Source organism: Oncorhynchus gorbuscha, linkage group LG09 (assembly GCF_021184085.1).
Source record: "Oncorhynchus gorbuscha isolate QuinsamMale2020 ecotype Even-year linkage group LG09, OgorEven_v1.0, whole genome shotgun sequence".
NCBI classification, from domain to species: domain Eukaryota; kingdom Metazoa; phylum Chordata; class Actinopteri; order Salmoniformes; family Salmonidae; genus Oncorhynchus; species Oncorhynchus gorbuscha.
In genome coordinates this window covers 79385880-79530058 of record NC_060181.1, presented here as the reverse complement: position 1 = coordinate 79530058, position 144179 = coordinate 79385880, and the positions used below count along the sequence as shown (strand labels likewise).

The 144179-nt window shown below is 43.3% G+C and overlaps 3 protein-coding genes across 7 annotated transcripts; all 3 read left to right on the top strand.

Moving 5' to 3' along the window:
• Nucleotides 1-17376: 17376 nt before the first annotated feature.
• On the top strand, nucleotides 17377-28415 carry LOC124042983. Its single transcript, XM_046361148.1, has 5 exons — nucleotides 17377-17538; nucleotides 17895-18218; nucleotides 18491-18596; nucleotides 18743-18788; nucleotides 27183-28415. The coding sequence occupies exons 1-5, from the start codon at nucleotides 17460-17462 to the stop codon at nucleotides 27276-27278; spliced, it is 651 nt and encodes a 216-aa protein (XP_046217104.1). The 5' UTR covers nucleotides 17377-17459; the 3' UTR covers nucleotides 27279-28415.
• A 15066-nt stretch (nucleotides 28416-43481) lies between these two features.
• LOC124044131 (nectin-3-like) lies at nucleotides 43482-95470 on the top strand. 5 transcript variants are annotated; one of them, XR_006840435.1, is made up of 12 exons: nucleotides 43484-44274; nucleotides 44574-44655; nucleotides 45298-45645; nucleotides 49016-49321; nucleotides 49627-49729; nucleotides 49938-50092; nucleotides 50623-50725; nucleotides 50853-50883; nucleotides 51295-51415; nucleotides 79842-80007; nucleotides 95057-95125; nucleotides 95331-95470. XR_006840435.1 is itself a non-coding variant. In XM_046363609.1 (10 exons), exons 2-9 carry the CDS (start codon nucleotides 44601-44603, stop codon nucleotides 51412-51414), a joined length of 1221 nt encoding a protein of 406 aa, XP_046219565.1. In that variant the 5' UTR covers nucleotides 43484-44274; nucleotides 44574-44600; the 3' UTR covers nucleotide 51415; nucleotides 79842-80255. The 5 variants fall into 5 exon arrangements, 3 of the variants coding, with proteins under 3 accessions (XP_046219566.1, XP_046219565.1, XP_046219564.1); XM_046363609.1 differs by lacking the exons at nucleotides 95057-95125; nucleotides 95331-95470 and having other exon boundaries at nucleotides 79842-80255; XM_046363608.1 differs by lacking the exons at nucleotides 79842-80007; nucleotides 95057-95125; nucleotides 95331-95470 and adding an exon at nucleotides 52168-53527.
• A 5081-nt stretch (nucleotides 95471-100551) lies between these two features.
• LOC124044456 (nectin-3-like) lies at nucleotides 100552-120783 on the top strand. The gene is made up of 8 exons (XM_046364089.1): nucleotides 100552-100819; nucleotides 101105-101177; nucleotides 101774-101944; nucleotides 103044-103349; nucleotides 116623-116722; nucleotides 117707-117861; nucleotides 117954-118017; nucleotides 120158-120783. Exons 2-8 carry the CDS (start codon nucleotides 101123-101125, stop codon nucleotides 120222-120224), a joined length of 918 nt encoding a protein of 305 aa, XP_046220045.1. The 5' UTR covers nucleotides 100552-100819; nucleotides 101105-101122; the 3' UTR covers nucleotides 120225-120783.
• The last annotated feature ends 23396 nt before the right edge of the window (nucleotides 120784-144179 follow it).

Below are 144179 nucleotides of genomic sequence, written 5' to 3'. Positions count from 1 at the left end.
TTGTACACCAACTTCAAACAGCTGAAAATACAATAATTTTGCTTATGTAAAATATATTTCACAGCGGTTTAGATGTTACAATGATTCTCTACACTATACTTGCTTGTTTTTACAACTATTCACGTTTTTGCACCCAGGAAATGGCGGAGCGATTTCTGCATAGTGTATCTTTACCAGAAGTGTGTCCAGAAGTGTGTATTTACCAGAAGAAGCTACAAACAGTTACAAACATCACTTTCATAAGCAGTGATTTTCAAAAAAGTGGTTTTATCTGTGGCATTCTTTCTAATCTTCTCTCTCGCATTCCATCCTTCCTCCACCCTTAGGATGAGATTGGACCCCTTGCTGAAATGGAAGTGTTCAGAAATGTTTTAAAATAATCCAAGATACCGAAGCCTCAGTGCGTCCTTCAAGCTTAAATCAATTAAATAGTGATTAGAAAGGACGGTCTTCTCCGTCTGGTTTAGCAACAAAAGATTACACACCCTTAAAATCTGAGTTTGAATATGATGAAGGATGAATCTGTCATAAATTTGAGATGATCCTATCCCTCTAAGGATATACACTGAGTATACAAAACATTAAGAACACCTACACTTTCCATGACATAGGCTATGGTCCCTTATTGATATTCCTTGTTAAATCCACTTCAATCAGTGTAGATGAAGGGGAGGAGACGGTAAAGAAGGATTTTAAAAGTTTGACCCACTTTTCTCCCCAATTCCATGGTATCCAATTGTTAGTAGTTACTATCTTGTCTCATCGCTACAACTCCGTATGGGCTCGGGAGAGACGAAGGTCGAGAGCCATGCGTCCTCCGACCCGGAAGCAAGCCGCACCAATGTGTCGGATGAAACACCATGCACCTGGTGACCTGGTTAGCGTGCACTGCGTTAGGCCAATTATACATCGCCCCATGGACCTCCTGGTCGCAGCCTGCTGCAACAGAGCCTGGGCTCGAACCCAGAGTCTCTGGTGGCACTGCAATGCAGTGGCCTTAGACCACTGCGCCACCCGGGAGGATGAAGAAGGATTTTTAAGCCTTGAGACATTGAGACATGGACTATATGTGTGCCATTCAGAGGGTGAATGGGCAAGACAAGAAATGTAAATGTCTTTGAACAAGGTATGGTAGAAGGTGCCAGGCGCTAAGGTTTATGTCAAAGAACTGCAGCGCTGCAGTGTTTTTCACGTTCAATAGTTTCCCGTGTGTATTCAGAATGGTCTACCACCCAAAGGACATCTAGCCAACCTGAAACAACTGTGGGAAGCATTGGAGTAAAAACGGGCCAGTATCCCTGTGGAACACTTTAGACCCCTTGTAGAGTCCATTAGGAAGTTGTTCCTAATATTTGGTATACTCAGTGTATATACCTGTTTAAATAGGTCCCCTTGGATCTACACATGTGCTTTGAGTTGCATGGCTCTAGTTGAAGTGCAAAGAAGCCCCATGTGCACATCCTCATGACAACAAGCACCTTCATATGATCAGACAAAATCACATTTCCATGTGTTTCCATTACTAATGGGAATCTCTCCCCCAAAGGGATGTCTGTGTTTGTTTTTCATTTTCCTCCCATATCCTGTATTCAGAGAGTGACCTTTCACTGGCATGCAGGGATATGAAACCAAAACAAGGGAGGGCTTTTCACTCCAAATAGATGTGAGATCAGAAACCGTTGTAGACCTACAGCACATAATGGCTCAGAAGGTCTTGGTGTCCAACGGGGATAGACAAACAGTGACAAAGCATTGGAAAATGTGACTGAAATGAAGCCACAATGAACACTGCTAGCTTGCCTACAACAAGGCTTGTTTTGTTGGATAGGTCTAAGTGACTGGCTTGTAGTAATAAACACTGACCTTGCCTTTCTGTAAGCCTTTTATTCATCAGGGGCTGAGGGTGAGATATCATCTTAATGAACAGTGTGAAAAGGAACAACTGTAAAATGGTGGCAAACAGAACAGATCCAGAATGCAATTCAGCAATTAATCGTTGCTCCACTCCATTGAGCCTGACACAATGTGAAACCCCCGCTCCAGCTACAGCGGGGGAGAGAGCAGTAATGACACACACACACACACACACACACACACACACACACACACACACACACACACACACACACACACACACACACACACACACACACACACACACACACACACACACACACACACACACACACACACACAGTCCCTTACACACACAAAAATTATCCTACATTCATATTCACCATAGGGAAGGTGGTCCTCTCTCTACCCCGTAAAGGGTGAGGGATCAGAGGTAGAGGAGCAGGACAAATGGGCAGAAGTCATCTCATTCCCCCTCATCATTGTTTACACAGTACCTGAACCAAACACTTATCAGCCATGGACAGAAATTGGTAAAACTTTATTTGGGTGGTCCGTCTGTGTATGTGCTACAGACTATCTACATCAGTAACATTTCAACTAACTGCTGTATCTCCTAGCCCTGACCTTAGCCCTAACCTTAACCCTTATCCTAGCCCTAAACTGAACCCTAAGCCTAACAGTAACCTTAGCAAGCAGTTGCTTATCAACAGATAGTTTGTTGATAGTATGACCATGTACAGATGGACTATCCAGACAATAAAAAATATTGAGAAATGTAGAAACAGAGAGAGCGTGAGTGAGTGTGTGTGTGTTTGTGTGTGTTTGTGTGTGTTTGTGTGTGTGTGTGTTTGTGTGTGTTTGTGTATGTGTGTGTGTGTGTGTGTGTGTGTGTGTGTGTGTGTGTGTGTGTGTGTGTGTGTGTGTGTGTGTGTGTGTGTGTGTGTGTGTGTGTGTGTGTGTGTGTGTGTGTGTGTGTGTGTGTGTGTGTGTGTGTGCAAGAGGGAGAGAGAGAAAAGAGAAAGGTAGGGGACAGAAAATGCATTCCTCTCTACCTTGTAGCCCTACCCAGTATCGAGGGCTTGGCTTGACAATCTCAGATATTAAATTAAACTTTTTGGTGTTTTGTAACAGATGTCTCTTTCCATTCATCAAAAGACAGATGTACAGATTGGATTGATTTATTGGTTTTATTTGTCAGAAGAAAAAAAATCCACGTATACACTCATTTAAAAAAAAAATCACAACAAAGTCGAGGACTTAATTCCATTGTGGTCCCTATTTTCTGACATAAATAGATATACAATTACATAGATACATACAGACAAACAAAGGCTTAACTTCCAGATGAGCATGAGGGGGGAGTTTGAGTCCAATTCTTCCAAGCTTGTTTTGGCTGGTCTGTAGCTTATTCTTTAGCTGGTGAACCATGACGAGCAGGCATAATCAAAGTGACACTGGCCTAGCACACTGCCAGAGTCTTCATGTCTCTGGCTACTGTGTTCTTAGGGACCTTCAATGCTGCAGAAACTTTGGGGCACCCGTCTCCAGGTCTGTGCCTCGACACAGTCCTGTATCGGAGCTCTATGGACAATTCCTTCAACCTCATGGCGTGGTTCTTTCTCTGACATGCACTGTCAATTGTGGGACCTTATATAGAAAGGTGTGGGCCTTTGCAATATGTCCAATCAGTTGAATTTGCCACATGTGGACTCCAATTAACTTGTAGAAACATCTCAAGGATGATCAATGGAAACAGGATGCACCTGAGCTGAATTTCGAGTCGCATAGCAAAGGGTCTGAATATTTATGTAAATAAGGTATTTTTTATTTTATTTTTGTTGACAGTGCATGTTAGAGCAAAAACCAAGCCATGAGGTCGAAGGAATTGCCCGTAAGAACTCCGAGACAGGATTGTGTGTGGCACAGATCTATGGAAGGGTGCCCAAAAATGTTCCGTGGCATTGAAGGTCCCCAGGAACACAGTAGTCTCAATCATTCTTAAATGGAAGAAGTTTGGAACCAACAAAACTCTTTCTAGAGCTGGCTGCCAGGCCAAACTGAGCAATTGGGGGAGAAGGGCCTTGATCACGGAGGTGATCACTCTGTGGTCACTCTGACAGAGCTCCAGAGTTCCTCTGCGGAGATGAGAGAACCTTCTAGCCCCCAATCAGGCCTTTATGGTAGAGTGGCCAGACGGAAGCCACTCCTCAGTAAAAGGCACATGACAGCCCGCTTGGAGTTTGCTAAAAGGAACCTAAAGGTCTCTCAGACCATGAGAAACACGATTCTCTGTTCTGATGAAACCAAAATTGAACTCTTTGGCCTGAATGCCAAGTGTCACGTCTGAAGGACATGGTGGTGGCAGCATCATGCTGTGGGGAAGATTTTCAGCAGCAGGGACTGGGAGACTAGTCAGGATTGAGGCAAAGAGGACAACGACCCTAAGCACATGGCCAAGACAACACAAGAGTGGCTTCGGGACAAGTCTCTAAATGTCCTTGAGTGGTTCAGCCAGGGCCCAGACTTGAACCTGATCCAACTTCTCTGGAGAAGACCTGAAAATAGCTGTGCAGCGAAGCTCCCCATCCAACCTGACAGAGCTTGAGAGGATCTGCAGAGAAGAATGGAAGAAACTCCCTAAATACAGGTGTGCCAAGTTTGTAGCGTCATACCCAAGAAGACTTGAGTCTGTAATCGCTGCCAAAGGTGACTCAACAAAGTACTGAGAAAAGGGTCTGAAAACTTTTTAAAATGTGTTATTTCAGTTTTTTACTTTTCATAAATTTGCAAAAATGTCTAAAAACCTGTTTTTATTTTGTCATTATGGGTATTGTGTGTCGATTTATGATGGAAAACAACTATTTAATCAGATTTAGATTAAGGCTCTAGCGTAACAAAGTATGGAGAAGTCAAGGAGTCTGAATACTGCCCGAATGCACTGTATAGCGAATGTACCCACTCTGGTCCAGGCACAAGTGCTCTAGCCAACGGCTCACAGATAGAGTGTTCGCTGCTCTGGCCCCCCAATGGTGGAACAAACTCCCTCACGATGCCAGGACAGAGGAGTCAATCACCACCTTCCGGAGACACCTGAAACCCCACCTCTTTAAGGAATACCTAGGATAGGATAAGTAATCCTTCTCACCCCCCCCCCTTTAAGATTTAGATGCACTATTGTAAAGTGACTGTTCTACTGGATGTCATAAGGTGAATGCACCAATTTGTAAGTCGCTCTGGATAAGAGCGTCTGCTAAATGACTTAAATGTAAATGTTAAATGTAATGGACAAAAGAGCAATATTATTATTATTTGTCAAACCGCAGCCAAGCATCGATCAAGACATCAAGACCCTCAATATTTATTGAAAAAGAGAATCAAGCTCATCACCCTGAACTTCCACCACCCTGTGAAGTTCATCATTATTTATTTATTTTAAAAAATGTATTTAACCTTTATTTAACAAGGTAGGCTAGTTGAGAACAAGTTCTCATTTACAACTGCATCCTGGCCAAGATAAAGCATAGCAGTTCGACACAAAACAACACAGTTACACATGGAATAAACAAACATACAATCAATAATACAGTAGAAAAATCTATATACAGCATGTGGAAATGAGGTAGGATAAGATATTTAATCTGTAGCTAATAAACTACATGCTTTCATACATAAAACTACATGCATAAAGGCATTTCCACCGCCAATTCTCATATAATGAATTTTACCGTCACAAAAAGATCTCTCTTTGTATTTCATTTTGTCAACATTTGGAAAGTTTACAGACACAAATGTTGCTTCCATCAGGCAGGCCTGTCATTTTTCAACCGACATGACCTTTACTTTCATAAAAAGGTTGAATGGGAACCTGGTTAGTGTCAAGTGTTTTGAGGATGCTGGAATTAGATTTTGGACAAACTTGTACATACCTACAGGAGACTTTTGAAATAGCCTAATCAGATTAAAACATTGTGACTGTTTGACCACATATAAAATGTAATAGATTTTAAAAGTTACTTTTTTCTAAAAGAAAAACATTGAATGATGGCTCTGACAGAGATGTTCGCCTCGCTTCGCGTTCTTAGGAAACTATGCAGTATTTGTTTTTCTTAAATGTATTATTTCTTACACTGTTACCCCAGGAAATCTTAAGTCTTAATACATACAGCCGGGAAGAACTATTGGATATAAGAGCAACGTCAACTTACCAACATTATGACCAGGAATACGTCTTTCCTGAAGCGGATCCTATGTTTGGACCACCACCCAGGACAATGGATCCGATCCCAGTAGGCGACCCAAAACAACGGCACAGAAGGAGTGGTCTTCTGGTCAGGCTCCGTAGACGGGCATGTCGCTCACCGTTCCCGAGTATACTACTCGCCATTGTCCAGTCTCTTGACAAGGAAGACGAAATTCGAGCAAGGGTTGCCTTCCAGCGAGACATCAGAGATTGTAACATTCTCTGTTTCATGGAAGCATGGCTCACTTAGGATACCTTATCAGAGTCGGTACAGCCACCCAGTTTCTTCACGTAAGAAGAAGGGCGGGGGTGTATGCCTTATGATTAACGAGTCGTGGTGTGATCATAACAACATAAAGGAACTCAAGTCCTTTTGTTTCCCTGACTTAGAATTCCTTACAATCAAATGCTGACCGCATTATCCACCAAGAGAATTCTCTTTGATTATATTCACAGCCATGTATACCCCCCCCCCCCCAAGCCCCTGAAAGGACTTCATTGGACTCTATGTAAACTGGAAACCACATATCCTGAGGCTGTATTTATTGTAGCTGGGGATTTTAACCAGGCTAATCTGAAAACAAAGCTCCCTAAATTTTATCAGCATATCGAATGCACGAGCCGGGCTGGAAAAAATCTGAATCATTGCGACTCTAACTTCCGCGATGCATACAAACCCCTCCCTCGCCCTCCTTTCGGAAAATCTGACCACAACTCCATTTTGTTGCTCCCAGTCTACAGACAGAAACTTAAACAGGAAACGCCCATGCTCAGGTCTGTTCAACGCTGGTCCGACCAATCTGATTCCACGCTTCAAGATTGCTTCGATCACGTGGACTGGGATATGTTCCGGATAGCCTCTGCCAACAACATTGATTTTATACACTGATTCGGTGAGCGAGTTTATGAGCAAGTGCATAGGTGATGTTGTACCCAGAGTGACTATTAAAACCTTCCCCAACCAGAAACTGTGGACTGATGGCAGCATTCGCGCAACACTGAAAGCGTGAACCACTGCTTTTAATCATGGCAAGGCAACCGGAAACATGACCGAATACAAGTGTAGCTATTCCCTCCGCAAGGCAATCAGACAAGCTAAGCGTCAGTATAGAGACAAAGTAAAGTCGCAATTCAACGGCTCAGACACGAGACGTATGTGGCAGGGTCTACAGTCAATCATGGGTTATAAAAAGAAAACCAGCCCCTTCACAGACACCAACATCTTGCTCCCAGACAAACTAAACTTATTTGCTAACTTTGAGGACAATGCCACTGATACGGCATGCTGCCAAAACCAGTGGGCTCTCCTTCACCACAGCCAATGTGAGTAAAACATTTAAACGTGTTAACCCTTGCAAGGCTGCCGGCCCAGACGTCATCCCTAGCCGCGTCCTAAGAGCATGCGCAGACCAGCTGGCTGGTGTGTTTACTGACATATTCAATAAATCCCTATCCCAGTCGGCTATTCTCTCATGCTTCAAGAGGGCCAACATTGTTCCTGTTCCCAAGAAAGCTAAGGTAACTGAACTAAACGACTGTCGCCCCATAGCACTCACTTCCGTCCTTATAAAGTGCTTTGAGAGACTAGTCAAGGACCATATCACCTCCACCCCACCTGACAGTCTAGACGCACTCCAATGTGCTTACTGTCCCAATAGGTCCACAGACGATGCAATCTCAATCACACTGCCTTAACCCATCTGGACAAGAGGAATACCTATGCAAGAATGCTGTTCATCGATTACAGCTCAACATTTAACTCCATAGTACCCTCAAATCTCGTCATTAAGCTCAAGACCCTAGGTCTCGAACGCGCCCTGTGCACCTGGGTCCTAGACTTTCTGACGGCCGCCCCAGGTAAGGGTAGGAAACTACATCTCCACCCCACTGATCCTCAACACTGGGGCCCCACAAGGGTGCTTTCCCAGCCCTCTACTGTACTCCCTGTTCACCCATGACTGCGTGGCCATGCACGCCTCCAACTCAATCATCACGTTTGCAGACGACACTACAGTGGTAGGCTTGATTACCAACAACAACGAGACGGCCTACAGGGAGGAAGTGAGGGTCCTCGGAGTGTGGTGTCAGGAAAATAACCTCGCACTCAAAGTCCATAAAACAAAATCAAATCAAATGTATTTATATAGCCCTTCGTACATCAACTGATATCTCAAAGTGCTGTACAGAAACCCAGCCTAAAACCCCAAACAGCAAGCAATGCAGGTGTAGAAGCAGGGTGGCTAGGGAAAACTCCCTAGAAAGGCCAAAACCTAGGAAGAAACCTAGAGAGGAAACAGGCTATGTGGGGTGGCCAGTCCTCTTCTGGCTATGCCGGGTGGAGATTATAACAGAACATGGCCAAGATGTTCAAATGTTTATAAATGACCAGCATGGTTGAATAATAATAAGGCAGAACAGTTGAAACTGGAGCAGCAGCATGGCCAGGTGGACTGGGGACAGCAAGGAGTCATCATGTCAGGTAGTCCTGGGGCACGGTCCAAGGGCTCAGGTCCTCCGAGAGAGAGAAAGAAAGAGAGAATTAGAGAGAGCATATGTGGGGTGGCCAGTCCTCTTCTGACTGTGCCGGGTGGAGATTATAACAGAACATGGCCAAGATGTTCAAATGTTCATAAATGACCAGCATGGTCTAATAATAGTAAGGCAGAACAGTTGAAACTGGAGCAGCAGCATGGCCAGGTGGACTGGGGACAGCAAGGAGTCATGTCAGGTAGTCCTGGGGCATGGTCCTAGGGCTCAGGTCAGTTGAAACTGGAGCAGCAGCATGGCCAGGTGGACTGGGGACAGCAAGGAGTCATCATGTCAGGTAGTCCTGGGGCATGGTCCTAGGGCTCAGGTCCTCCGAGAGAGAGAAAGAAAGAAGGAGAGAATTAGAGAACGCACACTTAGATTCACACAGGACACCGAATAGGACAGGAGAAGTACTCCAGATATAACAAACTGACCCTAGCCCCCCGACACAAACTACTGCAGCATAAATACTGGAGGCTGAGACAGGAGGGGTCAGGAGACACTGTGGCCCCATCCGAGGACACCCCCGGACAGGGCCAAACAAGAAGGATATAACCCCACCCACTTTGCCAAAGCACAGCCCCCACACCACAAGAGGGATATCTTCAACCACCAACTTACCATCCTGAGACAAGGCTGAGTATAGCCCACAAAGATCTCCGCCACGGCACAACCCAAGGGGGGGGGGGGAAGGGCGCCAACCCAGACAGGATGACCACAACAGTGAATCAACCCACTCAGGACACGCACCCCCTCCAGGGACGGCATGAGAGAGCCCCAGTAAGGCAGTGACTCAGCCCCTGTGATAGGGTTAGAGGCAGAGAATCCCAGTGGAAAGAGGGGAACCGGCCAGGTAGAGACAGCAAGGGCGGTTCGTTGCTCCAGAGCCTTTCCGTTCACCTTCCCCACTCCTGGGCCAGACTACACTCAATCATATGACCCACTGAAGAGATGAGTCTTCAGTAAAGAATTAAAGGTTGAGACCGAGTTTGCGTCTCTGACATGGGTAGGCAGACCGTTCCATAAAAATGGAGCTCTATAGGAGAAAGCCCTGCCTCCAGCTGTTTGCTTAGAAATTCTAGGGACAATTAGGAGGCCTGCGTCTTGTGACCGTAGCGTACGTGTAGGTATGTACGGCAGGACCAAATCAGAGAGATAGGTAAGAGCAAGACCATATAATGCTTTGTAGGTTAGCAGTAAAACCTTGAAATCAGCCCTTGCTTTGACAGGAAGCCAGTGTAGAGAGGCTAGCACTGGAGTAATATGATAACATTTGTTGGTTCTAGTCAGGATTCTAGCAGCCGTATTTAGCACTAACTGAAGTTTATTTAGTGCTTTATCCGGGTAGCCGGAAAGTAGAGCATTGCAGTAGTCTAACCTAGAAGTGACAAAAGCATGGATTAATGTTTCTGCATCATTTTTGGACAGAAAGTTTCTGATTTTTGCAATATTGCATAGATGGAAAAAAGCTGTCCTCGAAATGGTCTTGATATGTTCTTCAAAAGAGAGATCAGGGTCCAGAGTAACGCCGAGGTCCTTTACAGTTTTATTTGAGACGACTGTACAACCATTAAGATTAATTGTCAGATTCAACAGAAGATCTCTTTGTTTCTTGGGACCTAGAACAAGCATCTCTGTTTTGTCCGAGTTTAATAGTAGAAAGTTTGCAGCCATCCACTTCCTTATGTCTGAAACACATGCACATTATCGAACAAAACACACGTCTTGTGTAACATGAAGACCTATGAGTGTCATCTGATGAAGATCAGTGTTAGTGATTCATTTTATCCCTATTTCTGCTTTTTGTGACTCCTCTCTTCAGCTGGAAAAATTGCATATTTCTGTGACCAGGTGCTGACCTAATATAGTATACTTTTGTTGTAAAGCCTTTTTGAAATCGGACACTGTGGTGGGGTTAACAACAAGAGTATCTTTAAAATGGTGTAAAATACTTGCATGTTTGAGGAATTTTAATTCTGAGAATTCTGTGGTTTGAATTTGGCTCTCTGCACTTTCACTGGCTGTTGTCATATCTATCCCGTTAACGGGATCTCAGCCGTAAAGTTTTTAATCAAATCATAAACGTTATTTATCACACATGCCGAATAACAAGTGTAAACCTTAGTGAAATGCTTACTTACGAGCCCTTATTAACCGACAGTGCAGTTCAAAAAGAGTTAAGAAAATATTTACCAAATAAACTAAAGTAAAAAACGAAAAATAATCAAAAGTAACACAATAACATAACAATAACGAGGCTATATACAAGGGGTACCAGTACAGAGTCAGTGTGCGGGGGGTACAGGATAGTTGAGGTAATTTGTACCTGTAGCTAGGGGTGAAGTGACTATGCATAGACAGTAAACACTCTGTGTGTGTTTGTGCATGTGTGTATCAGAGAATAGGTAGTCTGCAGCATAGCCTGATAAGAGTACAACTCTTTCATGTCTAGTGTGATGAAAGATGTCTGCAATATTTTATGAATCAAACAGATGAGGACCAGTGTGTACCATCCACAAATGGACGGGCTAGTCCAACACTTCAATAAGACCCCAAAGCAGATGTTGAAGAAGGTAATCGAAAGAGACGGGAGGAACTGGGACCAGCTCCTACCCCACTTGATATTCTTGGTGACCGAGGTACACCAAGCGTCCACTGGGTTCTCCCCCTTTGATCTCCTGTATGGCCATCGGCCCAGCGGATTGCTGGACCAACCATCCCCCCTTCGCAGTGTGGTGGAACAAGTAGAGGAGATGAGGGAGAGGATGTAGGCGATTTTGCCAGTGGTGAGGGAGCACATTGCACAGGTGCAACGCACCCAGGAGCATATATTAGACCGGAGGGCCCAACCACGAGAGTTCCAACCGGGTGAGGTCTTGGTTCTGATCCCCACAACGGAGAGCAAATTCCTGGCTATGTGGCATGGGCCCTACAACATTGTCGAGAAGTTAGGTGACGTCAATCATAAGGTACGCCAACCGGGGCAGAGAAAACCACTCCAGCTTTACCATGTGAAACTATTGAAGAAGTGGCACGCGGACACAGCCACAGCATAACCTGCCCTCTTATTTGGATGATATAATCGTGCACAGTGACAGTTGGGAGTCCCATCTCTGTATGTTACAGGCGGTGGCGGATGCGCTAAGGGATGCAGAGCTGACCGCAAACCCCCACAAGTTCAAGCTGGGCTATGCTGAGGTGTAGTGATTGGGCTATCAAACCGGACGGGGAAATGTGAAAAACCAAGAGGCAGGTGAAGTCGTTCCTTGGGTTAGCAGGATACTACAGTTGATTCGCACCTAACTTTGCAGCTCTAGCTTCTCCCCTTCTTCCAGGCCCTGAAGGACACGCTATGTTCGCACCCCATACTCGTCACCCTAGACTTTTCAAAAAAACCTCCTGGTCCAGATTGACGAGTCTGACACAAGGGTAAAAGCCCTTTGTCCCAAGAGCAGGAACGTGAGGAGCACCCCATCATGTATGTCATCACGAAGCTCCTCCTGAGGGAGAAGTACTTGATTGTCGAGATGGAGTGCCTCACCATGAAATGGGTCTGGGACACCCTCAAGTATTAGCTCCTCGGGAATAAGTTCACCCTGATTACTGACCATGCCCACCTTGTGTGACCGCGTCACACACTTGTTCCTGCGATTGTTTTTCTCGGTCAGCCACAGGTTTGGGTCCTGTCATGCCAAATAGTGTCCTCCTGCCAAATAGTATCCCCCTCTATATCACAATGGGATTCGATGAGTTCTAGCTTCTGTTGCAACATTCTGGCCAGATTGCGTAATGAACCAAAGAGTCCGTTGCTATGCTGGTTGCATGGCTGTTGCTTGGCTCTAATTTACCTCGTAGGAGGATGCGGGCAGTTCGAGTTCTATTTCACTGCATAAATGTTTGCTCAGTCCGCGCAAAATTATTACCTCAGAATTTCTCTCCAAGGACGGTGTTTTTGACTGTGACAACCTGCTGCTTCAGAGCACCGAATAGACTGTAAAGAGAACACTTTCTTTACCATGTGTTTTGTCTTAAGTACATATTGTTAAATAGGAATTAATAATAGCTGTTTTACAGATTGACGTTGCTAGCTACTGTACTTATATTTTTCAGCCTGCCTAGTCAGCTAGCCAGCTAGCCAGACAGTTGTATTTAGCCAACGTTAGCAAGCAAGCTACTGTAACTGTTATTACAGCTTTTAGTTTTTATGTAGTTAGCACTTCAATGGCATCCCTCAAGGAGATTTTATTTTTCTCTTTCCAGATGAAGTACTATGAAGACACCCCTGATCTCGACAAGAGGCACAACATTCAGAGAAATTCACAATTCAGGTTAACGTTAGGCAGTTAACTTCAATTAGATAACTTGCCAGATTTAGCTATGTACAACCATTTCTCAACAACAATTTTTCATTAATAATAATAATAATAATATATGCCATTTAGCAGACGCTTTTATCCAAAGCGACTTACAGTCATGTGTGCATACATTCTACGTATGGGTGGTCCCGGGAATCGAACCCACTACCCTGGCGTTACAAGCGCCATGCTCTACCAACTGAGCTACAGAAGGACCGTACAACGTTTGCTAGTTGCTAGCTATACATATAGTTAAATGGAGGCTGCTGAGGGGAGGATGGCTCACAATAATGTCTGGAATGGAGTAAATAAAATGGTATCAAACACGTGGTTTCCATGTGGTTCTCTCCAGGAGCTAGGGGTTCTGCCCAACACCCAGACATGGATCCACTGGATGTCCTCCATTACCAACCACCCTCCAACTTTTCATTACATCATCTATAGTTACTGTTGTTGTCATGTTGTCATTATCTGCTAAGAAAAGTTTCTTGCTCTATCATACTGGGCACATAATATGTGAGATATATGGTCCCACCGATGACAGTGCATGTCAGAGAAAAAAACAAGCCATGATGTCGAAGGATTTGTCAATAGAGCTCCGAGACAGGATTGTGTCGAGGCACAGATCTGGGGAAACAAGGTCCCCAAGAACACAGTGGCCTCCAGAGCACTCAGGACCGCAGACTGGAGCGATGGTTCGTCTTCCAACTGGACAACGACCCTAAGCACACAGCCAAGGCAACGCAGGAGTGGCTTCAGGACAAGTCTCTGAGTTTTTTATAGTTTTTTATATTTTTGCAAAACATGCTTTTGCTTTTTCATCGTCGGGTATTGTGTGTAGAATGATGAGGGGGAACAAAATATGTAATCCATTTTAGAATAAGTCGATAATGTAACAAAGTGGAAAAGTCAAGGGGTCTGAATACACTGTATATGTACCTATCATCTCACTTGTAGCACTGTCATACCTCCACCCTTATCTTGGACTTCCCCTCTTCATCCCCCTCCTCCCCTTCCCCCACACTCTTGCTGTTTCCTTTCTACCCCCCTCTTTTTCTTGTAATAGAGACCTGTTTAAAGCATGTTAAACATGGTTGATGCCAGAGTCAAAACCACTATCTGTATGTGATGATAGAACTATGATGCATAGGTGGAGAATTTGATTTGAATCACAGAAAGTTTACATAACTCAACTTTTATAGTTTACTTCAACTTTATGATTGTGTGTGTTTCTGTGGTTGTGTGAATGGTGTACTTAAGTGGACACGTTTACTGTTTGTTCCATGTGCATGAAGTATGCATTACTTGCTGCCCTGCTTACTGGCGAAACCTCAGGGTTTTCAGTAAGTGACAAACCGTTACTTCCTCTGATCTGAACCCATTAGCTCTCCACAGATGCCCATCTCTCTGTCAAAATCAAGGCAGCACCTGAATGGAATTGATGAGTGCATGTTCCAAAATGTAACCTCACACCCTTTATTTACACTGTGGTATTTCCTCAGAACACTGTTTCAAAGAAGAAAAATACACACAGAAAAACATTCTCTCTCTCCCTCAGTCTTACACTCTCTCTACCCCCCCCCTCTCTCTAAGACCACACAAACACATCCTGTATGAGTTTGACTACCCCAGCCACTCTTATGCATGATTGTCTCACACCTCTGTATGTTAGACTAACATAAAATTGTCAACAGTTATTTAGGACAGTACACACATAAACTAACAAAATAGCAAAACAAATAGTTCCCCATGGATCGCCTGAGTATATAGGCAGACTCTTGAGTTGATCATTTCTTCCCAAATGTAATGTCACGGCTGGCTGAAGGACTGGACCAAGGTGCAGCATGGTAAGTGTACATTTTCTCTTTATTAAAAAATGACGCCGACAAAACAAAGAACAAAAACCAAACCGTGAAGCTTTGGGCTATGTGTCCTGATCAAAGACAAAGTTAACTTCCCACAAAACAGGTGGGGGAAAAGTATGGTTCTCAATCAGAGACAACGATAGACAGCTGTCCCTGATTGAGAACCACACCCGGCCAAACACATAGAAATAGAAAATCATAGAACATAGAACATAGACTGCCCACCCAAATCACACCCTGACCAAACCAAAATAGAGACATAAAACGCTCTCTACGGTCAGGGCGTGACAGTACCCCCCCCCCCAAAGGTGCGGACTCCGGCCGCAAAACCTGAACCTATAGGGGAGGGTCTGGGTGGTCATTTTTCCACAGTGGCGGCTCTGGCGAGGGACGTAAGACCCCGCTCCACCTCTGGCATGGCCCACTTAGGTGGCGCCTCTAGAGCGGGGACCCTCGTAGCGGGCCCCGGACAGGAGGGAGACTCTGGCAGCTCCGGACAGGAGGGAGACTCTGGCAGCTCCGGACACGAGGGAGACTCTGGCAGCTCCGGACACGAGGGAGACTCTGGCAGCTCCGGACACGAGGGAGACTCTGGCAGCTCCGGACACGAGGGAGACTCTGGCAGCTCCGGACACGAGGGAGACTCTGGCAGCTCCGGACACGAGGGAGACTCTGGCAGCTCCGGACACGAGGGAGACTCTGGCAGCTCCGGACACGAGGGAGACTCTGGCAGCTCCGGACACGAGGGAGACTCTGGCAGCTCCGGACACGAGGGAGACTCTGGCAGCTCCGGACACGAGGGAGACTCTGGCAGCTCCGGACACGAGGGAGACTCTGGCAGCTCCAGACAGGATGGAGACTCAGGACTCCCTGCGCTGGAGAGACACAGAGGAGACCTGGCTCTGGGAGCAGGCACAGGACTCACCGGGCTGGGGAGACATCCAGGAGGCCTCTTCCTTGGCCGAGGCACCGGATACCCTGGGCCGTGGAGGCGCACTGGTGGCCTCGAGCACAGAGCTGACATCACCCGTTCTGGCTGGATACCAGCTTCCACCCGGCAAATGCGGGACGCTGGCACCGAGCACACCGGCCTGTGAATGCTCCGCCTCGACACTGTGAGCATCACCCCATAGCACAGGGCCTGACCAGTCCCATGCTCTCCACAGTAAGCATGGGGAGTTGGCTCAGGTCTGCTTCCTGACTCTGCCACACTCCCCGTGGAACCCGCCAAATGTTATTCAAAAATGACACCGACAAAACAAAGAACAATAACCAAACCGTGAAGCTTTGGGCTATGTGTCCTGATCAAAGACATAGTTAACTTCCCACAAAACAGGTGGGGGAAAAGGGTACCAATGTATGGTTCTCTATCAGATACAACGATAGACAGCTGTCTCTGATTGAGAACCACACCCGGCCAAACACTTAGAAATAGAAAATCATAGAACATAGAACATAGACTGCCCACCCAAATCACACCCTGATCAAACCAAAATAGAGACATAAAACGCTCTCTACGGTCAGGGCGTGACATGTAAAGATCAAAAACAGAATCTAAATGGTCAAAAGCATTGAAAAACGCCAAGTGATTTAATGTGATTGAGTCAATGTGAAACTGATCTTAATGTCATGTACTACATTCTACACTGAGGTAGTTCAGAATGTCGTATGTTCTGGGGTGTCAGACCTCTTACAGTTGCTGCATTTATGTGGTTTATTTTATGAAATGACTGTGAGAGGTTAGATAGAAGGGCTTCAGATAATAAAACATTTAATATCATCTATTTCTATGGCTCAGACAGAGTGGCCAAGACAGGGCTCAAATCCCCATTACCACTAGGCCAGACTCCTGCGCTGAGGATTTACCCCAGTGTTTTACCCAAAAGGCTCAAACTTTTCTGTTTCCAACTGCCTAGGCTGGCACCCGTGTCTCACTGGGCCATGGCTTCGGCAGACCTGCTCAGACTTGGAGTCAAGGCAAGGCCCGGTGTACATTTCAGCTGGCATTTACATATCAATGTCTAACTGTGAATTTTACCACCTTCTCACAAAGCAACAGTCTTGAATGATGCAGAGGTTGATTCTGCTCACCACAAGTCTTTGGTGTTAGACTCCTGATGGAACACAATAACACTAGAGCTAACATGAACATAAAACACTGGTGACACCCTGGTGTGTGGGTAAGTTCAGGTGGCAGGTGGGGGACAGGGGAAGCAGATTGCTGCTTAGTGGCTATTCAGCAGCCTGATGGTCTAGGGGAAGAAGTTATTGGCCAGTCTGAACAGTTTTTGGGGACGGGATCATCGATGGGGAATGAGGCTTTGGATATGAAATCCACCTTGAAATCTAACTCTGAGCACACAGCAAATCACTCAGTAATAAAATGCTGAGCACCCGTGTGATGTCTCTGAGTTCAATGGCTGTGATGTTTCAGAGAAACTCACTTCTGTGCTTCTCTCTCACACGACCACTTCCTCTGTTCTCCATCCTCCTCAGACTACTGAAATGTTCATGACCCGCTCTCTCTGAGTTCCTGGTTAGCTAGCTGTGACACTGATCTCAGACTCTGACGTTCCACTCCACTCTGTCCATTTCTCTCTCTGTCAGTCAGCTATGTCTAATATCATCATGGAAACTCTCCTGTCCTGGGACCTGGTGTCTGTGGTCATCATGCTGTTCCTTGTCTCTACAGGTAAGCTACAGTTGATGACCATAGTACAGTGTGTGTGTGTGTGTGTGTGTGTGTGTGTGTGTGTGTGTGTGTGTGTGTGTGTGTGTGTGTGTGTGTGTGTGTGTGTGTGTGTGTGTGTGTGTGTGTGTGTGTGTGTGTGTGTGTGTGTGTGTGTGTGTGTGTGTGTGTGTGTGTGTGTGTGTGTGTATGTGTGTGTGTCTGTGTGTGTACCTGCCTGCCTGCCTACCTGGCTGTCTGTCTGTCTGTTTGTGTTTGATTTGCATTCTTATGACTTCTTAAAAGGATTTTAAAAATCTCACACTGTCCTTTAAAGTAAAGTACTTAAAACATTGTCTTTGTTGTTTCCTTTCCAATAGAGTCAGCAGGTGACTCAACAAAATATCTGAAAAATAAATCAGCTTCTTTGGGAGAAATTGTTACTTTGGTTTGCAATAACTCAGAGACGAATGCAACATACATCTGGAAGAAGGACACCGTTCTCATTTTCTCTCATAGTGACACACTGAATAAATCTCAAAGAAAATTCACCTCTGACAGGATGAGTGTTGATCCACCTACAAAGCTGACTATCTTTAATGTAGAGTTAAATGACACCGGGAGCTACAGCTGTCAAATAACAGATGATCAAAGTGGTGTACTGACAATGGGGTGGAATTTGACCATCACTAATAACCTCACAGGTAATGGAAGTAATGTTCTGTTTATACTGTAACATGTGGAGAAGAAACGGTATTCTGTAATGCCAGATATACATTTCCAGAATTTTGACTTTAACAAAAATATAAATTATTGTGATAATTAATGCAAACCATCAATACTGAATGTTATAATGTTATTATTTGGTTATTATCTCCCTATTGTTTACTATATAGTTATAAAGCAAAGGAATATAATACTTGTTTTAGACTTGTCAACTCTCCTGAAAATCCCAGTTGTTTCTGTCTTAACACAGATCATGCTGAATATAACCTACGGGGGTTATTGCTCTTCACAATTCCATCTGCTATTGGAGGAGTGGTTCTCTGCATTAACATCTGTTGTATGGTCTGGCTGTGTAGGTGAGTAGCTTAAAGTAGTGTACCTAAGAGCTCAGTTCAATCACATCTGCATTGCCTAAAGCACCGTGGTCTCATTTTGTATCTATTGTTGAGTAGGAGTTATATTTTCAATAAAATACCTAATTCAAGTTACTTTGTTTCTACAGGAAACGAAAACAGGAACAGACAAGTCATTGTGAGAAGCGCAAAGAGGTCAGTAGCTTATTTCAGATGGGTTGGGTTAAATGAGGAAGAAACATTTCGGTTGAATGCATTCAGTTGTGCAACTAACTGACTAGGTATCCCCTCCCCTTTCCATTCTACACTTGATCATTACTAAACGAAGTGGCTGTGTGACTTGTGTTTGTCCCACCAGCCGGACGCCTTTTCCTGTTTCTAAAACTCCCAATGTTCTGCTCATGTGTTTCTTTTACACACTAAACACTTTGAGGCCTCCTGCTTATGTTTATGTTGTCTTGAAAATGTGCACAATGTAAGGTTTTAGAAAACGGGAAAAGTCTTCCTGAGGGAGGAGCAAACATGCCTTTTCTGAAAGGTCAGGCTACGAATACAGTTTTAATGAATCTTTTTGATATTGCCAAATTTGTGGTTGTGGTAACTAGTGGAAACCAAACTTAGGATCCAAATCACATTCTGCCCATGTGTTATTTTACACGTAATTTCAAGTTTCTCACTTTACTCTAACAAATCAGATGTATTTATAAAGCCCGTTTAACTTCAGATGTCACAAAGTGCTTAGACAGAAACCCAGCATAAATCCCAAACAGCAAGCAATGCAGATGTAGAAGCACGGTGTCTAGGAAAAACTCCCCATAAATGCAGGAACCTAGGAAGTAACCTAGAAAGGAACCAGGCTCCGAGGGGTGTCCAGTCCTCTTGTGGCTGTGCCGAGTGGAGATTATAAGTGTACAAGCCATTAAGGCCAGATAGTTCTTCAAGATGTTCAAACGTTCATAGATGACCAGCAGGGTCAAATAGTAATTGTAGTAGTAGTAGAGCATGCAACAGGTCAGCACCTCAGGAGTAAATGTCAGTTGGCCGAACATTCAGAGGTCGAGCATTCAGAGGTCGAGCATTCAGAGGTCGAGCATTCAGAGGTCGAGAGAGAGAGAGAGGTCGAGAGAGAGAGAGAGGTCGATAGAGAGAGAGAGGTCGAGAGAGAGGTCGAGAGAGAGAGAGAGAGAGAGGGAGAGAGAGAGAGAGAGAGAGAGAGAGAGAGAGAGAGAGAGAGAGAGAGAGAGAGAGAGAGAGAGAGGTCGAGAGAGATCGAGAGAGAGAGAGAGAGAGAGAGAGAGAGAGAGAGAGAGAGAGAGAGAGAGAGAGAGAGAGAGAGAGAGAGAGAGAGAGAGAGAGAGAGAGAGAGAGAGAGAGGTAGAGAGAGAGAGAGAGAGAGAGAGAGAGAGGTAGAGAGAGAGAGCGAGAGAGAGAGAGAGGTCGAGAGAGAGAGGTAGAGAGAGAGAGAGAGAGAGAAGAGGTAGAGAGAGAGAGAGAGAGAGAGAGAGAGAGAGAGAGAGAGAGAGAGAGAGAGAGAGAGAGAGAGAGAGAGAGAGAGAGAGAGAGAGAGAGAGAGAGAGAGAGAGAGAGAGAGAGAGAGAGAGAGAGAGAGAGAGAGAGAGAGGTAGAGAGAGAGAGAGAGAGGAGAGAGAGAGAGAGAGAGAGAGAGAGAAGTCGAGAGAGAGAGGTCGAGAGAGAGAGGTAGAGAGAGAGAGAGAGAGAAGAGGTAGAGAGAGAGAGAGAGAGAGAGAGAGAGAGAGAGAGAGAGAGAGAGAGAGAGAGAGAGAGAGAGAGAGAGAGAGAGAGAGAGGTAGAGTCGAAAACACCATGTCCAGGACAAGGTAGAGTCATCATGCCAGGTAGTCCTGAGGCATGGTCCTGGGGCTCAGGTCCTCCTGGAGGGGGGAAGAGTTTGAGAGGAGAATTAGAGAGAACATATTTCAGTTCACACAGGACACAGATAAGACTGGAGAATTTCACTTGATAGGACAAACTGACCATAGCCCCCCGGCACATAGACTACTGCAGCATAGTTACTGGAGGCTGAGACGGCGATGCCCCCGAACAGGGCGAAGCAGTCAGGATGTAACCCCACCCACTTTGCCAAATCACAGCCCCCACACCACTAGAGGGATATCAACAGACCAACAAGTTACTAACTTGAGACAAGGCTGAGTACAGCCCACAATGATTTGTTTACAAATTCTAGGGACAATAAGGAGGCCTGCATCTTGTGACCATAGCAAATGTGTAGGTATGTACGGCAGGACCAAATCGGAGAGATAGGTAGGAGCAAGTCCATGTAATGCTTTGTAAGTTAGCAGTAAAACCTTGACATCAGCCCTTGCCTTAGTAGGAAGCCAGTGTAGAGAGGCTAACACTGGAGTAATATGTTACAATTTTGGGGTTATAGTCAAGATTCTAGCAGCCATATTTAGCACTAACTGAAGTTTATTTAGTAATGTATCCAGGTAGCCAGAGAGTAGAGCATTGCAGTAGTCTAATCTAGAAGTGACAAAAGCATTAGATTTTATGCACCATTTTTGGACAACAAGTTTCAGATTTTTGCTATGTTACGAAGATGGAAAAAAGCTCCCCTTGAAATGTTCTTGATATGTTCGCCAAAAGAGAGATCAGAGTAAGGCCGAGGTCCTTCACAGTATTATTTGAGACGACTGTACAACCATCAACATTAACTGTCAGATGAAACAGCAGATATCTTTGTTTCTTGGGACCTAGAACTATCAATGTCTTTCAATAATGACAGGAATGGAGGTCTTTATTCCAGTGAGATTGCGAAAGTGAACACCACCATGTTTAGTTTTGCCCGACCTAGATTGAGGCACAGACACCACGACCAGCCCGCTCATTAGGCAGGCGCTTATGGTGGCAGATTGACCAGGGCTGCATTTTCTGAGCTAAACTTATCAAGACGCACGTCCAACAACAACACATTAAACCTCATAATTCTGCCCCAAAATAATGACAATTTCTCTCAACCAGTGGCGTATTGGCTTTTTAGGTGAGCAGTGCCCAATTTGTCAAAAGCAGGGGGCGCAACATATTTTGCTTGTCCATTCCCAGCTCTCCTCTCCAGGGTGCTGTTGGAGAGATCCCTCTCTACAGCGCTCCACCAACATTCTGTCAAAAAAATGATCCAATATAAATCATGTAGCAGCTGTAGGATATGGTAGAAAGAGTATGTGGCCTTTTCTGGGGCGGCAGATAGCCTAGTGGTTAGAGCGTTGGGCCAGTAACCGAAAGGTTGCTAGATTGAATCACTGAGCTGACATGGTAAACATCTGTGTTATGCCCCTGAAAGAGGCAGTTAACCCACTGTTCCTAGACCAGTTAACCCACTGTTCCTAGACCAGTTAACCCACTGTTCCTAGACCAGTTAACCCACTGTTCCTACACCAGTTAACCCACTGTTCCTAGACCAGTTAACCCACTGTTCCTAGGCCGTCATTGTAAATTAGAATTTGTTCTTAACTGAATTGCCTAGTTAAATAAAGGTTAAATACCTTTTACAAATGTATTAATTCTGTAGCCTACAGGCTGGAGATAAAATGTATTAATTCTGTAGCCTACAGGCTGGAGATAAAATGTATTAATTCTGTAGCCTACAGGCTGGAGATAAAATGTATTAATTCTGTAGCCTACAGGCTGGAGATAAAATGTATTAATTCTGTAGCCTACAGGCTGGAGATAAAATGTATTAATTCTGTAGCCTACGGGCTGGAGATAAAATGTATTCATTCTGTAGCCTACAGGCTGGAGATAAAATGTATTAATTCTGTAGCCTACAGGCTGGAGATAAAATGTATTAATTCTGTAGCCTACGGGCTGGAGATAAAATGTATTCATTCTGTAGCCTACGGGCTGGAGATAAAATGTATTCATTCTGTAGCCTACAGGCTGGAGATAAAATGTATTAATTCTGTAGCCTACAGGCTGGAGATAAAATGTATTAATTCTGTAGCCTACAGGCTGGAGATAAAATGTATTAATTCTGTAGCCTACAGGCTGGAGATAAAATGTATGACAATGTAATGACACCGACACTTTTGCCAAATTCAGGTTTCTCTAAACGGCACTCAGTCAACTAAAACATTTGCTGTCATGTTAACAAACAACATATCCTAAAAACAGGACATGTCAAACTAAAATGGACAATATGGAACGGAGAATCACAACTGCTGTCTAGGAGTTTCACACCGTTGTCATGATCAGTGGTTTCAAGTTTGTATCCTTCAATGTTTTATCATAGCGAAAAAGAAAATACTTCTGCATTTCCTAGGCTCGTGATAACTCCTCATAAAGCTGCGTATCTGATATTCAGAGTTTAAATAGGCAAATTGATTAGTCACAGAAATCAGGACTAATAAAGCCAATGAAATAGCCTGTTTTAGGCTACACCTCATTGAGCACGGACCAACGCCTTTTGGATGTCTTTTTTTGGTGCAGTTATTTTTTGGTCTGGCCTATGGTGGTAGAACGGCAAGGACCGGCCCAGAAAGACACGGTTTCAATGGGGAAAGCTGAGCTAACTACAGTGACTGTGCGAGTGGCGGACTCCACAAAACAGCAAGGCTGCTGATTGGCTTGCACCATCATGTGGAGCTAGAGGAGTCAGAAGAGGCTACTCACCCACTTCTGAACTGTCAACCAATTTTGATTATGATGATTTAGCCTATGAACAGCTGAAAGAACATTCCAAAAACATATACACTGAGTGTACAAAACATTAGGAACGCCTGCTCTTTCCATGACATAAACTGACCAGATTAATCCAGGTTAAATCCACTTCAATGTAGATGAAGGGGAGGAGACAGGTTAAAACTTCTTATGGCTAGGTGGCAGTATTGAGTAGCTTGGATGAATAAGGTGCCCAGAGTAAAAAGAAGCTAAGATATGCATATTGTTAGTAGATCTGGATGGAAGACACTCCGAAGTTTCTAAAACTGTTTGAATGATGTCTGTGAGTACAACAGAACTCATATGGCAGGCAAAAACCTGAGAAGAAATCCAACCAGGAAGTGGGAAATCTGAGGTTTGTAGTTTTTCAACTCTTTGCCTATCCAAGACACAGTGGAAATTTGGTCCGATTGCACTTCCTAAGGCTTCCACTAGATGTCACTAGATACAGACCAGTGGTTGCAGGAATAGGCTCAATGCTAGAGCCATTGCCAAACTTTGTAGACTATTTTATTAAAACTCATGCGCAAGCACTGCTATCATATGTAAAACACTCTATAGACTTCATTAACAAGATCTCACCAATAACTGGTTTAACAGAGGACTGTATTTTGGTCACATTAGATGTGGGAGGGCTGGCAGCCCTAGCTCACTATTTGGGAGACAGAGATACTAACGGATATCCACCAACAAACTTTATTCTAGAGCTGAATATGTTTTGACGGATAACTATTTTAGGTTTGATGATGAATACTACCTCCAAACGAATGGAACATCCATGGGCTCCACATTCACTCAGAGCTATGCTAACCACTATGTGGGTCTTTTTGAAGAACGTTTTGTTAATAATAATAATTCAAACGAAAATCCATTTTTGAATAATGTCCTGAAGTGGTATCGATATATTGACGACATTTTTTGCACAAGGGAAGGAACGGAAAAAGAGCTGTCAGATTTTATGGCACTACTCAATGGCATTGACCCCAATCTCAAATTCACTATTGAATGTGACACACAACATGTTCATTACCTTGATATGTGAATTGAGAAATCAAATGGAACCCTGTTTACAACTCTGTATAGAAAAGAAACAGACAGAAATACTCTATTACAGGGGGACAGCTTCCATCCTGAGCCATTAAAAAGAGGACTTCCAAGAAGCCCGTTTTTCAGACTGCTCCTATATGCCACTCCACAGAGGACTATCTAGAAAAAGCAGCGGAGATGCGCAATAGGTTTCTAAGGAGAGGCTATTCACCACAATGTGTGGCTGAAGATCTTAATTTGGCATTGGGAAAAACACGAGATGAACTGCTACAAAAAAGACCCGCTAAAGCTAAAAACGTGGGAGATGTGGTCAAGAAACACTGGCTTTGCCGGCTGAATTTAAAAGTCCACCACTTACTGTGTATAGGAGAGCTCGCAATTTACGAGATAAATTGGTTCATGCCAACTGCCAACAACAAAAGAAAATCAGCCAGGCTATTTTACGCCCTCTTCCAAATGGCAGCTATAAATGCAGAGGATGTGCACAGTGCAACAACATGATGAAGTGTGAATATTTCTGTCACCCAAACACAGGAAAACGGTTCAGAATAAATGACATTATTACGTGTTCCACAAACCATGTTATTTACATTATTACATGTCCATGTGGGCTCTGCTATGCCGGTAAAACCACCGCTCTCTCAAACAGAGAGTTAGTGAACATAAAAGTTCAATCAGGAGAAATGACAGGGATTATCCAGTCGCAGTACATTTTAATGACCGAAAACATGACCTTTCTACCTTTTAGATGTTGTGGCATAGAGAAAGTTTAGATATCAGACAGGGGAGGTGATAGTAATAATACTCTGAGTAAAAGAGAATGTTTTGGGATTTTCACCCTCCAGACATTATTTCCAAAAGTATTTAATGATGAAATGCCTATGTATGTTATGTTCTGAATTTGAACATGAATGCATGGAACAGATGTGGGTGGGGCTAGGTCTACGTAAGGGTGCACATTTTCTGACGAAGGCCGTGAGGCCGACACATAAGCTTATTAAAGATCAGTGATACTATCAAGAGCAGTGTGCGGTTTCCTTTTTCCTTCACCACATTTTGTTACGTAAAACAAGCTTATTCTAAAATTGAATAAAGTGCTTTTTTTCCCCTCATCAATCTACACACAATACCCCATAATGACAAAGCAAAAATAGCTGTTTAGAAATTTTGGCAAATGTATTAAAAAAGCGGAAAATAACACATTTACATAAGTATTCAGACGCTTTACTCAGTATTTTGTTGAAGCACTTTTGGAAGTGGTTACGGCCTTGAATCTTCTTGGTTATGACCCTACAAATTTGGCACACCTGTTTTTGGGGAGTTTCTCCTATTCTTCTCTGCAGATCCTCTCAAGCTCTGACAGGTTGGATAGGGAGTGCCACTGCACAGCTATTTTCAGCTCTTTCCAGAGATGTTCGATCGGGTTCAAGTCCGAGCTCTGGCTTGGCCACTCATGGACATTCAGATACTTGTCCAGAAGCCACTCTTGCGTTGTCTTGACTGTGTGCTTAGGGTCATTGTCCTGTTGGAAGGTAAACCTTTGACCCACTCTGAGGTCCTGAGCGTTCTGGAGCAGATTTTCATCAAGGATTTTGCTCCGTTCATCCTTCCTTCAATCCCGACACTAGTCTCCCAGTCCCTGCCACTGAAAAACATCCCCACAGCATGATGCTGCCACCACCATGCTTCACCATAGAGATGACATTTGGCATTCAGGTCAAAGAGTTCAATCTTGGTTTCATGGTACCAGAGAATCTTGTTCCTCATGGTCTGAGTCCATTAGGTGCCTTACGGGCAAACTCCAAATGGGCAGTCATGTGCCTTTTACTGAGGAGCGGCTTCCAATGCTGCAGAAATGCTTTTGTACCCTTCCCCAGATCTGTGCCTTGACACAAACCCGTCTCAGAGCTCTAAGGACAATTCCTTCGACCTCTAGGCTTGGTTTTTGCTCTGAAATGCATTGTCAACTGTGGGACCTTATATAGACAGGTGTGTGCCTCTCCAAATCATGTCCAATCAGTTGAATTTACCACAGGTGGACTCCAATCAAGTTGTAGAAACATCTTAAGAATGATCAATTGGAACAGGATGCACCTGAGCTTACTTTCAAATCTCATAGAAAACCTGTGTAAATGAGGTATTTCAATATTTTTTCCCCAATACATTTGCAAAAAATTCTAAAAGCTGTTTTCGCTTTGTCATTATCAGGTATTGTGTGTAGATTGATGAGAAAAACATTGAATTGAATCAATTTTAGAATAAGGAAGGCTGCGACGTAACAAAATGTGGAAAAAGTCAAAGGGTCTGAATACTTTCTGAATGCACTGTACAGGACAGACACTGTGGCTGGATTGACAACAAGTGTATCTTTAAAATGGTGTAAAATACTTGTATGCTTGAGGAATTTTCATTATGAGATTGTTGTTTTGAATTTGGCTCCCTGCACTTTCACTGGCTGTTGGCGAGGGACGCTTACCGTCCCACATATCCCAGAGAGGTTATTAATCAGTACTGTCTCCACTCTCATCTCTACTCTCCTTTTATCTCACATCTTTTTTTGCTCCCTGATGTCTCTCCTGTTTTCACCTCTTCTCTCATTTTTATTTATATTTAATTTTTTTATTTAACTAGGCAAGTCAGTTAAGAACAAATTCTTATTTAAAATAATGGCGTGGGAACAGTGGGTTAACTGCCTTGATCAGGGGCAGAACAACAGATTTTTACCTTGTCAGCTCGGGGATTAGATCTAGCAACCTTTCGGTTAGCGGCCCAACGCTCTAACCACTAAGCTACCTGCTGCCCTCATTGATCTCTTCTCTCTCCACTCCTCTCTTCTCTCCCCTACAGGAGAGCAATGCCCAGTCTGATGGTCACACTGCCAGAAGAGAACAACACCAGCGGAGTCAATACTTTGAAAGACTCAACTCAGTCTACGGACTGTAGTAATCACACAGCAGTTACTTAACATGCCAAAAAAGAGTCAAGTATCATAGACGGGTTAGCTGACAAGGTCACGACAACAAAGAGCATGCTTCAATGAGGAAGAAGTCCATGTGTAGTTGTGATTCTGGATGACCAGATAACTAGCAACATTGACAAGAAGCTGCTCTGTGGGAATCTTAGGTGGTTCATTTCAGCTTGTTGTGTCTAGTTAGTGATACTGTGATGGAACATTTTCCGTTTGTGCTTTTCTAATAACCAATTTCTGTGCTCATGCAAGTGACTGATTGAAACATGCAGAGGAGGAATCCTCACTATCAGTATGCAATTTGGCAGTACACCCAGAACCGTGTTTTGAGAACTAAAGGGATATCTTAGTTTCAAGGTCTCAGCTTGGAGAGAGGAAGCCTCTTAAGGTATTGGTCAGTCACATGCATGAACCAAACGTTAATGATGAATTAATTATGAATAATAAATAAGCTAAATCATGCAAATATAACTTGTCTGTGTGAGCAGTATATAAGAGAACTAACGGGACTGCCCCGGTGAAGCTCACTTCAGACCGACACTTTATGCATCTAAGTTTGACTGGGACGTCTTCAGCGTGCTGTAAATAAACAATGCTTCATTTAAGATTGACTTCAAGTGTCCCTGTGTATAATTTCCATGACAATGCCATATCTTGTTTTGAAGTGTTTTGACTGATGTCACATCTAGCTAATATGGCAAAAATGTGCTAGCTAGCTAAACAACTGTAACAGCGTATTTGAGAGACAAGTGCTCAATGTGCAAATGTATTTATGTTTCCAATGATAACACTTTACCCCCAGCGGCATATCACGTTATGACACCCTCATAACCATATCATAATATGTCATAACAACTGACATAACGTGTCATATCCTGTCATTATATGGTCATAACACTGTCATGACCCATATTTGTACACCTGTTGTGACACATATTGCATTATTTGATGGCTGATTGGTTATGACACCTACGTAAGAGTGTCAAAACCCACATTTATTCAAATGTATTTTTTCCCTGCCAATAAGTTTCTGTTCGTTTTAAAGTTTATTCTTGTCCTTTGTTGTTATTGTAAATAATCATTTACATTCATGTTTTTTTTAAATACACTTCAAGATGCTGTCATGAAGCATTATGACCATCCTGTGTCACTTTACTTGGACTAAGAAAATAGACTTTATGACACTGTCAAGAAGCATTATGAACATCAGAATCATATAAGCCTGATAGGCCTATCATGTACTGAACAAAAATATAAACGCAACATGTAAAATGTTGGTCCCATGTTTCATGAGCTGAAATAAAAGATCCTCAAATGTTCCATATACACAAAAAGCATATTTGTCTAAACATATTCTGCACAAATGTGTTTACATCCCTGTTAGTGAGAATTTCTCCTTTGTCAAGATAATCCATTCACCTGACAGGTGTGGCATATCAAGAATCTGATTAAACAGCATGATCATTATACAGGTGTACCTTGTGCTGGGGACAATAAAAGGTCACACTAAAATGTGCAGTTTTGCCACACAACACAATGCCACAGATGCCTCAAGTTTTGAGGGAGCATGCAATTGGCATGCTGACTGAAAGAATATCCACCAGAGCTGTTGCCGGGGAATGTAATGTTAATTTCTCTACCATAATCCACCTCCAAAGTCGTTTTAAAGAATATGACAGTATGACCAACTGGCCTCTCAACCCGCTAACCAGGTGTAACCAAGCCAGCCCAGGATCTCCACATTCAACTTCTTCACCTGCAGGATCATCTAAGACCAGCCATCCGGACAGCTGATGAAACTGAGGAGTATTTCCATCTGAAATAAAGCCATTGAGGGGAAAAACTCATTCTGTTTGCCTAGGCCTGGCTCGCCAGTGGGTGATTGCCCTCACAGGCCCACCCATGAGTGCGCCCCTGCAAAGTCATGTGAAATCCATAGAATAGGGCATCATTAATTTATTTAAATTGATTGATTTTCTTATATGAATTGTAACCCAGTAAAATCGTTGACATTGTTGCAGGTTGTGTTGATATTGTTTTCAGTAATACCTTATTTCAGTCATCAGTCAAAAAGAGTGTGTATTGTCCTGCTCCTGCAGTCATCAGCCACAGAGTATTGGTGTACTGTAGGTGCATGTCTGACATCAATTTGTGCGCAATAATTTAATATTGTCAATTTCAGAAAATGTTATATAACTGTCACGACTAGTCAAGGTGGGTGGAATCAGGCGCAGAGAGCAAATAGTGAACAGAGGTTTATTCTCCGGTGAACAACAATAAACACGGACAACCCAAAATACAAACAGGGTGAAAAATATCCAAAACAGGAAATAACAGACAAACCGGAGAAATAAAACACAAAAACACCGACAGCCGAAACGAAAATGACAAAAACAAACAATCCCGCACAAAACAAGGGCGGGACAACCTACATTATATACAGATACTAATTAACTAACACAGGTGAAACCAATCAGACAAAACCAACAGATAACCGAAAAGGGATCGGTAGTGGCTAATAGGACGGTGACGACGACCGCCGAGCACAGCCTGAACGGGCAGGAGAGCCAACCTCGGCGGAAGTCGTGACAATAACAAACATACTGTTGACAAGTAGGCTATGGTGTACTGTAATGGAAGGTTTTGCCTTGTGTGATAGGTTTCGTGGCTGTTACGAATCCCTTTTGGCCCAACAGTCTAGGGGGGATGGTAATGAGACCCGTAACATAACTCATGCAAATTATTATTGTGACAAAGTAAAAGTGTGCACGAAATAACCACGACAACAGAAATCTACCGTCAAACTCTAGGTTTATTTATAAACACACGGTAATGGGGGGAGCAGGAAAAGGGGCTGAGCTGGACCCAAGGAAAGAAACAATAAATATACAAAAACACACCCCTAAGCTAGACTAGCCTACTTTAACAACAACTAACTAACTAACCAAAAATACAGTGGGTGGTCCACCCAGTTCTACCTAGTGTATTTAACAAAGTTCACCTACGGGTAGTGTATGCCCATGGGCGACTTGTCTTGGTTTCCCCTTTTTCCCAACAGCAAACAAACAAACACCATAACCAAAAACAATACTCACAGGTGATGACAAAGTGCTATGGAGGTGCTTTAAACAAAAGAGAGGTTAAGACACAAAGCGAGAGTGAAACACAGAGACCTACAGACATGGCATTTACAGAGAGATTGAGCTGAGCTAGAGATTGAGCTGAGCTAGAGATTGAGCTGAGCTAGAGATTGAGCTGAGCTAGAGATTGAGCTGAGCTAGAGATTGAGCTCTAGAACAAACAAATGGGGTTTTTAAACCATGGGGAAGGAACTGTGATAGGTCAGGAAATAGGAGGAGGTGTGTCTTCTGATTGATGATTGATTGTTGACTGATTGGGGAGTGATGATTTTCACCTGTGAGGGGAGAAGGAGAGAAAAGAAACACAAACACAGGATACACACACACAGGATAACTGTATCCGTAACAGTGGCTTTTGACATTCTTAAGTAGTTGTCATAACCAGCTAAAAGAAATACAATATATGTCACAACAGGTCTAAATATGTGTCATGACAGTATTATAACCATATAAATACAGGTTATGACAAGGTATGTCAGCTGTTATGACATATAATAACATAGTTATGACTGTCATAATGTGCTATGACGATGGGTGTCAACTAAAGTCTAAACTTTTCTGTAAACATTGGAGACTAAATATAGTTTACATGTGGTCAACAATCTAAGCCAACCCGTCTGTTTTGGCCCATAGTTTTGCACAAGTCGGTTTTGTTAATAAACAACAAGAAAATCACCACATTTGACGCTTTACACTTTACAAGATTCAACTTTGTTTTCTTATTAAACGTTTTAGAATATTAACACAACATTTATGGTTCATTGTATTTGCTTTTACTTTATTTAAGATGTTAATAACTAGCAGGTTTCTGGATAGCAGTTTAAGGCCTAGGTAAAATTAGTTGCATGTTGGATATTCGTTTTTCTCTTATCAATAGCTATTGAACCAAGACATCCATTACTTTGAAAATGGTATATTCTGAATCAGGGGATGAAGGAGACCAATCCATAGCTTTTTAGGAATTTGTGGAGGGGGTGGGGGGTTGATTAGTTTCTCAATTTTCAGTAGCTCTAAAACCAAGCGTGCCATCACTATGAAAATGAGATATTGCAACAAGAGTTACTGTAGTTTATGTTTTCTGTTAGCCCAGTGTCACACCCTGACCATAGTTTGCTTTGTATGTTTATAGGTTTTGTTTGGTCAGAGTGTGATCTGAGTGGGCATTCTATGTTGGATGTCTAGTTTGTCTGTTTGTGTGTTTGGCTTGATATGGTTCTCAATCAGAGGCAGGTGTTAGTCATTGTGTCTGATTGGGAACCATATTTAGGTAGCCTGTTTTGTCATTGTGGGTTGTGGGTGATTGTCTATGTTAGTTGCTTGTGTCAGCACAGTTCTTATAGCTTCACGGTCGTTTTTCGTTTATTGTTTTGTATTCAGTGCTTTCTTGAATTAAAATATCATCATGAACACATAACACATTGCATTTTGGTCCACTTCTTATGACGATCGTGACAGAATCACCCACCACAAAAGGACCAGTCGGTGTGGTAATGGGCAGCAGCAGCAGCAGCGATGTCAGGATTTCTGGACATGGGAGCGAGATCTGGACTGTGTCACTACTTGGGAGGAGATAGACAGACAGGTGGGCGGTCGACCCAGGGAGAGTGCCGGAGCCCGCCTGGGATTCTCTGGAGCAGTGTGAGGAGGGATACCGGCGAATGGAGTCAGCACGGCAGCGCGGTAGGAAGCCCGAGAGGCAGCCCCAAAATGTCTTGGGGAGGCACACAGGGAGTGTGGCGAAGCCAGGTAGGAGACCTGCGCCAACTTCCTGTGCTTACCGGAGAGCGAGAGAGACCGGGCAGGCACCGTGTTATGCTGTGGAGCTTACGGTGTCCCCGGTGCGGGTGCATAGCCCGGTGTGGTACATTCCAGCTCCTCGTATCGGCCGGGCTAGAGTGGGCATCGAGCCAGGTGCCATGAAGCCGGCTCTACGCATCTGGTCTCCAGTGCGTCTCCTTGGGCCGGCGTACATGGCACCAGCCTTATGCATGGTGTCCCCGGTTCGCTAGCACAGCCCCTCAGTCCGGAGCTGCCCCTCAGTCCAGTGGGGCCCTTTAGTAGGGTTGCCAGTCCTAGGTTGGCGGCGAGGGTCGCCGTTCCTAGGAGGCCACAGAAGCGGACTAAGACTATGGTGGAGTGGGGTCCACGTCCAGCTCCAGAGCTGCCACCGCGGACAGATGCCCCACCCAGACCCTCCCCTATAGGTTCAGGTGTATTGTTATGTATTCAGTGTTCAGTGCTTTCTTTAATTAAAATATCATCATGAACACATACCACGCTGCATTTTGGTCCGCTTCTTACGACGATCATGACACCCAGAGGCTATAAGGATGTAATTGTGTAACATTCAGTTGTTATAGTTTTGTATGGTGTACACTGAAGTTGGCTTGTCAGGACGGTCAAAATATTTCTGTCCTGTCTGAGCCTTAGTGCCCCTACAACTGTAATCAATGATAGCAGATATTATTAAACCGTTATTTCGTAAATATTACCTGTTGTGCGTGGTCCATGTCTTATATCCACAAGAAGAGGTCTATGCCTAAGCTAGCAAGCATGACTGGCTTTGCATATCTTCATGTGTGGATAAGGTGCTAACTCCATACCCAGCTAATAACAAACATTCCCACAACTTTAGAGAACATTCCCTTATTAAAGGGAGCCTGTGCTCGGGAGGTGCCGGGCTAATGTGGGCATTCAGCCTGGAGGAGTGGTGCCAAGGCCACGCACCAGATCTCCAGTGCTCCCCCACAGCCCAGGTCATCCTGTGCCTCCTCTAAGGACCAGACCTCCTGTATGACCCGCAGCGAGGGTGCCCAGTCCGGGGAACGACCTGGGTGAGCCAGTGGGGGGGGACTGTCACGCCCTGACCTTAGAGCGCCTTTTTATGTCTCTATTTGGCTTGGTCAGGGTGTGATTTGGAACCCCTAGCCAGCACCAATGACATTGCAGGGCGCCAAATTCAATCAACAGAAATCTCATAATTCAAATTTCTCAAACATACAAGTATTACACACCATAAAGATACAATTATTGTTAATCCAGCTACAGTGTCCGATTTCAAAAAAGCTTTTCGGCAAAAGCAGAACATATCATTATGTTAGGTCAGCAACTAGTCACAGAAAGCATACAGCGATTTTCCAATCAACGAGAGGAGTCACAAAAAGCAGAAATAGAGAATTATTCACTAACCTTTTATATTCTTCATCAGATGACACTCCCGCGACAACGTGTTACACAATACATGTATGTTTTGTTCGATCAAGTTCATATTTATATCCAAAAACCTCTGTTTACATTTGGCTTTGCCTCCAAAACATCCAGTGAATTTGCAGAGCCACATCAATTTACAGAAATAGTCATCATAAAATGTAATATAATTAGAGATATACTTCTCCTTTATGGAAAAAGCAAACCATGCACTAATCTGAGTACAGCGCTCAGAGACCAACACAACCCAAAAAGATACCTGCCATGTTGGAGTCAACAGAAGTCAGAAATAGCATTATAAATATTCACTTACCTTTGATGATCTTCATCAGAATGCACTCCCAGGAATACCAGTTCCACAATAAATGTTTGTTTTGTTCCATAAAGTCCTTCATTTATGTCCAAATAACTCCTTTTGGTTTGCGCGTTCAGTACACAATCTAAACTCACGACGTGTGGGCAAAAGTCATATTACACTTCGTATAAACATGTCAAACGATGTATAGAATCCATCTTTAGGATGTTTTTAAATCTCCAATAATGTTCCAACTGGAGAATTCCTGTCTGTAGAAAAGCAATGGAACGCGAAGTAACTTTCACATGAACGCGTGTCACGAGCTTGTGGCTCTCTGCCAGACCTCTGACTCAATCCCCTCATTCCCCCCTCCTTTACAGCATCAAACAAGGTTCTAAAGACTGTTGACATCTAGTGGAAGCCTTAGGATGTGCAACATGACCAATATCCCACTGTATCTTCAATAGGGAATGAGTTGAAAAACTACCAACCTCAGATTTCCCATGATTACTACAAGGTTTAGATAGCTGGCTAGACTAACTTACCTAGCAATCTAAAACATGTTAGCTGACATGGGCTAATTGAGTGACAGTCAGTGACTGACATAACAAAACGGCTGATGAACTACCACATTTCGAGCTGTTGCTTATGCCGCATATTGGTAGGGTCCAGACCTGGCTTAATTTGTTTTACAGACCTTGTAGGTATTGAGGTAAGAGTGAATTTCCATAAGTACGTAGCAAGATGTGAGGATTGTACCATATATCATTGGGCATTTATTGAATTTGTATCGGGGAAAATACCAAAAAGCTGGTGCCGAAGGGTAATAAATAAATCATTCAAACTGTACACAACTCCACCATATAGTGACACACACACTCAGACCTTCTCCTCTCTCTCTCTCTCTTCCAGTGGCCCAGCCATGCATGGGTCTTCAGAGGGAGACACACTGAACTTCCTCAGTCTCAGCTCTGAGCTGAATGGTCTCTATGTCTGTGAGGCCTCCAACCCCTACGAACGAGCAACTGGCTTCCTTTATGTACACATCCTCTGGTGAGATGCATCTGAAACACACACACAAAGACACCTATTCAACACGTTGCTTATGTAGCGTGGTTCGTTCTGAATTGTGTAATTTAATGAGGACACTGCCACAACTGGAGGTCTGCTTGTCAGATTTTTTATTTTCCCTGCACACGAAGAGACAAGGCACAGTATGTTATCCTTGGCGCAGTCACAGCTCTCAGACACCTCGCTAGCTGAAGGTCAGGCAAGAGAGAACAATAGGAGGTTATAGTAACACAGATACCCCACGATGGACCAAACCAAAATTTACAAAACTTTTACAATCAATTGTATTTACAATATAGATATGAAAAAGTGGTTGCACACAAAAAATAACATTAGCTATGCAGCTGTAAATAAATTAAAAACACATTTAATTATTATTAATATTATTATTATTATCAAATTATTAACATCTCCTCGTGACCTGGCCTATTTGAACTGCTACAAGTGTGCAACTTGGTGCATAATCTAGGGGAACAACGTCACACTGCTACACTTACACTGAATTTTAAAGTACAGAAATGTGAGAAATGTTATGTAGCGTTGTATCCTGGATGTATTAGTATCAGGTGCATGGCTTCATTGCTCATTGTAAAGGAAGGTGTAACCAAACGAAGACTGTCATGATGCACATTCTCTTAGTGCATTAGTCTTTGTCTCATGTCCCATTCTGTGGGAAAGTGCCTGAATAATAGCTATGACGATTGGAGGGATTAATAATAACAATATATGCCATTTAGCAGACGCTTTTATCCAAAGCGACTTACAGTCATGTGTGCATACATTCTACGTATGGGTGGTCCCGGGAATCGAACCCACTACCCTGGCGTTACAAGCGCCATGCTCTACCAACTGAGCTACAGAAGGACCACGGATTAGATTAGGCCCGTATTCATAAATCTGTGGTATAGGTTTAAATCTAACATGTTTCTTATAGTAACTGTATCCCTTCTCTCCTCATACTTGTGATCCACACCTTTACCGTACTCCTCATGAAACCTCAGTGTTTTGGTTTAGCCTAGCATCAGTGCAGCATGGCATTTTTTGTCATCAGTAAGTACTGTCTATAGTTAGTAGTTAAAATACAGGCCTTTAAGTAAGGGATAAACGTTGACGTTCTGTACATTACCTTAGAAATAATGGACGGCGCAGCAGGACAAGGCAGAGCCGGGTTCCTTTGCGGAGTACAGTTGAAGTCGGAAGTTTACATACACTTTAGCCAAATACATTTAAACTCAGTTTTTCACAAGTCCTGACATTTACTCCTAGAAAAAAATCCATGTCTTATGTCAGTTAGGATCCCCACTTTATTTGAAGAATGTGAAATGTCAGAATAATAGTAGAGTGTGATTTATTTCAGCTTTTATTTCTTTCATCACATTCCCAGTGGGTCAGAAGTTTACATGCACTCAATTAGTATTTGGAAGCAATGCCTTTAAATTGTTTAACTTCGGTCAAATGCTTTGGGTAGCCTTCCACAAGCTTCCCACAAAAAGTTGGATGAATTTTGGCACATTTCTCCTGACAGAGCTGGTGTAACTGAGTCAGGTTTGTAGGCCTCCTTGCTCGCACAAGTTTTTCAGTTCTGCCCACACATTTCTATAGGATTGAGGTCAGGGCTTTGTGATGGCCAATCCAATACCTTGACTTTGTTGTCCTTCAACCATTTTGCCACAACTTTGGAAGTATGCTTGGGGTAATTGTGCATTTGGAAGACCAATTTGCCACCAAGCTTTAACATCCTGACTGATGTCTTGAGATGTTGCTTCAATATATCCACCTAATTTTCCTCCTCCTGATGCCATCTATTTTGTGAAGTGCATCAATCCTTCCTGCAGCAAAGCACCGCCACAACATGATGCTGCCACTCACGCGCTTCATGGTTGACAATGGTCATTATTGCCTAAATGTTCTATTTTTGTTTCATCAGACCATAGGACATTTCTCCAAAAAGTATGATCTTTGTCCCCATGTGCAGTTGCAAACCATAGTCTGGCTTTTTGGAGCGGTGGATTCTTCCTTGCTGAGCGGCCTTTCAGGTTATGTCAAGATACGACTAATTTTACTGTGGATATAAATACTTTTGTACCTGTTTCCTCCAGCATCTTCACAAGGTCTTTTGCTGTTGTTCTGGGCTAGATTCGCACTTTTCACACCAAAGTCGGTTCATCTCTAGGAGACAGAATTCAACTCCTTCTTGAGCGGTAACATGGTGTTTATACTTGCGTAATATTATTTGAATAGACAAACGTTTTACCTTCAGGCATTTGGAAATTGCTCCTAAGGATGAACCAGATTCGTGGAGGTCTACAATATTTATTCTGAAGTCTTGGCTGATTTCTTTTGATTTTCCCATGATGTCAATCAAAGAGGCAAGGGTATTTGAAATACATCCAAATGTACACCTCCAATTGACTGAAATGTTGTCAATTAGCCTATCAGAAGCTTCTAAAGCCATGACACAATTTTCTTTAATTTTCCAAGCTGTTTAAAGGCACAGTCAACTTAGTGTATGTAAACTTCTGACCCACTGGAATTGTGATATTGTGAATTATAAGTGAAATAATCTGTCTGTAAACAATTGTTGGAAAAAATACTTGTCTCATGCACAATGTCCTAACCGAATTGCCAAAACTATAGTTTTGTAACTAGAAATTTGTGGAGTGGTTGAAAAACGAGTATTAATGACTCCAACCTAAGTGTATGTAAACATCTGACTTCAACTGTATATTTTTCCAAGGTAATGTACAGAATGGATGTGTTTATGCCCCTTATCCTCTTGAGTGTAGGGGGCAGTATTTTGATGTTTGGATAAAAAATGTACCCAAATGAAACTGCCTATTTCTCAGGTCCAGAATCTAGAATATGTATATAATTGTCAGATGAGGATAGAAAACACTCTAAATTTTCCAAAACTGTCAAGATATTGTCCGTGAGTATAACAGAACTGATATTGCAGGCGAAAACCTGAGGAAAATCCAACCAGGAAGTGCTGTTTTTCCTGAAACCTCTCTGTTCCATTACACACCTTCCCTCCATTTAAAGGGATATCAACCAGATTCCTTTCTCTATGACATCCACATGGTGTGAACAGTCTTTAGACATAGTTTCAGGCTTTTATACTGAAAATGAGCGAGAACGTTCACATCGTGTCTGTGGATGGCTGGGTGCCAGCAGAGTTTTGCATGCGCAACAGCTTGGAGCAGACATTTTCTCTCTCCTATTGAAAAAGCTACGGTCCGGTTAAAATATTATTGATTATTTATTTTCAAAACAACCTGAGGATTGATTATAAAAAAACATTTGACATGTTTCTCAGAACTTTACGGATACTATTTGGAATTTTCATCTGCCCCGTCGTGACCGCTCGAGCCTGTGGATTTCTGAATAAAACGCGCCATCCAAATGGAGGTATTTTGGATATAAAAATAATCTTTATCGAAGAAAATTTACATTTATTGTGTAACTGGGAGTCTCGTGAGTGCAAACATCTTAAGATCATCAAAGGTAAGCGATTCATTTGATTGCTTTTGTGACTTTCGGGACCAATCTACTTTGCTGCTAGCTGTTTGTAATGTTTTGTCAGCTGAGAGAGATGTCCTAACATAAACGCTTGGATAGCTTTTGCTGTAAAGCTTATTTTAAATCTGACACGCCAGGTGGATTAACGACAAGCTAAGCTGTGTTTTGCTATATTACACTTGTGATTTCATGAAAATTAAATATTTTTAGTAATTCAATTTGAATTTGACGGTCTGCAATTCAACGGATGTTGAAGAAAATGATCCCGCTAAAGGGATGGGTGCGCCAAGAAGTTATACCACAGTTGTCAAAGAAAACAGTATGAAAACTCACATTTACCGGTCTAAATTATTTGTGTTGATATTTTATTTTTTATACAAAACTCTCATCTTTTGGTTGTTGGAGACTCGACTCAGTTGTTCATTCGAGTAGTTCGATATTTATGGATGTGACCTAGTCGTTCGTTCTGTATGTTCCATTGCCATGGCAACATTCTTATCCCTTGCTTGCTAGCTAGCCAATTAGCTATGGCTAACACGGTCATAACTTCTGCAGCCAGAATAACAGCAAAGTATTTGTTTTCAATTGATATTAATTTGGATACATCCATAACAATGAGCTGATAATGCACGATTTTGCCTGGTATAGCTAGAAAAGTTAGCCTTCTCGTCAAGACACTCGTCATCACTGACTAATTACGAGGAGATCACATTGCATACCAAACACTAGTCTCGAAGCGAGCTAAATAGCTTTCTGTTTTACTTTATAGCAAGTACGGTGCATGTGTAGGCGCATATTGCATCATGATTGCAAGGTGCCACAACATCTGATTTTAATGTCCATTCTAGAATTGTCACGTCGTGTATGTAGGTGGCAGGGAAGTCAAGCGCAGGAGAATTAAACTTGGTATAAATGGAGTATTTTAATAACTTCAAATATGAACTCCAAAACCAAAGTCCATAATAAAAATAAACGTGGGTACAAGAACCCGTCACATACCAATCCATAAAACATGAACATAACAATAAACAATCTCTGAAAAGGACATGAGATTGCCCACTGACACTGGCCTCGGGGATGACCCGGAGGATGAGGTGCAGGGCGATCCGGAAGGAGACGGTGGAATTCTCAGTAGGGAAGGATCTAACACGTCCTCCACCGGAACCCAGCATCTCTCCTCCGGACCGTAACCATTTAAGTAACCCTCCCAGTCCACGAGGTACTGAAGGCAGGATCGAACGGAGTACGCCGGGAGTACCCCCTCGATATCCAGAGGGAGCAGAGGAAACTCCCGCACCTCAGCCTCCTGGAGTGGGCCAGCCACCACCGGCCTGAGGAGAGACACATGGAACAAGGGGTTAATATGGTAATCGGGGGGAAGCTGTAACCTATAACATACCTCGTTCACTCTCCTCAGGACTTTAAAATGGCCCCACAAACCGTGGACCCAGCTTCCAGCAGGGCATGTGTAGGGGCAGGTTTCGGGTCGAGATCCAGACCCTGTACCCCGGTGCGAACACGGGGGCCTCACTGCGATGACGGTCTGCGCTGTACTGTGATACCCCAATACACACCGAAATGGAGAAAGGTTAGTGGAGGAGTGGCGGAGCGAGTTCTGGTCCATCTCTGCCCAGGGCACGAACACCGCCCACTCCCCCGGCCGGTCCTGGCAATAAGACCTCAGAAACCTACCCACATCCTGGTTAACTCTCTCTACCTGCCCGTTAATCTCAAGGTGAAAACCCGAGGTAAGGCTGACCGAGACCCCCAGGCGTTCCATGAATGCCTTCCAGACTCTTGACGTGAATTGGGGACCCCGATCAGACACTATATCCTCAGGCACCCCGTAGTGCAGGAAGACGTGTGTAAACAGGGCCTCCGCGGTTTGTAGGGCCATCGGGAGACCGGGCAAAGGGAGGAGACGGCAGGACTTAGAAAAATTATCCACATCGACCAGGATCGTGGTGTTACCCTGTGAGAGTGGAAGATTGGTATAAAATCCACCGACAGGTGCGACCACGGCCGTTGTGGAACGGGTAAGGGTTGTAATTTACCTCTGGGCAGGTGTCTAGGAGCCTTGCACTGGGCGCACACTGAGCAGGAAACATAAACCCTACTCAAACCCCACTAAGAGAGCGCACTGTCCGACCGATCCCAGGATGACCAGATGGTGACGTGTGGGCCCAATAGATCAGCCGATTGTGGCCAGCAGACGGAGCGTACAGCTGGACACTGGGGGGGAACGGGCTCTGCACGTGATGCCCGCTCAGTGTCCGCGTCCGGCTCCCACACTACCGGCGCCACCAAGCAAGAGGCTGGGTGTATGGGAGTGGGATCCATGGACCGCGAGCCTGTGTCATACAGCCGGGAAAGTTTGTCTGCCTTAACATTCCGGGAGCCTGGTCTGTAAGAGAGGGTAAACACAAAACGGGTGAAAGACATTGCCCAACCTTGCCTGATGAGGATTTATTCTCCTCGCCACCCGGATGTACTCCAGATTGCGGTGGTCAGTCCAGATGAGAAAGGGGTGTTTAGCCCCCTCAAGCCAATGTCTCCACACCTTCAAAGTTTTAACGACAGCCAACAGCTCCCAGTCCCCCACATCATAGTTTCGCTCCGCCGGGCTGAGCTTCTGAGAGAAAAAGGCACAGGTGCGGAGTTTCGGTGGCGTACCCGAGCCCTGAGAGAGCACAGCTCCTATCCCAGCCTCAGAGGCGTCCACCTCCACTATGAACGCCAAAGAGGGATCCGGATGGGCCAACACAGGAGCTGAGGTAAACAGAACCTTCAGGTGCCTCAAAGCCCCGTCCACCTCACCCGACAACTGCAAGCGCACCGGGCCACCCTTCAGCAGTGAGGTAATGGGAGCAGCTTGAAAATAAAAGAGAGCCTCACACTCTAGGAGCTCATATGCAAAAATGTAATTCCCAACAGCCAAGCTGTCTTCATCGGGGTATAATCACAAACACTGCGGGATGACTTGTTTATGTAGTGTCAAGATACAGGTGTCTATAATCATGACCAAGAGTGGCCTAATATCATTGGTTAATTATCAAATATGAAAATGTCATACAAAGAACAGCATACAAACAACAAATGGATAGCATACGATCATAGATTAAGTTGACTACACAAGCTTACAAACAATTACAATGGCAAAGTCACAATAATCACAAGAATGGCTTCAGATCAAAGTCTACGTTGAGACCGAAGTGCACAAGGATCTTTAAATTAAAGATCCATGCAGCCTCTCGTTTTAACAATACATTATCAAGGTCACCCCCTCTCCTAGGGAAGGTGACATGTTCGATGCCAATATAACGGAGAGACGAAATCGAGTGGCCTGCCTCCAAGAAGTGGGCCGCAACTGGATAAGTAAAGTTTTTACACCTAATGGTGCTACGATGCTCTGAGATACGTACTTTTAATTTGCGCTTTGTTTTACCTACATAATTTTTACCATAAGGACAAGTTATAAGATAAATAACTGCCTTAGTGGAGCACGTAATAACACCTTTGATTGGGATCGATTTCCCTGTTTGTGGGTGTTTGAAGGATCTACATTTATGTGCCATTGCATTGAGCACAGCCATTACATTTGTAATTTCCATCCAGTAGGGGCACAAATAGATGTTGTTCAGGAATATCTTGAGGTGGTAAATTAGTGTACCAATTGGTCTCTGAGATTTCTGCCCCGCATGAATACGACCAAGGGAAGGTCCGAAAACACATTACCGAGACTACCATCGGATTTTAGGATGTGCCAATGTTTGTGAACAATTCCCTTAATTTGTTCAGAGCACTTTGAATAGCGGGTAGTTAGAACACAAGAATGCGTCTTTTTGCGACACTGACCTTGAAAAAGGTCATGTCCCGTTTTGTTTTGAATTTTCTCAAAGGCAATATTTATCTGATCATTCTTGTAGCCCCTCTCCTTGAACTTTCTTTGCGTCTCAGCCACATTTCTGTCGAAATCTGATTGTTTTTTTTCAAGGGAAGTGGGTGACAACTATCAGCCCTCAACAAACTGTTACGATCAGTAGGCTTCCTGTAAAGATCAGTGTATAGAACATTATCTTCACACAAGATCAGAAGATCAAGAAAACTGATTTGACGTGTATCAGATTGCATAGTAAATCTCAGATGCTCAGAACAGGAGTTAAGAAAAGCATAAAACACCTGGAGCTGTTTTGCATCACCCCTCCATAGAACAAAAATATCATCAATATACCGTTTCCAAATAATGATGTGAGGCAAGAAAACATTTTTGAGAGGATTGAAAATAAGACTGTTTCTCCATGTAACCCACATACAAATTAGCATAGTTAGGAGCCATGGCGGATCCCATAGAAATATCTTTCGTCTGAATAAAGAAATCATTTAGAAACATGAAATAGTTATGTGTGAGTACTATTTCAGCCAATGTTACAATGCAGCACTGGAAGGTAGGTCATTAGGGTCACGTTGCAGAAGAAAATGTTCCATAGCTTCAATACCGCCCTCGTGTGGAATATTTATGTATAACAACTCAACATCAAAAGTAACTAACAAGGTATTCTCAGGGAGAGGATCAAGAGATTCAATGATAGAGATCATACTGCTGGTGTCCTTTACCAAGGAGGGTAGTTGTTCTGTGAGTGGTCTAATAAAAAAGTCAACACAAGTAGACAGAGGGGCCATTACTGCATCAATGCCCTCTACAATAGGGCGCCCTGGAGGTTGTGTAACATTCTTGTGTAATTTCGGCAATTTTAGGGTGTTGAATAGCCAAAAAATCATGTTCTTTTTTGGTTATCTGACCAGAACTTAAATACTAGGATAGTATTCTAGGATAGTATTCTGAAATACTGAGTTTCTTGTAAATGGTGTTGTCAAGCAGCTGTCTATGACATTCATGTAAATTTCCGGTAGTAGTTGGCAAACCCTAAGAATCGCTGCACCTCCTTCACCTTGGTGGGATACGGCCAATTAAGCACGGCTGCAATGCGGTCACTCCCCAGCTCCACTTCTAACGTGGAAATGCGATGCCCTAGGAAGGAGACTGTTGAAATAACAATTATTTTTAAGCCTTGATATACAGGTCATGCTTCAACAGGCGACCAAGCACTCTGCGCACCAGGGACACATGCTCGGCGCGTGTAGCGGAGTACGGTAGATATCATGGACATGTCACCTACTGTACACAGACACACACGGTTATCTGACCAAATTATCAGGGGTACAGTAGTATCTACCATTTCTATTACTATTTATATAGCATACACTCACTCTTTCAAACATGATTATTTGGTAAAGTTATCAGGGGTAGTAACTAGCATAATTTATTTGACTATTTATTTCACACACACCTCATTGGCTAGATTAGCTAGCTAGCTAACTAGCCACATCTAGCACAACATCACTACTAAACTGACCTGGCAATCCTACTATCGTGGACACTTGTCTCCAATCAGCATTTTTTAAATGTTTATGTCCCTGTAGCTGTCAGCAGTTGTGTCAAAAAGACATGGTTTTGAGGATACTGCGAAAAATGATTCTCTCCTCCATGTGCACAACTACATGCGACCATTTGCAAAAGGTACCTGCATCAGTATAGTTGCCTATCTGCACAAAATGTGATGCAGCAGTGATGCAATGACGCAGTCGATTCGAAGCGAATAAGCGTTTTCCTACCAGAGCGTTTTCCGGCAGCACAAACGGTGACGGCTGCTTCAGTAGAAGAACTTACATTCAACAAAGGTTTGTGGCCTATTACATTTACTGTTGCATCTGTTTACTTCCACTATTACTGACCAATGTAGGACTGTTTGTTGATTTTTGTAATAAGGTGTAGGCTACTTTGCAAGACGTGAATAGTCTCCATCAAGGAGTAATGATTGCAGACCATTGTTCGAATAATTAGCACTGTAATTCAACATACTTTAACATTCGATGTAGCTTAGCCTACATAACTGTCGTACATAAAACAATTAATAGGTCCTCAATACAAAACGCCAATCTCAAAATGTAATGTAATGCTATTATTACATTTTACGTAGTGGCCCTAGCAATGAGAAGAGCAAAGCATGTTACTGAAGCTGAGCTGTGTGATTCTACTCATCATCCAGAGGGATACAGAAAGTAGGTTTCCGATTGATGTCATAAAATGCCATACTTTTGAGTGCATGTTTTTTTCTCTCTTTTAATGTTGACACAATGCAAGGACAATAACAACCACAAAGCCCCACCATTAAATTGCAGTCCTGGTACTTTTAGGGTACGATAAGGCACACACATTAGCTCAGTATGTTTACTATGTTTTTAAATCATTATGTTTACTGTTTACCTCATTATGTTTACGATGTTTTTAACTCAGTATGTTTTGAGACATGCTGAACATGCACAAGTATCTAGGAATGTCTTGAATATCTTACTCTTGATTAAGTGTAAGAATAGAGTCAGGGCTTTTGGCTTATTATTCTAATAACATATTCACTAAGTAATTTCAGCCTAGACTGAACCCAGATCAGTGCGTGCTTTAGCCATCTCCTCTGACTATGGCTATCCAAATGGGGTTAGGGTCAAAGATTGAGTAATTGGCACATTTGTTGTTGCAATAGCCACATTTCAGCATCAATAGGATATCATAGTTCATAGCACAGCTAAATACTAATATTGGTCTTGTCTGTGTGTTTAGGTAACATCTCTGTTTATTAGAGTTCATAAACATCTATTCTACAGGTATCTTTTGGACTGTATTTTTGGCTTGTGTTTTCTCTTCAGGTACACATGTGATTGGAGGATGGAGGACTGTGGTGCAGGGGGAGGATGTGGACTTATCCTGTAGACTGATAGAGACAGACGAGGACCTCGAACAGATAACATGGCAGAAAAGTACTTTGGAAGAAACACAGAACCATAATTTTATGCTGATTAATCCCAATGGGGTTACTAAATTCATTGCACCGAATGGATTGAGTGGTAGAGTCCTGTTTATTGGGAACCCATCAGAAAACCTGGGATCTATTAGAATAACAGCTGTCAGACTGTTGGATGAAGGCACCTTCACATGTATCTTCAGTGTTTTCCCCAGTGGAGCATACACTACAGAGATACGTCTGACTGTGCTTGGTAAGTACTCTTCCTTCACTCTTTGCATCACTGTTTCTACTTTTGAAGTCTAGAAAGACTGCGTGTGGTAACCAACACTCGACAGCTAAAAAGTTGGTTGGTACATTTCTTTTTTTTTTACAAGATTTTATTTAATCTTTTATCAACAATACAAAACAGACAAACAACTACATCATACATACAAACATCTACAGCACACCCGCCAGACCCACTAGCCTCCACCCCTATTTTCAGCACACGTACCACCTTCTGCCACATGGCTTCAAACAGCACGATTTTGTTTCTCCGTCGCCCACGCTCTTTCAATTTTTTTTTCAAATTAATAAAGCATTTGAACTTTCCATTTCGTGAAAAACGGAGGATTGTCTTATTTCCAGCTTTTGTGTGTATGCTTTTTTTAAAAAGATTATTGATGAGAAGAGTATTGTCCTAACCCATCGGGTATCTCATTGCACCCTCATATGTCATGTCTTGAAATATACAGACGAACAAATGAATAGTATCTTTACATTGCAGTACCTCTGCATCTTTCCAACTCTGCCCATTACCTTTTCATTTTGTAACATTCCCAGAAAGCATGAATTATTGAGTCATTAGTAGTTTTACACTTCAGACATGACTGCTGTTGTGCGGTAACATTTGTGAATTTTGTGACCTGTATTTAATTTTTTTTATTTATTTATTTATACTAGATTAAGCGTAGATTTTTGTTAACTGTAATCTCGTTAGTTATGTTCCAACCTTCCCTCCATCTTGTGCCAATATCAGTTATTTTAAATCTTCCAAAAGTGTATCTTGTCTGTTGAAAAGGCTCTTTGCAAGGTTTTGTAAAGCTTACCAATCATATGAACATCCTTTTCTGACTCATAGGATTGATTCCCTCAAAATAGCTCTGATGTCCAAAAGATTTTTTATTGAAATGTTGTGAAATAGAATTTTTAAGTTGCATTTATTTTTAAATATCGACATTGGTCAACGCAAAATAGCTTTTTAAAGCGGTCATGGAAATGACTGTATTTCCTATTACCAAGTCATTTATGGTTTCTATGCCTTTAGTTTTCCATGTGGGGCTATTTATCGATGAATTCTGATAAGCTACCCAAGGATTGTTCCATACGATTGTGTTTCTGAAAAGGTTCTGACCGTAGTTCTTGTGTTATTTGTTTGTTTTGGTTGGTCAGGACGTGAGTTGGGTGGGCATTCTATGTTTTGTGTTTCTAGGTTGGTTTTCTGTGTTCGGCCTAGTATGGTTCTCAATCAGAGGCAGGTGCCGTTAGTTGTCTCTGATTGAGAATCATACTTAGGTAGCCTGGGTTTCACTGTTGTTTTGTGGGTGATTGTTTCCGTGTCTATGTTTTTCAACACACGGTACTGTTTCGGTTTTCGTTCGTTTCACGTTTATTATTTTTGTATTCATAGTGTTCAGTTTGTTTTCTTAAATCAACAACCATGGACACTTCCCACGCTGCGCATTGGTCCTCCAATCCTTTTTGCTTCCCCTCCTCAGATGAAGAGGAGGAGGAAAACCCTTACAGTATCCAGCATTTTTCCACAAGTTTGTGTTTTTAGGGAGTGATATTGGTTCTTGTTAAATGTTTCATTTTTTCATATTCTTAACTGTGAAGTTGTTAATGTTCTTAGCTTTAGCCTTTGCAAATAGACCCGTGTAAAGATTCTGTTGATGAACATGTGCATCTTCAATATGTAGCCAACCCATTGTTCCTATTTAGTGCATTTATATGTCTCAAGTAAAAGCCTCGTCTAGCGTGCTGATACAATTCCAAGTCTGGAAGGTCAGACTTAGGAAGATGTAAAACTTTCCTTTCTATTCTTCAAATTGTATTTGCCCATATAAAGTCTGGTATTACCGAGTATACTTTTTACGTAAATAAATACAAAAATGGCAGCTATTTCATTCTAAAGAGGTAGGTTCATTATTCAAATGAAGCAAGAGTCCGAGACCTCATCTACAGGTTTTAAATTTCCATGGAAAATCCCTCTTCCCTTCACTTACTAATAATAGTTCCAAAGGAGTTCTTTCCAGAGGGATAGGATTCTACATTTAACCTTTTTGGAAGAAGGGTTCTTTAATGATTCCTTGGAAGGCAATAAGGACTCTTTGTACTCTTCATTGTATTATTATAATGTTTTTTTAAACTTTAACATCAGGAGTTCCAGTAATCTGATGAATTTCAAAACATGTTTTAAACTGTACGTACAGTATATAGCAATATTTGTACATACAATCTGTGCCTTTACTACTATAGCCCATAGAAACACATTCACTAATGGTAAAAAAGACAGTCAAAGAATATATCTGGAAGATTTAAGAAAGCTCAGGAAATATATTTAGAATGTATGCACACATGACTGTAAGTCGCTTTGGATAAAAGCGTCTGCTAAATGGCATTTATTATTATTATTATATATTTCTATTTGTTAACACTTTCTGAAGGCACTGTATATATATTATTTCTGGTGTAGAGTAAAACACTCAACCACGCCCATCATTATCATATTTCTCAGCATGCTCTATTGGAGGTAGATTTTTTTTTTTTTTTTTAATATCTGTGTTTTTGCAAGTCCAGTGACTAGTATATTAATATTATGCTATACTAAGATAAATAACATGTATTTTTCAAAACTAATCCAATTTGTTACAAGTTGGATTTATTGCACCCATTACTGAGAAAGTTATTCCAGTTCAGATGATTTAGGCAGTCTTATTTATCAGTCTACCCTGGCAGTCATTCTGAATGCAAGTTGAATTTATTGCACCCATTACTGAGAAAGTTATTCCAGTTCAGATGATTTAGGCAGTCTTATTTATCAGTTTACCCTGGCAGTCATTCTGAATGCAAGTTGCGGGTGATTAAAAGTTGCAATTGTTTTACATCCTCAGTGGCTGGACTCCAATAGCAATTACATATGACTTTCCAAGCCAGGATAATGTGACTTGCAGGCCTGATGTGGCCTGTAAAGCATGAGTTTCCTTTTTAGGGTTTAACTAGGCACTCAAAGAAAGGCTTTATGATATATACTGTATGTAATGCCTTGTCATAAAGAGTTTAATTTGAAAGGCTAATAAGGTTGGTGGAAGGATTCCTTCAAAGATATAAGTATTCTTGGGCGGCAGGTAGCCTAACGGTTAGAGCATTGGGCCAGTAACCGAAAAGGTAGCTGGTTTGAATACCTGAGCCAACAAGGTGAAAAATCTGTTGATGTGCGCTTGAGCAAAACACTTAACCCTAATTTCCAGTGGTGCTGTACTACTATTGCTGACCCTATAAAAACACATTTCACAAACACATTTACAATTAGTGACTTGTTCATGTTTTATGTTTTCTGTTGGTTTGTGTTCTGGTCATAGTTCCTCCAGTAGTGAGTGTGACAGTTGATGTTGATCCTGTCATTGGGGAGAATGAGGTTGTCTTGTCAACCTGCGTGGCTGCTGGTGCCAAGCCACAGGCAGAAGTGACATGGAAGACAGGTGAATTCGGCAGTTTGCTGAGGACGGTGACCAACTCCACCCAGCACACCAATGGCACCACCACAGTACTCAGCCACCTGCTCGGGGTACCAACCAAGGCAGCCAATCAGCAGCAGGTCCAGTGTGTGGTCAACCAGTCTGCCCTGGTAACAGAGAAGACCTACAACTACAGCATAAACATCCACTGTAAATATATTCTACTACCACTGTCCTACACTACCACTATCCTACACTGAGGCACACAAGTGGTATTGACCTTAACCCGCTTTCATTGTACTGCTCTACTGTAAGTCATCTATCAAACTAAAATGAAGGAAGACCAGGTTCACAAACAAAATTCTTAGTGTTGCCTCATCTGTGGATTAAAGTTTCACCCCTGCCCACTGCTCAGAGCCTGTAGTGTCATTGTTATGGGTCTGTCTTGGTATGAGTGTGTAGGTCTATTTACATTCTATATCTGCAGTATCTGTAACCATTTCTCTCTATCTCAGATCCACCTCAGTCAGTGAACATTACCCTTAGTGAGGCCTCTAAAGCCACAGTCTTCCTTTGTGTAGCAGACAGCAACCCACACCCCAACTACACCTGGAGCAGGTACTGACTCCTATGTAAACTAGTTCAAACCAGTTTAAATATAAATGTTAGGTACACTTGTTTAAACATATGAAACAGATTATCTTGAAGCTTCAGTATGTTCATATATTATGCTGGTAGTCAAATGATGCCTTTGCCTATCTCACACACACTCACACAAAGCCCCTCTCTCTCTCTCTCTCTCTCTCTCTCTCTCTCTCTCTCCCAGAGTGGTCCAGCCATGGCCTGGGTCTTCAGTGAGAGCTGAGGGAGACAAACTGCACCTCCTCAGTCTCAGCTCTGAGCTGAATGGTCTCTATGTCTGTCAGGCCTCCAACCCCTACGGACGAGCCACTGGCTCCCTCTATGTACACACATCCTCTGGTGAGAAGCACCTGAGAGAGTGAGACACACACACACACACACACACATACACACTATTCATGCTGGTTGCTTAACTAGTTGCTTATGCTGTTTTATAAGATGCTTATAGTTGTTATATGATTGATTGATTGATATATTGAATACTTTATTGTCCCATAGGGAATTTTGCCTGGCAAGAATATTGGCATTCCTGGCATACATATAAAACACATATGAGGTTGAGAAATGTGTTGTAGCATGGATAACAAAGTTGAGCCAGATGTTCACTTATCTTTCACTGCATGTGTTAATATCATATGTATGGCCTCATTCCCCTTTCTACAGAAAGGTACTGTATAACCATTACTAAGATCGTCATAATACACACATCTCTTACTGTATATGTACGTGTCTTATAACCTGGTATTATCTCTTTGTTTTCTGCAGGAAAGTTTTTGCATTGGAGCCATGATGGTTGCTTGGGCAACATGATTACATGTAATTATAAATACAGACTGTTTCTTATATTAACTGTATCTCTCTCCTCACAGAGACCTCTGCTGCCTGTTGGGTTCTACTCGTTGTCATTCTCTGTCTGATTGTTGCTGCGGCTGCACTCATATGGTACCGGTGCAAATACGGACAGTTTCCTTGGTAATATCAACTACTGTAATATCATGAACTGATTTTGCATTGTGAAAAGAATGCATTTGCATTAGATGATCATATATTGATTTTGCTCAAGTTAATATATTTTATTTTCCTGGACTATATTTTCCAGGAGTTCATTCGTGGCCAAGGCACCAGAACAGGTATGCTGTGAGTAGTGAGTAGTTACAGATGTAGGATCTTAATTTGAGTCAGTTTGCTACAGCAGGAAAATAATCGTTCAGTAACAGGAAATGTGAGTTATTATGAAAATTATAATTCATAGACATTTTTGTAAGGGTTGATACATTTTTTATGAGGAAAATCTCATCTGGAATTTCAAAGTGGAAACTGCAAACTTTTGAAGAATTTTTAAACCTCAAATACACTACAAGTGTTAAATGTCCTACATTGCAGGGAAGTTTTCCAGTTCCCTCAACTGGGTGATCAAATTACGTTTCTACATATGTATTTCACTGTCCTCCATTGTTTTGTGACTAAACTTACGAATTAGGTTTCTCATTAGCCACTGGTTTCTATATAATGATACTGTAATAGTGTCTGTTTGATTCCAGACTGTATCAGTATCTTCCAAGACGAGGAGACATGACAAGATTGAGGAAGGTGAAGATGACTCATTGACTGCAACTGTCCAAACCAGGAAGGAGCCTGAGGAAGAGGAAGAAGTATCATGATGTATGGAACAATATACCTTATTTGTTTTTTGGAAACATTTTATTTTTCATTTGTATTATTCCAAATGTTTTTCATGTTTGATAGATTGTCTGTTCATTAAGTATATTTATTGTGTTAGCTCGAAGAAATCGCGGACAGGTTTTAAGTGAATGCCAGAAAAATCTCATTCCCCAATGTTCTAACCATATGCAAAGAATAGGCACATTATCCCGAGTGGCGCAGTGGTCTAAGGCACGAGAGATCCTGGTTCGAGTACAGGCTCTGTTGCGACCGGGAGACCCATGGGGTGGCGCACAATTGGCCGGGTTAGGGGAGGGTTTGGCTGGCAGGGATGTCCTTCTCCCATCGCGCTAGATTGACTCCTGTGGCAGGATGGGAGCATGCACGCTGACACGGTCGCCAGGTGTACAGTGTTTCCTCTGACACATTGGTGTGGCTGGCTTCCGGGTAAAGCAGGCATTGTGTCAAGAAGCAGTGTGGCTTGGTTTTGTTGTGTTTCAGAGGATGCATGGCTCTTTGCCTTTGCCTCTCCCGAGTCCGTACGGGAGTTGCAGCGATGAGATAAGACTAACTACCAATTGGATACCACGGAATTGTGGAGAAAAAGGGGTCAAAAGTTTTTTTTATTATACAAAAATAAAGCACATTCTCACAATAAGCACATTCTCCAACCATTTAATGAACAATATCTTCTAGAACATTGGAAACCTCGACTCCATCACCTCTTCACCCAGTGCTGGTCCTCGTTTCAGATTTTTGTTTCCCTCTCGTGGACTCTGCCTTGCCGTGGTTGAGGGGCTTTGCTGCTTCAGCAGGAACAACAACTCTCCTGTACAGTATGTATGTACAGTGCTTTCAGAAAGTATTCATACCCCTTGACTTATTCCATATTTTGATGTGTTGCAGCCTGAATTTCAAATGGATAAAACATATTTTTCCACACTCATCTACACATAATAACCCATAATGACAAAGTGAAAACATATTTTTTGAAATGTTTGTACATTTATTGAAAATGAAATACATAAATATCTAATTTACATAAGTAATCACACACAAGTCAATACATGCTAGAATCACCTTTAGCAGTAAGTCTTTCTGGGCAAGTCTCTAAAAGCTTTGCACACCTGGATTGTACAATATTTGGACATTATTACAATTTTTTTTTAGTTCTGTCAAGTTGGTTGTTGATCATTGCTTGACAGCCATTTTCAAGTCTTACCATAGATTTTCAAGCCAATTTAAGTAAAAAGTAGGCCACTCTCGAACATGTAGTGTCGTCTTGGTACGTAACTCCAATGTATATTTGGTCTTGTGTTTTAGGTTATTGTTCTGCTGTAATGGGAATTTGTCTCCCAGTATCTGGAAATCAGACTGAATCAGGTTTTTCTCTAGGACACTGCCTGTGCATAGCTCTATTCCATTTATTTTTATTTTAAAAAACCTCCTTGTCGATGACAAGCATACCCATAACATGATGAAGCCACCACCATGCTTGAAAATACAGTATGAAGAGTGGTTCTCAGCGATGTTTTGTGTTGGATTTGCCAAAAAAACATAATACTTTGTATTCAGGACACAAAGTTAATTTCTTTTCACTTTAGGATGCACGTTTTGGAATATTTTTTTCTGTAGAAAGTTTCCTCCTTTTCACTCTGTCATTTAGGTTAGAATTGTGGAGTAACTGCAATGTTGTTAATCCATCCTCAGTTTTCTCCTATCACACCACTAAACTCTGTAACTGTTTCAAAAACACAATTGGTCTAATGATGAAATCCCTGAGCGGTTTCCTTCCTCGACTACGGCAACTGAGTTAGGAAGGACGCCTGTATCTTTGTAGTGACTGTGTATTGATACACCATCCAAAAGTGTAATGAATAACTTCACCATGCTCAAAGGGATATTCAATGTGTCTGCTTTTTTTACCAGTCTACCAATAGGTGCCCTTCTTTGCAAAGCATGGAAAACCTCCATGGTCTTTGTGGTTCAATCTGTGTTTGAAATGCACTGCTAGACTGAGGGACCTTATAGTAACTGTATGTGTGGAGTACAGAGATGAGGTAGTCATTTTATTTTATTTTATTAGGATCTCTTTTAGTCCCAATTTGGACTAATCTTCCAAGAGTCCTTAACATGAAAATACAATTTATAATACAAACACACTTTCACATATAACACACTATTACAAACATACATAATACACGAGCATAATGACCCAATAAATACTCAATCTAAAGAAATATTGATTCTTCATCTACTATAGTCCCACAACATTTCTATATAGTATATTTAAATTGTTTTTAAATAATGTTTAAACTTATATACTGAAAGGTTTCTAGTTTGCTCAGTTAATTTGTTCCATTTCTTTATTGCTCTAAATCGAAATGTTCTTTTGCCCATTTCTTTTTTTCTGTCTGGATAACGCATAGATGGTGGACAATCTATTCCTAGTATTTACGGAATGTCTGTCTCTTACCAACTGAATACCATTGTGAATAGAACTTGGCCGTTTTAAATGATGTATATTATAAAATAAGATAAGCATGTTTTTTTTTCAATTATCTTGTTGATTGATGACCAACCAAGAACACTGCGCGTGACTGCAACAGAAGAATCATATCTCCGCCTTAAAACAATCCTTGCTGCTTTATTCTGTGCATTCTGCAGCCTCCTAACTTCACTAGATGATGCATTTCCCCAGACCACTGAACAATAGTTCACTTGACTCTCAACCAATCAATGCCTGTGTTATTTGCTGAAGGATTTCCCCTGTAAATATTTAGCTATCCTTCTGATTATGCATGCTGTTTTAATATTTTTTTTACATGGATTAGTTATTTGAGACGACCATGATAAGCAGTTGTCTAGCTGCACTCCCAGTAGTTTGGTTTCTGCCACTTTTTCCATTTGTACTCCTCCCAGACTTAATTGTATCCCATGCTGTTTTGGCCTTTTCCTAGTTGAACAGACCAACATAACTTTGGTTTTCTTGGTTTTTAAAGCAAGTTTGTTTTGGCAAACTCATTTCGTGATAATCTCCAAATCTCCTTGCAAAGCTTGCTGTACCTGTTGAACCGATTGTCTTGCTGCATAAATTGTAGTATCATCTGCAAATATAGTAGCTTGAGTTTCAACCAAGGCATAGGGAAGGTCGTTGGTGTATATTAAGTAGAGTGGCCCAAGGCAGCTGCCCTGCGGTATTCCACAGTTTAACACATTAGGGGAAGAAAATTAACCATTGATATGGTGATATAGGTGGACTGTTTCCTGTCAGTTAGATATGACTGTACCCAATTCAATGCTACCTCCTTAAAACCATAATGCATTAATTTTGTCAAAATAATTTCATGATCCACTAAATCAAATGCTGCACTGAAATCTAAAAATATCATCAATCAAACCCTAACCCTATTTTTTTTTGTAATCATATATCCACTTTGACATTATGGGTTATTATGTGTATTCTAGTGACACAACATCTAAATGTAATACATATTACATTCAGAATGTAACACAACTAAATGTAGAAAATGTCAAGGGGTGTGAATACTTTCTGAATGAACTGTACTGTAAGTGTTGAAGCCAACTAAAGGGAGCCCTGGTATAAGCTAAATGGCATATGTATAAAATGGAGAACCTTGTCAGTTACAGCTAATATAAACACAGCTTTGGCTAATGGTACTTCTTGCGGCGGCTCCAAAATGAATTCCTTTATATTATGCGGTTATGCTGTTTTGGTACAGGGAGCATTTATACTGTAAAAGGAACCATGAAACCAAGTGATCCACTGGGAACAGATGCTGCCTTATGATCCACGTATTAACCCTATCCCTCATGAACCCTGTATTATTTGTTGTTTTAGATTAGTATTAGTGTAGCATGGCATTTTTGGCCACCAGTAGTTACAATGCAAGTATTTTTACTACATTAGTAGTTACAATGCAAGTATTTTCACTACATTAGTAGATAGAATGCCAGTGGTTTACTACGTTAGTAGTCAAGTATCACGTTTAGACCTTAGTTCCTTTTTTATGTCTCTGTGTTGGGTTGGTCAGGGCGTGAGTAGGGGCGGGTAGTCTATGTTATATTTCTATGTGTTTGGCCTAGTATGGTTCTCAATCAAAGGCAGGTGTCGTTTGTTGTAGCCTGTTTTCCCCATTTTGGTGGTGGGTGTTTAATTTCTGTTTAGTGTTTGTTCACCTGGCAGAAATGTTTAGTTTTCTCTTTGTTGTTATTTTGTGTCGTGTTAAGTTTTTCAATTAAAATATGATGAATACTTACCACGCTGCATTTTGGTCCTCCTCTCCTTCCACCAACGAGAATCGTTACATCAAGGCCTTGCTTTGGTTAGTGCACTGTAATGTCCTTGTTTTTCAGCCTTGGAAATAGGAACACACAGGGACAAGCTGTTGCTTGGAGTTGGCCTCTTATTAAGTTGAAACATGCTTAAAGAGGAACGTAGTCTGCACACCTGCCTTTTCTGAAAACAATAATGAGTGCCTTTTTTAATCAACAATGAGAGACAGGAGTGTGGGTTTAGGGGTGGTGGGTGTGTACAATACTAGTCTGTACATGTCTTTGTTAATTGTGCGGTTGCTAATTAAACATACACTACCGTTCAAAAGTTTGGGGTCATTTAGAAATATCCTTGTCACATTTCTTTGTCCATTAAAATAACATGAAAGTGATCAGAAATGCATTGTAGACATTGTTAATGTTGTAAATGACTATTGCAGCTGGAAAAGGCAGATTTTTAATGGAATATCTACATAGGCATACAAAGGCCCATTATCAGCAACCATCACTCCTGTGTTCCATTGGCAAGTTGTGTTAGCTAATCCAAGTTTATAATTTTAAAAGTCTAATTGATCGTTAGCAACCCATTTTGCAATTATGTTAGCACAGCTGAAAACTGTAATGCTGATTAAAGAAGCAATAAAAATGGCCTTCTTTAGACAAGTTCAGTATCTGGAGCATCAGCGTTTACAGGTTCGATTACAGGCTCAAAATGGCCAGAATCAAAACTTTCTAAATCAAATCAAATGTATTTGTCACATACACATGGTTAGCAGATGTTAATGCGAGTGTAGCGAAATGCTTATGCTTCTAGTTCCAACAATGCAGTAATAACCAACGAGTAATCTAACTAACAATTCCAAAACTACTACCTTATACACACAAGTGTAAAGGGATAAAGAATATGTACATAAAGATATATGAATGAGTGATGGTACAGAGTGGCATAGGCAAGATGCAGTAGATGGTATCGAGTACAGTATATACATATGAGATGAGTATGTAAACAAAGTGGCATAGTTCAAAGTGGCTAGTGATACATGTATTACATAAGGATGCAGTAGATGATATAGAGTACAGTATATACGTAGACATATGAGATGCATAATGTAGGGTATGTAAACATTATATTAAGTAGCATTGTTTAAAGTGGCTAGTGATATATTTTACATCAATTCCCATTATTAAAGTGGCTGGAGTTGAGTCAGTGTGTTGGCAGCAGCCACTCAATGTTAGTGGTGGCTGTTTAACAGTCTGATGGCCTTGAGATAGAAGCTGTTTTTCAGTCTCTCGGTCCCAGCTTTGATGCACCTGTACTGACCTCGCCTTCTGGATGATAGCGGGTTGAACAGGCAGTGGTTCGGGTGGTTGTTGTCCTTGATGATCTTTATGGCCTTCCTGTGACATCGGGTGGTGTAGGTGTCCTGGAGGGCAGGTGATGCGTTGTGCACACCTCACTACCCTCTGGAGAGCCTTACGGTTGTGGGCGGAGCAGTTGCCATACCAGGCGGTGATACAGCCCGACAGGATGCTCTCGATTGTGCATCTGTAGAAGTTTGTGAGTGCTTTTGGTGACAAGCCAAATTTCTTCAGCCTCCTGAGGTACTGTTGCGCCTTCTTCACGATGCTCTCTGTGTGGGTGGACCAATTCAGTTTGTCTGTGATCTGTACGCCGAGGAACTTAACTTATGACCCTCTCCACTACTGTTCTATCGATGTGGACAGGGGGGTGTTCCCTCTGCTGTTTCCTGAAGTCCACAATCATCTCCTTAGTTTTGTTGACGTTGAGTGTGAGGTTATTTTCCTGACAACACACTCTGAAGGCCGTCTCGTCGTTGTTGGTAATCAAGCCTACCACTGTTGTGTCGTCCGCAAACTTGATGATTGAGTTGGAGGCGTGCGTGGCCACGCAGTCGTGGGTGAACAGGGAGTACAGGAGAGGGCTCATAACGCACCCTTGTGGGGCCCCAGTGTTGAGGATCAGCGGGGTGGAGATGTTGTTACCTACCCTCACCACCTGGGGGCGGCCCGTCAGGAAGTCCAGTACCCAGTTGCACAGGGCGGGGTCGAGACCCAGGGTCTCGAACTTGATGACGAGTTTGGAGGGTACTATGGTGTTGAATGCTGAGCTGTAGTCGATGAACAGCATTCTCACATAGGTATTCCTCTTGTCCAGATGGGTTAGGGCAGTGTGCAGTGTGGTTGAGATTGCATCATCTGTGAACCTATTTGGGCGGTAAGCAAATTGGAGTGGGTCTAGGGTGTCAGGTAGGGTGGCGGTGATATGGTCCTTGACTAGTCTCTCAAAGCACTTCATGATGACGGAAGTGAGTGCTACGGGGTGGTAGTCGTTTAGCTCAGTTACCTTAGCTTTCTTGGGAACAGGAACAATGGTGGCCCTCTTGAAGCATGTGGGAACAGCAGACTGGGATAAGGATTGATTGAATATGTCTGTAAGCACACCAGCCAGCTGGTCTCCGCATGCTCTGAGGGCGCGGCTGGGGATGCCATCTGGGCCTGCAGCCTTGCGAGGGTTAACACGTTTAAATGTTTTACTCACCTCTGCTGCAGTGAAGGAGAGTCCGCATGTTTTGGTTGCGGGCTATGTCAGTGGCACTGTATTGTCCTCAAAGCGGGCAAAAAAGTTATTTAGTCTGCCTGGGAGCAAGACATCCTGGTCCGTGACTGGGCTGGTTTTCTTTTTGTAATCCGTGATTGACTGTAGACCCTGCCACATACCTCTTGTGTCTGAGCCATTGAATTGCGATTCTGCTTTGTCTCTATACTGACGCTTAGCTTGTTTGATTGCCTTGCGGAGGGAATAGCTACACTGTTTGTATTCGGTCATGTGTCTGGTCACCTTGCCCTGATTAAATGCAGTGGTTCGCGCTTTCAGTTTCACACAAATTCTGCCATCAATCCACGGTTTCAGGTTTGGGAATGTTTTAATCGTTGCTATGGGAACGACATATTCAACGCACATTCTAATGAACTCGCTCACCGAATCAGCGTATTCGTCAATGTTGTTGTTTGACGCAATACGAAACATATCCCAGTCCACGTGATGGAAGCAGTCTTGGAGCGTGGCATCAGATTGGTCGGACCAGCGTTGAACAGACCTCAGTGCGGGAGCTTCTTGTTTTAGCTTCTGTCTGTAGGCAGGGAGCAACTAAATTGAGTTGTAGTCAGCTTTTCCGAAAGGAGGGCGGGGGAGGGCCTTATATGCGTCGCGGAAGTTAGAATAGCAATGATCCAAGGTTTTACCAGCCCTGGTTGCGCAATCGAAATGTTGATACAATTTAGGGAGTCTTGTTTTCAGATTAGCCTTGTTAAAATCCCCAGCTACAATGAATGCAGCCTCAGGATATGTGGATTCCAGTCTGCAAAGAGTCAAATAAAGTTCGTTCAGAGCCATCAATGTGTCTTCTTGAGGGTGAATATATACGGCTGTGATTATAATCGAAGAGAATTCCCTTGGTAGATAATGCGGTCGACATTTGATTGTGAGGAATTTTAAATCAGGTGAACAGAAGGACTTGATTTCCTGTATGTTGTTTTGACCAAACCACGTCTCGTTAACCATAAAGCATACTCCCCCGTCTCTCTTCTTACCAGAAAGATGTTTGTTTCTGTCGGCGCGATGCGTGGAGAAACCAGCTGGCTGCACCGACTCCGATAGCGTCTCTCGAGTGAGCCATGTTTCCGTGAAGCAAAGAACGTTACAGTCTCTGATGTCCCTCTGGAATGCTACCCTTGTTCGGATTTCATCAACCTTGTTGTCAAGAGACTGGACATTGGCGAGAAGTATGCTAGGGAGTGGTGCGCGATGTGCCCGTTTCCGGAGTCTGACCAGAAGACCGCTTCGTTTCCCTCTTTTACGAAGTCGTTTTTTTGGGTTGTCGGCTGGGATCCATTCCGTTGTCCTGGGTGAAAGGCAGAACACAGGATCCGCTTCGCGAAAGTCATATTGTTGGTCGTACTGATGGTGAGTTGACGCTGCTCTTATATTCAGTAGTTCTTCTCGACTGTATGTAATGAAACCTAAGATTACCTGGGGTACCAATGTAAGAAATAACACAAGTAAAAAAAAAAACTGCATAGTTTCCTAGGAACGCGAAGCGAGGCGGCCATCTCTGTCAGATAGACCCAGTTTCTGCTGAAACTCATCAGTCTGTTCTTGTTCTGAGAAATTAAGGCTATTCCATACGAGAAATTGGCAAGAAACTGAAGATCACGTACAATGCTGTGTACTACTCCCTTCACAGAACAGCTCAAACTCTCTCTAACTTGAATAGAAAGAGGAGTGGGAGGCCCTGGTACACAACTGAGCAAGAGGACAAGTACATTAGTGTCTAGTTTGAGAAACAGACGCCTCACAGGTCCTCAACTGGCAGCTTCATTAAATACTACCCGCAAAACACCAGTCTCAATGTCAACAGTGAAGAGGCGACTCCGTGATGCTGGCCTACGAGGCAGAGTTACTCTGTCCAGTGCCTGTGTTCTGCCCATCTTAATATTTTATATTTATTGGCCAGTCTGAGACATGGCTTTTTTTGCAACTCTGCCTCGGATGCCAGCATCCCGGAGTCGCCTCTTCACTGTTGACGTTGAGACTGGTGTTTTGCAGGTACTATTTAATGAAGCTGCCTGAACTGTCTGCATCTGGGTCTTTTCCTGAGCCGTAATAGTATGAACTGGCCATGATAGACCCAGCAAACTCAGACCAGCTCTGCAACACTGTCTGCTCCCAAGGAGCCACCATTGGGAGGCACGAGGAGTTGCTTTTTGGTGTCATGGAAGGTTTCCAGACTCTGGCAGAATGCCATGACTGTAGGTTGAATACTTTGCTGAGCAATTCCGCGGGTTGTCGACTAGGCAGTCTACCATGACCACAGCCCCTCAGTAACCTGGCTGTCAGCAGCTCGTCTCTCCCTGCCACCTCGGCTTTCCGAGAACTCTGTTTACCTGACCCTAAATGCTTCGTGAGAGGGTCCGAAAACTGTTGGGCGTTCCTCTCATCTTCAAGCTGCAGCCCTCCTCCTTCCCCTCGGTCCGCTCAAAGTTAGCGTACCTCATCACGCTGATTTCCGGGAGGGCTCTTGGCAGGGCTAGGACACTGTGGAAACAACAGTCTACCATGTGCTTCAGTTTGCAGGAGTTTGTGGCAGAGGTGAAGAATGTTTACAATGCTCCGTTGTCCGGTAGAGAGGTTGCCTGGAAGTTAGTCCACTCCAGCAGTGTGGCAGACCTGGAACCCGGAATCCCTGTTTGACACGTTCCGCACGGTTATCGGAGGAAGTTAAGGATGAGCTCATCACCTTGACCATCCTGATTGATGGGCGGATACGGGAACATAGGAAGGAGAGGAAGTCCAATTCCGTACCCCCTTGCATGCCCAAGGATTCCACTTCGCCACCGAGGCATCCCGGAAGTCCCTGACGTCTACGTGTCCAAGAGAATCTGAGGCTACCCGAGTGTCTCCGAAGCCTGCCGATTCGCCTCTTCCCGAGCCGATGCAACTAGGCAGAGTTAGGTTGTCTCCTGATGAACGTTTACGCAGGCTTAACACAAAGAGTTGGGTGTATTGCAGGACTATTGGTGATTTCGTGTCTACCTGTCCACTAAAAGACTATGCTCTGGTGGCCCATAGGGAGAACTTTCCGTCTCCCCTTACTCACACCCCTCTCTATTCCATCCTGCTGTGGGGGAACCAGTCGAAATCTCTCCGGGTACTCATCGACTCTGGGGCCAATGAGAGTTTTATGGACACTACCCTTGTGTCAGAACTGGACATTCCCATGGATGATAGAGTGCTGGAATGATGCTCTATTGGCAGGGTCACCCACAATACCACTCCCGTCAACCTGCGAGTGTCAGGGAACCACAGCGAGGCTATACCGTTCATGCTGATTACGTCTCCTCAGGTTCCTGTGGTATTGGGATTCTGTTGGCTCCAGCTACACAATCCCCTCATCGACTGGACTGCTGGTGCTATCATTGACTGGAGCCCATTCTGCTACGCCCATTGCCTGAAGTCGTGCAGACTGCCCCGGGATGCCTTCCTGTGGGCTCGGAAGTATCCTCGGACTTCTCCGCCATTCCTGCGGAGTAGCAGAACCTCCGGGAGGTTTTCAGTAAGGCCAGGGCCACTTCATTTCCAACGCATCGACCCTATGACTGCGGGATCAATCTTATCCCGGGCATCATACCACCCCGGGGACAACTGTATACGGACTGTATAAAGTCTATGGAGACTTTCATAGAGGACTGTCTGGCTGCAGGGTGTATCCATCCTTCTTCCTCCACTGCCAGCGCAGTGTTCTTCTATGTGGAGGAGGGACAAAACCCTGCGCTCATGCATTGACGACCGGGGCCTCAATGACATCATTGAGGCTACCCGCTACCACTCATCGCCTCAGCCTTCGAGCCGCTCCAGGGGGCCACCATTTTCTCCATGGTGGAACGCCTACCATCTGGTGTGGATACGGGAAGGGGACGAGTAGAAGACAGCCTTCAACATGGCCAAAGGACACAAGGAATATCTGGTTATTGGTCTGACCATTTGGTCTGACCAACGCTTCAGCTGTGTTCCAGGCCCAGTTAACGATGTTCTCCGTGACATGTTGAACCGGTTCATGTTCGTCTACCTCAACGATATCCTCCTCTTCTCCCGCTCCATATCCTACAGGTCCTCCAGCACCTTCTGGAGAACTAGCTTTTGGTGAAAAGTGAAAATTCCATCGCTCCACCATGTTCCTTGGTTACATTATCGCTGCAGGTAATGTGCAGATGGATCCCGGAAAGGTGAGAGCGTCGGTGGAATGGTGCCTATGAACCTACGTCTAGAGTGCATTTGCAGCTCTTCCTGGGTTTTGCCAATTTCTATCGCTGCTTTATCCGGGTGTTACAGCACCCTGGCTTCCCTCCTTTCTGCACTCACCTCTTCCAAGGTTCCATTCACGTGGTCCCCAGCTGCTGACTGAGCATTCCTGGACCTCAAGCACTGATTCACCACAGCTCCCATATTAGTCCATCCCGATCCATCCCGTCAGTTCGTGGTGGAGGCCGACACAAGTGTCGGAGTGGGAGCTGTCCTGTCCCATCGTTCTGCACTGGACCTTAAGCTGCATCCCTGCGCCTTCTTCTCCCATCGTCTTAATGCCACAGAGAGGAATTACGATATGGGGAATCGTGAGCTTCTCGCGGTGAAAATAGCTTTGGAGGAGTAGAGGCACTGGTTGGGGGGAACATCCTTTCGTTGTGTGGATGGATCACAAGAACCTGGAATATCTCCACACCACCAAGCATCGCAATTCCAGGCAAGCTCGGTGGGCCCTTCTTTTCACCCGGTTCCACTTCTCCCTCTCCTACTGCACAGGATCCAAGAATGTCAAGCCGGATGCGCTTTCACACCGCTATAGCCCCACGGCTACACCCTTTGATCCCGAGACCATCCTTCCTTCCTCGTGTGTGGCGGCGGCACTCATCTAGAGTATTGAGAACCAGGTCCGTGAGGTGCAGCGTTCCCATCCGGTTATCAGGGGGCCCTAGTCCTGGAGGGGGCTCACTCCCCCAGGCTTGCCTGCCACCAGGGTTCCCGTCGGACCCTGTCCTTTGTGTGACAGAAGTACGAAAAACATGCTGGTAGGCTTGACGAAACAAAATGAACTGGCAACAAACAAACAAAGAACACTGGTATAAATGCACAGGGGATAATGGGGAAGATGGGTGACACCTGGAGGGGGGTGGAGAAGAGCACAAAGATAGGTGAAACAGATCAGGGTGTGACATGACGTCCCATTTAGGTCAGAAAAGGGAGACCTGGCCAAGAAGCCAAGCTATAAAACACTCCATATATACAGTACCAGGCAAAGTTTGGACACACCTACACAGTCAAGGGTTTTCTTTATTTTTTACATTGTAAAATAATAGCAATCCAGGAGGTTGAGAGCATGCCAAGCATGTGCAAAGCTGTCATCAAGGCAAAGGGTGGCTACATTGAAGAGTCTTTGTTTAACACTTTTTTGTTTACTACATGATTCCATATGTGTTATTTCATATTTTGGATGCCTTCACTATTATTCTACAATGTAGAAAATAGTAAAAATAGAGAAAAACCATGGAGAGTAGGTGTGTCCAAACTTTTGACTGGTACTGTAATTCCACAGTACAGTGCAGACATAGCAAAAACATAAATAGATATATCACAAAATACCATCAACATTAAACACTTGTGCCGTTTATGTCTTACATTCAGTCATGAAATCAACATGTGTTGACAGAATATGGAAATAAAACCCAACTTCTCACTACAAACTAAAAAGAGTGCAGGTACCTATGAACAGCTAATTTAAGGTTACAAAACTATTGGCAGGAAGCTTCTCTATACCCAGCATGGGAGAGGCAGTCAGGTGAAACTCTGATACATAGATAGGATAGGGTTAATGAATACAGTAGGCCTTGGGAAGGATGACGTGTTTGTGTGTTGAACCTCTGTGCTATTGAAAAACAGGGCAGACAGACACTATCTTTGTCCTGAATGAATGAGGATATGTATTCTACAGCTGGTATGTACTCAATGTGGGCACAATCCATCACTCATCCTAATTCCTTTAGGGTTTTCTTTCTCACCAGTCTAGTTTTGTATATGATTTCTGCTGTGGTTGGAACAACAAGATGACATGAGCATCAGAAGGCCACTCAGCCCACAATAATATATTTATTTTTAGGCAGATTAAATTTGGGCAGAAAATAAATGGTGGCGGACAGAAGTTCCAGCGACAGAGGGGTGATACAGAGGCTTAACAAAATACATTTAATAAATACTATCAAAATAATTATCACGAAAAATAAATCAGATAACCGACATTGAAGCTGTCTTCTTTTTCTCAAAGAAGTCACTGTTTACAAGCCTCTGCCCTCTACACCAGATTCAGAAATGAATGATAGTAGCTAAGCCTCCAGCCAGGTTCCTAACTTGATTATTATGCTGTTACTCTGAGAACTGGACCCATGCAATCTAATATGGACTAGTGGCTGTGATGGAAAGTCCCGTGATGTAATCACTATGGTAAAGGCAGAGATCAGTAGATCATGGGAGTGCCTCAACCTCACTCACATGGTTTTATTTCTGTGAAGAATTCAGCTGTGTCCCTCTGCTCACTACTTTCTTTGTAAACAAAGGAGAGACAATGCAAGAGCATTTGTACTGCTGTAAATAATTATAACTATTGATGCTTTTTTGAATAGTGATCCATTTACCAAGTGCAGGAAATGTAACGATGTTCAATTTGAACATGTATTCACAAATAAGGTTTATTTAACAGTTTGACACCTGCACCAACTCTTTCCCTATCTGCTTCATTACAGTAGTTGATAGGCTTGCTATTGGGGCATGTTTTTCTGTTGGTCAACTAATTTAACCATTCATTAACTGGTTAATTTTAAATTTAAAAAAACATTTATTTCACCTTTATTTAACCAGGTAGGCTAGTTGGGAACAAGTTCTCATTTGCAACTGCGACCTGGCCAAGATAAAGTAAAGCAGTGTGACACAGACAACAACACAGAGTTACACATGGAGTAAACAATAAACAAGCCAATAACACAAACAAATCAATGACACAGTAAAAAAAGAAAGTCTATATACAGTGTGTGCAAAAGGCATGAGGAGGTAGGCAATAAATAGGCCATAGGAGAGAATAGTTACAATTTAGCAGATTAACACTGGAATGATAAATGAGCAGATGATGATGTGCAAGTAGAGATATTGGTCTGCAAAAGAGCAGGAAAGTAAATAAATAAAAACAGTATGGGGATGAGGTAGATAGATTGGGTTGGGTTGGCAATTTACAGATGGACTATGTACAGCTGCAGCGATCGGATAACTGCTCAGATAGTTGATGTTTAAAGTTGGTGAGGGAAATAAAAGTCTCCAACTTCAGCGATTTTTGCAATTCGTTCCAGTCATTGGCAGCAGAGAGCTGGAAGGAAAGGCGGCCAAATGAGGTGTTGGCTTTGGGGATGATGAGTGAGATATACCTGCTGGAACATGTGCTACGGGTGGGTGTTGTTATCGTGAGCAGTGAACTGAGATAAGGCGGAGCTTTACCTAGCATAGACTTATAGATGACCTGGAGCCAATCGGTCTGGCGACGAATTTGTAGTGAGGGCCAGCCGACTAGAGCATACAGGTCGCAGTGGTGGGTGATATAAGGTGATTTGCTAACAGAAAGGATGGCACTGTGACAGATTGCATCCAGTTTGCTGAGTAGAGTGTTGGAAGCTATTTTGTAGATGACATCGCCAAAGTCGAAGATCGGTAGGATAGTTAGTTTTACTAGGGTAAGTTTGAGGGCGTGACTGAAGGAGGCTTTGTTGCGAAATAGAATGCCGATTCTAGATTTGATTTTTGATTGCAGATGTTTAATATGAGTCTGGAAGGAGAGTTTACAGTCTAACCAGACACCTAGGTATTTATAGTTGTCCACATATTCTAGGTTGGAACCATCCAGGGTGGTGATGCTAGTTGGGGTTGGGGTTGGTGAGCCAAAAATTGTACTGAAATGTGCAGCCCCAGTTACTCCCCAACCCTGTAATAAACATCAGCTGTTGTATTTTTTCTAGTAGTGCAACTGCTCTTGCATTCTTTCTCCTTCGTGTTGAAAACAATTGCTGAACTGAGGAATGAAACGGCTGAACACTTCACAGACATAAATTTCACACGGAATGACGCTGGAGAGATGAAGCAGGTACGGGGAGTCAAACATTGAATAAGTAACGGACATGGAAGGAGACAGGAACAGCGTCAGCAAAGTAATAATGCAGACAGAAAAAAATGAATGCATCAGCGGGGAACAGAGCAGGGAACTGACAAATATAGGGGAGGAAATGAACAGGTGATGAATGAGTCCAGGTGAGTCCAATATCACTGATGCGCGGGACGAGGGAAGGCAGGTGTGCGTAATGGTTGGCAGGAGTACGTGATGCAGGGCAACCTGGCGTCCTCAAGCGCCAAGGGGGGAGAAGAGTGGGAGCAGACGTGACAATAAAGACGTGTGGGTTGAAGAACTCCAATTTCAGTAGTTCCCACCGGGATCATGCCTGGGTACTTTCCAGTGACAGCCTCTCTGTCATGCAGGTGAAAGAGGACCCAAAAGCGACTTGGCGAAAACAGAGTCTTTAATCCAGTAAAGTAAATACAAACAAAAAAACAACTTTCACTCGAAATGACGAGGACAAACTGGAGACTCGATCTTGAACAGCAGGTGAACAGCAGGTTGCCTCGGGAAGGCACTTGAACCAGACAGACTCAGACACCTGCTCACCACGCAGCATCTGAGGAAAACACGACACGACAGGGCGATACACAATCACAGCACGGTGAATTCTAAACAAGGAACCGACAGGACAGGAACGGAACACAAAGGAAGAAATAGGGACTCTAATCAGGGGGAAAGGATCGGGAACAGGTGTGGGAAGACTAAATGATTGATTAGGGGAATAGGAACAGCTGGGAGCAGGAACGGAACGATAGAGAGAAGAGAGAGCGAGAGAGTGAGAGAGGGAGGGGGAGAGAGAGGGATAGAAAGAGGGAAAGAACCTAATAAGACCAGCAGAGGGAAACGAATAGAATGGGGAGCACAGGGACAAGACATGATAATAAATGACAAACATGACAGTACCCCCCCCACTCACCGAGCGCCTCCTGGCGCACTCGAGGAGGAATCCTGGCGGCAACGGAGGAAATCATCAATGAGTGAACGGTCCAGCACGTCCCGAGACGGAACCCAACTCCTCTCCTCAGGACCGTAACCCTCCCAATCCACTAAGTATTGGTGACCCCGTCCCGAGAACGCATGTCCATGATCTTATGTACCTTGTAAATAGGTGCGCTCTCGACAAGGACGGGAGGGGGAGGGAAGACGAACGGGGGTGCGAAGAAAGGGCTTAACACAGGAGACATGGAAGACAGGATGGACGCGACGAAGATGTCGCGGAAGAAGCAGTCGCACAGCGACAGGATTGACGACCTGGGAGACACGGAACGGACCAATGAACCGCGGAGTCAACTTACGAGAAGCTGTCGTAAGAGGAAGGTTGCGAGTGGAAAGCCACACTCTCTGGCCGCAACAATACCTTGGACTCTTAATCCTGCGTTTATTGGCGGCTCTCACCGTCTGTGCCCTGTAACGGCAAAGTGCAGACCTCACCCTCCTCCAGGTGCGCTCACAACGTTGGACAAACGCTTGAGCGGAGGAACGCTGGACTCGGCAAGCTGGGATGAGAACAGAGGAGGCTGGTAACCCAGACTACTCTGAAACGGAGATAACCCGGTAGCAGACGAAGGAAGCGAATTGTGAGCGTATTCTGCCCAGGGAGCTGTTCTGCCCAAGACGCAGGGTTTCTGAAAGAAAGGCTGCGTAGTATGCGACCAATCGTCTGATTGGCCCTCTCTGCTTGACCGTTAGACTGGGGATGAAACCCGGAAGAGAGACTGACGGACGCACCAATCAAACGACAGAACTCCCTCCAAAACTGTGACGTGAATTGCGGGCCTCTGTCTGAAACGGCGTCTAACGGGAGGCCATGAATTCTGAATACATTCTCAATAATGATTTGTGCCGTCTCCTTAGCGGAAGGAAGTTTAGCGAGGGAATGAAATGTGCCGCCTTAGAGAACCTATCGACAACCGTAAGAATCACAGTCTTCCCGCAGACAAAGGCAGACCGGTAATGAAGTCTAAGGCGATGTGAGACCATGGTCGAAGGAATGGGGAGCGGTCTGAGACGACCGGCAGGAGGAGAGTTACCCGACTTAGTCTGCGCGCAGTCCGAACAAGCAGCCACGAAACGGCGCGTGTCACGCTCCTGAGTCGGCCACCAAAAGCGCTGGCGAATAGACGCAAGAGTGCCTCGAACACCGGGATGACCAGCTAACTTGGCAGAGTGAGCCCACTGAAGAACAGCCAGACGAGTGGAAACAGGAACGAAAGGAGGTTACTAGGACAAGCGCGCGGCGACGCAGTGTGCGTGAGTGCTTGCTTAACCTGTCTTTCAATTCCCCAGACTGTTAACCCGACAACACGCCCATAAGGAAGAATCCCCTCGGGATCAGTAGAAGCCACAGAAGAACTAAACAGACGGGATAAGGCATCAGGCTTGGTGTTCTTGCTACCCGGACGGTAAGAAATCACAAACTCGAAACGAGCGAAAAACAACGCCCAACGAGCTTGACGGGCATTAAGTCGTTTGGCAGAACGGATGTACTCAAGGTTCTTATGGTCTGTCCAAACGACAAAAGGAACGGTCGCCCCCTCCAACCACTGTCGCCATTCGCCTAGGGCTAAGCGGATGGCGAGCAGTTCACGGTTACCCACATCATAGTTGCGCTCAGATGGCGACAGGCGATGAGAAAAATAAGCGCAAGGATGAACCTTATCGTCAGACTGGAAGCGCTGGGATAGAATGGCTCCCACGCCTACCTCTGAAGCGTCAACCTCGACAATGAATTGTCTAGTGACGTCAGGAGTAACGAGGATAGGAGCGGACGTAAAACGTTCTTTTAGAAGATCAAAAGCTCCCTGGGCGGAACCGGACCACTTAAAACACGTCTTGACAGAAGTAAGAGCTGTGAGAGGGGCAGCAACTTGACCGAAATTACGAATGAAACGCCGATAGAAATTAGCGAAACCTAAAAAGCGCTGCAACTCGACACGTGACCTTGGAACGGGCCAATCACTGACAGCTTGGACCTTAGCGGAATCCATCTGAATGCCTTCAGCGGAAATAACGGAACCGAGAAAAGTAACGGAGGAGACATGAAAAGAGCACTTCTCAGCCTTTACGTAGAGACAATTCTCTAAAGGCGCTGTAGAACACGTCGAACGTGCTGAACATGAATCTCGAGTGACGGAGAAAAATCAGGATATCGTCAAGATAGACAAAAACAAAGATGTTCAGCATGTCTCTCAGAACATCATTAACTAATGCCTGAAAAACAGCTGGCGCATTGGCGAGACCGAACGGCAGAACCCGGTACTCAAAATGCCCTAACGGAGTGTTAAACGCCGTTTTCCACTCGTCCCCCTCTCTGATGCGCACGAGATGGTAAGCGTTACGAAGGTCCAACTTAGTAAAGCACCTGGCTCCCTGCAGAATCTCGAAGGCTGATGACATAAGGGGAAGCGGATAACGATTCTTAACCGTTATGTCATTCAGCCCTCGATAATCACGCAGGGGCGCAGAGTACCGTCCTTCTTCTTAACAAAAAAGAACCCCGCCCCGGCCGGAGAGGAAGAAGGCACTATGGTACCGGCGTCAAGAGACACAGACAAATAATCCTCGAGAGCCTTACGTTCGGGAGCCGACAGAGAGTATAGTCTACCCCGAGGAGGAGTGGTCCCCGGAAGGAGATCAATACTACAATCATACGACCGGTGAGGAGGAAGGGAGTTGGCTCGGGACCGACTGAAGACCGTGCGCAGATCATGATATTCCTCCGGCACTCCTGTCAAATCGCCAGGTTCCTCCTGAGAAGTAGGGACAGAAGAAACGGGAGGGATGGCAGACATTAAACACTTCACATGACAAGAAACGTTCCAGGATAGGATAGAATTACTAGACCAATTAATAGAAGGATTATGACATACTAGCCAGGGATGACCCAAAACAACAGGTGTAAACGGTGAACGGAAAATCAAAAAGAAATAGTCTCACTGTGGTTACCAGATACTGTGAGGGTTAAAGGTAGTGTCTCAAATCTGATACTGGGAAGATGACTACCATCTAAGGCGAACATGGGCGTAGGCTTCTCTAACTCTCTGAAAGGAATGTCATGTTTCCGAACCCATGCTTCGTCCATGAAACAACCCTCAGCCCCAGAGTCTATCAAGGCACTACATGTAGCACCCGAACCGGTCCAGCGTAGATGGACCGACAAAGTAGTACAGGATTTTGATGGAGAGACTTGAGTAGTTGCGCTCACCTGTAGCCCTCCGCTTACAGATGAGCTCTGGCTTTTACTGGACATGAATTAACAAAATGTCCAGCAACTCCGCAATAGAGGCACAGGCGGTTGGTGATCCTCCGTTCCCTCTCCTTAGTCGAGATGCGAATCCCTCCCAGCTGCATGGGCTCAGTCTCAAAGCCAGAGGAGGGAGATGGTTGCGATGCGGAGCAGGGAAACACCGTTGATGCGAGCTCTCTTCCACGAGCCCGGTGACGAAGATCTACCCGTCGTTCTATGCGGATGGCGAGAGCAATCAAAGAGTCCACATCTGAAGGAACCTCCCGGGAGAGAATCTCATCCTTAACCACTGCGTGGAGTCCCTCCAGAAAACGAGCGAGCAGCGCCGGCTCGTTCCACTCACTAGAGGCAGCAAGAGTGCGAAACTCAATAGAATAATCCGTTATGGACCGTTCACCTTGGCATAAGGAAGCCAGGGCCCTAGAAGCCTCCTACCAAAAACTGAACGGTCAAAAACCCGAATCATCTCCTCTTTAAAGTTCTGGAACTTGTTAGAGCAATCAGCCCTTGCCTCCCAGATAGCTGTGCCCCATTCTCGAGCCCGGCCAGTAAGGAGTGAAATGACGTAAGCAACCCGAGCTCTCTCTCTAGAGTATGTGTTGGGTTGGAGAGAGAACACAATCTCACACTGCGTGAGAAAGGAGCGGCACTCAGTGGGCTGCCCGGAGTAGCAAGGTGGGTTATTAACCCTAGGTTCTGGAGGCTCGGCAGGCCAGGAAGTAACAGGTGGCACGAGACGTAGACTCTGGAACTGTCCAGAGAGGTCGGAAACCTGAGCGGCCAGGTTCTCCACGGCATGGCGAGCAGCAGACAATTCCTGCTCGTGTCTGCCGAGCATGGCTCCTTGGATCTCGACGGCAGTGTAACGAGCGTCTGAAGTCGCTGGGTCCATTCCTTGGTCGGTTCCTTCTGTCATGCAGGTGAAAGAGGACCCAAAAGCGACTTGGCGAAAACAGAGTCTTTAATCCAGTAAAGTAAATACAAACAAAAAAACAACTTTCACTCGAAATGACGAGGACAAACTGGAGACTCGATCTTGAACAGCAGGTGAACAGCAGGTTGCCTCGGGAAGGCACTTGAACCAGACAGACTCAGACACCTGCTCACCACGCAGCATCTGAGGAAAACACGACACGACAGGGCGATACACAATCACAGCACGGTGAATTCTAAACAAGGAACCGACAGGACAGGAACGGAACACAAAGGAAGAAATAGGGACTCTAATCAGGGGAAAGGATCGGGAACAGGTGTGGGAAGACTAAATGATTGATTAGGGGAATAGGAACAGCTGGGAGCAGGAACGGAACGATAGAGAGAAGAGAGAGCGAGAGAGTGAGAGAGGGAGGGGGAGAGAGAGGGATAGAAAGAGGGAAAGAACCTAATAAGACCAGCAGAGGGAAACGAATAGAATGGGGAGCACAGGGACAAGACATGATAATAAATGACAAACATGACACTCTCGGCCACTAGTCTATAGTTACATTGTCTGTTCTCAGTGTAACTGCATAGTAATCATGTTAGGAGTCTGGGCAGAGGCAGTGTTCTACATCTGATGTAGAGGGCAGAGGATGCAAACAGTAACTTCTTTGTTTATTATTACAATGTCTGATGTTTTTCTTGTGATATTTGGTAAAACATTCCTCAGCCTCTCAGTATCACACCTTTGTCACTGGTTCCCAGAGAGGGAAACATCTCCATTGAACAGAGCCAGGTCTAAAGAAACATGGTATGAAGAAAAGGTAGCCTATTTCAGAAGAACAGAATAGCATATTCTGAGTTGTCCTTATGTTACGCCCTGATCTGGCTATATGTATGTATGACTGTGGGATACACTAGTTAATTTAGCAGACAAGATTTGTTTAGAATTCTGTGGTATTATTTTATATTATTTTAAAATATGAAGAATAGAATTGAACATAAAATATAAAGGATATTATCCCCACATGATTTCTGGGGGAGTGCGTACATGCAGCTAATCTGTGTTGAGCAATTAACCAAGAAACAGGTCCTCCTACATTATCTGCGTAATTTATGTTATTTCTGCAACTTTAGTTATGGTACAAACATTAGGCTTTATGTTTAGATTGGTAATACATTCTAAGGCAGCGTGATGCGACTCTAATGATGATTTGAAAAAAGTAGCTTGAAAGGCCTAAGCTCTGCTGTGTTTCTTCTGCTCTGTTTCTCTTATTCACAATTTGACAAGCACTTGATACTATTATCACCAATCAGACTCTTCTTAATTTAAGGTGGTCTTTACACATAGCCTACTAATATAAGTGTGGAATAATTGTTTATTTAGAATAAAAAAACATGTAATCCGTAGCCTGCACTCGAATAGTGTGTGTTCCATTTATAATAGTAAAGTTAGGGGGAAGCTAAACTTTCCCTACAGTAAATTGAATTACTGTTTAGCTATAATTAGCCTAATTAGCTTCCTCCTGTCTATACATAAATAAATAAAATAGTACAAAATAGTCTAGAAAAGCATGTTTTGGCCACCGGATCATTAGCTTCTTTAAAAAAAGCTGTGGATTGTTTTAAATCTCATTGCTTGCAGTCGGAAGGAAAGTCAGCGTGTGCAATTTGGCTAGATTGGTGTCACCCAGTCTCTCGTTTATTATGTACTATTTGTACAAATTAGCACAATGTTTTTATGTACTAATAGAAAAACTCTCAAGGCATCAAACTTCATCAATGCCACGCCCCTTCTGAATCCTTAACTCGATGCTCTCGGAGTTTGTGCTATTAGTACAAATAAATATACTGCTTATTTGAACGTAGCTAGCTAGCTATTTTAAAGTGAAAGCGATGTAAATTATCGGATAAGAAATGACCAATAATCTAGTAGTTTCTGTATTTCGGCCCATATAATTCTAGACTATTATTGCATTTGAATCAGTTATGTGTATTGCTTCATCATCTTGTATATTACATTTACATTACATTTAAGTCATTTAGCAGACGCTCTTATCCAGAGCGACTTACAAATTGGTGCATTCACCTTATGACATCCAGTGGAACAGTCACTTTACAATAGTGCATCTAAATCTTAAAAGGGGGGGGGTGAGAGGGATTACTTATCCTATCCTAGGTATTCCTTAAAGAGGTGGGGTTTCAGGTGTCTCCGGAAGGTGGTGATTGACTCCGCTGTCCTGGCGTCGTGAGGAGTTTGTTCCACCATTGGGGGGCCAGAGCAGCGAACAGTTTTGACTGGGCTGAGCGGGAGCTGTACTTCCTCAGTGGTAGGGAGGCGAGCAGGCCAGAGGTGGATGAACGCAGTGCCCTTGTTTGGGTGTAGGGCCTGATCAGAGCCTGGAGGTACTGAGGTGCCGTTCCCCTCACAGCACCGTAGGCAAGCACCATGGTCTTGTAGCGGATGCGAGCTTCAACTGGAAGCCAGTGGAGAGAACGGAGGAGCGGGGTGACGTGAGAGAACTTGGGAAGGTTGAACGGGCTGCGGTGTTCTGGATGAGTTGAAGGGGTTTAATGGCACAGGCAGGGAGCCCAGCCAACAGCGAGTTGCAGTAATCCAGACGAGCTCCGGGCAGCCGAGCGGAAATTGAGGAAAACTCGCCTCCCTGCGGACCTGGCATCCTTTCACTCCCTCCTCTCTACATTTTCCTCCTCTGTCTCTGCTGCTAAAGCCACTTTCTACCACGCTAAATTCCAAGCATCTGCCTCTAACCCTAGGAAGCTCTTTGCCACCTTCTCCTCCCTCCTGAATCCTCCTCCCCCTCCCCCTCCCTCTCTGCAGATGACTTCGTCAACCATTTTGAAAAGAAGGTCGACGACATCCGATCCTCGTTGCTAAGTCAAACGACACCGCTGGTTCTGCTCACACTGCCCTACCCTGTGCTCTGACCTCTTTCTCCCCTCTCTCTCCAGATGAAATCTCGCGTCTTGTGACGGCCGGCCGCCCAACAACCTGCCCGCTTGACCCTATCCCCTCCTCTCTTCTCCAGACCATTTCCGGAGACCTTCTCCCTTACCTCACCTCGCTCATCAACTCATCCCTGACCGCTGGCTACGTCCCTTCCGTCTTCAAGAGAGCGAGAGTTGCACCCCTTCTGAAAAAACCTACACTCGATCCCTCCGATGTCAACAATTACAGACCAGTATCCCTTCTTTCTTTTCTCTCCAAAACTCTTGAACGTGCCGTCCTTGGCCAGCTCTCCCGCTATCTCTCTCTGAATGACCTTCTTGATCCAAATCAGTCAGGTTTCAAGACTAGTCATTCAACTGAGACTGCTCTCCTCTGTATCACGGAGGCGCTCCGCACTGCTAAAGCTAACTCTCTCTCCTCTGCTCTCATCCTTCTAGATCTATCGGCTGCCTTCGATACTGTGAACCATCAGATCCTCCTCTCCACCCTCTCCGAGTTGGGCATCTCCGGCGCGGCCCACGCTTGGATTGCGTCCTACCTGACAGGTCGCTCCTACCAGGTGGCGTGGCGAGAATCTGTCTCCTCACCACGCGCTCTCACCACTGGTGTCCCCCAGGGTTCTGTTCTTGGCCCTCTCCTATTCTCGCTATACATCAAGTCACTTGGCTCTGTCATAACCTCACATGGTCTCTCTTATCATTGCTATGCAGACGACACACAATTAATCTTCTCCTTTCCCCCTTCTGATGACCAGGTGGCGAATCGCATCTCTGCATGTCTGGCAGACATATCAGTGTGGATGACGGATCACCACCTCAAGCTGAACCTCGGCAAGACGGAGCTGCTCTTCCTCCCGGGGAAGGACTGCCCGTTCCATGATCTCGCCATCACGGTTGACAACTCCATTGTGTCCTCCTCCCAGAGCGCCAAGAACCTTGGCGTGATCCTGGACAACACCCTGTCGTTCTCAACCAACATCAAGGCGGTGGCCCGTTCCTGTAGGTTCATGCTCTACAACATCCGCAGAGTACGACCCTGCCTCACACAGGAAGCGGCGCAGGTCCTAATCCAGGCACTTGTCATCTCCCCGTCTGGATTACTGCAACTCACTGTTGGCTGGGCTCCCTGCCTGTGCCATTAAACCCCTTCAACTCATCCAGAATGCCGCAGCCCGTCTGGTGTTCAACCTTCCCAAGTTCTCTCACGTCACCCCGCTCCTCCGTTCTCTCCACTGGCTTCCAGTTGAAGCTCGCATCCGCTACAAGACCATGGTGCTTGCCTACGGAGCTGTGAGGGGAACGGCACCTCAGTACCTCCAGGCTCTGATCAGGCCCTACACCCAAACAAGGGCACTGCGTTCATCCACCTCTGGCCTGCTCGCCTCCCTACCACTGAGGAAGTACAGCTCCCGCTCAGCCCAGTCAAAACTGTTCGCTGCCCTGGCCCCCCAATGGTGGAACAAACTCCCTCACGACGCCAGGACAGCGGAGTCAATCACCACCTTCCGGAGACACCTGAAACCCCACCTCTTTAAGGAATACCTAGGATAGGATAAGTTATCCCTCTCACCCCCCTTAAGTTTTAGATGCACTATTGTAAAGTGACTGTTCCACTGGATGTCATAAGGTGAATGCACCAATTTGTAAGTCGCTCTGGATAAGAGCGTCTGCTAAATGACTTAAATGTAAAAATGTAAATGTTAAATGAGATGACAAGTGCCTGGATTAGGACCTGCGCCGCTTCCTGTGTGAGGCAGGGTCGTACTCTGCGGATGTTGTAGAGCATGAACCTACAGGAACGGGCCACCGCCTTGATGTTGGTTGAGAACGACAGGGTGTTGTCCAGGATCACGACAAGATTCTTAGCGCTCTGGGAGGAGGACACAATGGAGTTGTCAACCGTGATGGCGAGATCATGGAACGGGCAGTCCTTCCCCGGGAGGAAGAGCAGCTCCGTCTTGCCGAGGTTCAGCTTGAGGTGGTGATCCGTCATCCACACTGATATGTCTGTCAGACATGCAGAGATGCGATTCGCCACCTGGTCATCAGAAGGGGGAAAGGAGAAGATTAATTGTGTGTCGTCTGCATAGCAATGATAGGAGAGACCATGTGAGGTTATGACAGAGCCAAGTGACTTGGTGTATAGCGAGAATAGGAGAGGGCCTAGAACAGAGCCCTGGGGGACACCAGTGGTGAGAGCGCGTGGTGAGGAGACAGATTCTCGCCACACCACCTGGTAGGAGCGACCTGTCAGGTAGGACGCAATCCAAGCGTGGGCCGCGCCTGAGATGCCCAACTCGGAGAGGGTGGAGAGGAGGATCTGATGGTTCACAGTATCGAAGGCAGCCGATAGATCTAGAAGGATGAGAGCAGAGGAGAGAGAGTTAGCTTTAGCAGTGCGGAGCGCCTCTGTGATACAGAGGAGAGCAGTCTCAGTTGAATGACTAGTCTTGAAACCTGACTGATTTGGATCAAGAAGGTCATTCAGAGAGAGATAGCGGGAGAGCTGGCCAAGGACGGCATGTTCAAGAGTTTTGGAGAGAATTATAATTTAATATTACTGGAAGTGATCTTTATTTGTTCTGGCCAACATTGTTGTTGTTGTAACACGTTAGCTTTTTGGTTCCCGGAGCGTGTAAAATTAAGCCTTTTTAAAATCTACTCGCTGTTGTTATCATTTATGTAAAAAGACAATACATAATATAAATTGTGTAAGCACATGGCACTACTTTTTAGCAATTTATTGATTTATTTCAGACTCATGATTTAAGTGGCTCGCTGTGAGTGACGGACTGTGAAACTCAATCTCCCATGATTCCGTAGTACCTTAACTCACCATATAATTAATCAATTTATGTTGTATTCAAATAAAATACAATTGTATTAGTCATATGCGCCTGATACAACTGGTGTAGACCTTACAGTGAAATGCTTACTTATGAGCCCCTAACCAACAGTGCAGTTTAAAGAAAATACAGATAAGAATAAGAGATAAAAGTAACAAGTCATTGAAGAGCAGCAGTAAATAATGACAATATATACAGAGGGGTGCTGGTACAGTGTCAATGTGTGGGGGCACTGGTTAGTTGAGGTTGTATGTACATGTAGGTAGAGTTACTAAAGTGACTATGCATAGATGACAACAGAGAGTGGCGGTGGTGTGGAGGGGGGGAGGGGCAATGCAAACAGTCTGGGTAGCCATTTGACTAGATGTTCAGGAGTCTTATGGCTTGGGGGTGGAAACTATTTAGAAGCCTCTTGGACCTAGACTTGTTGCTCCGGTACCGCTTGATGTGCGGTAGTGGAGAGAACAGTCTATGACTTGGGTGGCTGGAGTCTTTGACAATATGTAGGGCCTTCCTCTGACACCGCCTGATATAGTCCTGGATGGCAGGAAGCTTGGCCCCAGTGATGTACTGGGCCGTTCGCACTACACTCTGTAGTCCCTTGCGGTCGGAGGCTGAGCAGTTGCCATACCAGGCTGTGATGCAACCAGTCAGGATGCAATCGATGGTGCAGCTGTAGAACCTTTTGAGGATCTGCAGACCTATGCTAAATCTTTTCATTCTCCTGAGGGGGAATAGGTTTTGTTGTGCCCTCTTAGTGACTGTCTTGGTGTGCTTGGACCATGTTAGCTTGTTGGTGATGTGGACGCCAAGGAACTTGAAGCTCTCAACCTTCTCCACTGCAGCCCCGTAAATGAGAATGGGGGCGTCCTCGGTTCTCTTTTTCCTGTTGTCCTCAATTATCTCCTTTGTCTTGATCACGTTCCAGGTTCCAGATCAAACCGTTTAAGATCAGATAAAATGCTTTCTTTCTGAGAGTTTAGAATATTTATTGTCACATAGCTCACTGTCAATATTGACAATTAGGTTAAACAGAGCATGACTGTTGTAGCCTAAGTTTGTGCGCTCGGACAGCATCAGTGGACTAGACTGGGAAGGCTTATTGTCAAAGTCTACAGGGACACCAGGGATTTGAACCGGCAATAGTGCAACCAATAAAACTATACTACTTTGGCAAGACTGCCCTAGAGAGGCAAAATGACGTAACTATAAATTTGCTAAAACATATTTGATCTGTTGTAATGGTTTCCTGCCACAAGAACAAGCCAGTTGATCAGAATATATCATGGTGTAATAGGAATATTTAACATGTGTAGGGCAGAAGTGGGAGCCTAATATTCATATCTTACTATCAATATATAGCAACTATACAATTAAATATAGGCCTACAACCTTTTACAATCATGGAGGAACCCAGTCTAAGTAGGCTACCCCTCAAGTATGGCCATAGAAATAATACTTACAAAAACTATTGCATTAGATAAAACGGACCTCCTAAATATTTCTGTTGAGCACTTCGGCATTACAAGTCAGTTGTTAAAAGTACTCCTAGGGCCATTGGAAGAACTATACAGATATCCAATTTCTGTCTGGTTCTCTGCTCTGTCATGACCTCTAGAGAGTCTGGAGTCAACTCCAATAACTGAATTAGCCTTCTTAATCAGTTTATTGATCTTGATCCTAATGTGGACAATTTAATATCTAAAATAACCCTCTATTTACTACGTCATTCTGGAATTATTATGATATTAAACCATTAGCATATGATTTTGTGTTCATATTGACATTATAAAGATGCACATTGTCCTCAATTTCAGAAATGTCAGGATCTACAAAAAAATGTGTCCAAACTGTGCCCAAAACCTTGTGGTGAGGGCTAAAGAATGTAAGATCTGTGGGGCCCCACAGCCCTACAAAGAAAGAAAAAACAGAGTCTGGAAAAATAGGGGGAAAATTGAACAAGGGTGTCCAGGACTGACACTGACTTCGTCAAAGACTGTGGTTAATGCATATGTCCATGTGAGTGAAAATATTGTCGTCACAAGTATATTTTGTTTGTTGAGGCAGACTGGAAAAACTTTTTTAAGACAATATATTTTTATTGGGGCTCCCTAGTGGCGCAGTGGTCTAAGACACTACATCTCAGTGCTAGAGGCGTCACTAAGGACAACCTGGTTCAAATCCAGACTGTATCACAAATGGCTGTGATTGGGCAGTGCACAACTAGCCCAATGTTGTCTGAGTTTGGCTGGTGTAGGTCATCTTGCCTCGTTTAAAAAAATGTAACCCTTAGAATGTGCAAAGAGACTTTATGACTTTCCTTTGACATTGTACAGAAATAATGACTGTAACATACTTTGTGGTTTCAGCATTACAGTCTAAAGGAACTAGGATCCGTCCCCATACTGCTTCTGGGGAAAAAGAAGAAGACTGGGGAGTTAAAAGCCCAGGTCCTCACCACCTCTAGGGAGCTGTCAGAGGAGGAGACGGTGGCTCACGCTGCCCTTAGAGTTGTGTTTGAGAAATTACTCTACTGTAAGTAGACTTGATTGATATACACTGAGTGTACAAAACACTATGAACACCTGCTCCTTCCATGACATAGACTGACCAGGTGAAAACTATGATCCCTTATTGATGTGACTTGTTAAATATGAAGAAAGATTTTTACCCTTTAAACAATTGAGACATGGATTGTGTATGTGTTCCATTCATAGGGTGAATGGGCAAGACAAAAGATTTAAGTGCCTTTGAACAGGGTATGGTCGTAGGTGCCAGGTGCACCTTGAGTGTGTCAAGAACTGCATCGCTGTTGGGTTTTTCACAACAGTTTCTCATGTGTTTCAAGAATGGTCCACCACCCAAAGGGCATCCAGCCAACTTGACACAAATTTGGGAAGCATTGGAGTCGACATGGGCCAGCATCCCTGTGGAACGCTTTCCACACCTTTTAGAGTCCATAGCCCAAGTGCAATTCAGTATTAGGAAGGTGTTCTTAATGTTTTGTACACTCAACATAGTGTCTATTCAACATAATGTCACATTGCAATGAGAACATAGCATTTTAATGACTCCATAAGGGAATAGCCCAATAAACTGCTATAAGGGGATGGATGCAGATTAATACAAATATTCTTTACTTACTTTCTAACCAATGATTCTATACCAGCCAAAAAAGCAGCACTCAAACTCAAAATGTTGGTGTATTAAACCAATATACAATGAATGAAGTTGGTTTGCACGCAGAATATACTTCCTCTTTCGTTTTTTCAGCAGGCAAGGGAATAAACTAACACAAACATTTAGCTGTCGACCTTCTCAGCGTATGTCTGGTTTCAGACATCAGTTATCTAGAGTGCGACACAGGCGTGAATGGTAGTAATTAACGGGACCAAGTTTTGTGTGTGGCAGGTAGCCTAGCGGTTAGAGCATTGGACTAGAAACCAAAAGGTTGCAAGATTGAATCCCTGAGCTGACAAGGTAAAAATCTGTCGTTCTGCCCCAGAACAAGGCAGTTAACCCACTGTTCCTAGGCTGTCATTGAAAATTAGAATTTGTTCTTAACTTACTTGCCTAATAAAATAAAAATGAAAGCATTTTGGCAATTGGATTGGATTAAATGTTAGAATTTGATATTTTAAAACTGAAAATGAGATTCTAATCCTTGACACAGGTGTGAATGATAGTAAACAGTTGATTAATAGTTGGTTGGCATTCTCACATGTTTTTGAACTGGATCATGTACTCACCTATAATCAGCAAAGTTTTCAGCTGTGCTAACATAATTGCAAAAGGGTTTTCTAATGATCAATTAGCCTTTTAAAATGATAAACTTGGATTAGCTAACACAACGTGCCATTGGAACACAGCTGTGATGGTTGCTGATAATGGGCCTCTGTACGCCTATGTAGATATTCCATAAAATAAACTGCTGTTTCCAGCTACAATAGTCATTTACAACATTAATAATGTCTACACTGTATTTCTGATCAATTTGATGTTATTTTCATGGACAAAAAAATGGCTTTTCTTTCAAGGACAAGGACATTTCTAAGTGACCCCAAACTTTTGAACAGTAGTGTATATTATAAAACATATATATATATTTTGAGCTATTGTCTATTCATGAGGTACAGTCATGTGAAAAAGTAAGTACAACCCCTGGAAAGTTGTCTTTTTCTTTTTCTCTTTTACATATTTGGACAGATGGATATGTAATGTTCACTTCAACTCTTTTGACAGATAAAGGTAACCTAATTTAACAAATGACACTGAAAGAGTATACTTTAAAATCATTTATTCATCAAAAATCAACAGGAATGCAATTCCATAGTATATAAAAAATATGTACACCCCAAGCTTCAATAGCTTGTGTTGCCCTCTTTGGCTGAAATAACTTAATGTAGACATTTCTATATCAGTCTCTTCCATAGACTGGGAGAAATTTTGCCCACTCTTCCTTACAGTACTGCTTCAACTGTGTCATGTTCGAGGGCTTTCTTGCATGCATGGCCTGCTTCAAGTTCCCCCCCACAGACCATTTCGATAGGATTGAGATCTGGGCTTTCACTCGGTCATTCCATAACCCTCCATTTCTTCTTCTTTAGCCATTATGTTGTAGCTTTGCTTTTGTATCATTGTCATGTTGCAAGATACATGTTCGGTTCAGCTTCAGCTTTTTGACAGATGTTGTCACATTCTCCTCAAGAATTCTCTGGTACAATAAAGAATTCATGGTTGACTCAAGTTGGCCAGGCCCTGAGGCAGCAAAGCAGCCCCAAAAAGCTGAGTCCTATATCGATATAACCTGAAAGGCCGCTCAGCAAGTAAGAAGCCACTGCTCCAAAACCGTCGTAAAAAAGCCAGACTACGGTTTGCAACAGCACATGGGGACAAAGATCGTATTTTTTGGAGAAATGTCCTCTGGTCTGATGATACAAAAATATAACAGCTTGGCCATAATGACCATTGTTATGTTTGGAGGAAAAAGGGGGAGGCTTGCAAGTCAAAGAACACCATCTCAACCGTGAAGCACGGGGTGGTAGCATCATGTTGTGGGGGTGCTTTGCTGCAGGAGGGACTGGTGCGTATATATTGAAGCAACATCTCAAGACATCAGACAGGAAGATAAAGCTTAGTCGCAAATGGGTCTTCAAATGGACAATGATCCCAAGCATACTTCCAAAGTTGTGGCAAAATGGCTTAAGGACAACAAAGTCAAGGTATTTGAGTGGCCATCACAAAGCCCTGACCTCAAACCCATAGAAAATGTGTGGGCAGAACTGAAAAAGTGTGTGCGAGCAAGGAGGCCTACAAACCTGACTCATTTACAACAGCTCTGTCAGGAGGATTGGGCCAAACTTCCCCCAACTTATTGTGGGAAGCTTGTGGAAGGCTACACAAAACGTTTGACCGAAGTTAAACAATTTCAAGGCAATGCTACCAAATACTAATTGAGTGTATGTAAACTTCTGACCCACTGGGAATGTGATGAAAGAAATAAAAGCTGAAATAAATAATTCTGTCTACTATTATCCTGACATTTCACATTCTTAAAATAAAGTGGTGATCCTAACTGACCAAAGACAGGGAAATGTTTGCTAGGATTAAATGTCAGGAATTTTGAAAAACTGAGTTTAAATGTACTTGGCTAAGGTGTATGTAAACTTCAACTGTATATAGAGTATCTTAACAGGGTGTTAGGCCACCATGGCCTGCCAGGTCAGCTTCATCGATTCTAATAATGGACTTAGAGCTCAGAGTAACAGCATATTACTAAATTTAGGAACTTGGCCGGAGGCTTAACTACTAGCATTCAGTCCAGAATCTGGTGTAGAAGGCTTGTAAACAGTGACTTATTTTAGAAAAAGAGCTTCAATGTCTGTTATCTGATATCTCTTTGTCTTGATGGTTCTTTTTACAGTTTTTTGTTTTCATCAATCTCTCTGTATCACCCCTCTGTCACTGGTTACACACTCCAAAGGGAAACTCCCCATCTCCGGGGAACAGAGTAATGTGAGGGAGTCATGTTTTTGTGTGTATGCACTGTACTTTTGAATTCTATGTGTTTTTTTGTATTTTCTGCTAGCCTTCTGGCCAGGTCTCCCTTTTCTGGCCCCAATTGGGACTTTCTGGCTAAATAAAGGTTACATAAAAAATATTATAAAAGTAGCAATTATATACATACTGCACACAACACGCAAAGATATAATTATAATAATATAGAATAATAATAATGATAATAACACAATAATACTATAATAATAGGTAGACTCAGTCTCAAACTTCGGAATTATTTTTAACAGTTTACAATATGTTCAAAAGCACTGAAACTAAAGAGTAGTTAAAAAATATATTCTCAGGAAGGAAACGACTGCTAACCGTCTAACAGACATTCTAAATATCTTTCTTTATCTCTGATGCAAATCTGGTGATTGCAACCAAACTGGTTTTCAATTACTTCCTTCTTATTCTTTCTTCTTCTCCTTTTTTGAGTGGTCAAACAGCTACTGTTCACTGCAGTGCCTGGTCACTAGAGATATTGGATTATTTTACATTTCACTGAACGAAATGCATGTCCCACTCAGAATAGTATAGGATTAATTAGCATCCAACCAATCAGTATGGGTGAATAAAACCAACACAAAGAAATGTACACTAGTAATGTACACACACAACAACCACTGCCACTACCACCCATAAACCAACAGACATGTCTCTTCTTGTTGATTAAAAGGCAGAAGTACACACTAGGTTAACCTTTAGGAATGCTTAAACTTGATAAGAATTAACATATTTTGGAAGATTGGGTTTGGAGGAAGTTGAGGCTAAAACAGTTCATGGATCGGAGGGAATCAATCTGCCTTGTACCCACATGTGGTCTATAATAGCCACTCCCATATCATCAATAAAGCAGACAGAACAGAGCCACAACGACAAGGAAACAGCTTGTCCCTGTGTGTTTCTAGTTCCAAGGCTGAAATACAAGGACTTTACAGTGCACGAAGCAAGCAAGGCCATGTGAAATTGTGTGTACATTTTGAACAAGACATGACTATACACAGAGGAACAAAAAAGTATTTAGTCAGCCGCCAATTGTGCAAGTTCTCCCACTTAAAATGACGAGAGAGGCATGTAATTGTCATCATAGGTACACTTCAACTATGACAGACAAAATGAGGGAAAAAAATCCAGAAAATCACATTGTAGGATTTTTAATGAATTTATTTGCAAATTATGGTGGAAAATAAGTATTTGGTCACCTACAAACAAGCAAGATTTCTGGCTCTCACAGACCTGTAACTTCTTCTTTAAGAGGCTTCTCTGTCCTCCACTCGTTACCTGTATTAATGGCACCTGTTTGAACTTGTTATCAGTATAAAAGACACCTGTCCACAACCTAAAACAGTCACACTCCAAACTCCACTATGGCCAAGACCAAAGAGCTGTCAAAGGACACCAGAAACAAAATTGTAGACCTGCACCAGGCTGGGAAGACTGAATCTGCAATAGGTAAGCAGCTTGGTTTGAAGAAATCAACTGGGGGAGCAATTATTAGGAAATGGAAGACATACAAGACCACTGATAATCTCCCTCGATCTGGGGCTCCACGCAATATCTCACCCCGTGGGGTCAAAATGATCACAAGTACAGTGAGCAAAAATCCCAGAACCACACGGGGGGACCTAGTGAATGACCTGGAGAGAGCTGGGACCAAAGTAACAAAGCCTACCATCAGTAACACACTACGCTGCCAGGGACTCAAATCCTGCAGTGTCAGACATGTCCCCCTGCTTAAGCCAGTACATGTCCAGGCCTGTCTTAAATTTGCTAGAGAACATTTGGATGATCCAGAAGAAGATTGGGAGAATGTCATATGGTCAGATGAAACCAAAATATAACTTTTTGGTAAAAACTCAACTCGTCGTGTTTGGAGGACAAAGAATGCTGAGTTGTATCCAAAGAACACCACACCTACTGTGAAGCATGGGGGTGGACACATCATGATTTGGGGCTGTTTGTCTGCAAAGGGATCAGGACAGCTGATCCGTGTAAAGGAAAGAATGAATGGGGCCATGTATCGTGAGATTGTGAGTGAAAACCTCCTTCCATCAGCAAGGGCATTGAAGATGAAACGTGGCTGGGTCTTTCAGCATGACAATGATCCAAAACACAACTCCCGGGTAACGAAGGAGTGGCTTCGTAAGAAGCATTTCAAGGTCCTGGAGTGGCCTAGCCAGTCTCCAGATCTCAACCCCATAGAAAATCTTTGGAGGGAGTTGAAAGTCGTGTTGCCCAGCAACAGCCCCAAAACATCACTGCTCTAGAGGAGATCTGCATGGAGGAATGGGCCAAAATATCAGCAACAGTGTGTGAAAACCTTGTGAAGACTTACAGAAAACGTTTGACCTCTGTCATTGTCAACCAAGTGTATATAACAAAGTATTGAGATAAACTTTTGTTATTTACCAAATACTTATTTCCACCATAATTTGCAAATAAATTCATTAAAAATCCTACAATGTGATTTTCTGGATTTGTTTTTCTCATTTCGTCTGTCATAGTTGAAGTGTACCTATGATGAAAATTACAGGCCTCTCTTATCTTTTAAGTGGGAGAACTTGCACAATTGGTGGCTGACTAAATACTTTTTTGCCCCACTGTATGTATGTGTGTATATTTATATATATTTATATATATATATATATATACATACAGTGGATCTCACTTTGCCACAGGCCCCTGTGTTCTCCCTCAAAAAGGTACAGGAAAAGAGTAGCGCTACTGTAGCAGTGTACCCCTTTCCGAGGTAAGGCTGCAGCATGATGATCACAACTGATCCAGATATGCCAAGACCCTCAACATGCCTCATATCTGTGCTGGTGCCGGTGTAGATGATCAGGTCCTGAACACATCCTGTCAGACAGTCACGTAAAACTAAGAACTTGACTCCAAATATGTGGTGCTTTGAAGGGATGTATCGGCAGAATGCAAGCCTCCCTTTCCAAGAAATGAGAGGCTTATCAATGCACAAGTCCTTGTGATGCACAGTCTTCCAAATGCCCCGGTCAAGCTGCCCAGGACATTCCTGAATGGGGTTGGCGAGGTTGGCAGTGGCATTGTTCACAATGTGGAGCGCTCTGGGCAAGACAAGGAAGCGCTACTGGGAGCGATACTTGGAGAAAAGCGTTGGGGAAAAAAGGGGTCTGTAGCATGGGGTCAGTGGTCCAGTAGTCCCTCACAGAGCCCTTCTTCACTTATCCCATCAGCAGCACCGTGAGCAGGAAGGTATACATTTCACTGATGGTAAGAGCTTCCAATTTATGCCAAGGCCAGTCTTCTCTTTCAGTTCATGAGAATACCTGCGAACAAATATGCATATTTAGTAGGATAAAGGATGTCTGAATATTGAGACATTTGAAGAATGCCTTGGGTTTTTTCTGTAATATGGTAACGGAAATATCTGTTGGTTTCTTGCACCACATTCTCCACCAATTCCTCATCAAGGAAAAGTTGAAAACACTCTGCCTCTGAGGGGGTAGGAAGGGTGCTTTGTACGCCAGAAAGGGTGTCATTGAATTCTTGTCTCTGATGGTGTGAAGTGACAGGATCTCCAACAGTGGGAACTCAATTTTAACCGCTTCTCCATCACAGTTTAATTGATTGGTAGCGGCACCCGCATCTTGGGAAGATAACATTTACATTTACATTTAAGTCATTTAGCAGACGCTCTTATCCAGAGCGACTTACAAATTGGTGCATTCACCTTATGACATCCAGTGGGACAGTCACTTAACAATAGTGCATCTAAAACTTAGGGGGGGTGGGGTGAGAGGGATTACTTAACCTATCCTAGGTATTCCTTAAAGAGGTGGGGTTTCAGGTGTCTCCGGAAGGTGGTGATTGACTCCGCTGTCCTGGCGTCGTGAGGGAGTTTGTTCCACCATTGGGGGGCCAGGGCAGCGAACAGTTTTGACTGGGCTGAGCGGGAGCTGTACTTCCTCAGTGGTAGGGAGGCGAGCAGGCCAGAGGTGGATGAACGCAGTGCCCTTGTTTGGGTGTAGGGCCTGATCAGAGCCTGGAGGTACTGAGGTGCCGTTCCCTCACAGCTCCGTAGGCAAGCACCATGGTCTTGTAGCGGATGCGAGCTTCAACTGGAAGCCAGTGGAGAGAACGGAGGAGCGGGGTGACGTGAGAGAACTTGGGAAGGTTGAACACCAGACGGGCTGCGGCGTTCTGGATGAGTTGAAGGGTTTAATGGCACAGGCAGGGAGCCCAGCCAACAGCGAGTTGCAGTAATCCAGACGGGAGATGACAAGTGCCTGGATTAGGACCTGCGCCGCTTCCTGTGTGAGGCAGGGTCGTACTCTGCGGATGTTGTAGAGCATGAACCTACAGGAACGGGCCACCGCCTTGATGTTAGTTGAGAACGACAGGGTGTTGTCCAGGATCACACCAAGGTTCTTGGCGCTCTGGGAGGAGGACACAGTGGAGTTGTCAACCGTGATGGCGAGATCATGGAACGGGCAGTCCTTCCCCGGGAGGAAGAGCAGCTCCGTCTTGCCGAGGTTCAGCTTGAGGTGGTGATCCGTCATCCACACTGATATGTCTGCCAGACATGCAGAGATGCGATTCGCCACCTGGTCATCAGAAGGGGGAAAGGAGAAGATTAATTGTGTGTCGTCTGCATAGCAATGATAAGAGAGACCATGTGAGGTTATGACAGAGCCAAGTGACTTGGTGTATAGCGAGAATAGGAGAGGGCCAAGAACAGAGCCCTGGGGGACACCAGTGGTGAGAGCGCGTGGTGAGGAGACAGATTCTCGCCACGCCACCTGGTAGGAGCGACCTGTCAGGTAGGACGCAATCCAAGCGTGGGCCGCGCCGGAGATGCCCAACTCGGAGAGGGTGGAGAGGAGGATCTGATGGTTCACAGTATCGAAGGCAGCCGATAGATCTAGAAGGATGAGAGCAGAGGAGAGAGAGTTAGCTTTAGCAGTGCGGAGCGCCTCCGTGATACAGAGGAGAGCAGTCTCAGTTGAATGACTAGTCTTGAAACCTGACTGATTTGGATCAAGAAGGTCATTCAGAGAGAGATAGCGGGAGAGCTGGCCAAGGACGGCACGTTCAAGAGTTTTGGAGAGAAAAGAAAGAAGGGATACTGGTCTGTAATTGTTGACATCGGAGGGATCGAGTGTAGGTTTTTTCAGAAGGGGGTGCAACTCTCGCTCTCTTGAAGACGGAAGGGACGTAGCCAACGGTCAGGGATGAGTTGATGAGCGAGGTGAGGTAAGGGAGAAGGTCTCCGGAAATGGTCTGGAGAAGAGAGGAGGGGATAGGGTCAAGCGGGCAGGTTGTTGGGCGGCCGGCCGTCACAAGACGCGAGATTTCATCTGAGAGAGAGGGGAGAAAGAGGTCAGAGCATAGGGTAGGGCAGTGTGAGCAGAACCAGCGGTGTCGTTTGACTTAGCAAACGAGGATCGGATGTCGTCGACCTTCTTTTCAAAATGGTTGACGAAGTCATCTGCAGAGAGGGAGGAGGGGGGAGGGGGCGGAGGATTCAGGAGGGAGGAGAAGGTGGCAAAGAGCTTCCTAGGGTTAGAGGCAGAAGCTTGGAATTTAGCGTGGTAGAAAGTGGCTTTAGCAGCAGAGACAGAGGAGGAAAATGTAGAGAGGAGGGAGTGAAAGGATGCCAGGTCCGCAGGGAGGCGAGTTTTCCTCCATTTCCGCTCGGCTGCCCGGAGCCCTGTTCTGTGAGCTCGCAATGAGTCATCGAGCCACGGAGCGGGAGGGAGGACCGAGCCGGCCTGGAGGATAGGGGACATAGAGAGTCAAGGGATGCAGAGAGGGAGGAGAGGAGGGTTGAGGAGGCAGAATCAGGAGATAGGTGGGAGAAGGTTTGAGCGGAGGGAAGAGATGATAGGATGGAAGAGGAGAGAGTAGCGGGGGAGAGAGAGCGAAGGTTGGGACGGCGCGATACCATCCGAGTAGGGGCAGTGTGGGAGGTGTTGGATGAGAGCGAGAGGGAAAAGGATACAAGGCAGTGGTCGGAGACTTGGAGGGGAGTTGCAATGAGGTTAGTGGAAGAACAGCATCTAGTAAAGATGAGGTCGAGCGTATTGCCTGCCTTGTGAGTAGGGGGAAGGTGAGAGGGTGAGGTCAAAGAGGAGAGGAGTGGAAAGAAGGAGGCAGAGAGGAAAGAGTCAAAGGTAGACGTGGGGAGGTTAAAGTCGCCCAGAACTGTGAGAGGTGAGCCGTCCTCAGGAAAGGAGCTTATCAAGGCATCAAGCTCATTGATGAACTCTCCGAGGGAACCTGGAGGGCGATAAATGATAAGGATGTTAAGCTTGAAAGGGCTAGTGACTGTGACAGCATGGAATTCAAAGGAGGCGATAGACAGATGGGTAAGGGGAGAAAAGAGAATGACCACTTGGGAGAGATGAGGATCCCGGTGCCACCACCCCGCTGACCAGACGCTCTCGGGGTGTGCGAGAACACGTGGGCGGACGAAGAGAGAGCAGTAGGAGTAGCAGTGTTGTCTGTGGTGATCCATGTTTCCGTCAGGGCCAAGAAGTCGAGGGACTGGAGGGAGGCATGGGCTGAGATGAACTCTGCCTTGTTGACCGCAGATTGGCAGTTCCAGAGGCTACCGGAGACCTGGAACTCCACGTGGGTCGTGCGCTGGGACCACCAGAGTAGGGTGGCCGCGGCCACGCGGTGAGGAGCGTTTGTATGGTCTGTGCAGAGAGGAGAGAACAGGGATAAACCGACACATAGTTGACAGGCTACAGAAGAGGCTACGCTAATGCAAAGGAGATTGGAATGACAAGTGGACTACACGTCTCGAATGTTCAGAAAGTTAAGCTACGTAGCAAGAATCTTATTGACTAAAATGATTAAAATGATACAGTACTGCTGAAGTAGGCCAGCTGGCAGTGGGTGCGTTGTTGACACTACACTAATCAAGTCGTTCCGTTGAGTGTAATAGTTTCGGCAGTGTTGCTATTCGGGGCTAGCAGGCTAGCTAGCAGTGTTGTTTACGTTACGTTGCGTTAAAAGAACGACAATAGATGGCTAGCGAACCTAGAAAATCGCTCTAGACTACACAATTATCTTTGATACAAAGACGGCTATGTAGCTAGCTAAGTAGCTAGCTACGATCAAACAAATCAAACCGTTGTACTGTAATGAAAATGAAGTGAAAATGTGATACAACCTGTGAATGCGACCGGGTAGTTGAGTTCTATACAGAAGACGTTGGCTAGCGTTGGCTAGCTGTTGGCTAGCTAGCAGAGTCACCTACGTTAAGGACGACAAATAGCTGGCTAGCTAACCTCGGTAAATTAAGATAATCACTCTAAGACTACACACTCTAAACCTAAACAACACAATTATCTTGGATACGATGATACGATGATACGAAGACAGCAAAGACAGCTATGTAGCTAGCTGACACTAAACTAATCAAGTCGTTCAGTTGAGTGTAACAGTTTCTCCAGTGCAGCTAATCAGTGGACGTTAGCTAGCTGGCTAGTGAAGACTAGTGAAGACTACGTTAGGACGGCGAAATACGATAATTACGCAATTATCTTTTGATACAAAGACGGCTATGTAGCTAGCTGAGAAGAAATTGCTAAGATAAGACAAATCAAACCGTTGTGATATAATGAAATATAATGAAAAAGTTATACTACCCGTTGGAGCGACGTACAGATGCGACCACTCGCTCCAACCGGAACCGGAATAAGGGAAGTGCATTAGCTGTAAGGTTGGGGTCGGCTCCATTGTTCTCAGACATCTCACCCTCACAGTCCAGAAGGATGGGGGGGGGGACAGATATTCATATTCACTATTTGATTGATCCAACTCAGAGTGTGGTGTCAGGAAAACAACCTCTCACTCAAGGTCAGGACAGCGGAGTCAATCACCACCTTCCGGAGACACCTGAAACCCCACCTCTTTAAGGAATACCTAGGATAGGATAAGTAATCCCTCTCACCCCCCCCCCCTTAAGTTTTAGATGCACTATTGTAAAGTGACTGTTCCACTGGATGTCATAGGGTGAATGCACCAATTTGTAAGTCGCTCTGGATAAGAGCGTCTGCTAAATGACTTAAATGTAAATGTAAATGTAAATGTAAGGTCAACAAAACAAAGGAGATGATCGTGGACTTCAGGAAACAGTAGCGGGAGCACCCCCCATCCACATTGACGGGACAATAGTGGAGAAGGTGTAATGTTTTAAGTTCCTCGGACAAATTGAAATGGTCCACTCACACAGACAGCGTGGTGATGAAGGCACAACAGCGCCTCTTCAGCAGCTCCTCTTCAGCGGCTTTTCAACCTCAGGAGACTGAAGAAATCTAAAATCACACAAACTGTTACAGATGCACAATCGAGAGCATCCCGTCGGGCTGTATCGCTGCCTGGTACGGCAACTGCACCGCCCTTACCCGCAAAGCGGTCTGCACATGCATCACTGGGGGCAAACTACCTGCCCTCCAGGACATCTACAGCCCCAATGTCACAGGAAGGCCAAAAAGATCATCAAGGACAACAACCACCCGAGCAACTGCCTGTTCACCTCACTTTCATCCAGAAGGTGAGGTTAGTACAGGTGCAACAAAGCTGGGACCGAGAAACTAAAAAACAGCTTCTATCTCAAAGTTATCAGACATACAGACTCAAATCTCTGTCCACTTTAATAAATGGACATAATAAAGGTATCAATTGACACTTTAAATAACGACACTTTAATAAAATGTACATATCCTACACTACTCATCCCATATGTACAGTTGAAGTCGGAAGTATACATATACCTTAGCCAAATACATTTAAACTCAGTTTTTCACAATTCCTGGCATTTAATCCTAGTAAAAATGCATGTTTTAGGTCAGTTAGGATGACCACTTCATTTTAAGAATGTGAAATGTCAGAATGATAGTAGAGAGAATGATTTAATTCAGCTTTTATTTCTTTCATCACATTCCCAGTGGGTCAGAAGTTTACATACACCAATTAGTATTTATAATAATAATAATAATATATGCCATTTAGCAGACGCTTTTATCCATGTGTGCATACATTCTACGTATGGGTGGTCCCGGGGATTGAACCCACTTCCCTGGCGTTACAAGCGCCATGCTCTACCAACTGAGCTAGTATTTGGTAGCATTGCCTTTACATTGTTTAACTTGGGTCAAACTTTTCTGGTAGCTTTCCACAAGCTTCCCACAATAAGTTGTGTGAATTTTGGCCCGTTCCTCCTGACAGAGCTGGTGTAACTGAGTCAGGTTTGTAGGCCTCCTTGCTCACACACATTTCAGTTCTGCCTACAAATTGTCTATGGGATTGAGGTCAGGGCTTTGTGATGACCACTCCAATACCTTGACTTTGTTGTCCTTAAGCCATTTTGCCACAACTATGGAAGTATGCTTGGGGTCCATTGTCCATTTGTAATACCCATTTGTGACCAATATTTAACTTCCTGACTGATGTCTTGAGATGTTGCTTCAAAATATCCACAGAATTTCCCTCCCTCATGATGCCATCTATTTTGTGAAGTGCACCAGCCCCTCCTGTAGCAAAGCACCCCCACAACATGATGCTGCCACCCTCGTGCTTCACGGTTGGGATGGTGTTCTTCGGCATGCAAGCCTCCCCCTTTTTCCTCCAAACATAACGATGGTCATTATGGCCAAACAGGTTGTTTCATCAGACCAGAAGACATTTCTCCAAAAATTACGATCTTTCTCCCCATGTGCAGTTGCAACCCGTAGTCAGGCTTTTTTATAGTGGTTTTGGAGCAGTGGCTTCTTCGTTGCTGAGTGGCTTTTCAGGTTATGTCGATATAGGACTCGTTTTACTGTGGATATATATATTTTTTTGTACCTGTTTCCTCCAGCATCTTTACAAGGTTTTTCGCTGTTGTTCTGGGATTGATTTGCACTTTCCACACCAAAGTACGTTCATCTCTAGGAGACAGAACTCGTCTCCTTCCTGAGCGGTGTGATGGCTGCGTGGTCCCATGGTGTTTATACTTGCGTACTATTGTTTGTACAGATGAACGTGGTACCTTCAGGCGTTTGGAAATTTCTCCCAAGGATGAACCAGACTTGTGGAGGTCTACCATTGGCTGATTTCTTTAGATTTTCCCCCAATGTCAAGCAAAGAGGCACTGTGTTTGAAGGTAGGCCTTGAAATACATCCACAGGTACACCTCCAATTGACTCAAAATATGTCAATTAGCCTATCAGAAGCTTCTGAAGCCATGACATGATTTTCTGGAATTTTCCAAGCTCTTTAAAGGCACAGTCAACTTTGTTTACGTAAACCTCTGACCCACTGGAATTGTGATACAGTGAATTATAAGTGAAATAATATGTCTGTAAATAATTGTTTGAAAAATGACTTGTGTCATACACAAAGTGGATGCCTTAACCGACTTGCCAAAACTATAGTTTGTTAACAAAATATTTGTGGAGTGGTTGAAAAACAAGTTTAAATGACTCCAACCTAAGTGTATGTAAACTTCCGACTTCAACTGTATATACTTCTATTCTATTCCATCTACTGCATCTTGCCTTTGCCACACGGCCATCGCTCATCCATATATTTATATGTACATATTCTTACTCATCCCTTTTCATTTGTGTGTGTAAGGTAGTTGTTGTGAATTTGTTAATGACATTTTAGATAATACTGCATTGTCAGAACTCGAAGCACAAGTACTTCGCTACACTCACATTAATATCTGCTAACCATGGGTAGGTGACCAACACAATTTGATTTGACATGTGATCTGTTTTTTTGTATAAAATTTAACAAGCACATTGCAGCGTTCTAATATGCTGAAAAGTGGTCAAACTAAGTTCTCTTTTTAGGGAAATAGGCGCAGCCATCTTTGACTTTGACTTTGTTTATTTGAGTCTTATGTTCAGAACAGCTGGGAACTTGGAAAAATACGGGATCAAATCATAACGTCAGTGATCTTCACGTCGGAAAGTCGGCGCGCTAGAATGAGGCCATAGTTCCCGAGCTGAAATTCTGAGTTGGATTCCTAGAACATCTCATTCCTAAATTCATGGATATTAAAACTTTTCTTTCAAAAACAAGGACATTTTTAAGTGACCCCTAACTTTTGAAGGGTTGTGTATCTCTGTTCTAAACAATGTTACATTTCTCCCTTGTGCTCACCAGAAATGTGGTACATTGTAAACAATGTGGTACCATGGCAGTAATTATTTTAAATAGAAAACATGTAATTTAGAAATATAACACAAAAAAAACATCATAAGAAAGATAATAGTGTTCCCTACCTTGCTCAAATAGTAATTTCAAAATAGTAATTAATTATTTTTGTATTACATTGCATTTTCTGCTGAAATTCTCCTCACTGCAACGCGTCCGAATCTTTCGGAATGTATGTTATGTTGTGATTTAAACAGAGTAAAATTAAAATATTCTGAAAATGGATGTTGTACAAGATGTTTTCAAATGACAGAAAAAATATTAACTGAATATTGTCCATGACTGATGTTCTCATCCTTCGCAACATTTCTGGAGGACTGTTAACACACAGAGAAGTTTAAACAAAGTTTGATTTTGAATGACGCAACACATCTGCCACTACCTTCAAGATGTCTACCACGTAAGCAGATTTCTTTATATTTATCCATTTAAAAGTTAAACATTCTCTTGTCAGACTGAGTTTTAATTATCATTACCGATACAGGTAGGTTTCCACATAGAAAAACGTTAGATAAAAAAATGTCTACGAAAATATACTTCATTAATGTCTAATTATGTACATTGAGTAAAAATGTGCTTAGTCATCATGTCTTCTCTATTGTTAGCAAAACATGCTAAGGTTTCTCATCCTCCACAACACTATTCTGAAGCTCGCATCCGCTACAAGACCATGGTGCTTGCCTACGGAGCTGTGAGGGGAACGGCACCTCAGTACCTCCAGGCTCTGATCAGGCCCTACACCCAAACAAGGGCACTGCGTTCATCCACCTCTGGCCTGCTCGCCTCCCTACCACTGAGGAAGTACAGCTCCCGCTCAGCCCAGTCAAAACTGTTCGCTGCTCTGGCCCCCCAATGGTGGAACAAACTCCCTCACGACGCCAGGACAGCGGAGTCAATCACCACCTTCCGGAGACACCTGAAACCCCACCTCTTTAAGGAATACCTAGGATAGGATAAGTAATCCCTCTCACCCCCCCCCTTTAAGATTTAGATGCACTATTGTAAAGTGACTGTTCCACTGGATGTCATAAGGTGAATGCACCAATTTGTAAGTCGCTCTGGATAAGAGCGTCTGCTAAATGACTTAAATGTAATGTAAATGTATTCTCACTATCATAACTGTAATTTAAGGCCAGTTGCGGTAGAGAGAACTTCTGTTTCGGTAATGAGAATTTAATAATACAGACTATATTTTTTTATATATATAATTAACTATTAATTTAAATATTATTTACTAACGGTTGATATTTTGCTTTATGTCCTGTTTAATTGTAGGACAACATTTTTCTGTCAGCAAATACGTCAAAAACAAATGTCTGCTATTTCTGCAGAGAAACTTTCATTCATCAAAGGTTAGTGGTCTATTCAATTTACAGATGCATCTGTTTTGTTCCATTATTACTGACCAATATAAGCCTGTTTGTTTATTTTTGTGATAAGGTTTGGGCTACATTGCTGAAATAACCGAACCCACTAATTTGAAGTGGGGTCCACATACATTTGTATATATAGTGTATTATTAGAGAGAGGGGTACCAAGTCATACAGAATCTGGCCTGTTGTGAAAAGGTTAGGGCTACATTGCAAGATGTGCATAGTCTACATCAAAGATAGCATTGCATTCAACATTATTTTACATACAGCTCAGCCTACATAACTGTCTTACATAAACAATGAATAGATCCTCATTTTTACAAATCACAAATTTTAAAATGTAATATAATTACATAATTACATTTCCCCTCTGATCCTAGCTATGAGAAGAGCTGTGTGATTCTACTCATCATCCAGAGGGATACAGAGGTAGGTTTCCGATTGTCATAAAATGTCATACTATTGAGATCATGTTTGTCTCTTTCTTCTTATTGACAGAAGGCAAGACAGTAACACCCAACAAACACACACACAATCCCACCATTCAACTGCAGTCCTGGTCCTTTTAGGGTACATAAGGCACACGCATCAGCTCAGTGTGTTTACTATGTTTTTAACTCAGCATGTTTATTATGTTTTTAACTCAGTATGTGCTTTTGGCTTATTATTCTATTTTTTAAACCTTTATTTAACTAGGCAAGTCAGTTAAGAACAAATTCTTATTTTCAATGACGGCCTAGGAACAGTGGGTTAACTGCCTGTTCAGCTCAGATTTGAACTTGCAACCTTCCGGTTACGAGTCCAACGCTCTAACCACCAGGATACCCTGCCGCCCCATATTCACTACTTAGTTTTAGCCTAGACTGGATCCAGATCAGTATGTGCTTTAGCCATCTCCTCTGATTGTGGCTGCCCAACCACATTTCAGCATCAATAGGATATCATAGTTCATAAGCACAGCTAAATACTAAAAATGGTCTCATCTGTGTGTTTATGCATCATCTCTGTTTATTTGAGTTCATAAGCATCTATTCTACAGGTCTCTTTTGGAATGTTTTTTTAGGCTTGAGTTTTCTCTTCAGAGGACTGTGGTACTGGGGCAGGATGTGGATTTATCCTGCAGACTGATAGAGACAGACGAGGAGCTTGAACAGATAACATGGCAGAAAAATACTCAGCATGAAAAACGTAATTTGATGCATATTTATCCAAATGGGGTTACTGACTTTGTTGCACCAAATGGATTAAAAGGTAGAGTCTAGTTTATTGGGAACTCATCAGAAAAACTTGGATCAATTCGAAACACAGCTGTCAGACTGTTGGATGAAGGCACCTTCACATGTATCTTCAGTGTTTTCCCCAGTGGAACATACACTACAGAGATACCTCTGACTGTGCTTGGTAAGAACTATGAGTGTGTAGAAATACTGTGTGTATTGTCCAACATGCGCCGAATACAACAGGTGTAGACCTTACAGTGAAATGCTTACTTTACAAGCCCTTTACCAACAATGCAGATTAATAAAAAATAAGTGTTGAGTAAAAAATAGATAAGTAAAAAATGTAAATAACAAATCATTAAAGAGCAGCAGTAAAATAACAGCAGAGAGGCTATATACAGGGGGTACGGGTACAGAGTCAATGTGCGGGGGCACAGGTTAGTCAACGTAATTGAGGTAATATATACACTACCGTTCAAAAGTTTGGGGTCACTTAGAAATGTCCTTGTTTTTTAAAGAAAAACTGTTTTTAGTCCATTACAATAACATAAAATTGATCAGAAAGACAGTGTAGACATTGTTAATGAAATGACTATTGTAGCTGGAAACGGCTGATTTGTTTATGGAATATCTACATAGGCGAACAGAGGCCCATTACCAGCATCCATCACTCCTGTGTCCCAATGGCACGTTGTGTTAGGTAATGCAAGTTTATCATTTTAAAATTCTAATTGATCATTAGAAAACAATTTTGAAATTATGTTAGCACAGCTGGAAACTGTTGTGCTGATTAAAGAAGCAATACATCTGGCCTTCTTTAGACTAGTTGAGTATCTGGAGCATCAGTATTTGTGTGTTCGATTACAGGCTCAAAATGGACAGAAACAAATAACTTTCTTCTGAAACTCGACAGTCTTTTCTTGTTCTGAGAAATTAAGGCTATTCCATGCCAGAAATTGTCCAAGAAACTGGAGATCTCGTACAACACGGTGTGCTACTCCTTTCACAGAACAGCCCAAACTGTCTCTAACCAGAAAAGAAAGAGTGGGAGGCCCTGGTGCACAACTGAGCAAGAGTACAAGTACATTAGAGTATCTAGCTTGAGAAACAGATACCTCACAAGTCCTCAACTGGCAGCTTCATTAAATAGTACCTGCAAAACACTTGTCTCAACATCAACAATGAAGGGGTGACTCCGGGATGCTGGCCTTCTAGGCAGAGTTGCAAAGAAAAAGCCATAACTCAGACTGGCCAATAAAAAGAAAAGATTACGATGGGCAAAAGAACACAGACACTGGATAGAGGAAGATTGGGAAACATGTGTTATGGACAGACAAATCTAAGTGTGCTGCCATCCTGTTAGAAGGTAACAGATTATTTTATTACAATGGTTAAATTGGATTTTCATTGTGTTCAATGGTGTTATTTGCCCCCTAGTGGAGCTTTCTGGTACTTTGAAAGACAACGCAAACAGGAAAGAGAGAATTTGTTCTGCACGCATAGAAGCAGCTACAAACAACGCTACGGTGCAGATCTTTCAATGTAGTTATTTCTTGTCACGCTTCAGCCTTGGAAAATATTTGTTTGTAAGTTCGATTCAAGCATTTAGCTAATGATGAAAATCTTGTTATTGATAGAGTTGCTTACATATCAATGTTGGTTGCATTTACTCACAAATTGCAATGTCTTTAATGTATGTCATTAGCTGTATTACTTTGCTCGTGTGTAACGGATGTGAAACGGCTAGCTTAGTTAGCGGTGTGCGCTAAATAGCGTTTCAATCGGTTACGTCACTTGCTCTGAGACCTTGAAGTAGTAGTTCCCCTTGCTCTGCAAGGGCCGCGGCTCTTGTGGAGCGATGGGTAACGATGCTTCAAGGGTGAATGTTGTCGTTGTGTGCAGAAGGTCCCTGGTTCTTGCCCGGGTATGGGCGAGGGGACGGTTTAAAGTTATACTGTTACACGTGCGTCATGCAAACAAATTGTAAAATATACAATACTGTAGTTTTGTTACTGTATCTATGTAAATTTGCTTTGTTATTCTACATAGATGGTTGTACATTGTTAGAGTAATGAAAGAAGCCAATTACCATATGAGTAACAATTAGCTACATGGTTTGGCATCATGCCTGATGCATAGTACCATGGCACGTGCTTTGTATTTATGCAACTTCAAATGTTTAATGTACAGCTACAGTATGTCGGTGTGAATTGAATACTAAAGTATATTATTTTCTGTATTTTGCAGTTTCACAACATAAACGTTTTCAATATATTCATTCAAGAAAAGTCATGCCTTAGGAGTTTTATTGAAGACTTAGTTAGCTATCTGTCTAGTTTTGCATGGGAACGCAACTCAAGGGCAGAATACTAAGTTTGAGGTGTTCGGATCACAAAGAAGAATATTCGTGAGACGCAGACCAAATGAAAATATGCTGGAGGAGAGCTTGACACCATCTGTCAAGCATGGTGGAGGCAATGTGATGGTCTGGGGTGCTTTAGTGGTGGTAAAGTGTGAGATTTGTTCAGGGTAAGAGGGATCTTGAAGGAGGCTATCACTCCATTTTGTAACGCCATGCCATAACTTGTGGATGGTGCTTAATTGGAGCAAACTTCCTCCTACAACAGGACAATGACCCAAAGCACAGCTCCAAACTATGCAATAACTATTTAGGGAAGAAGCAGTCAGCTGATATTCTGTCTATAAAGGAGTGGCCAGCAGAGTCACTGGATCTCACTGGATCTCAACCCTATTGAGCTGTTGTGGGAGCAGCTTGACCGTATGGTACTAAGAACGTAAGCGTAAGAAGTGCCCATCAAGCCAATTCAATTTGCGGGAGGTGCTTCAGGAAGCATGGGGTGAAATATCTTCAGATTACCTCAACAAATTGTCAACTAGAATGCCAAAGGTCTGCAAGGCTGTAATTGCTTCAAATGGAGGATTCTTTAACAAAATAAAAGTTTGAAGGGCACAATTATATTTGCAATTAAAAATAATTATTTCTAACCTTGCCAGCGTCTTGACTATATTTCCTATTCATGTTTACAACTCATTTCATGTGTGTTTTCATGGAAAACAAGGACATTCTTTGTGACCCCAAACTTTTGAACTGTAGTGTATATAGTATATCACCAGAGAGGTGGGTCCCAAGTCAAACAGATTCTGGCCTGTTGTTGTTTTTAACTGTGTTTTTCTTAAAGAAAATACATCATTTTGTCCCATCATTCTTGTTTTTTTTTGTAATGAGGCTTATGTGTATTTTTCATAACCAGTATAAGGTTAAACGGCTTTCAAAGAGGAAGCACACAGCCTATGAAAAGCCAGGAGTCTGCGAGTGGGGTGGAGCCTAGACTGTCTCATCCATGATCCACCCCATTGTGCTATAGCTGCTGTGGCTTACTGAATTAGTGTTTTCCAACAGTAGGAGGACATTTTTCTGTCAGCACAAACGTCAAAAACAAATGTCTGCTATTTCAGCAGAGGAACTTCTATTCATCAAAGGTTAGTGGTCTCTTAAATTTACAGATGCATCTGTTTTTTTCCATTATTACTGACCAATGTAGGACTGGTTGTTTATTTTGGAGAAAAGGTTTTGGCTTCATTGCAAGATGTGCATAGTCTCCATCAAAGAGTGATGATTGCAGACCAATGCTTGAATACATTTTATTGCAAACAACATTATTTTACATACAGCTCAGCCTACATAACTGTCTTACATAAACAATGAATAGATCCAATTTTAAAATGTAATATAATTCCATAATTACGTTTCCCCTCTGATCCTAGCAATTAGAAGAGCAAAGCATGTTACTGAAGCTGAGCTGTGTGATTCTGCTCATCATCCAGAGGGATACAGAAAGTAGGTTTCCAATTGTCATAAAATGTCATACTATTGAGATCATGTTTGTCTCTTTCTTCTTATTAACAGAAGGCAAGACAGTAACACCCAACAAACACACAATCCCACCATTCAACTGTAGTCCTTGTACTTTTAGGGTACATAAGGCACACACATCAGCTCAGTAAGTTGACAATGTTTTTAGCTCAGTAGTTTTGAGACATGCTGATCATTCACAAGTATCTGGGAATGTATTGAATATCTTATGTCTTGATTAAGTGTAAGAATAGAGTCAGGGCTTTTGGCTTATTATTCTAATAACATATTCACTAAGTAATTTCAGCCTAGACTGAACCCAGAACAGTGCGTGCTTTAGCCATCTCCTCTGACTATGGCTATCCAAATGGGGTTAGGGTCAAAGATTGAGTAATTGGCACATTTGTTGTTGCAATAGCCACATTTCAGCATCAATATGATATCATAGTTCATAGCACAGCTAAATACTAATATTGGTCTTGTCTGTGTGTTTAGTTATCATCTCTGTTTATTAGAGTTCATAAACATCTATTCTACAGGTATCTTCTGGACTGTATTTTTGGCTTGTGTTTTCTCTTCAGGTACACGGGTCATTGGTGAATGCAGGACTGTGGTACAGGGGGAGGATGTGGACTTATACTGCAGACTGATAGAGACAACTGAGGACCTTAAACACATAACATGGCAGAAAAGTACTTTGGAAGAAACACAGAAACTTAATTTGCTGCTGATCTATGGCAATGGGGTAATTTGTTGAATTTATTATGGATAAATGAATAAACAATATCCCCATTTTAAATAGAATTGTGTCTAGGTAAACCTATACTCTGTATGTTTAATAGACAATATGAGTTCATAAGAAGAAATTGTGTGACAGGAGAAAGGAGTAATAAAACCATTCCAACTGGGCAGGAACAAATGCGTTGTGGACTGTGTAAACACATAAGGTCGTTAGCCTATGGTTGACCCAACCTGAAACTTAGCTCTGGGGTTTTTAGATTAGGCAGAGAGTGCATTCCTAGGGTTTCTGTTAATTAAACCTGTCAGTTCAGTGGTGATCGATAATGTTGAGGGGTCAAAAGTTATCTGGGAGTGTGTTAGTAAGATAGAATGAACTTTTCACCTTACTTTGTCCTGTCGAGAGAGGGGGGGGGTTCGTTTAAGACAGTGAAATGACGTCATGATCGGTATTTAAACTGATGCATTTGTTTTGAGTGGTAGCGCGCTCCGAGAATAAATTCCATTACCTATTATTTAAAGACTGGTCTGCGTCTATTTTATGCAAACAAGAAATCTTACAAAATTCTCATAAAATAGACGAAGGGCTTTCAATTGATGAAAGCACATTGGCATAATTAAATTATACTAACGTTATTGCACCGAATGGATTGAGTGGTAGAGTCCTGTTTATTGGGAACCCATCAGAAAACCTTGGATCTATTAGAATAACAGCTGTCAGACTGTTGGATGAAGGCACCTTCACATGTATCTTCAGTGTTTTCCCCAGTGGAACATACACTACAGAGATACCTCTGACTGTGCTTGGTAAGAACTATGAGTGTGTAGAAATACTGTGTGTATTGTCAATCTCATCTACACATTTGGCCTGGCAAAGAATGTACCTCTATCCTCTTAACGCCGAGGTTGTAACAAGGAGAGCACACACGTCTCAATATATATTTCCCCTAATGGTCGAGTGTTAAATAACTTGGGAATATATACACCACTTTTCCAGAAACATCCCTCTCCCATAATAACTGGGCTGTGCATGCTTTTTCATGTATAGTTCCACATTTATAATTAGTGGCATGTTTCCTGTTTTAATTTTTTTGGTTTGTTTTCTTGTCATAGTTCCTCCAGTGGTGAGTGTGACAGTCGATGTCCCTCCTGTTGTTGGGGAGAAAGAGGTTATCCTGGTAACCTGTGTGGCTGCTGGTGCCAAGCCACAGGCAGATGTGAAGTGGAAGACAGGGACATTGGGCAGTTTGTTGAAGACAGTGACTAACTCCACACAGCACGCCAACGGAACCACCACAGTACTCAGCCACCTGCTCGGGGTGCCAACCAGAGCAGCCAATCAGCAGCAGGTCCAGTGTGTGGTCAACCAGTCTGCCCTGGCAACAGAAAATAGCTTCAACTACACCATAGACATCCACTGTGAGTATATTCAACTACCACTGACCTAGACCATAGACATCCACTGTAAGTATATTCTACTACCACTGTCCTAGACCATAGACATCCACTGTAAGTATATTCTACTACCACTGGCCTAGACCATAGACATCCACTGTAAGTATATTCTACTACCACTGGCCTAGACCATAGACATCCACTGTAAGTGTATTCTACTACCACTGTCCTAGACCATAGACATCCACTGTGAGTATATTCTACTACCAATGTCCTAGACCATAGACATCCACTGTGAGTATATTCTACTACCACTGTCCTAGACCATAGACATCCACTGTGAGTATATTCTACTACCACTGTCCTAGACCATAGACATCCACTGTGAGTATATTCTACTACCACTGTCCTAGACCATAGACATCCACTGTGAGTATATTCTACTACCACTGTCCTAGACCATAGACATCCACTGTGAGTATATTCTACTACCAATGTCCTAGACCATAGACATCCACTGTGAGTATATTCTACTACCACTGTCCTAGACCATAGACATCCACTGTGAGTATATTCTACTACCACTGTCCTAGACCATAGACATCCACTGTCAGTATATTCTACTACCACTGTCCTAGACCATAGACATCCACTGTCAGTATATTCTACTACCACTGTCCTAGACCATAGACATCCACTGTGAGTATATTCTACTACCACTGGCCTAGACCATAGACATCCACTGTGAGTATATTCTACTACCACTGGCCTAGACCATAGACATCCACTGTGAGTATATTCTACTACCACTGTCCTAGACCATAGTATATTCTACTACCACTGTCCTAGACCATAGACATCCACTGTGAGTATATTCTACTACCACTGGCCTAGACCATAGACATCCACTGTAAGTATATTCTACTACCACTGTCCTAGACCATAGACATCCACTGTGAGTATATTCTACTACCACTGTCCTAGACCATAGACATCCACTGTCAGTATATTCTACTACCACTGGCCTAGACCATAGACATCCACTGTCAGTATATTCTACTACCACTGGCCTAGACCATAGACATCCACTGTAAGTATATTCTACTACCACTGGCCTAGACCATAGACATCCACTGTAAGTATTCTACTTGGCCTAGACCATAGACATCCACTGTAAGTATATTCTATTACCACTGGCCTAGACCATAGACATCCACTGTAAGTATATTCTACTACCACTGGCCTAGACCATAGACATCCACTGTAAGTATATTCTACTACCACTGTCCTAGACCATAGACATCCACTGTAAGTATATTCTACTACCACTGGCCTAGACCATAGACATCCACTGTAAGTGTATTCTACTACCACTGGCCTAGACCATAGACATCCACTGTAAGTATATTCTATTACCACTGGCCTAGACCATAGACATCCACTGTAAGTGTATTCTACTACCACTGGCCTAGACCATAGACATCCACTGTAAGTATATTCTACTACCACTGTCCTAGACCATAGACATCCACTGTAAGTGTATTCTACTACCACTGGCCTAGACCATAGACATCCACTGTAAGTGTATTCTACTAGCACTGTCCTAGACCATAGACATCCACTGTCAGTATATTCTACTACCACTGGCCTAGACCATAGACATCCACTGTGAGTATATTCTACTACCACTGTCCTAGACCATAGACATCCACTGTGAGTATATTCTACTACCACTGGCCTAGACTAGGCCTAGACCACCTAGACATCCACTGTAAGTATATTCTACTACCACTGGCCTAGACCATAGACATCCACTGTAAGTGTATTCTACTACCACTGACCTAGACCATAGACATCCACTGTAAGTATATTCTAATACCACTGACCTAGACCATAGACATCCACTGTAAGTGTATTCTACTACCACTGACCTAGACCATAGACATCCACTGTAAGTATATTCTACTACCACTGTCCTAGACCATAGACATCCACTGTGAGTATATTCTACTACCAATGTCCTAGACCATAGACATCCACTGTGAGTATATTCTACTACCACTGTCCTAGACCATAGACATCCACTGTCAGTATATTCTACTACCACTGGCCTAGACCATAGACATCCACTGTCAGTATATTCTACTACCACTGGCCTAGACCATAGACATCCACTGTCAGTATATTCTACTACCACTGGCCTAGACCATAGACATCCACTGTAAGTATATTCTACTACCACTGGCCTAGACCATAGACATCCACTGTAAGTGTATTCTACTACCACTGGCCTAGACCATAGACATCCACTGTAAGTATATTCTATTACCACTGGCCTAGACCATAGACATCCAGTTTAAGTGTATTCTACTACCACTGGCCTAGACCATAGACATCCACTGTCAGTATATTCTACTACCACTGTCCTAGACCATAGACATCCACTGTCAGTATATTCTACTACCACTGTCCTAGACCATAGACATCCACTGTAAGTATATTCTACTACCACTGTCCTAGACCATAGACATCCACTGTGAGTATATTCTACTACCACTGTCCTAGACCATAGACATCCACTGTGAGTATATTCTACTACCACTGTCCTAGACCATAGACATCCACTGTCAGTATATTCTACTACCACTGGCCTAGACCATAGACATCCACTGTGAGTATATTCTACTACCACTGTCCTAGACCATAGACATCCACTGTAAGTATATTCTACTACCACTGTCCTAGACCATAGACATCCACTGTCAGTATATTCTACTACCACTGGCCTAGACCATAGACATCCACTGTCAGTATATTCTACTACCACTGGCCTAGACCATAGACATCCACTGTGAGTATATTCTACTACCACTGTCCTAGACCATAGACATCCACTGTGAGTATATTCTACTACCACTGTCCTAGACCATAGACATCCACTGTGAGTATATTCTACTACCACTGGCCTAGACCATAGACATCCACTGTGAGTATATTCTACTACCACTGTCCTAGACCATAGACATCCACTGTGAGTATATTCTACTACCACTGGCCTAGACCATAGACATCCACTGTCAGTATATTCTACTACCACTGGCCTAGACCATAGACATCCACTGTCAGTATATTCTACTACCACTGGCCTAGACCATAGACATCCACTGTAAGTGTATTCTACTAGCACTGTCCTAGACCATAGACATCCACTGTGAGTATATTCTACTACCACTGTCCTAGACCATAGACATCCACTGTGAGTATATTCTACTACCACTGGCCTAGACCATAGACATCCACTGTGAGTATATTCTACTACCACTGTCCTAGACCATAGACATCCACTGTGAGTATATTCTACTACCACTGTCCTAGACCATAGACATCCACTGTCAGTATATTCTACTACCACTGTCCTAGACCATAGACATCCACTGTCAGTATATTCTACTACCACTGTCCTAGACCATAGACATCCACTGTGAGTATATTCTACTACCACTGTCCTAGACCATAGACATCCACTGTGAGTATATTCTACTACCACTGTCCTAGACCATAGACATCCACTGTGAGTATATTCTACTACCACTGTCCTAGACCATAGACATCCACTGTGAGTATATTTTACTACCACTGGCCTAGACCATAGACATCCACTGTAAGTATATTCTACTACCACTGACCTAGACCATAGACATCCACTGTAAGTATATTCTACTACCACTGTCCTAGACCATAGACATCCACTGTCAGTATATTCTACTACCACTGGCCTAGACCATAGACATCCACTGTCAGTATATTCTACTACCACTGGCCTAGACCATAGACATCCACTGTAAGTATATTCTACTACCACTGGCCTAGACCATAGACATCCACTGTAAGTGTATTCTACTACCACTGGCCTAGACCATAGACATCCACTGTAAGTAAATTCTATTACCACTGGCCTAGACCATAGACATCCACTGTAAGTGTATTCTACTACCACTGGCCTAGACCATAGACATCCACTGTAAGTGTATTCTACTAGCACTGTCCTAGACCATAGACATCCACTGTCAGTATATTCTACTACCACTGGCCTAGACCATAGACATCCACTGTAAGTGTATTCTACTACCACTGGCCTAGACCATAGACATCCACTGTAAGTATATTCTACTACCACTGGCCTAGACCATAGACATCCACTGTGAGTATATTCTACTACCACTGTCCTAGACCATAGACATCCACTGTGAGTATATTCTACTACCACTGTCCTAGACCATAGACATCCACTGTGAGTATATTCTACTACCACTGTCCTAGACCATAGACATCCACTGTGAGTATATTCTACTACCACTGTCCTAGACCATAGACATCCACTGTGAGTATATTCTACTACCACTGTCCTAGACCATAGACATCCACTGTGAGTATATTCTACTACCACTGGCCTAGACCATAGACATCCACTGTAAGTATATTCTACTACCACTGACCTAGACCATAGACATCCACTGTAAGTATATTCTACTACCACTGACCTAGACCATAGACATCCACTGTAAGTGTATTCTACTACCACTGGCCTAGACCATAGACATCCACTGTAAGTATATTCTACTACCACTGGCCTAGACCATAGACATCCACTGTGAGTATATTCTACTACCACTGTCCTAGACCATAGACATCCACTGTGAGTATATTCTACTACCACTGTCCTAGACCATAGACATCCACTGTGAGTATATTCTACTACCACTGTCCTAGACCATAGACATCCACTGTGAGTATATTCTACTACCACTGTCCTAGACCATAGACATCCACTGTGAGTATATTCTACTACCACTGTCCTAGACCATAGACATCCACTGTGAGTATATTCTACTACCACTGGCCTAGACCATAGACATCCACTGTAAGTATATTCTACTACCACTGACCTAGACCATAGACATCCACTGTAAGTATATTCTACTACCACTGGCCTAGACCATAGACATCCACTGTAAGTGTATTCTACTACCACTGTCCTAGACCATAGACATCCACTGTGAGTATATTCTACTACCAATGTCCTAGACCATAGACATCCACTGTGAGTATATTCTACTACCACTGGCCTAGACCATAGACATCCACTGTAAGTATATTCTACTACCACTGGCCTAGACCATAGACATCCACTGTCAGTATATTCTACTACCACTGGCCTAGACCATAGACATCCACTGTCAGTATATTCTACTACCACTGGCCTAGACCATAGACATCCACTGTCAGTATATTCTACTACCACTGGCCTAGACCATAGACATCCACTGTAAGTATATTCTACTACCACTGTCCTAGACCATAGACATCCACTGTCAGTATATTCTACTACCACTGGCCTAGACCATAGACATCCACTGTGAGTATATTCTACTACCACTGTCCTAGACCATAGACATCCACTGTGAGTATATTCTACTACCACTGTCCTAGACTAGACATCCACTGTAAGTATATTCTACTACCACTGGCCTAGACCATAGACATCCACTGTCAGTATATTCTACTACCACTGACCTAGACCATAGACATCCACTGTAAGTGTATTCTACTACCACTGGCCTAGACCATAGACATCCACTGTAAGTATATTCTACTACCACTGGCCTAGACCATAGACATCCACTGTAAGTGTATTCTACTACCACTGGCCTAGACCATAGACATCCACTGTGAGTATATTCTACTACCACTGTCCTAGACCATAGACATCCACTGTAAGTATATTCTAATACCACTGGCCTAGACCATAGACATCCACTGTCAGTATATTCTACTACCACTGACCTAGACCATAGACATCCACTGTAAGTGTATTCTACTACCACTGGCCTAGACCATAGACATCCACTGTAAGTATATTCTACTACCACTGGCCTAGACCATAGACATCCACTGTAAGTGTATTCTACTACCACTGGCCTAGACCATAGACATCCACTGTGAGTATATTCTACTACCACTGTCCTAGACCATAGACATCCACTGTGAGTATATTCTACTACCACTGTCCTAGACCATAGACATCCACTGTGAGTATATTCTACTACCACTGTCCTAGACCATAGACATCCACTGTGAGTATATTCTACTACCACTGTCCTAGACCATAGACATCCACTGTGAGTATATTCTACTACCACTGTCCTAGACCATAGACATCCACTGTGAGTATATTCTACTACCACTGGCCTAGACCATAGACATCCACTGTAAGTATATTCTACTACCACTGACCTAGACCATAGACATCCACTGTAAGTATATTCTACTACCACTGACCTAGACCATAGACATCCACTGTAAGTGTATTCTACTACCACTGGCCTAGACCATAGACATCCACTGTAAGTATATTCTACTACCACTGGCCTAGACCATAGACATCCACTGTGAGTATATTCTACTACCACTGTCCTAGACCATAGACATCCACTGTGAGTATATTCTACTACCACTGTCCTAGACCATAGACATCCACTGTGAGTATATTCTACTACCACTGTCCTAGACCATAGACATCCACTGTGAGTATATTCTACTACCACTGTCCTAGACCATAGACATCCACTGTGAGTATATTCTACTACCACTGTCCTAGACCATAGACATCCACTGTGAGTATATTCTACTACCACTGGCCTAGACCATAGACATCCACTGTAAGTATATTCTACTACCACTGACCTAGACCATAGACATCCACTGTAAGTATATTCTACTACCACTGGCCTAGACCATAGACATCCACTGTAAGTGTATTCTACTACCACTGTCCTAGACCATAGACATCCACTGTGAGTATATTCTACTACCACTGTCCTAGACCATAGACATCCACTGTGAGTATATTCTACTACCACTGGCCTAGACCATAGACATCCACTGTAAGTATATTCTACTACCACTGGCCTAGACCATAGACATCCACTGTCAGTATATTCTATACCACTGGCCTAGACCATAGACATCCACTGTCAGTATATTCTACTACCACTGGCCTAGACCATAGACATCCACTGTCAGTATATTCTACTACCACTGGCCTAGACCATAGACATCCACTGTAAGTATATTCTACTACCACTGTCCTAGACCATAGACATCCACTGTCAGTATATTCTACTACCACTGGCCTAGACCATAGACATCCACTGTGAGTATATTCTACTACCACTGTCCTAGACCATAGACATCCACTGTGAGTATATTCTACTACCACTGTCCTAGACCATAGACATCCACTGTAAGTATATTCTACTACCACTGGCCTAGACCATAGACATCCACTGTCAGTATATTCTACTACCACTGACCTAGACCATAGACATCCACTGTAAGTGTATTCTACTACCACTGGCCTAGACCATAGACATCCACTGTAAGTATATTCTACTACCACTGGCCTAGACCATAGACATCCACTGTAAGTGTATTCTACTACCACTGGCCTAGACCATAGACATCCACTGTAAGTATATTCTACTACCACTGGCCTAGACCATAGACATCCACTGTATTCTACTACCACTGGTAGACCATATTCTACTACCACTGGCCTAGACCATAGACATCCACTGTAAGTGTATTCTACTACCACTGTCCTAGACCATAGACATCCACTGTGAGTATATTCTACTACCACTGTCCTAGACCATAGACATCCACTGTGAGTATATTCTACTACCACTGTCCTAGACCATAGACATCCACTGTAAGTATATTCTACTACCACTGGCCTAGACCATAGACATCCACTGTAAGTGTATTCTACTACCACTGGCCTAGACCATAGACATCCACTGTAAGTATATTCTACTACCACTGGCCTAGACCATAGACATCCACTGTAAGTGTATTCTACTACCACTGGCCTAGACCATAGACATCCACTGTCAGTATATTCTATTACCACTGGCCTAGACCATAGACATCCACTGTAAGTGTATTCTACTACCACTGTCCTAGACCATAGACATCCACTGTGAGTATATTCTACTACCACTGTCCTAGACCATAGACATCCACTGTGAGATTCACTACCACTGTCCTAGACCATAGACATCCATTCTATTCTACTACCACTGGCCTAGACCATAGACATCCACTGTCAGTATATTCTACTACCACTGGCCTAGACCATAGACATCCACTGTCAGTATATTCTACTACCACTGGCCTAGACCATAGACATCCACTGTGAGTATATTCTACTACCACTGTCCTAGACCATAGACATCCACTGTCAGTATATTCTACTACCACTGGCCTAGACCATAGACATCCACTGTCAGTATATTCTACTACCACTGGCCTAGACCATAGACATCCACTGTAAGTATATTCTACTACCACTGGCCTAGACCATAGACATCCACTGTAAGTGTATTCTACTACCACTGGCCTAGACCATAGACATCCACTGTAAGACATACCACTGGCCTAGACCATAGACATCCACTGTAAGTGTATTCTACTACCACTGGCCTAGACCATAGACATCCACTGTCAGTATATTCTACTACCACTGTCCTAGACCATAGACATCCACTGTAAGTGTATTCTACTAGCACTGTCCTAGACCATAGACATCCACTGTCAGTATATTCTACTACCACTGGCCTAGACCATAGACATCCACTGTAAGTGTATTCTACTACCACTGGCCTAGACCATAGACATCCACTGTAAGTATATTCTACTACCACTGGCCTAGACCATAGACATCCACTGTAAGTATATTCTACTACCACTGTCCTAGACCATAGACATCCACTGTCAGTATATTCTACTACCACTGGCCTAGACCATAGACATCCACTGTGAGTATATTCTACTACCACTGTCCTAGACCATAGACATCCACTGTGAGTATATTCTACTACCACTGTCCTAGACCATAGACATCCACTGTAAGTATATTCTAATACCACTGGCCTAGACCATAGACATCCACTGTCAGTATATTCTACTACCACTGACCTAGACCATAGACATCCACTGTAAGTGTATTCTACTACCACTGGCCTAGACCATAGACATCCACTGTAAGTATATTCTACTACCACTGGCCTAGACCATAGACATCCACTGTAAGTGTATTCTACTACCACTGGCCTAGACCATAGACATCCACTGTAAGTATATTCTACTACCACTGGCCTAGACCATAGACATCCACTGTAAGTGTATTCTACTACCACTGGCCTAGACCATAGACATCCACTGTCAGTATATTCTATTACCACTGGCCTAGACCATAGACATCCACTGTAAGTGTATTCTACTACCACTGTCCTAGACCATAGACATCCACTGTGAGTATATTCTACTACCACTGTCCTAGACCATAGACATCCACTGTGAGTATATTCTACTACCACTGTCCTAGACCATAGACATCCACTGTCAGTATATTCTACTACCACTGGCCTAGACCATAGACATCCACTGTAAGTATATTCTACTACCACTGGCCTAGACCATAGACATCCACTGTAAGTATATTCTATTACCACTGGCCTAGACCATAGACATCCACTGTAAGTGTATTCTACTACCACTGGCCTAGACCATAGACATCCACTGTAAGTGTATTCTACTAGCACTGTCCTAGACCATAGACATCCATTGTCAGTATATTCTACTACCACTGGCCTAGACCATAGACATCCACTGTAAGTGTATTCTACTACCACTGGCCTAGACCATAGACATCCACTGTCAGTATATTCTACTACCACTGGCCTAGACCATAGACATCCACTGTAAGTATATTCTAATACCACTGGCCTAGACCATAGACATCCACTGTCAGTATATTCTACTACCACTGGCCTAGACCATAGACATCCACTGTCAGTATATTCTACTACCACTGGCCTAGACCATAGACATCCACTGTGAGTATATTCTACTACCACTGTCCTAGACCATAGACATCCACTGTCAGTATATTCTACTACCACTGGCCTAGACCATAGACATCCACTGTCAGTATATTCTACTACCACTGGCCTAGACCATAGACATCCACTGTAAGTATATTCTACTACCACTGGCCTAGACCATAGACATCCACTGTAAGTGTATTCTACTACCACTGGCCTAGACCATAGACATCCACTGTAAGTATATTCTACTACCACTGGCCTAGACCATAGACATCCACTGTAAGTGTATTCTACTACCACTGGCCTAGACCATAGACATCCACTGTAAGTGTATTCTACTAGCACTGTCCTAGACCATAGACATCCACTGTCAGTATATTCTACTACCACTGTCCTAGACCATAGACATCCACTGTCAGTATATTCTACTACCACTGGCCTAGACCATAGACATCCACTGTAAGTATATTCTACTACCACTGGCCTAGACCATAGACATCCACTGTAAGTGTATTCTACTACCACTGGCCTAGACCATAGACATCCACTGTAAGTATATTCTATTACCACTGGCCTAGACCATAGACATCCACTGTAAGTGTATTCTACTACCACTGGCCTAGACCATAGACATCCACTGTAAGTGTATTCTACTAGCACTGTCCTAGACCATAGACATCCACTGTCAGTATATTCTACTACCACTGTCCTAGACCATAGACATCCACTGTGAGTATATTCTACTACCACTGGCCTAGACCATAGACATCCACTGTGAGTATATTCTACTACCACTGGCCTAGACCATAGACATCCACTGTAAGTGTATTCTACTACCACTGTCCTAGACCATAGACATCCACTTTAGGTGTATTCTACTAGCACTGGCATACACCATAGACATCCACTGTCAGTATATTCTACTACCACTGGCCTAGACCATAGACATCCACTGTCAGTATATTCTACTACCACTGGCCTAGACCATAGACATCCACTGTAAGTGTATTCTACTACCACTGGCCTAGACCATAGACATCCACTGTAAGTATATTCTACTACCACTGGCCTAGACCATAGACATCCACTGTAAGTATATTCTACTACCACTGTCCTAGACCATAGACATCCACTGTCAGTATATTCTACTACCACTGGCCTAGACCATAGACATCCACTGTGAGTATATTCTACTACCACTGTCCTAGACCATAGACATCCACTGTGAGTATATTCTACTACCACTGGCCTAGACCATAGACATCCACTGTCAGTATATTCTACTACCACTGGCCTAGACCATAGACATCCACTGTCAGTATATTCTACTACCACTGGCCTAGACCATAGACATCCACTGTAAGTGTATTCTACTAGCACTGTCCTAGACCATAGACATCCACTGTCAGTATATTCTACTACCACTGTCCTAGACCATAGACATCCACTGTGAGTATATTCTACTACCACTGGCCTAGACCATAGACATCCACTGTGAGTATATTCTACTACCACTGTCCTAGACCATAGACATCCACTGTAAGTATATTCTAATACCACTGGCCTAGACCATAGACATCCACTGTCAGTATATTCTACTACCACTGGCCTAGACCATAGACATCCACTGTAAGTGTATTCTACTACCACTGGCCTAGACCATAGACATCCACTGTAAGTATATTCTACTACCACTGGCCTAGACCATAGACATCCACTGTACGTGTATTCTACTACCACTGGGCTAGACCATAGACATCCACTGTAAGTGTATTCTACTACCACTGGCCTAGACCATAGACATCCACTGTCAGTATATTCTACTACCACTGGCCTAGACCATAGACATCCACTGTAAGTGTATTCTACTACCACTGTCCTAGACCATAGACATCCACTGTAAGTATATTCTACTACCACTGTCCTAGACCATAGACATCCACTGTAAGTGTATTCTACTACCACTGGCCTAGACCATAGACATCCACTGTCAGTATATTCTACTACCACTGGCCTAGACCATAGACATCCACTGTAAGTGTATTCTACTACCACTGGCCTAGACCATAGACATCCACTGTAAGTGTATTCTACTACCACTGTCCTAGACCATAGACATCCACTTTAGGTGTATTCTACTAGCACTGGCATACACCATAGACATCCACTGTCAGTATATTCTACTACCACTGGCCTAGACCATAGACATCCACTGTCAGTATATTCTACTACCACTGGCCTAGACCATAGACATCCACTGTAAGTGTATTCTACTACCACTGGCCTAGACCATAGACATCCACTGTAAGTATATTCTACTACCACTGGCCTAGACCATAGACATCCACTGTCAGTATATTCTACTACCACTGGCCTAGACCATAGACATCCACTGTAAGTGTATTCTACTACCACTGTCCTAGACCATAGACATCCACTTTAGGTGTATTCTACTAGCACTGGCATACACCATAGACATCCACTGTCAGTATATTCTACTACCACTGGCCTAGACCATAGACATCCACTGTCAGTATATTCTACTACCACTGGCCTAGACCATAGACATCCACTGTATTCTACTACCACTGGCCTAGACCATAGACATCCATGTCTATTCTACTACCACTGGCCTAGACCATAGACATCCACTGTAAGTGTATTCTACTACCACTGGCCTAGACCATAGACATCCACTGTAAGTGTATTCTACTACCACTGGCCTAGACCATAGACATCCACTGTCAGTATATTCTACTACCACTGGCCTAGACCATAGACATCCACTTTAGGTGTATTCTACTAGCACTGGCATACACCATAGACATCCACTGTCAGTATATTCTACTACCACTGGCCTAGACCATAGACATCCACTGTCAGTATATTCTACTACCACTGGCCTAGACCATAGACATCCACTGTAAGTGTATTCTACTAGCACTGGCATACACCATAGACATCCACTGTCAGTATATTCTACTACCACTGTCATAAACTATATACATCCACTTTAGGTGTATTCTACTAGCACTGTACTACACCATAGACATCCACTGTAAGTATATTCTACTACCACTGTTCTACACTATAGACTGAAAGTAATCTATCGAACTGAAAAGAACGAAGACCAGATTCACAAGCGACTGAATTCTTAGAGTGTTGCCTCATCTGTGGATGAAGGTTCCATCCCTGTCCACTGCTTAGAGACTGTAGTGTCACTGTTATGGGTGTCATATATAGTATCTGTCTTGGTATGGATGTGTAGGTCTATTTACATTCTATAGCTGCAGTAACTGTAACCAGCTTGCGGACTCTCTCTCTCTCTGTCTGTCTGTCTCTCATAGATCCACCTCAGACAGTGAACATTAATCTTAGTGAGACCTCTCAACCCTCAGCCCTATGTGTAGCAGACGGTAACCCACAACCCAACTACACCTGGAGCAGGTACTCACTCCTATGTAAACTAGTTAAAGGGTAAATCCATCTGAATTCAATCACTTTGACAGTACCACTTTTGATTTGAGCCAAAGTTGACCTATTTTGCTTACCCCACCATACCATGAGACATCCATGTCCATGGCACTGGAAAATATAAATAGTTGATATTGATATCATTTAAAAGCCTACAAACAGGGTTGTCAAACTATTTTAGAAATTCACGAAAAATTTTAACGTCAATTATCTAAAAAACAATCTGTTGTAGCTTAGACCCTATTTTACATGATGTGAGATTTTTGTGTTGTGCCTGTCATCGGTTGAGACAACACGCTCTTGGGTACATTCATGTCCAAAAAGTCATGGTCTGACCACTTCTACCATGGACAAACATGTATGGACAGTTGTGTTTGAATCAAAGGGATGCTGTCAAAAAGTGATTCATTTCAAACGGATTTCCCCTCAAGCCAGTTTAAACGCAAATGTTAGCTGTACTTGTTTAGACATACAATATAAATGAGCTTGAAGCTTCAGTATGTTCATATCTGAAGTTGTTTAATTATGCTGGCCTATCATGCCTTTGTCTGTCTACTTAACTGGTTTCACAGGCCTGGTCTAAGACACTGCATCTCAGTGCTAGGGGTGTCACTACAGACAACCTGGTTCAAATCCAGACTGTATCACAACCGGCTCTGATTGGGAGTCCCATATTGCGGTGCACAATTGGCCCAGAGTTGTTTGGCTGGTGTGGTGTCATCTGGCTGGTGTGGTGTCAGCTGGCTGGTGTGGTGTCATCTGGCTGGTGTGGTGTCAGCTGGCTGGTGTGTTGTCAGCTGGCTGGTGTGGTGTCAGCTGGCTGGTGTGGTGTCATTGTAAATAAGAATTTGTTCTTATCTGACTTGCCATGTTAAATAAAGGTTAAAAAAAACATACTGAACTCATGCAGAAACACACACACACACTCTCATACATTGTCCTCGACTCCCTCCCCAGAGAGGGCCAGCCATGGCCTGGCTCTTCAGTGAGAGCAGAGGGAGGCACACTAATTCTCCTCAGTCTCAGCTCTGAGCTGAATGGTCTCTATGTCTGTGAGGCCTCCAACCCCTATGGACGAGCAACTGGCTCCCTCTATGTAAACACTTCCTCTGGTGAGAAGCACCTTACACAAACATATTCACTGACACACACACGTTGTTGCTTAACTGATTGCTTATAATAACTGTATTCCCTCTCCTCACAGAGACCTCCACTGCCACGTTCTGCTCTATATACAAAGAGTTCACCACTTGCAGGCATCATCACAGGTATGTGACTACGTCATTGTCCACCATTATTCTGTGAATAACCCATCTCAGATACTTTTTGCTATGTAATAATGTGTTTATAATGTCTAATGACAAGGTTGAGGAAGATGAAGGGGATGTATCAGCTATTTAACAATCCAAACCAAATCATCGTATTACATTTTGGTATGTTGGAGCTATTATCTAATAATAAGGTCTATTTATTGTGTTAGCTCGAAGAAACCGCCGGACGGTCTGAGGTGACAGAAGTCATTGTGAAAGGCTAGGAGAGGTTAGCAGCTTAAAGCACCTGATCATTTTTCTAAATGGAGTGGCTGCCCGAACTGTGTTTGTCTCTCCCCAGGACACCTTTTCCATTTTCTAAAAAGTCCTGACGTTCTGTGCATGTGTTAATTTACGCAATAAAAGCAGGTCGAACACAGGTCGCGCAGCCTCTACCTTTTCTTAGACAAGTCACCATTGTCTCCTCTCTTCACCTCTCCTCTCTTCACCTCTCCTCTCTTCACGTACCTCTCCTCTCTTCACGTACCTCTCCTCTCTTCACCTCTCCTCTCTTCACAAACCTCTACTCTCTTCACCTCTCCTCTCTTCATCTCTCCTCTCTTCATGTACCTCTACTCTCTTCACCTCTCCTCTCTTCATGTACCTCTCCTCTCTTCACGTACCTCTACTCGCTTCACCTCTCCTCTTCACAAACCTCTACTCTCTTCACCTCTCCTTTCTTCACGTACCTCTCCTCTCTTCACCTCTCCTCTCTTCATTTACCTCTACTCTCTTCACCTCTCCTCTCTTCATGTACCTCTACTCTCTTCACCTCTCCTCTCTTCACGTACCTCTACTCTCTTCACCTCTCCTCTCTTCACGTACCTCTACTCTCTTCACCTCTCCTCTCTTCACGTACCTCTCCTCTCTTCACGTACCTCTACTCTCTTCACCTCTCCTCTCTTCACAAACCTCTACTCTCTTCACCTCTACTCTCTTCATCTCTCCTCTCTTCACGTACCTCTACTCTCTTCACCTCTCCTCTCTTCACGTACCTCTACTCTCTTCACCTCTCCTCTCTTCACGTACCTCTCCTCTCTTCACGTACCTCTACTCTCTTCACCTCTCCTCTCTTCACGTACCTCTCCTCTCTTCACCTCTATTCTTTTCACCACTACTCTCTTCACGTACCTCTCCTCTCTTCACCTCTCCTCTCTTCACGTACCTCTCCTCTCTTCACCTCTATTCTTTTCACCACTACTCTCTTCACGTACCTCTCCTCTCTTCACCTCTATTCTTTTCACCACTACTCTCTTCACGTACCTCTCCTCTCTTCACCTCTATTCTTTTCACCACTACTCTCTTCACTCTATTCTTTTCTCCTCTCTTCACCTCTATTCTTTTCACCACTACTCTCTTCACGTACCTCTCCTCTCTTCACCTCTATTCTTTTCACCACTACTCTCTTCACGTACCTCTCCTCTCTTCACCTCTATTCTTTTCACCACTACTCTCTTCACGTACCTCTCCTCTCTTCACCTCTATTCTTTTCACCACTACTCTCTTCACGTACCTCTCCTCTCTTCACCTCTATTCTTTTCACCACTACTCTCTTCACGTACCTCTCCTCTCTTCACCTCTATTCTTTTCACCACTACTCTCTTCACGTACCTCTCCTCTCTTCACCTCTATTCTTTTCACCACTACTCTCTTCACGTACCTCTCCTCTCTTCACCTCTATTCTTTTCACCACTACTCTCTTCACGTACCTCTCCTCTCTTCACCTCTATTCTTTTCACCACTACTCTCTTCACGTACCTCTCCTCTCTTCACCTCTATTCTTTTCACCACTACTCTCTTCACGTACCTCTCCTCTCTTCACCTCTATTCTTTTCACCACTACTCTCTTCACGTACCTCTCCTCTCTTCACCTCTATTCTTTTCACCACTACTCTCTTCACGTACCTCTCCTCTCTTCACCTCTATTCTTTTCACCACTACTCTCTTCACCTCTATTCTTTTCACCACTACTCTCTTCGACTATTCTTTTGCCTCACATCTTTTTGCTGCCCTTATCTTCTTCTTTACCTCCTCTCTATTATCACTGTTCTCTCTGTTCTCTCCATTCTTCTCCACTCCTCTCTTCTCTCCCCTACAGGAGAGCAATGCCCAGTCTGATGGTAACACTGCCAGAAGAGAACAACACCAGTGGAGTCAGTACTTAGAAAGACTCAACTCAGGCTCTTGACAGTACTAATCACACAACGTAATCCAAAGCAGTTACAAGAGCCAAGTATTGTGAAAGAAAGAAAATACCACATTTGATCCTTCACAAGATTAAACGTTATATTTTCTTATTAAACGTGTTACAACAGAACCACAACATTTACGGTTCATTGTATTTACCTTCACAGTACATCTGTGGTTAATAACATAGGCCAGTGTTCAATTGTATAGTGGGTTTTGGGAAAGCGCTTAAAGATGTGAGTTTGATTTGCACAGAATGTCGTGGATAGAGAGAAATGATATGTCCTTGATTTAGAAATATGTTTGTGGTTGTGTTCATTGGATGACTTCCCAGCCAGGTTTGTTATTAGAACTGAACGAGTTACTCTGTGGGATTACCAGTATTATAATAATGATGTTACCTGGCAATGACTAACCTTCATGTGAATTCACTTACCTCATATAGACCTTCATTTATGGATATAAATGATGAGTATGGGTGTAAAACTACTCCCTCCTCTGGCCATGGAATCACACTCAAACTGACAAGAATAAAACCCCCCTTTAAGAAACAATAAAGTGAAATGTCAAAAACACCAATTTGTAAGTGCTGGATAAGATGCTAAATGACCATGGCATGCAGCCATGGTGGGGTTGAAGCCCTATGGCCCCACAGCGCCACCATTAGGACAACATTTACTCATTGCCCTTGGATGAGCTATGTCTATACTACTTAACATGCCTGCGAAATATCAAAACTCAAAATACAACAGATCACACACTTGGGGCTCCCAATTGGCACAGTGGTCTAAGACACTGCATTTTAGTGCTAGAGGTGTCACTACAGACAACTTGGGTCGAATCCAGACTGAATCCGGCAGCACACCATTGGCCCAGTGTCGTCCGAGTTTGGCCAGTGTAGACTGTCAATGTCAATACAAATTTGTTTTTAACTGACTTGCCTAGTAAAATAAAAAAAATCTGCTTTTGATTGATTTTGGACCATTTTTAATGACTACAATAAATGCAGCTGGATTTCCATCCAATTGGTGACAGATTTTCATGTGAATATATTACAATGTGCAGAAAAACAATATGTGCATTTTCCCAACAGGGATCTGTTTTCCTCAAATTGACATGTTGCAGATAAAAGGCTATGATGATGTACTAGACATAAAAATGATTTCTGCGGTTAAATTACAAAAATAGTTTTTAATGTAAATGGGTTTCCGTTGCATTTTCAACTCTATTGATTGTTTTGTCACAACAAATGTTGTGTCAAGTAGTAGCCAAGCACCAGAATAAGCATCAAGCTCATCACCGTGCACTTTCAAGTTAACATAACTTATTTAATCTGTAGCCTAATAAACTACATGCTTTCCTGAGTCGCAGTGGGAGGACCACACAAGGAATCATCACGTGACTTCAAGTTTACTTCAATATGATAGTTATTATATCAATATTTGCTATTAAAGGTGTTTCCACTGACATTTCTTTCATAATTAATTTGACCGACACACACATATACTTTGTTTTGTCAACATTTGAATAAATGTCCTGTTGAAATCAGGCCTGTCACAAAAAAATGTTATCCAATATTTACTCTATTCTAATAAAGAGGTTGGATGGAAACCTGGTTATTGTCGTTCTAATGATGCAATATACTTTAACACATTTAAACACTGTTACACCCATGAGTGGCTGTGCATGTCAAGAGAGTGTAGAAACAGTGTTGCAGACAGTGCCCCACCGTGTTACATTGTTTTGTATCAAGGATTAATGATTAAAAGGAAGCGGTCAGTCATCTCTCAACACAACTTGTTGAATATATAAGCAATAGTTTCATATGTTCTGCCCTTGTCAACAGTGGAGTTTATTTAATGCATTGGATTGATATCATCAGCAAGAGGGGTCCACAAGTCATACATATTCTGGCCTGTTGTCTTTCACTTTGTTTTGTGTGGAAATGTGAGCATCATTTTGTATTCCTAGTTGAATTAGTTAGGGAGCGTAAACAAAGTACAACCTTTTTTTACGTTCAAATTTCCATAGCTCCTTGGTCATGTGACCTAGTGACTTCAAACAAAGTTCAGAATGTCCACTGAGTGGGCCTACACATTGCACACCCTTTAGTTCGTCGCTTTTCATCTCACATGATATTACATTTTATTATTCCGGACTCCAAATTGAGCAGCAGCTGCTGAAAAATGAGCTACTACGAATATTGAAATTGACATGGTTTACATTGGAAAAAAGCAAAAGAAAACTGCAAGACTGAATTGGAGACAAAACAAGCAACAAACAAAGAAGATAGGCTTTGAAAAAGTATCTGTTTTTCATAACATTGTACAGTTATCCTAGCTAGCTGAATTGTTTAGCAATTGCTAAGCAGTTGCTAGGGACTCTCCTGGGAGAAGCTAGCTAGCTAACAAAGAATAACATAGAATTTCTAGTTAACAGAAAAAGGACATCAAAGTGAAACAGAAAAAGAACATCAAAGTGAAACAGTCCTCTAAAGACACAAGAGACAATAGTACAAGAAACAATGCTTCTATTGCGTTTATATTCTATTTCTATAGCTTCTTCAAGGATTCCAAGATTGCGAAGCAGTCAGACGTCCTTTGTCCTCGTCTTGTCCCGTGTATATACAGTGGGGCAAAAAAGTATTTAGTCAGCCACCAATTGTGCAAGTTCTCCCACTTAAAAATATGAGAGAGGCCTGCAATTTTCATCATAGGTACATTTCAACTATGAAAGACAAAATGAGAAAGAAAAATCCAGAAAATCACATTGTAGGAATTTTAATGAATTTATTTGCAAATTATGGTGGAAAATAAGAATTTGCCACAATCGCAATAACATCTGCTAATCATGTGTCTTTATATACGGTATGTTATATTCTATATGTATATATACTATATTTTCCCTTTACTTGATTTGTGTGTATTAGGTAGTTGTCGTGGAATGGTTGTTGTTGAATTTCTAGATTACTTCTTAGATATTACTGCACTGGGTCCTAACTTGGTTACAAATACAAGATTGTGTGTGTGTGTGTTTCTGTGGTTGTGTGAGTGGTGGGGATGGAAAGGAATACTGAAACGTTTTATGCATTAAGGAAATTTAAATAATATGAAAATAACAGTGGTCAATGCTAGAATAGGGAAACATATAGAGCTGGAGTGGCCTTCACAGAGCTTGATGAATTTTTAAAAGAAGAATATTGTAAATCCAGGTGTACAAAGGTCTTTGAGACTTTCCCAGAAATATTTAGAAGCTGTATTCGGATCCAAGGGTGATTCTAACATGTTTTGACTCAAGTGGAGAATCCTCAGAGAAGGCGGGGCGGCAGGGTAGCCTAGTGGTTAGAGTGTTGGACTAGTAACCAAAAGGTTGCAAGTTCGAATCCCCAAGCTGACAAGGTACAAATCTGGCATTCTGCCCCTGAACAGGCAGTTAACCCATTGTTCCTAGGCCTTCATTGAAAATAAGAATTGGTTCTTAACTGACTTGCCTAGTTAAATAAAGGTTCAAAAATAAAATAAAAAGAAGAATGCGGAGGATCATCCTCCTCAGTGAATTTCATAAAAATAGTGATAAAATGTTAAATATAGATTTTTTAGATAAAACTATACAAAATATATTCACGTCACCAAATAATTGATGAGAAAACATTGTTTTGCAATGAAGATCTACAGTAGCCTCAACAACACTCTGTAGGGTAGCACCATGGTGAAGCCAGAGGACAGCGAGCTTCCATCCTTGACTTCATTAGAAAACCTAGGAGGCTCATGATTCTCACCCCCTTCCATAGACAAGCAGCCATTATGACAGCCTCCAAGCTATCAGAGATCTTGCAGCATGAACTGACATGTTGTCCAACCAATCAAAGGATCAGATAATCAACCTAGTACTGAAAGCATAAACTATGCCTAGCTAGTACAGCAGTGCATAAAATGTGGTGAGTAGTTGACTCAAAGAGAAAAAAAGACAATAGATTAACAGTTTTATTCAAAAATAAGGAGGAGCAAGAGAGAGTGAGAGAGAGAGAGAGAGAGAGAGAGAGAGAGAGAGAGAGAGAGAGAGAGAGAGAGAGAGAGCGTTAACTATATATATATATTTTTTTTTTTAAAGGTAAACTTTCACTTTTGCTTACATAGCTATGTAATGCAGCTAGCTAGTTTAGCCTACTCAAACACCCGGCTCAAACAGAGGATGCTATGTTAGCTAGCTGGCTATGACTATCCAACACTGGAACTCTTCCAACTCAAGGAAGCTTTTGGTTTTACGTTTTTTTTTTGCCACTGGGTCCTGCCGGTGTAACTGCTAAACTGCTTGCTGACTGTATACTGGTTTGCATGATTGTAGCGGGTTTACTAACGCGATAGTTCTATTAGCTATGTTGACTATGACGTTACTTTAGCTGATATGGTGACAACGATGTAGGCTGTGTGTAGCGGTTATGATATGATGGTTTTGCTTTGAAAAATATGTTTGTCTGGTCACAGACAACTGATGTGTTGTGCAAGTCCACAAGAGAAGGGAAAAGGTGAGAGGAGGAGTGTGAGTAGATGTGAGAAGGAATACAACAAGCTGTTTGTATGTGGCTATGAAATTGAACAGTTTGCGTGTTCTCAGGGATGAATGTATTCATTCCGTAAATCCTTTTGCAAAAGGGAAGCAAAGCGGGAAAAAGACGGGAATATGCATACCTGAATTTCTCCAACAGAAACTCTCGTTTGCAATTGTTGGACTAAGGATTACACCCTAGATCAGCTAGATGCAGGCAAGAGTGTTCAAGGAGGTATTGAATGTATCACTGTCTGTCCATGTGTCACTATGTGTCACCTCAAATCTTTCTCTCAGCATGTGTGCATCTACATTGTAAGCTTTAATTCATAGGCTAGGTTGTAGCAACCTCATGATGGGTATAGGGAAAATATGAGTATCATGTAGTAAGCTTTAATTCATAGGCTAGGTTGTAGCATCCTCATGATGGGTATAGGGAAAATATGAGTATCATGTAGTAAGCTTTAATTCATAGGCTAGGTTGTACCAACCTCATGATGGGTATAGGGAAAATATGAGTATCATGTAGTAGCCTAAACCAATCAATGTTACATTTAACTGGGTGAATGGAATATGAATGGCAGTCATCCAATATGCTGTAATAGAAATAAGTCCAGGCTCAGAAACAAAATAATCATCCTCCCTCATCTTAAACGCCACCGACCACCACTGATTGACTGAGGGGTGTGAATACCTATGTACCTTAGATATTTATTTCATTTTCTAAACATTTTTTCAGATGTTTTCCTTTGTAATTATGGGTATTGTATGTAGATGGTTGAGAATTTATTTTGATTTAAGCCATTTTGAATTCAGGCTGTGACACAACAAAATGTTGAATAAGTCAAGGGGTATAAATACTTTATGAAGGCAATCTAAGGTAATGTAATGCCAGATATTCACATCATTAGAATACATGTTTTCTCCTCTTTTGTCATTAAAAAAGTTGATTCTGTTTTTGCTAGCAATATTCATAAAAACATTGAACAAAAATATTTACAGGACCCCCTGCGTACCTACGGGTCCCACTGCTGTACGACACCACCACGTAGTTCACATGGAGTCCACTAGAGGTCCTTATCTCACAGGTTAGGATCAAATATTCTAGGATCTGGGGTCCATTTCAGTGGTTTTATGTAGCTTCCTCTCACATTCTTCTGCTTTGGTCTAAGAACACATGACAGATAAATGCAATATGTCAAATGGGAGTGTTCTTACCCCTGTCCTACGGTATTGTCTCATATCAGTGTAGATAAATGGAAGGAAGTGCAGATAAATGCTCATAAGTACTGCTGAAGACACATCCTTATTTCCTACCTCCTTTTGGGGATGCAGTTGCAGTGGTTATTAAGGTGAGTCCATTAAGGTGGATAATAGTGTGTGCAGGGGCGGATTATGGCTGAAGCCCCTGGGCCCAGGTCATGGATGGCCCAACAGAACATGTATACAGTAGATATTATATATATATATTTTGTATTGTTTATACTAACCAATGAGCCCGCTCTCGATGAGTGAGGAGAAGAGGTAAGGGGGCCCAAATGCATAACTAGGGGACCCTGCCTTGATTGGGTAACTGATTAATAAACACATTTTAATAAAGAAATGTGACTGGTAAATTGTATGATTCAGGGGTTGGGCCCAAGTATGCAGGGGTCCCAAGGGGCCCCAAAAAATAAAAATGTATTTCTATTGTATTATAATTCTTTATCCAACCACAGGAGCCCGCTTTAAATGTTCAAAATGTGCCAACGAGCATAATTTAGCAACAGTCAATTAATAGTAAAAAAGTAACTTTGGATTAAGGTTTATCACAAATACATACGTGTAACCGCCAAATTTAAGGAAACACCAACATAGAGTGTCTTAAAAGGGTGTTGGGCCATTACGAGCTGCCAGAACAGCTTCAATGCGTCTTGGCATAGATTATACAAGTGGAAAAATGCAGGAAAATGCACCCTACACCATAACATATACTTTGTATCCCTCATTTACTCAAGTGTTTCCTTTATTTTGGCAGTTACCGGTATGCCTATAGTCGGGCAGCTTGTTGCATTGCGCCATAGACATGTAATCCATTGGAGGGCTTTCAAACCTCTTACACTGGCAATTTGACTGTACAATTGCAATGGCCGCCAGTCTTGATTTGATTGGGAACACCAGGCCTATGATTTATTTTTCCGGCCCCGAGTGTGTGTAGTTGTAGGAATTGTTGCAGTTGTCAGCATCACTATGGTGACCTTGTTCAGAGCCTGCAAAGTTAATGACGTACTCTTTACACACACAACCATGACTACTCATTAAGTCTACAATTTAATTCACATCACCTAAACTCAGCAGGAGATACAGTGTTTTGTGTTTTGTTAGTGCTTCGGGAAAAAATAAAAGCCCCCCAAAAAACAAATTTAAGATTAGATTAGCCTACTGTACTTGAGAATGAATACTCAAGACTGTCCTGAAATAACATTCTTCTCTCCCTGTTAGTTTTCCCTGCTCTTAGCATACTATATATTGCACAGGTAACTAATCTTGTACAACCATCTGTTTTGGTGCACAGCGGTTATCAGCCTGGTAATTGTGAGGCTAAAAAATAGAACCCTTGCAGTAAAAATGGTAGGTCAATATAATATTACTGAAATTACAAATTACATTAGATTTTTTATGTGCTTACAGTACTTACTTAGTAATCTTCGTCCCGGGTGCGACATAAGGCTGCAACAATTTTCTGCCACTGGAGTCTGTCTTCGGCAACAGTTAGCATCCTGTCCCATGAGAGACCCAGCCTATTCCAGATCAGCTACCATTGTCCGTCGCCATGTTGTTTTTGGCCTGCCTTGTTTGAGCTTCCAGTTGGTGTCTATCTGAAGGCAACTTTAGGGATCCTTTCTGGAAGCCTCCTCAGCACATGGAGTTTCAAGTTCCTTGGTGTCCACATCACCAACGAACTATCATGCTCCAAACATACCAAGACAGTCGTGAAGAGGGCACGACAAAAACTTTTCCCCCTCAGGAGACTGAAAACATTTGGCAAGGCCCCCAGATCCTCAAAAGGTTCTACAGCTGCACCATCGAGAGCATCCTGACCGGTGGCATCTCCCCTGTTATGGCAACTGCTCGGCATCTGATCGTAAGGGGCTACAGAGGGAAGTACAAATAGCCCAGTACAAAACTGGGGCCAAGCTTCCTGCAATCCATGACCTATATAATAGGAGGTGTGAGAGGAAAGCCCACAAAATTGTCAGAGACACCAGTCACCCAAGTTATAGACTGTTTTCTCTGCTACAGCACGGCAAGCTGTACCGGAGTGCCAAGTCTAGGGCCAAAAGGCTCCTCAACAGTTTCCACCCCCAAGCCATAAGTTTCCACCCCCACTGCTGAACAATTCATAAAAATCTCCACCGGACATGGTCAGATGTTCGACGCATTACCCAGTCGATTGTAACAAGAAAAAGGATTGGAGAGACGATGCAGCCTTGTCTGACACCAGACATATTAACTTACTCTAAGAGGACAATCAAGGATAATGCTACATTCAAAGTCTTCATAGAACTTCCCAATGAGGTTGACAATCTTGGTTGGCATTCTGTAGGCTCCAAGAATCCTCCGTAAGCTCTCATGGTGAACACGATTGAATGCCTACTTGAAATCAATAAAGTTGATGTAGAGGGGTGCATGTCACTCTAGGCAAATCTCGACGAAGTTGCACAGGGCAACAATCTGGTCGATGCATCCTCTTCCTTTGCATAAACCTGCTTATTCTTGTAATAGTTTGTAATCGACAGCAGTGTCAGTCGTTTTGAGGAGTATCCCAAAGAAGATTTTTCTAGGGATGGAGAGGAGTGTTACCTCTCACCAGTTGTCACATTCGCTAAGGTTTTCTTTCTTTGGCAGTTTGACGATAAGGCCTTTACTCCAGTTTTGTGGTATGACATCTTGCTCCCAGATCTTGCGAAAGAGATCAGTCAGCACCTTGGTAGGTGTGTCGATATGAGTTTTAAGTAGCTCAGTCTGCAGAGAGTCAATCCTTGGTGTTTTGCCACTCTCCATAGACTTGATGGCTGCTTGGACCTCTGCTTCAACTGGTGGGCCAGTGTCAATGCCATCTGTCATATCCGAGGATGGTGGGTCTTATCCCTTTGAGCGTTGTTTTTTACCTCTTTGTCCTTGGTCTTATATTGTTCCTGTGCTATCAGCCAGGGTGATTTTGCACTCAGCAGCTTATCTATGGCCAACCTTCTCTCATCTATGTTCTTCCGTGTATCATGTGTTAACCACTTCTTACCCTTCTTCTTTCTAAAGCCAATAACTTTCATTGGTGTTTCTGTGCATTATTCTTGATGTTATTCCACGTAGTTGCAGCTGTGCCCTGGTCTTCTTCCTCTGCATTGGCTAATGGACTGAAGCGATTTCCTAGCTCGATGCTAAAAGCTTTTTTTTATTTCAGGAGATGTGAGCGTGTTGATGTCAAAGACTTTATGCCCTTATTGTATGGTGTGTGTGTGGCTCACAGCTTCAGCCTAACCTGGGCTGTTTGCAGGTTGTGGTCGCTGTTGCTCCACGGTGGACCTTGACACACTGCAGAGACCTTTGCCATTTCTTGTTGATAATGATGTGGTTGATTTGGTTGATAGTGTGACCATCTGCGGTTCACCATGTCATCTTATGGATGTATTTGTGAGGGAAGAGTGTTCCACCAATCACACAGCTGTTATTGAGGCAGAAGTCCACGAACCTTTCACCGTTGTTATTGATGGTACCACAGCCATGTTGCCACATAGTCTGTTCACAGTCTGTGTTATCAGCTCCAACCTTTGCATTCAAACCTCCCGTTATCATGATCACGTCGCGTTGTAGGTCCTTGGATACTGCTTTTTGTAACTGCTCACACCAGTCATGCTTGTCCACCTCCCCTGCCTCGTTGGTGGGAGCATAGTATTGCAGGATGGTGAACTTGCAGTACATGGAGTCAAATCCTGCTCAATGATGGGTTCCCATTCCAAGAGTGATTTGGCAGTTGTTCGACTGATAATGAGGGATACACCACTAGAGTGGGAATCATCCTTTCCTGAAAAGAGTATTTGTTGAGCCATCACTTGTCACCTTGTGTCCAGAACCAGTCCACTTGCCTTCTCTTTAACACAGGATCTCCATGTTGTACCTGTCCATCTCTCTGATAACTTTAGCTGAGTTTGAAGTTTAAAACATGGTGCGAAGGTTCCATGCTCCAAGACGGACTATCGTTATGATCCGTAGAAAACTCCTCATCGAGCTCCTGATTTCCTGGGTAGGGCTTTCATCTGAAGACGTCATAGTGCCGATGGATTGACTGGAGTTTCCTGTTGGGTCCTTTATTGCTTTCATTTTCAAAGTTGTTTTAGTTTCTGTAGCAATGTGTGTTTTCACAGGGTGGGGTTGTTAGCCGCACACCCAACCCCGAACCTGGATGACCAGGTGTTGTGTTTAGTCTAGCCTCTCACCTGGAACCTGGCATGGTTGAACCTGCCTCGGGCCAAAACCCAGCCTGTATAGCTTTCAGGATCACTGAAACAAGCAAGCTTCCCCACAAACGCCAAGGAAACAGCACACAGGAAAAAGATTTTACATGTCATTACCTTTTACTGTGTAAAGGTTGGCACAGGCATCTGTAGGTCTTCATTTGTAAGGTGTGGCATTTCAATATATATGATATCTATCCTACAGTGCCTGTCTACGGTCTTCGAAAGCCAAGTTAACAAACAGATCACCGACCATTTTGAATCCCACCGTACCTTCTCCGCTATGCAATCTGGTTTCGGAGCTGGCCACGCTCAAGGTCCTAAATGATATCATAACCGCCATCGATAAGAGACATTACTGTGCAGCCGTATTCATCGACCTGGCCAACCACCTTCTTATTGGCAGACTCAACAGCCTTGGTTTCTCAAATGATTGCAGTGCCTGGTTCACCAAATACTTCTCTGTGTAACGGCGTTCGTCTGTCGAAAGAGAGTCGGACCAAAATGCAGCGTGGTGGTTACTCATGTTCTTTAATGAAAGTGAACGATACATGAAATAACTATAAATATTACAAAACAACAAACAGAATGAGAAAACCTATACAGCCTGTCTGGTGAACAACTACACAGAGACAGGAACAATCATCCACGAAAACACTCACAGAATATGGCTGCCTAAGTATGGTTCCCAATCAGAGACAACGATAAATCACCTGACTCTGATTGAGAACCGCCTCAGGCAGCCATAGACTAATTAGTCACCCCACAAAACCCCAAGACAAAAAACACACCACAATAACCCATGTCACACCCTGGCCTGACCAAATAAAGAAAGAAAACACAAAATACTAAGACCAAGGCGTGACAGAACGCACCCCCTAAGGTGCGGACTTCCGGACGCACCTCAAAACCATAGGGAGGGTCCGGGTGGGCATCTGTCCATGGTGGCGGCTCCGGCTCGGGACGTGGACCCCACTCCATAAATGTCTTAGTTCCTCCCCTTCGCGTCCTGGGATAGTCCACCCTCGCCGCCGACCATGGCCTAGTAGTCCTCACCCAGAACCCCACTGGACTGAGGGGCAGCTCGTGACTGAGGGGCAGCTCGGGACTGAGGGGCAGCTCGGGACTGAGGGGCAGCTCGGGACTGAGGGGTAGCTCGGGACTGAGGGGAAGCTCGGGACTGAGGGGAAGCTCGGGACTGAGGGGCAGCTCAGCACTGAGGGGAAGCCCAGCACTGAGGGAAAGCCCAGCACTGAGTGGAAGCTCAGCACTGAGAGGAAGCTCAGCATTGAGAGGAAGCTCAGGCAGGTAGTTGGCTCCGGCAGATCCTGGCTGGCGGATCTGGAAGAGTCTGGTTGACTGGCAGATCTGGAAGAGTCTGGTTGACTGGCAGATCTGGAAGAGTTTGGTTGACTGGCAGATCTGGAAGATCATGGCTGACTAGCGGATCTAGCTGCTCTGGCTGCTCCATGCAGACTGGCAGGTCTGGCTGCTCCATGTAGACTGGCAGCACTGGTTGCTCCATGCAGACTGGCAGCTCTTGCTCCATGCAGACTGGCAGGTCTGGCTGCTCCATGCAAACTGGCAGCACTGGTTGCTCCATGCAGACTGGCCGCTTTGTGCAGACTGGCAGCTCTGTCTGCTCCATGCAAACTGGCAGCCCTGGCTGCTCTATGCAGACTGGCAGCTCTGGCTGCTCCATGCAAACTGGCAGCTCTGGCTGCTCCATGCAGACTGGCAGCTCTGGCTGCTCCATGCAGACTGGCAGCTTTGTGCAGACTGGCAGCTCTGGCTGCTCCATGAAGACTGGCAGCTTTGGCTGCTCCATGCAAACTGGCAGCTCTGGCTGCTCCATGCAGACTGACAGCTTTGGCTGCTCCATGCAGACTGGCAGCTCTATGCAGACTGGCAGCTCTGGCTGCTCCATGCAGACTGGCAGCTCTGGCTGCTCCATGCAGACTGACAGCTCAGGCTGCTCCATGCAGACTGACAGCTCAGGCTGCTCCATGCAGGCTGACAGCTCTGGCTGCTCCATGCAGACTGACAGCTCTGGCTGCTCCATGCAGACTGGTAGCTCAGGCTGTGCTGAACAGGCAGGAGGCTCCGGCAGCGCTGTAGAGGAGGAAGGCTCTGGAAGCGCTGAACAGGCGGGAGACTCTGGCAGCTCAGGAGAGGAGGAAAACGCTGGCTGCGCTGAACAGGCGGGAGGCTCTGACAGCTCTGGAGAGGAGAAAGGCTCTGGCTGCGCTGAATAGGCGAGGCGCACTGAAGGCCTGGTGCGTGGTGCTGGAACTGGTGGTACTGGACCGAGGACCCGCACAGAAAGCCTGGTGCGGGGAGCTGCCACCGGAGGACTGGTGTGTGAAGGTGGCACAGGATGGACCGGACCGTGCAGGCGCACTGGAGCTCTTAAGCACCGAGCCTGCCCAATCTTACCTGGCTCAATGCCCACTCTAGCCCGGCCAATACGAAGAGCTGGTATGTACCGCACCGGGCTATGCACCCGCACTGGAGACACCGTGCGCTCCATAGCATAACACAGTGCCTGCCCGGTCTCTCTAGCCCCCCGGTAAGCACAGGGAGTTTGCGCAGGTCTCCTACCTGGCATAGCCATACTCCCTGTAAGCCCCCCCCCCAATACATGTTTGGGGCTGACTCTCAGGCTTCCATCCGCTTTGTCGTGCTGCCTCTTCATACCAGCGCCTCTCCGCTTTTTCACCCTCCAGTTCTTCTTTGGGGCGTCGATATTCACCAGGCTGTGCCCAGGGTCCTTTTCCGTCCAATATCTCCTCCCAAGTCCAGAAGTCCTTTGATCGCTGCTCCTCACGATTAACAGGGGGAGTTGGCTCAGGTCTGAACCCTAACTCTGCCACACTCTCCCTCAGCCCCCCCCCCAATAAATATTTGGGGCTGACTTTCGGGTTTCTTTCTACGCCGCCGTGTTTTTCTCTTCGACTCCATTATTATTATTATTATTATATTATTATTCTCCTATAGCCCTCTTCGCACTGCTCCAGTGAATCCCAGGCGGGCTCCGGCACTCTCTCTGGGTCGACCGCCCACCTGTCTATTTCCTCCCAAGTCGTATACTCTATACCCCTGCTTTCCATAACGTCCTCCCATGTCCATTCCTCCTTTCGCTGCTCCTGCTGTCGCTGCCTGTTACCACTCTGCTTGGTCCGGGTGTGGTGGGTGATTCTGTAACGGCGTTCGTCTGCCGAAAGAGAGTCGGACCAAAATGCAGCGTGGTGGTTACTCATGTTCTTTAATGAAAGTGAACGATACATGAAATAACTATGAATATTACAAAACAACAAACAGAATGAGAAAACCTATACAGCCTGTCTGGTGAACAACTACACAGAGACAGGAACAATCATCCACGAAAACACTCACAGAATATGGCTGCCTAAATATGGTTCCCAATCAGAGACAACGATAAATCCCCTGACTCTGATTGAGAACCGCCTCAGGCAGCCATAGACTAATTAGTCACCCCACAAAACCCCAAGACAAAAAACACACCACAATAACCCATGTCACACCCTGGCCTGACCAAATAAAGAAAGAAAACACAAAATACTAAGACCAAGGCGCGACACTCTGATAGAGTTCAGTGTGTCAAATCGGAGGGCCTGTTGTTCGGACCCCTTGCACTCTCTATGGGGGTGCCACAGGGTTCAATTCTCGGGCCGACTCTCTTCTCTATATACATCAATGATGCCGCTCTCGCTGCTGGTGAGTCTCTGATCCATCTATACACAGACCACACCATTATGTATAGTTCTGTCCTTTCTTTGGACACTGTGTTAACAAACCTCCAGACGAGCTTCAATGCCATACAACTCTTCTTCCGTGTCCTTCAACTGCTCTTAAATGCAAGTAAAACTAAATGCATGCTCTTCAACCGATCGCTACCCACATCTGCCCGCCCGTCCAGCATCACTACTCTGGATGGTTCTGACTTAGAATATGTGGACAACTACAAATACCTAGGTGTCTGGTTAGACTGTAAACTCTCCTTCCAGACTCACATTAAGCATCTCCAATCCAAAATCAAATCTAGAATTGGCTTCCTATTTTGCAACAAAGCCTCCTACACTCATGCTGCCAACATACCCTCGTAAAACTGACTATTCTACCGATCCTTGACTTCGACAATGTCATTTACAAATAGCCTCCAACACTCTACTCAGCAAATTGGATCCAGTCTATCACAGTGCCATCCGTTTTGTCACCAAAGTACCATATACTACCCACCACTGCGACCTGTATGCTCTCGTTGGCTGGCGCTCGCTTCATATTTGTCGCCAAACCCATTGGCTCCATGTCATCTATAAGTCTTTTCTAGGTAAAGCCCCGCCTTATCTCAGCTCACTGGTCACCATAGCACGCGCTCCAGCAGGTATATTTCACTGGTCACCCCCAAAGCAAATTCTTCCCTCGGCTGCCTTTCCTTCCAGTTCTCTGCTGCCAACGACTGGAACGAACTGCAAATATCACTGAAGCTGGAGACTCATATCTCCCTCACTGGTTTTAAGCACCTGCTGTAATAGCAGCTCATAGACTATTGCACCTGTACATAGCCCATCTGTAAATAGTCCACCAAGTACCTCATCCCCATACTGTTATTTATTTTTGTATTTATTTTGCTCCTTTGCACCCCAGTATCTCTACTTGCACACTCATCTTCTGCACATCTATCACTCCAGTGTTTTATTGCTATATTGTAATTTTTCGCACTACACACTGTATATAGACTTTTTCTATTGTATTATTGACTGCATGTTTGTTTATTCCATGTGTAACTCTGTGTTGTTGTTTGCGTCGCACTGCTTTGCTTTAACTCGGCCAGGTCGCAGTTGTAAATGAGAACTTGTTCTCAGCTGGCCTACCTGGTTAAATAAAGGTTTAATAAATAAACAAATATTTTAAAAATCAGCCTACGGCAAACAGACACCAATGTTGAACCAAATTAATTCCCCAGTCTTCTCCCAGTCTGCTCTTTGTTTTCCATCTCTCCATAATGTAATTTACTTTTGTTGGTTTCTTAGGTACAGCAGGAAAGCAATGATTTATGAAAACTGTCTAGCAACGGATGCTGCACAACACTGTTAATATGGACCCACAACACAGAGAAAAGGAGGCAGAGAAAACAGGAGGAGAACATAGAATGCGACTGAGGGGTTGAGGTTTGGACAAGAGAATGTACAGCATTTCTATTTCAGGCATTGGCCACTTGATAACAACAGTGCTGTGATGGAAATATAAGGACGTAATTTGTACCAGCGCATGAGAGACAGATACACCTCTGCACTCTATAGCCAGAAGGTGGTGCTTAGTTAAGGTTAAGTGCTGGCGAGCCTGTTGTGGGATAGGATTTGCATTGAAGATGGAAATCTACGGCTTGTTTACAGAAAAACAACAAGCCCAAGGGATTTTATCTATGGCTCAAATGCAATGTATCTCAGAATGTCACACGTTGTGTCTAGATAGCAGTGGCCTCCTTGCTTTATTTTTCTATTCAGAACAACATTCAAATAATGTATCCACCCAGTTAATGTGTCCAGGCCCTGAAATAGACATAAAGCAACAAGAAGGTCTGGTAGGAACTAGATCTATATAATAACAGCAACAATAAAATGTCCTCTTGAAAATCATGTCTATTATGAATAACAACATGAGTGAAGGACAACTATAGTAACGTGTACACATATAGAGAAACATGCACATTGCATAATGATGGGAGAAATACAAAGTGGTAGAGAGGCCTGGGAAAGAGTTGGTGCAGGTGTCGAAATGTTAAATAAACTCTGTTTTTGAATACACGTCCAAATACAAAATCGTATAATTTCCTGCACTTTGATAAATAGATCACCAGTTCATAAAAACATAAATTGTTATTATTATTTACAGTGTTTACAGCAGTACAACTGCTCTTGCCTTCTCTCTCCTTTGTTTACAAAGAAAGTAGTGAGCAGAGGGACACAGCTGAATTCTTCACAGAAATAAAACCATGTGAGTGAGGTTGAGGCACTCCCATGATCTACTGATCTCTGCCTTTACCATAGTGATTACATCACGGGACTTTCCATCACAGCCACTAGTCCATATTAGATTGCATGGGTCCAGTTCTCAGAGTAACAGCATAATAACCAAGTTAGAAACCTGTCTGGAGGCTTAGCTACTATCATTCAGTTCTGAATCTGGTGTAGAGGGCAGAGGCTTAGCTACTATCATTCAGTTCTGAATCTGGTGTAGAGGGCAGAGGCTTAGCTACTATCATTCAGTTCTGAATCTGGTGTAAATGGCGGAGGCTTAGCTACTATCATTCAGTTCTGAATCTGGTGTAGAGGGCGGAGGCTTAGCTACTATCATTCAGTTCTGAATCTGGTGTAGAGGGCGGAGGCTTAGCTACTATCATTCAGTTCTGAATCTGGTGTAGAGGGCGGAGGCTTAGCTACTATCATTCAGTTCTGAATCTGGTGTAGAGGGCGGAGGCTTAGCTACTATCATTCAGTTCTGAATCTGGTGTAGAGGGCGGAGGCTTAGCTACTATCATTCAGTTCTGAATCTGGTGTAGAGGGCGGAGGCTTAGCTACTATCATTCAGTTCTGAATCTGGTGTAGAGGGCGGAGGCTTAGCTACTATCATTCAGTTCTGAATCTGGTGTAGAGGGCGGAGGCTTAGCTACTATCATTCAGTTCTGAATCTGGTGTAGAGGGCGGAGGCTTAGCTACTATCATTCAGTTCTGAATCTGGTGTAGAGGGCAGAGGCTTGTAAACAATGACATCTTTGAGAGAAAGAGGACAGCTTCAATATCCGATATCTGATATCTCTTTGTCTTGATTGTTATTTTTACTGTTTTCTGTTTGGTTTATCATCACTCTCTCTGTATTACCACTCTGTAACTGGTTACTCATCCCTAAGGGAAATTGCACTGACATTGTTGAATTCTATGTGGGGTTTTTATATTTACTGCTGACGTTCTGGCCAGGTCTCCCTTTATATTAATATTAATACTACTACTAATAATAATGATAATAATATATATTAATAATCATAATAATCATAATAATATATAATTTAAAAAACAATATTAATGATAATAATAAATAATACTAGGTCACCATAACAGTATCAAACTTCTGCATGATTATGAATAGTGAACAAAAGCACTGAAACTAAAGTGTAGTAAAAAATATATTCTCAGGATGGAAACAACTGCTGACCATCTAACAGCAATTCTAACTCTCATTATCTGTCTCCAAACTGTGGTTTTCACTGACTTCCTTCCCCTAGAGTGGTCTAACAGCTACAGTTTGCTACAGTGCCTGGTTACTACAGATATTGATTATTTTTTTATTTCACTGAAGAACGAAATGCGCGTCCCACTCAGTATAGCGTAGGTTTAATAAGCATCCAAACAATCAATATGTTTGAATAAAACCAACACAAAGAAATGTACACTAGTAACGTACACGCACACCAACCACTGCCACAACCACCCATAAACCAACAGACATGTCTCTTCTTGTTTATTAAAAGGCAGAAGTACACACTAGGTTAACCTTTAGGAATGCTTTAACTTGATAAGAATTAACGTTTTTTTGAAGATGGGGTTGGGAGGAAGTTGAGGCTAAGACAGTTGATGGTGGTCTATGTTGGGGTGGCAGTGTAGCCTAGTGGTTAGAGCGTTAGACTAGTAACCAGATGGTTGCAAGTTCAAACCCCTGACCTGACAAGGTACAAATCTGTCTCTCTGCCCCTGAACAGGCAGTTAACCCACTGTTTCTAGGACGTCGTTGAACATTAGAATGTGTTCTTAACTGACTTGCCTAGTTAAATAAAGATAAATAAAAAAATGTTGGTCTGTAAGAGCCACTACCATATCATCAATCAAGCAGACAGAGCACAGCCACAAAGAACCCACAAGCAACAGCTTGTTCCTGTGTGTTCCTAGTTCTGAAGGCTGAAATCAAATCAAATTATATTTGTCACATGGGCTGAATGTGCAATCCCTTAACCAACAATGCAGTTTAACAAATAACTTAAAAGTAAAGTTAAAAAATAGATAAGTAAAAAATTTGAATAACAAATAATTAAAGAGCAGCAGTAAAATAACAGTAGCGAGACTATATATAGGGAGTACCGGTACAGAGTCAATGTGTGTGGGCAACAATTAGTCAATACAAGGACTTTACAGCGCACTAACCAAAGCAAGGCCTTGAGTAAACATTGATCAAGGCATGCATTCCTGCATTCTAACTATTAAGTTAGTGAAAATATCTGCATTGTAACTAGTAATGTAGTGAAAAGACCTGCATTCTAACTACTAATGTAGTGAAAAGACCTGCATTCTAACTACTAATGTAGTGAAAAGACCTGCATTGTAACTAGTAATGTAGTGAAAAGACCTGCATTCTAACTACTAATGTAGTGAAAATACCTGCATTCTAACTACCTACAGTAACTACTGGTGGACAAAATGCCATGTTACACTAATGCTAGGCTAAAACAACAAATAGCATAGGGTTTATCAGTGATAGGGTTAATGTGTTGATAGGGCTGTGGCAGTCATCAACCAGTGACTGTCAAGCAAATAACTGCTTGTCTCATGGTAATTTAACATTAATTAACATAAACACATTTAGCATCTCCTGGCTTCCACACATAGCCTACAAGCCACTGAGGCAGCCCTTTGGAACATCTACATATTTAAAAATGGTATAAATCCATGTAATCGCCTACACCTTCCCAATGAATCCATTTTTTATTTTAGACAGTTCTAAAGAAACATGATATGAAGAAAATGTATATGACAGAAGAACAGAATAGCATTCTCTGAGATGTCCTTATGTTAGGTCCTGATCTGGCCATAAAGCTGTGGGCTAATATAGTTCATTTAGCAGACAAGATTTGCGTAGAATTTCTTGGCATTATTTTATAATATTTTATAGTATGAAGAATACAATCGAATAAACCTGAATCAAATGGAAACGATTTGAGAGAGTGCGCACATGCGACTATTCTATGTTGAGCGGTTCACAATGAAACAGGTACTCCTAAACGCTTAATTTAGAGTTATTTATGTCACTGTCGTTATGATTGAAGCGTTTGGATATATGTTATCATTTTTAATACATTCCAAGACGGAAAGATGCGACTCCAATTATGATTTTTTTTAAAAGTCGCATGAAAGGCACGAGCTCTGCTTTGTTTTACTGTGCAGGCTGTACACACTTCCTCAGTCTCTCATTCACAATTTGTCAAGCACTTGATAATGCCAAATATTTCCCGATCGCATCCCCTTTCTGTGACCGTAATGACCTCGATAAAAATCTAGGCCTTTTGCGGCCATTGGCCATTGTGCCCTTAGGCTGAATATAATCATTGTAATTAAATTCTCCCTGCATGCTGCATGCTCCAAAGCACCTCTCATTCAAGTAGCTCTCTCAAATAGCTCAATTCTTATTAGTCAATGCCCGTCACGTGATCGGGTCTTTCTCACAGGCTGTAAATGAAGACAGACATTGGGGACACGACTGCGCGAGTCCTTATCCAATTCCGAGGTGCATATTGAAGATATTGGAAGAACGGTCCAAATTTACTTTATGGCAGCCAACAAGATGAGTAGGCCAAACGAACAGCAGAAGCACTAGCCCTTGTCAATCTACTACCCCTCATAGTACAACAGTTGACCTATTTTTGTCTGTGTGAGACATAAATATTCCAAAATTAGTCTGGGACAGTTGTGGGATGCGATAATACAACCACTAACCACACGCAATGAGGTTGACGCAACAGGTCAGAACGTTTAACTTAAAATGTTGATAAACTATTAGGCTATTTCTTTACATTATGAGCAACGCAATCTGTACACGGCATTAAGCTACAAGCGCAGATGTTCAGTTAGCGGGAAACACCATTATCAACAGCAAATGTGGTTATGCATTTATTGCTTTTATTATAAAGTTGCATTTTTAGGGTGAAAATGATCTTCCCCAAACATGAAACTTGTTTTGATTTAGAATGGACCATTATCATGCACCTGTCTTGAAACAGGGACAGGGGAAAAAATAACATGTTATCTATGAGCTTGAATAGCGAATGGGGGACGCTTTTTCTGTGGTTCATTTTCATGCCAGCCAGGTAGGCTGTACTCCTGTTCTAACGAGTACCACCACCAGCCAGAGTATTGATGGTCATTACTGACAAGATTCTCTATTTGTACATGTTATTTAGATTATACTCGACCTCCCGTAAATTGGCTTCACCATACATACAGTGAGGCAAAAAAAGTATTTAGTCAGCCACCAATTGTGCATGTTCTCCCACTTAAAAAGATGAGAGAGGCCTGTAATTTTCATCATTTTCATTCATCACTTCAACTATGACAGACAAAATGAGAAAAAAACAAATCCAGAAAATCACATTGTAGGATTTTTAATGAATTTATTTGCAAATTATGGTGGAAAATAAGAATTTGGTCACCTACAAACAAACAAGATTTCTGGCTCTCACAGACCTGTAACTTATACTTTAAGAGGCTCCTCTGTCCTCCACTTGTTACCTGTATTAATGGCACCTGTTTGAACTTGTTATCAGTATAAAAGACACCTGTCCACAACCTCAAACAGTCACACTCCAAACTCCACTATGGCCAAGACCAAAGAGCTGTCAAAGGACACCAGAAACAAAATTGTAGACCTGCACCAGGCTGGGAAGACTGAATCTGCAATAGGTAAGCAGCTTGGTTTGAAGAAATCAACTGGGGGAGCAATTATTAGGAAATGGAAGACATACAAGACCAATGATAATCTCCCTCGATCTGGGGATCCACGCATGATCTCACCCCGTGGGGTCAAAATGATTACAAGAACGGTGAGCAAAAATCCCAGAACCACACAGGGGGACCTAGTGAATGACCTGCAGAGAGCTGGGACCAAAGTAACAAAGCCTACCATCAGTAACACACTATGCCGCCAGGGACTCAAATCCTGCAGTGCCAGACGTGTCCAGGCCCGTCTGAAGTTTGCTAGAGAGCATTTGGATGATCCAGAAGAAGATTGGGAGAATGTCATATGGTCAGATGAAACCAAAATATAACTTTTTGGTAAAAACTCAAATTGTCGTGTTTGGAGGACAAAGAATGCTGAGTTGCATTCAAAGAACACCATACCTCATGTGAAGCATGGGGTGGAAACATCATGCTTTGGGGCTGTTTTTCTGCAAAGGGACCAGGACGACTGATCCGTATAATGGAAAGATGAATGGGGCCATGTATTGTGAGATTTTGAGTGAAAACCTCCTTCCATCAGCAAAGGCATTGAAGATGAAACGTGGCTGGGTCTTTCAGCATGACAATGATCCCAAACACACTGCCCGGGCAACGAAGGAGTGGCTTCGTAAGAAGCATTTCAAGGTCCTGGAGTGGCCTAGCCATCCAGAAAAAAATATGATATTTATTTGAGCCAAATCAATATATGATCATCTAATGAAAAAAAAATGTTTTTCAGTTCATAATATTACAGTGGTTGATATTACCAAGTAAATTGTCTGTATTTGCACCGGTACCATATTAGTGCAGCCGCAGCAACAATCAGACAGAGAATGGCTCAAAGTAGAACCCAATAGACAGCAGAGGTCTCTGTAAGGAGAGGGCATACAGTTAATAAGAAACAGTCTGTATTTACAATTACATCTCATTTTGTTGCCCAGCAACCATCATGGCTCTGATGCAAACACGTTCCTGCCAAAAACAAAGAGATAAAACCAGGCTATAAGACATCCACATCGACGGGGCAGTTGTGGAGCAGCTCGAAACCTTTCCGTCCTTCTGTAGCTCAGTTGGTAGAGCATGGCGCTTGTAACGCCAGGGTAGTGGGTTCAATCCCCGGGACCACCCATACGTAGAATGTATGCAGTAAGTGATAAATAAGTGTGTACCATGACCATCATAGTTAGTGGTTATACAGTAACTGTCACGACTTCCACCGAAGTCGGTCCCTCTCCTTGTTCGGGCGGTGTTCGGCAGTCGATGTCACCGTCCTTCTAGCCATCACTGATCCATTTTTCATTTTCCATTGGTTTTGTCTTGTCTTCCTTCACACCAGGTTCCAATCCCATCAATTACATGTTGTGTATTTAACCCTCTGTTTCCCCTCATGTCCTTGTCGGAGATTGCTTATTGTATGTTGTGTGCTAGTATGTGTCTGTGTGCGACGGGTTTTGTACCCACTTTTATTTTTTTTTTGTATATTTTGGTTTTTGGAGTTTTATGAGCAAAAGACTCTTTATACCAATTGTTTTTTTCCTGCGCCTGACTTCCCTGCCACCGACACGCACCCATTACAGAAACTTCCTGTCGAAAGGGGAATGAGGCCATAGTCTGATACTAACACATGCATTGATACTAACAATGATACTAACATATGCTATGAAATATAAGTGCACATCTGGCTCAACTTTGTTATCCATGCTACATCACGTTTCTCATAACTTCATATATGTGTTTGTGTGTATACCAGGAATGACTGTATTGTTACCAGACACATTTCAGTATGGGACAATACCGTTTTCAATCAATCAGGCAATCAATCAAAGAACCAATGAATCAATAAATTGCATAACAACTATAAGCAATTTATAAAGAAGTATAAGCAACCAGTATGAATAGTGTGTGTGTACGTATGCATGTATGTGTGTCTAAGGTGCTTCTCACCAGAGTATATGTGTACATAGAGGGAGCCAGTTGCTCGTCCGTAGGGGTTTGAGGCCTCACAGACATAGAGACCATTCAGCTCAAAGCTGAGACTGTGTGTGTGTGTGTGTGTGTGTGTGTGTGTGTGTGTGTGTGTGTGTGTGTGTGTGTGTGTGTGTGTGTGTGTGTGTGTGTGTGTGTGTGTGTGCGTGCGTGCGTGCGTGCGTGCGTGCGTGCGTGCGTGCGTGCGTGCGTGCGTGCGTGTGCGTGTGTGTGTGTGAAAGACAAAGGCATAATTTGACTGCCAGCATAATTCAAAACTGTCCTTTAGATATGAACATTCTGAAGCTTCAAGCAAATTTAGATCTCATGTCTTATCAAGTGCAGATAACATTTACATTTAAACTGGTTTGAACTAGTTTACATCGGAGTGAGTAAATGCTTCAGGTGTAGCTGGGTTGTGGGTCACCATCTGATACACATAGTAAGACTGTAGCTTTGGAGGCCTCACTAAGTGTAATGTTCACTGTCTGAGATGGATCTATGAGAGAGAGAGAGAGAGAGAGATAGAGAGAGAGAGAGAGAGAGAGAGAGAGAGAGAGAGAGAGAGAGAGAGAGAGAGAGAGAGAGAGAGAGAGAGAGAGAGGGAGAGAGAGAGAGAGAGTCAGCCTAGAGGGAGGAAGTCAGTGACTTAGCAGTGTGGTGCCAGTACAACCTCTCACTCAACGTCAATACAACCGAGGAGCTGTTTGTAGACTATAGGAGAAAGAGAGGAGAGCAAACTTCCATCCACATCGACGGGGCAGTTGTGGAGCAGCTCGAAACCTTTCCGTTCTTTGGCGTCCACATTAGTAAGGAAGTAACATGGTCCACACTCACTCACACAGTCCTAAAGAGAACGGGCCCTTAGATCCTCAAAGAGTTATACAGCTGCACTCTCGAGCACATCTTGACTGACTGCATCACTGTTTGGTATGGCAATTGCACTGCCCTTGACCACGAAGCACTACATAGAATGGTGCGGACAGCACAGTACTGTACATCACAGGGACCGAGCTCCTTGCCATCTCTATATCTATAAGTGGTGCCAGATGAAGGCCCGAAAAATTGCCAAAGACTCCAGCCACCCAAACCATAGACTGTTCACTCTGCCATCGTCCGGACAACGGTACCGGAGCATCGGCTCTAGGAC

Excerpts from the sequence above, each read along its gene's own strand:
- LOC124044131 (XM_046363609.1), top strand. The coding sequence starts at position 44,601 with ATGTTACTGAAGCTGAGCTGTGTGATTCTACTCATCATCCAGAGGGAT. Across the intron at positions 49,322-49,626 it reads CTACAGCATAAACATCCACT|ATCCACCTCAGTCAGTGAAC; the intron begins GTAAATATATTC and ends TCTCTATCTCAG. Across the intron at positions 50,093-50,622 it reads CTATGTACACACATCCTCTG|AGACCTCTGCTGCCTGTTGG; the intron begins GTGAGAAGCACC and ends CTCTCCTCACAG.
- LOC124042983 (XM_046361148.1), top strand. The coding sequence starts at position 17,460 with ATGTCTAATATCATCATGGAAACTCTCCTGTCCTGGGACCTGGTGTCT. Across the intron at positions 17,539-17,894 it reads GCTGTTCCTTGTCTCTACAG|AGTCAGCAGGTGACTCAACA; the intron begins GTAAGCTACAGT and ends CCTTTCCAATAG. Across the intron at positions 18,219-18,490 it reads CATCACTAATAACCTCACAG|ATCATGCTGAATATAACCTA; the intron begins GTAATGGAAGTA and ends GTCTTAACACAG.
- LOC124044456 (XM_046364089.1), top strand. The coding sequence starts at position 101,123 with ATGTTACTGAAGCTGAGCTGTGTGATTCTGCTCATCATCCAGAGGGAT. Across the intron at positions 116,723-117,706 it reads CCCAACTACACCTGGAGCAG|AGAGGGCCAGCCATGGCCTG; the intron begins GTACTCACTCCT and ends CTCCCTCCCCAG. Across the intron at positions 118,018-120,157 it reads ACTTGCAGGCATCATCACAG|GAGAGCAATGCCCAGTCTGA; the intron begins GTATGTGACTAC and ends TCTCCCCTACAG.